Source organism: Passer montanus, unplaced genomic scaffold, assembly GCF_014805655.1.
Source record: "Passer montanus isolate IOZ18808 unplaced genomic scaffold, ASM1480565v1 scaffold81, whole genome shotgun sequence".
Taxonomy (NCBI): domain Eukaryota; kingdom Metazoa; phylum Chordata; class Aves; order Passeriformes; family Passeridae; genus Passer; species Passer montanus.
In genome coordinates, this window is record NW_024373368.1 from 2,987,323 (window position 1) to 3,128,732 (window position 141,410).

A 141,410-nucleotide genomic window follows, 5' to 3' on the forward strand; every position below is an offset into this window, starting at 1 on the left:
GAACATGGCAGTGCTGGGCTAATGGTTGGACTCAATCTTACAGATCTTTCCCAAATTAAACAATTCCACGATTCTCTTGTGGGACTTCCTCCCCCAAATGGCCTCTCATAAAATCATAGAATGATAATCATAAAACCATAAATTGTGAAGGACTTCAGTGGCTGAAAATTTTTCCTGGTTCAAATGCCAGTTATTGCACACAATCTAACCTTTCTGTGCCTTTCCAAGTCTGGGATGGCAGGAGACTCAGCACGGGAGGGCCTGGGGGGATCTCACCTCTCCGGGGGCCTGAAACCTCTTTCCCCTTTAATCCAAATGCACTTGGGCTTCAGAGCCAACAGAACTCATGGGTGAAGGTGACTGATGCTTGGGAGGGCTGGCTCCCTCCTGTCACCACTGCAGTTTGGTACCACTCTGTACATAAATCTTTACACCTTTGAGCTAAATTAAATGAAGCATTAAAACATTTCAGACCCCTTGGCTTCAGGCACTGATGGCCTTAAGGATTTACTGAGCTGCCAAAGCCCAACAAGGCCTGTCCAAGGGGTGCCCTTCTGCCCTTTTTCTTGCCTATTAATGTTATTTATCAATACGATATGCAATAAAATAAGTACTTTTAAGAGCAAGGCAACACTTTTTATTTTTATTTAAAAAGGCCTTGATGGCAGGAATATAGTGTAAAAATCATTGGAAAAACTAAAAGGCATCGATACATATTGGAATATACACTTTTTACATAAATTACATTTATTTATTTTTTCTTTCATTTGAGGTTCTTATTTGATATTGAGGTCTAATAGTTAATAGGTCCTGGGATCTGGACGTTTAGACCACCATAGTCTAACATGTACATGTTCATGGGCCATTGCTGAAAGAGAGGGAGAGAAAAAGAAGGCAAAAGTCTCCGTTAGGACACAACACAAAACCATGCAAACATCAAATCTCTGACATGTTCCAACAACTGGCTGTTGCTCCCACTTTCCAAGTAAGAGAAAAGAACCAACCCCAAACCAAAACACCATTAGCAAACTTGACAAAAACCCTTGAAAGTATTTATTTCTCTTGTGCATTTTTGGGGAGTTTTATTTGGTATCATCCACAACTGAAGCCAAGCCCTGAAGGAGTGCAGTTGTATGCATCTCCCTGACTTTATCTCCTATTTTTCCTGTTTTGTGGCATTCTAGAACTCTGCATTGCTCCCAGAACTGAGCTGGAGGTACACCCAGCACAGCCTGGACCATGAGGAATCACCAGGTTCTGCTGAGGGGCACCACAGAGCTGAGGTGATGTCACCAGCAGTCCTGTTTTAACCCAGGGGGTGGAGGGATTTGCTTGAGCCTGTCTCATATGCAGCACCCACTAAAGCTGAGCACCCCGAGGCACACTGCAGGAATGCAGGAGAGCCCCTGGGGGTGTCGGGCACTTTGCTCTGCTGACCTCCCCCAGACAAACCCTGCAGAAAAAACCAGCCCCACAGGTGTGTCTCCTCCTGTGCCAAACCTGCTTGTGCCATTTTACATCATACTTTATAGTGTTTGTCAGGTGGAGGGAGGTGGTGACAGCTCGAGGAGAACAGAGCAGCATCCTGAAGCAGAAAGATAGGTAGGCAGTAACCCCCCTAATATCTGGAAGGCTTTACCACAAGCGAGATCTGATTTGTTGATGATGTAGACTCCATATTGGAAGAAGAGGAAGAGGAAGAAGAGGAAGAGGAAGATACCGAGTTCCCTTCGGAGATCCTCTTCCGCTTCCGTTTGGGAACACTGATGTCTTTGTCTGCAAGGAGAGAGGGAAGGCATGAGGTGTCCAAGCCCTGAGAGTGGTCCCTAAACGTGGGGACTCATCTTGCCACTCTGACCTCGCCTTCCACAGAGCATCCCCTGCAGTGGTCTACTGGGGTGACACAGGCTTGGCCTCCGTGAGTGGCACACAGCTGTCAGCTTTGCTCACACTGCAGCCATGCTCTGGCTTGCCAGATCTCCCTTCTCTATTCATCCACCTCTTTTCATAAAACAGGATTGTAGTTATCTGTAGGACTGCTAATTCTGACACATTTGATTGAAACTGTCTGAGATTTATCGGGATGATGGGACAGAGAGAGAAACACATTGCTAGTGATGACAGAAAACCTTGTTGCCTTAGAAATTCAACTGTTAAGTGATGGCTCAAATTAAGGGCTTTAACCAGGGAATAAATTGCTCATGGTGAGTAAATTGCTAATGGGAGAGGGATAATTACATCCTCCAGAATATGCTGAAAGTTTGAGCCAAACAACCCAGTCTTCCCACAGCTCCCAGAAGTGGAATCCTCCAAGAGGATAGTTTACTCTGGAACAGATGCTGAGCCTAACTTTTTGTAGTAGGATCTTCTCCCCATCCTGCCCTGGGGATATGGGAGGTTCAAATGCCAGCTCACAACTCCCATCCATTTTCTCTGCCACAGTGTCAGGAAAGCCACAGTTATGTGCTAGCCCTTCCCTTACCTGTTTGTTTGGCCTCGGTGCAGATTTCAGCAAATGGCCTGTGGAAGAGACAAGGCATGAGTCAGTGGTTTCACCCTGTGCTGGGACACAGCCCAGACCCTGACCCTGAGCTGACTCCTCCCACACCCCTTTGTGTGGAGAGGGCACTTGGAGCATCCCCAGTGCATCCTGGAGAGAAGCAACCTGAAAGAGCTCAGCTGGGTCTCTGAGTTGCCAGCCCCCATGTCACATCCCTTCCCAGCGTCACCATCCCAAACTGCACAAGAAAGAGGGGACAAATCATCCCTGTAACCCTTCACTGTGCCCACCCATGGGCAAGTACCTCCCTGCAGCACAGGACAGTGGATGCCAGGGACAGAGCAGGTCCTCCACAGGAATGTGGTGGCTCTGGTGGCCTCAGGGTGAGTTGCTCTGCTTATGGCTGAAGAAGCAGGGATAACACTTAACAAATAGAAACATCCCGCATCACAGAGCTGGGAAAACTTACTGGAGCTGGTTTATAATCACTATTCGGATGCTCTCCCGAGCCTTCAGGATCTTCTCCAGCCGATGAATGTCATAGGTGTTGGGATTTCTGAAAGGGATGTCGTCCGGCAGCCCCGTAACCTCCACAGAGTCAGGACTGTCCCTGATGAGTTTGTAGGGCACCATGACAGGCCTGTTCAAGCCCAGAGCCTCTCCTGTAATGGCAGAACAGAGGACAGCACAACAGCTTTACCCTGCAGGGCTCCAGAACCAACCAACTGAAGGAGCAAGAGCCCTAGGGGACTTTAGGATGCCATGGCTGCTAGGGTGCCCAACCTTTGCTGCAGTCACATCCTACCCAGCCATGTTACAGGTACCTGCCCAGTTTATTGTCTGCTCTGTTAGTCTCCATTTAGAATTCTGCCAGAAGGCTCAGGTGAGTTCAGAACACACACACACACAGACTGCCACACTTGCCCAAGCCCATGGCTGGACCAGCAGCAGCAGCATGCAAGACAGCCCGGGAAATGGAAGAGATTTGCCCATTTCCTCTTGCCTCTGCACATCAGCAGGTCTGGAGGTCACTGGGGTGGAGACCAAAGCCATCCTTGTCATCACATCACATCACATCACATCACATCACATCACATCACTCCTGCCCATTTTTTGAATCAATTTATCTCTCTGGCCTCCACAACATCCTATGGCAGTGATACACCTCAATTTAATTCCTTGCTGCATTAAAAGCCCTTCCTTCTGTACAAGTAAACCTGCTGCTCACCTCTCTTGGTACCCTTTCATTTCCTGTTCTCTGGGGAGCAGAGGACATCCCTCACTCCTGTGCTGCCTCTGACTGTAAGAGCCTGGTCCCCCTTACACTTCTGCAGCTCCAAAACCTGAAGCTGTTAGTGTCTGCACAGCCACATTTCTGGCTTTCCTCCCAGAGAGTTTGTCCCATCAAAGGCTGACATCAGACTGAACAAATCCTGCTACTGTGCTGCATTTTGCCATACCCCTTCCCCTCTCCAAGGATGAGCTGTCAACAAGAAGGTAACGGTCCCATGTGCCAGGAGTGAGGCACGGGGATGCCCCTGGGGGCAGGCTGTAACACGGAGCAGCAGGACAATATCTGTGCTGCAGCAGCTGCCATGGGCTTGGGCTATAAATAGAGGCCTTTGTGGCAATAATTTTAACTGTGGCTGCTCTCAGCAGAACCAGCCTCACCCTGTGACGTGTGCAAGCAGAGACTCACCGTATTTTTCATTGAAAAGCTCTTTCACTTGCTCCCGCAGAATCACCTTCTCTCCAAGCCTGTTGGCATCATCCTCATCTGCAAAAGCAAGAAAGAACAGGGGTGAACTTAACTCGTTTCCTTCTGAGCCCCTGGAAAACCAATCTCACTGCCATAATGCAGGACAGTGTCCTGTCCCTCTGCCCCAGCATGGCCTGGGGACACCTCAGAGGGGCTGCTCTGTGCTTGCACTGCGTGACACCTCTCAGAGCTGTGCAAAGCACTCTAAAATGCTGCCAGATCTCCATTTGCCATGTGCTGCCACAGCTAAAAGCATTTTATATCTACTTTGCAGGGCTGTAAATGACTAGAAAAAATGCAAAGCAATGAAGACTCAAGCCCTCAGTGCCATGAATGCTCCCACAGGTGACATCAAGGAATGAGAGAGCACTGTTTTGGCTAAGCTCCTAAGTGAAGTATTATTTTATAATATGCCATATAATCAGCTTGGCTTTCCTAGCTTTCTTAATTATCCTCATTGTGCTGAACAGTTTCTCTTCCATTCTCTCATGTCAAACAATGTGCCTAAGTCAGTAGATTTTTACACTCAGCTATTTAGCATCCTCAGGAGGCTCCACGACAAATGACTGGGGTCATGACCTTAACCTGTGACCTAGAGTCAAATGACCCTAACCCTAACTTGTCCCTTTCATGCCTTTTTTTCCCCAGAGGTATAAAGTACCAAGTGAACACACTTATCTGCCTCTTGCTGTGGTCACCCCTGCAGCTCCCAGCAAGGGAGGACCAGCAGGACCTCAGTGGGGTGGGCTCCCAACCTTCTCTCCTCCCAAAAAAAGGTTCCTCACTGCACCCAAGGCAGTGCAGGACTTCAGTGGGGTGGGCTCCCCACCTTCTTTCCTCCCAAAGAGGATCCTCACTGCACCCAAGGCAGGCACTGTCACCCAGGCTGGCAAGCCCCTGGGTAAAAATGGAACCACTGAATGGTTTGGGTTAAAAAGGGCCTTCCAAGACCATCCAGTCCCAAGTTCCTGCCATGGCCAGACACATAAGGTGTGCCTTGCAGACACAGTGCTGAGTGCCCTGTGCAAGTGCTGGGGGCTCATGCTGCTGCTGCTGGCTCAGGTGATGGTGGAGGGTGGCTCAAAAGGGTAGAAAGAGGTGCTGGGAGGTGCTGCCCAAATCCCATCTTCAGTATTGGCATCCTCAGGTGTCTCAAAGAACATTTAATCACAGCATTTCTGTTAATGCTTTAAGCCAAGAGGTTTGAAGCCAGCCCTCAGCACCAGGCAGCTCAGGGGGCAGAGGCTGCCAGAAGACATTGTTCAGGCCTTTGTTCAAAGCCCCTTTCCAGCTCTCCTGGAGCCTCTTTAGGCCCTGGAAGGGGCTCCAAGGTCTGCCTAGAGCCTTTTCTTCTTCAGGTGAACACTTCCAGCTGCCCCAGCCTGGCTCCAGAGCAGGAGTGCTGCAGCTCTTGGGTGAGTTTGCAGCCTCCTCTGGACTCATTCCAACAGGTTCAGGTCTTTCTTGTGCTGGAGGCCTCAGCAGTGCTTCAGGTGGCTCTCACAAGAGCTATTCATAGTGGGCTTTTAGAGCATCATTTGATCCCTGCAAACTTTGGCATGAGGGATCAAGGCATCCTCTGCAGCTATTCAGTTTCATTTTGTGCAATAACATGATTATGATTTTTTATTATTTTGAGCAATCATATGGTTTTTGTTTTGGTTTCAAGCAAACGCATGGCTGGAAGTTTAGTTTTAAATGCAAGGTGAAAATCCACTGCAAGTCCCTGCCCTCTGCATGGGACTGATTTCAGTGCTCAGCAATCCAGGCAGAAAGATCCCAACCCACATCTCAGCCATTCTGCTGCTGTGGGTGCTGGCATCCTCAAACTTCTGCACTCTGCTACTGCAGGGTACAGCCTCAAAAAAGCCTCTTCTCCACCTGGAAAACAATTGCTTTGCCTGGATATCACATACACACACAAAAAAAAATCCCCCAAAAACCAAAACCAAAAAAGACCAAAAAAACCACAATAACAAAACAAAAGCAACCCAAGAACTTTCTGCAAAGAGAGCTCAGGGGCCAGTTGTGCTTCAAATCTGGAAATGGCAGCAAAGCAGCTTGAATGGCATGGATTAAAACATAAATACAGTAAATGAAGTTTTCTAAGTGATGCCTTGCAGTGCCACTCTGGAGGCCATGGAGGACCAGAGGGGACAGCCCTGTGGGCTCCCTCTGTGACTTCCTTGTCATCACTGCTCAGTTTCTGGGCTGTGTATGGACTGTATGTACACACCCGTATGGATGTGTAGATGGTAGCAGACAAAGACACACCAAAATTCAGTGTTCTCACTCATTTAATTCTCTGGGACTGAAAAATGCAGCAGGTCTTTCCTTTCTGCTCATGCCCCAAGTGACCCAAGTGCAAGAAAAAAGATCCCAAGGGATCTTGTTTTTTTCACCTTGAGGTGGGCACTACTCCCAAATTCCCATTCAAGGACAAAAACAAATGGAATCCTGGAACTGAGCATGCATAACAGTGAAGCCAAAGAGGAGCCTCTGGCCAGTGGCACTGCTTCCCAGGGACTTACCCCTCTGTGCCCAGGCAAGAGGGACCTCCATCTGCCTCTGACTTTACCCATTTGGGTTTGGGAATTAATCAACTCAGGGAGTAAACTGAAGGAAGAAGTAAATCAAGGAAGTCAGCAGTGTTTCTGAAATGTTCTGAGTCCTTCCCATAATGCAGGTTTATCCATGCTGCTGGCTTCAGGTCTGTGTTATCTTTTTTTTTTTTTTATTTTTTAATTTAACTAGTAGCTAGTTGATTTTTTCCCCCAATTCTGCTTGCCTGAAGTCAGCACCACTGCACTCCACAGGCATTTACATACAAGTGGTCACATTTTTAAAGTACCACTTACTTTTTTTCTATAGGTCTTGTTACAGAGCTTAACATTTCTTTGAGAGACACCAAGCTACTTTTAGTAATTATAAAAACTGAGGTTTAGATGTCTGCTGTTGGGCAATAGAATCCAAACCACTGCTTATTCTTCTAATGACTCAAAAAAACCCCACAAAACCAAATCCAAGGTATCTCATGGATAAATAATGGTTCTGTGTTCATGATGTCATGTGCAGAACCTTGATCTCAGTGGTGAAGCCACAGCATAGCTGGGCAGGGTACCCAATGGAGCCTTCTTCCTTCCCATGCCCCCACCTGTACCCTCCAAGGCTGCTCAGGGGGATGCCTGTCCTCTGCTCAGCCTCTGCTCATGGAGTAACAACCTCCTCTTACCCAAAGACTTGTCCTGAAGCCTGTTTCATCAGGAAAACTGTCACTGCCCAACACATCTCACTGAAAATACAGCTCAGATCCCTTCTGCAGGCAATCCCAGACTCATCAGAGAGGTACTCAGCTGGCTGAGGCTGGGCAGGCTCCCTACAGCAGCCTGGGATCTGGCCCTGAATCCCAAGAGGAATCTTTCCCCTTCCAGCTTCCATGGCTGCAATTCAGTTACACCCCTGTATAAATCCAGAATAAATGTGCTGACTTCACTGAGGCTATTCTGCAGTAACTCAGGTTTAAATGCAGTCTGAATTAGCTTAGCATATGCATGTTTTCAAAGCAGAGCTATAAACTTGTGGCAGCAGCAATTAACACCCAGACCCAGCCAACATTCCAGCTGGTGGCACTGAGGCTGGATCTGCTGTAGCTGTGCCTTGCCCTGCCACAGGCACGGGCAGGCCAGCTCTTCCTTACTCCTGTACATCACTCTTACATCCCTGGAGCCTTCATGGCTACTCACCAACCCTGACCCAGAGGATGTGTTAAAGCAAAGCAAAGCAAACCCCAGCCCAAACCCATGGAAGCTCTCCTTATGAATGGCAAGTGGATTTGTAACAAATTAATTGCTGGGACACATGGATGAAGATGAGAAGGACGTGGCAGGCTCATTTGGCTGCAGTGATGACATCGATGCTCAGGGACTACAGCAACAGTGCTTAGAAATGCAGAAAGGATTAAAAACAACAATAAAACACTGTATCATTCAGTTCTGGATACCACAGGGAAACAGCAGCAAGGGAAAAACAATACCTGAAATTTGGGGGGGTTTAGCCATTTTCATTCCCATATTAAAACACAAGTGCACTTCTTGTCTGCTACCATCTACGATGCACCAACTGAGCTACGTACCATTCAGAGCAGCATAGGCTTTTTCCAAAGATGTTATCCGTCTAGGGGCTACAGCAACAGTTAATGGAAGACAAAAAAAACAAAAGAGAAAGAAAAAGAGATCCATGAGTGCTGCAGCTCGGTTTCTTGGTCACAAACAAAAGCAAAACCCGGGATTAAAATTCCTCTGGCCCCTTGGCACAGAGACATTTTGGTAGCTAATAACTGCCTGGCAAGTTATTGACTGGTGAGCTGGGCTCTCCACCTCGTACCAGGACCTGCTTTGCTGGAATGTGCTTAAGCCTGCAAGCATCCCTTTGGCTCTCCTGAGCAGCTCGAGGTCCACATGTGCATAAGGATGCATGGCCAAATGACAGCATTTATGGCATGTGCCAGAGCAGCAGCAGCTGTGTGGCACAGCTGTTCCAGTGCCAGAGGAGAAAAAAAAAATCTCAGGTTAAAGCAGATGAAAAGCAAACAGGGAGAACATGACAGTTCTGCATCAATAGGAGAAATGGGAGAAAAAGGAATCCCTAAGGAGAGGCTGGTGCTTGCCACTGACTCCAAAGTGATCAGTGACATAAAAGAAATTAACTTCCTCTGGAAAAACAGCCAGGCATGGGACTGTGGCCTGGATTTGCATGATGGGCAAAAGGAAGAATGAAGTGGCTCATCCTGCTGAAGTCACAGCCACAGGGAGAGCTGGTGGGGAGGTCAGGGCTGCAGCAGGGCAAGGAAGGGGCTCAGAGGGGAGGCTCTTGATGCCAAACTGCAGTGAGCTGACACCAGCAAACACAAGGGGAAGGACTTGTGAGACAGCAGGAGCGTCCAACTCTCCTGAGCAGAGGTATAAGCAATCTGAAGTAGCTCCAAATACCCAGCTCAGAATACGTGTTCCCAATTTCAAGCAGGCTCAGGAAAGCAGCCACTGCAGCACAGAGCTCTGCTGGAGCCCTGCAGGGGGGAGGAGAGCCCTTCAGTTCAGCAGCTCACAGGAACAGAAAAAAATATGTGCTTGTGCCCAGGGCAGCTGCAGGCACTGAGATTTGGGTGCAGAGCCACATGAGCTGGGGCTCTTCACCCCTGAGCTGCAGGAAGAGAAATGCTGCCATAAGTAGCTGCAGCAGTGCCTCTCACTGCCATGCTGCAGGATCCTGCCCCAAAGTCAGAGATGATCTCTGCAGCCTGGTCCCCTAAATCTCTGGTGACACCCTGTGGGCAGCACCCACTGCACTAAATGCTTTCGCAGAGGGGAGGAGATGCAGATGGGCCATGCTGGGGCTGGGAAAGTCAAGCTGGAGTCCAAGCCAAGAGGGAGCAAGGTCCTGACATGGCTTCTGTCAAGGAGGAGTGCAGGCAGGAGCACAGGCAGACTGCAGGCAGCAAGGGAGAGCAACATATGGCAGGATCTTTTCAGTATGGCTCAGAACTGGTTGAGAAAAGGCAGCATGGCATTTCCTTTGGTTGGCAGAAACTCAAAGGCTTTTGCAGCATTTCAAGGTGCTGTTATGAAATTACCTTAAGAGGTAATTCAAATTTCTTGTCCTGCTAACTGAAATGTGGCATTCAGCCCTGAACCACAGGAAGCATCCCACCACGTTCAGGCAAACTGTCCTGCCTGGTAAGGAGTGCATCCCAACGTGCCAGGATGGAATGGCACCCATCTCACTGTTTGATAAGAACCCTGAGAAATGAGGGGGCTGGGGGCTCTGAAGGACACAAGATATGAGGGTGGTGGAGAGCAGGAGGAAGGAAAGAGCAGAGTGGACACAAGGGCTTGGATGAGCTGGGTGATGGTGCTGCCCTCTTGAGAGCGAGGATGCCACACACAGAGGAAAATGGGAAAAGGAGACCAAAGCTAGGGAAAGAAAAAGGTGATTGGAATCATAAACATGCTTATAAACAGGCTTTGAAGCTCCACAGCTATTCACACCTGCTTCACTTTTAATTTATTTTAATCCTCATAATTATCCGTATATAAAAAAAATATATATTTATACACACACACCCACACCCACACACACACACACACACATATATACTCAACCTGCCTGAATTTTCACCTTAGACTAGAAACAGTGACCAGTTGAACACTGAAAAATAACCTGGCTGGTGGGTTAAAAAAGGGTTGAGGGTGAAGGGAGATGGATATGGATATGGACTTTGAAAAGCAACCTGGTGATGGAGCAAGATGTGCTCAGCCCTCATCACAGCTTTCCTCTTTTCTATTTTTCTTGCTAGGAGTTTCCAATGCGAGGCACATCTCATCAAAGTCTTGAGGAGGATTGTGCTCTTGTGATTAAAAAAAGAAATAAATATATATATATATATATAAAGGATGCCTGACTGTGTGGGGTTTTTAATTAAATAACACTGCCTGCCCTACTTTATTAATTGGAGTATGGAAAATAATCTATCATGATGGTAGGGAGCTTGGGGAATAGGACAGATGGAGCTGGTCTACATTTTCAATCAAAGCACATAAAAATTAACATACAGAAAGATTTTTTTGGTGTGTGTATGTGTGTGTGTGTGTGCTAGATCGCTTATGCTTGATAGTATTTTTCAAAGGCTCATATTAAGCCAGTTTTGTATCTGTTCCTCAGGAAAGAAAAAAACAAAAGGATGAGTGTTTAAAGCACTAGAGCTTCACCCCTGCTCACTCACTCCTGTTTAATGCTGAAAGATCATGCTGCTTTCAAAAAGGGGTTTTGAAAGTCTCTTTTGCAGAGCAGCGACCAGCAGTGTGGAGAAGAGGCACTGGAAATCAAAAGGAAAACTTCTGGATGCCAGGAGGGTTGTGCTGCTGGGCTGAAGCCATGCAGGTGAAGGGCTGGCACTGGTGGCCTGAGGGCCCTTGTCCCATCTTTGAGAGGCTGCAAACCTGCACTGCTGAAGGGTTTTTTTTCCAAAAGCCTCATTCCCTGCAAAATCCACCTCCTCCTGCAAACAGCATCCCTGCAGGCACACAGCCCCCAGCTGTTCTGCACTAGCAACTCCCCCATCTCCCATTCAAGGAAAAACACCATCTCAACATACAAATGACAGATTATCTTGAGAAAAAGGCACATGAGGTGCTTAGATTATATTGAAATCCTTTTACCTGTTTCTGTTACATTTAAAAAATGGGTGTTCCCAAAAGAAAGAGATCTGTGGCCCTGCAGTTACCAGGAAGGCTCTGCAATTGTCCTGGTTTTGCAGCACAGCAATGCAGGAGGTGCACAGCTTTAAAACATATTAAACCCCATAAAGGTTCAACCTAAAAGGTTACAGGTTTAACCTAAAGGCAACTAAAATCACTCCAAAGTGATTTTATTATAAAATACGTTATATTTCCCTTTTTCCTAAACACATGTACACTTCATGTAATTTTTTAGCCAAAATGATCCACAAAACCCATTAGCTTCCATCACATTTATAATGCTACCTCCTGAGCCTTCCTGCTTTTTGAGACCTCTGCAATGCCATACTTGGGAGTAACTATTGCTTTCATTTTAACCCTCCTCTGTGAATTAAAAGTGATTTTCACTGACTTTATTTTAATGCCAAGCATGCTGCTGCTCTTCATTTTAAATGACAGGGCTTCACTACATAATATTGAAGTCTCTTTAATTTAAATTTTTAGTGACCTATGGCTCGTTGGAAGTCATTAATTTTGTTAAGGCAGATGAAAAGCAATCAAAGCCAAGGCAGTGACTGCATCACTGTACTGCCACCAACCACTTGGGTGTAGTGGGGTGGAAAAGAAAACAATGGGTTAATTGCTGCCACAGGGGATTAGGGAGGGGCAAAATACAATCAGCTCTTTTCTGGAAGAGACATTCCAGTGGCAATCTGACTACTAGAAAATGCTTATGAGTCCTGAAACTGCCTCTGAAGACTTGGCAAATACGGGAAATTGTCTGTAACAAATTGAGATGTCAAGTAAGCAAAAACCCTCACCTGTATCTGCTCTTATTTAAAACCTCAGTGGGAGGAGAGGGAGTGAAGCACCCAGCCTGGCAGGGATGCTGCTGAGCCCACTGGGGTACTGAAATACACATAAAATGTGTCTTTGGGTTTGTGCTGGAAGGCTGGGGAGCCTTCAGCTGGAGAAGGAGGGAAAAATGGTGTGCATTGAAAAGAAAATCAATTTCCTCTACATCTCTTTTTCTCAGGCTGTGTGTCCCAGCCAGCTAGCAGCCTGAAGTATTTGCCTTCTGATGTGCTCCATGTTAATGGTGTGATTTGTGTCAGATCAACATCTCTTAACAGAATTATACTGTTTAGACTGGGGGAATTGAAAGGCAAGAGGGGGCTGGAGGAGTGTATACACAGCCCTGGAATTCTGTGGAAAACTAGAGCTGTGCAAAACTTGTGCTTCAGTGAGGGCTCATTTTAGGTCCAGCTGATGTGAACTGGCACATTGCTGCAGAAGATACAAATTTAAGGCCAAGTTCTACAGAGGTCTTGGGGGACCTCCCTGTCACTGGCTAGGCCCTACACAGGGACACAGAAGGGAACACATGGACCATGCCTGAATTCTCCTAGAAGGGAACACAGGGACCATGCCTGAATTTTCCTAGAAGGGAACACATGGACCATGCCTGAATCTTCCTAGAAGGGAGCACATGGACCATGCCTGAATCTTCCTAGAAATGAACACATGGACCATGCCTGAATTTTACTGACAGCTCACCTTTTGCTAGAGTTCTAACACCTTCCTGCTATTCCCATTAAGGGCATATAAATGTTTTCCTGTCTGTCATATTTGTCTTTCCTAAATTGTGCCATTGCCATGGAGGCTGGCCAAGGAAATGGGAAGCCATGAATAAAGATGACAAGGTTCTTTGCACCCATCTGTGCTCTTCCAACAGTTGTAATTACAGACATTTAAAATCAAGACAGGTTTTTACCCACATTTCTGACAGCAACTCTCTTTTCTGAGCAGCCAAGAAATGAGAGACAGCTACTGCAGGGACTGACAGTGAAGGACATGGCTCTGGGATGAAGATTTGAGCAGCTGTGTATGGAGTGCACCCTGGACACCCTGTCCTCTCCTCTGCCATGTCTTCCCTGGTATTTCTGCCTGTGCAATGTTCACAAGCTGGAGTGGACCTTCCTCCTTCCTTGCCATGCTGCTGCAGCCCAGCATGGACCCTTGTGGTTAACCACCCCTTACCACAACCTTCCCTCTCCACCCAACCCACCTGCTCATTACAACACAGATTTATTTTAAGAAAACACTTAAGAAAGTGGGTGCTTTCTCAAATACAGAAAACAGATCCCTGCCCTAGATTACCTCTTGAAAAATGCCATCATTTCAAGGCAACAGCAGCAGTACTGATGGGTGACGCTGAGGCCAAATATCTCAGGCAGTAAATGCACCAAACAGCAACAGAACCAGAGTGGGAAGCCCAGGAAAGTGAAGTAGAACAGTCTTCCTCCAGCTGATAAAATTATTGCTTGCCATCCACAGTTTACAACTCCCTGACCACCACTAAACCAATGCATTGCTTAGGCAAAAAGGCAAAAAGGTATCATCTCTTACCGGGTTTGGGGATGAGTCCTTGGAAAGGCCTGTGAAAAATAAGGAAAAAAGGAGATTTCAAATGAAATGGTACCAGGAAGCAAAGCATGCCTGGACTGAACACCCTCCCATAACCCATGGAAAGCTGGGGATCAGCCTGTCCTGCACACAACTCATGTGGGACCAACAGGAGCTCTGTGGGGATCAGGTCCCTGCTTGGGGCAGCAGAGGACCCTGTCATGAGCAGAGGGTGCTAAAGCACAGCAGGGCTCTGAGCACTGGCCTGCATCAGCAATAATCTGTCTCACCCTGCATCAGCAATAATCTGTCTCAAGCCTCTAAAAAAGGGGCTGGGATTTCTCTGCCTGGAGATCACTCACAGCAAGCACCTTTTTCTCCTGCCACTGCCCTCCCCATCATTTCCTCAGGCAGTGGATGGGAAGAAAGCAGGAGTGTCTGTGTTATGGTCCCCTCCTTTCTGATGAACCATTAGCTGCCACCTTAATTGCTGTCTTGGGGGAGTGGAGGCACTTCCAGACCTGCCCCAATGGGGCTGCAGAGCAGGGAGTGCCTTTAGCTGGGCTCCCCCCTCTCTGGCTCCACAGGATGGCTGACACCTCTCACCACATACCTTGTCACAGTGAACTTGATTTTATCAGCAACAGCCAGTATCCTCTCCAGGTTCTGGGAGCCAAAGGTGCAGGGCTTCCTGAAGGGGATCCCAGGAGGCAGTCCCTCTATGATCACCGACCCTGGGTTGCTCTTAATGCGCTTGTATGGCACTTGCACAGGGTATTTGATCCCCAAGGCCTCACCTAGGAGAGAAGTGAGTGCTAATTAAGCAGTGAGAATGCCAGGGATGCCATTTCTGCTGCAGCTCTGGCTTTATCCCCAGCCCTACCAAGGCACAGCACAGTGTGAGCAGGCTGCTCGAGGCACCAGGTCAGCATTAAATCAAGGACCAACATCTTCAGGCTGCCTCCCTGATGGCAGTGGAGGGGTCCAAATACAGGGACATGAGTGCTGAGGGCTGAGGAGATGCACTGTCCTGCATCATGATGCCCATGCACTGCAGTGGGAGGGATGGAAAGCTGCTGCTCTTTGTTTTGGGATGTTATTTGGAGATAACTCCACAGCTCTGTTCCCTCTCTGAGGCCTGGCTGCAGGACTGAGGTTACATATTTCCTATCAAGTACCTGGACAAGGATTACCCCTGCTGGAACTTCAGCACGAGCAGTACATTGGTGACATCAATGTGTGGGGCACCATAGCAGGAGAAGGTTTTGAGAAAGGGGAGAAGGTAATCCAAGTCCTCCTGAAGGCCAGCTTTGCCATAAAGCAAACTAAGGTCAAGTGACCTGCCTGGGAAATTCAGTTTTTAGGAGTAAAATGGAAAAATGGATGTTGTCAGATTCCAATGGATATGGTGAACAAAACATCTCTGTCCTCAGCAAACAGCAAAAAGGAAACAGGCTTTCCTCAGGTGCTGTTGGGTTTGGAGGATACATATTACACATTACAGGCAGATTCTAAACCTTCTCTATCACATGAGATGGAAGATGAACAATTTAGGTGAGGTCCTGAGCAACAACAAATTTTTGAACAAATTAAACAGGAGATTGTTGAGGCAGTAGCCCTTGGGCCAGTCAGGACAGGACAGGATGCAAAGAATGTTCTCTACACCACAGCTGGGGAGAATGGTCCTTCCTGGAGCCTCTGGCAGAAGGTGCCTGGAGAGACTCGAGAGCAACTCCTGGGGATTGGGAATTCTGAGGCCACCTACAGCCCAGCTGAAAAAGAGATACTGCCTGCTCATGAAGGGGTTTGAGCTGCTTCAGAAGTGATTGGCACCAAAGCAGAGCTTCTTTTGGCACCCAGCTACCAGTGCTGGGCTGGATGTTCAAAGGGAAAGGCTCAGCAGCACACACTGATGCTCCATGGACTATGTGGATAGCACTGATCATACAGAGAGCTTGAACAGGAAATCCCAATTGCTCTGGGATCCTGGGAGTCATCATGAACTGGCCTGACAGTGAAAATTTTGGACTATTGTCATCATCATCATTGAATAGAAGGTGACATGTGCTGAGGAAGCCCCACCATACAACCAGATACCAGAAAATGAAAAGCAATCCACTCTCTTCACTGACACTTCTTGTCATATTGTAGGGATTCAGTGAAAATGGAAAGCTGCCATATGGAGTCCTACGTGGTGAGTCACAGGAGCTGTCAAGGGACAGGGTGGATCAAGTCAGGTTGCAGAGCTGAAAGCTGTCCAGCTGCCTCTAGATACTGCTGAGCAAGAGAAATGGCCAGTGCTCTACCTCTGCACTGACACATGGATGGCAGCAAATGCTCTGGGGGTGCCTGGACCAATGGCAAATGACCAGTTGGCAGTACAGAGGGAAACCCATCTGGGCTGCTGAAGTGTGACAAGACATTACTGCCCAGGTAGAGGAGACAGCTGTAAAAACCTGTCATTTTAGATACAGACATACATGAAGGTCAGGCTGCTGAAGAGTAGCACAACAATGGGCAGGTGGATTGGGCTGCCAAGGGTAAAGTGTTTCTGGCAGATCTGGCCTGGCAACGTAAGGGTGAATTATTTCTAGCTTGGTGACACCTGACACCTCAGGTCATCAAGGAAGAGATGGAACAAACAGATGATTTCGTGATGGAGGTGTGGACTTGACCATGGTCACCATCTGCCAGGTTATCCATGGCTGTGAAACATGAGCTGAGATAAAAGCAGGCCAAGTGGGTAAAGCCCCTGTGGGGGGCAGTGGTCTAAATATAAGTAGGGGAACCTGCCAGATTGATTGCATCACACTGCCTGAAACCTGCCAAGGCAAGCACTACGTGCCCACAGTGGTATTGAAGGCACCACTGGATGCTTGAAGACCTACCCTGTGCCTCACACTACATCCTGTGCCTTGAAAAGCAGCTCTTGTGACAACAGGGCACACTGAAAGAATTGGGTTGGGAAATGGGACTCATTTTAAAAACAGCCTCATTGACACCTGGGCCAGAAAGCATGGATTGAGTGGGTGTATCACACTCCCTATTGTGGCAGCAGCTCTCTGGCCACAGAGAGAAACGGATAATTTCCCAGGCACCATGCTGGGAAAGTCTGGGAGAAGGTCAGAGAAAAGAATGAGAAACAATTTTTAACTTGCTGCACCTGCTATTATGAACATGTGGAATGTGTTATGGAGATTTGTTTACCAAAGGGTGGTTTCTTAATCAGCCAATGGTGAAGGTGTTTGGATTGGAGGACCAATGAGGTACATCCGTATTGTAACTGTCTATAAAAGAGCAGTGGGTTTCCAAATGAAGATTATTATTCAGCCTTCTGAAATACATGGAGTCTATGCTGATTATTACCTGGCTGGGGGCCCGCTTGCAAGGATACCTTATCACAGAATCAGAGAATTAACTAGATCAGAAAAGGTATTTGAGATCATCAAGTCCAACCTATGACCTAACACCACCTACACCATGGCACTAAGGGCCAAATCCAGTCTTTTTTTAAACACATCCAGGGATGGTGGCTCTGCCACCTTCCTGGGTAGCTCATTCCAATGTCCAATCACTGTTTCTGTGAAGAATTTTTTCCCAATGTCCAGCCTAAACTTCCCCTGGTGAAGCTTAAGACTGTGTCCTTTGTCAGTGGTATCCTGGAAGGAGAGACCAACCCCACCTGGCTGCACCCTCCTGTCAGGGAGTTGTAGGGAGTGATGAGATCTCCCCTGAGCCTCCTCCTCTCCAGGTTAGACAACACCAGTTCACTCAGCCTCTCCTCGCAGGGCTGGTTTTTTTACCCTTCAGCAGCCCTGTTGCCCTTCTCTGGATTTGCCCTTCTCTGGATGCATCCGAGCATCTCAACGTCCTGCCTGTACTGGGGGACCCAGAATTGGACACAACACTCAAGGTGTGGCCTAACCAGTGCTGAGTACATGCAACAGCCTCTGGAAAACTGGATGGTACAATGCCCCCTTAAAATTCACAGACAGCAATGCCTGGGGAAACCTTCAAACATTGGGATCTGCATTTAGCAAAGGCCACCTGGTTAGTTAACACCCGAGGCTCTACCAGTCAAGCTGGCCCTGCCCAATCAAAACTTCCATGTGCTGTAGAAGAGGATGAAGTGCCCATGGTGCATATAGAAAATGTGTTAGCAAAGACAGTTTGGGTTAGTCCTGCCTCAAGCAAAGGCAAAGCTATCCATGGGGTTGTTTTTGCCCAAGGATCTGTGTGCACTTGGTGGGTGATGCAGAGGGACAGGGAAACATGATGTGTCCCTCCAGGGAACTTGATTTTTGGGTGAGAACAGTTTGTGATGTTGAACTGTATAATACTGGTTGCTGAGTGACACTGCCACAACTGCCAGGGCCAATGAGGATGGGCTGCTCCTGATGCACCAGCCACGAGCTCGTGATGCAGCAACCAGCCAAAAGCACAGCAGCCCTGTGGAAGATGGATGGAACCCACAATCATGGTCTAAATGAACTCAACAAACATCCTGGAGGGACAACAGTGTCTACAGAAATGTGGATATATCTGTGCTTGTGGATACACACACACACGTGTATGTATATAGTTGGTAAGTGTAGAATTTTGGCATGATGTAAGTGTTACAGAATAAGGGTTCTGTCCAGGACAGGGTTAATTTTTGCAGTAGCCAGGAGAGGGCAAGGCTAGGAGCTAGAGCTTATTCTGTATCACCTCACATAATTTTCCAGGAATGAGGGAAGGGGTCCCTTCTGGTCAAGTAAGTGAGGCAGAGGGAGTGGTCAGGTAGTGCTGGTTCCCTTTGTTGTTGTTATTCTTTGTTTTCTTATTCCATGGCTGTTTCCAGTAAACTCCTATCTCAATAGGTGATTTTTACCCTCTGTGCCTCCAAGTCTCCAACCCACTGCAAGGGGAGGGAGAGGGGGAAGGGCAAGTAGAGGAGCAGTGCATGGTTTGTAATGCTACAGTGTGAACACTAAGCTGGGGTATAACATTCCTAAACCTGAACACAGGGATAATAGCATTTCCCTGCTCTAGGAACAGGAGGAGCAGCATCTTCCTGTCCCCCAGTGCCTGCTATGGCCTGTTCCTATTCCCTTCCCAGCCTCCCAGCACTCCCTGTGCTCCCACAGCTAACAGGGGCAAATCCCAGAGCTGCCATTCCCTCCTGGTCCTCCTAAGTACCAGCAGCTCAAGGGGGAGATGAGAGAAAGTACCTGGCAAGAAGGAATCAGGAGCACAGGGAAGAGATAAAGAGTTAAAAAAATTAGGAGGGAGTAAGGGGGGGAATAAAACAAGCCTGGATTCTCACCATATTTCTTATTGAACAGGTCCTGGACTTGTTCCCGCAGCGTATTAGCAATGTCTATTCTGGAAAGCCTGGCATCATAATTTTCTGTAAAATAAAGAAACAATTATAGATTTCTGCTGGTATATTAAAAGGCACTCTGTGACTTTTAAGTAATGCCATTTTCTAATTATAGGAAAGCCCTTATCTTGCAATTAGCTAATCTGTGGAGTGGGTCATTCAAAGTCCTTAAAAATAATCTAAACAGAAATATGTTGAGTTATTTTTCCCTCGCCTGTTTGCTAAGAATAAAAGCCACGTGAAATCGAAGATTCAGTTGTGGTAATTACTGGCATTAAAATATAACACACTCCAAAGCCTCTCAGAGAAACTAAAGGCTTTGAAAAAGCTCTCCATCCTTGTGCAAACCCTCACAGGCCCCCAGGGCCCAAGAAGAGATGCCTGAGCAGGGTAGCACTTGCCTGTCCAGCCCACAGGCTTCTCCCCACCACTCTGTCCCCCAAGGGAGCCACCATGAAGCTGCCAGCTAAACTCGAGTGGCATTTATACAAACATCACACAGGTGGAAAAAGCCCCAGAAAAGGCAAACCCCTAGGCTTGGAAACTTAATTATGCATCTTGCAAGGTCAGACAGGGAGATAAGCCAAGCTGGTTAATTAGGGCACCATGCAGAGCACTTCAAACCTCTCCTTAGACCTGTGGGACTGCCTGTCCTGGCTGTGCATCTTGTCTTCTAGTTTCCTGTGCTTTCCATCCTCTCATTCCACCTCCTTCTCTCCTCCTTGCCAGCCTTGTCTTGCTCCTCTGCCAACCCCCCGAGCCCCACACCTGCAGCACTCCCTTGCCACGTCTGTCCCATGCAGCCCCCAGAGCAGGCCAGGGAGCTGTGCCTCAGCCCCCCAAGTCTCCAGCCCCACACCTTGAAAGCCCTGTCTCTTCACAGCGTCCTCCAGCAGCGCCTCGCTCGAGTCCCTCTCGTCGGCGGCTGAGACAGGGGACACAAGAGGAATTAGGAATCAGCACTGCCAAGGGGGATGCATGGGAGGGGGTTTCCAGCCAAAAACAAGGTGGGGAGGGAAGGCTGTAGGAAACCACTCTCACTGCTCTCCTACCTAGCCCTTAACAGCCCAGCTGCTGGGTGTCTCTCAGCCTACCTTTGGCTGCTGGGCTGTCTGACACCGACTCCTTCACGCCCTCCGCCAGCAGCTCCGGTCTGGAAAACAGGGAGAAGCAGAGGGATGTGAGTGACCTCCCTGCCAGGGACAAAGTGCTGCTCCAGCATCCTCAGGACACCACTCCTACAGCCAGAAACCATTCACTCTGTCTGGCTAATGCTATTTAAAAGCTCCTGCAGCACAGCGGGAGAACTGTGGACATAGTTTTCATGCTGACAGGCTCTTTAATGAGCTGATGTGTCACTCCTTGGGATGAGATTAAGTAGGTGATGACTGAGCAGCTTAAGTCAGCAGCTACAGACTTTTAGTGGATATGGTCCTGAACATTTCTTAGGCATGGGAGAAGCTGTGCTTCTTTCAACACAAAATTGACCCCAAAAATTGCCATTTGGGTACCCAATACTAAAGCTGCATAGTGAAGTGAGAGTAGGGCTTGTTAACAAGGGGAACTGAAGCTGTGTCACAAAGGAATGAATCCAAAATCAGGACAGGAGGAAACCCCAAAATAGGATTGGGGTGACCTGAGATCTGCTGTTCTGACACCACAAAATCTCCATGACCCCAATATTTATTTTCTGTTTCAGTCACCTGCAGTATTGGTTGTGCCAGCATTTGGGTGAGAAACCGCCCCCAAAATACCTAAGACATCTTAAAATCCATCTCTGCTGGATCTGTTCCCTCTTTCAGGGCAATGCTCTTGCATTACATTGGTTGTGGCTTTTCCCAGCCCTCTCACAGTTCTTATGACACCCTTGCTCCCCAGCACAGGGTCAGCATCTTTCCTCACATCTGCAGCATCCCACGTGCCCACATGCACATCTGGACCTCAGCTGGAGCCACTTTCTGTAGGAAAACCCTCCAGGGCTCCCAGCCCCTGTCCTTGCTCCACATCTGGGCACCCTGAAGTTTAAAGGCCTCTTCACCCATCCTGCTGAGGTGGCCAAACCTTTGCAAAAGCAGGTTAAAAAACCAAAAGACATAAAGGGACAGATGACAACACCATTGCTGCCTCCCACGGATGGCTCCAAGAAGGCAACCACCCTTGCTTGTCTGCTTCTAATCAAGTAAATTTATTTAAGTGACCAAGTGCTGGGTGCTCCCCAGGACACTGGATGTTTGTGCTCAGCAGGAGCTCTGAGCACAAACATCCTCCCCAAGGCACAGCCACCCCACCTGCCTTACCTTTTAATGACAAACTGGATGTTGTTGCTGGCTTGCAGGATCTTCTTCAGCTTTGCAATCCCGAAGCAGTTGGGGCGGCGCAGCAGGATGCCTTCTGGCAAGCCCACAACAAACAGGTCCTCAGGGTACATCAGGAACTTGGAGTAGGGGACTTTGACTGGCTCTGAGATTCCTATGGCTTTTGCTGCGTGAGAACCCAATCTCATTAGTTTGCTGGACCTCCATGTCAGGTCCAAGCAACAGCAGCATGGTGTGTTGCTGGAGGGATTCAAGAGGTTTTTGGGGAGTTTGTGGCTGGTCTGTACCTCATGGGGATTTCCCTGACACTGGCAGACATGAGATGAGGGACAGAGCCATGCAGCCACCTGGAGCTGGCTTTTGCATTTGCTACATTATCACAGCCTGCCTTCCTATAAAGGCTGCAAGCATCTCTCCACAACGCAAGGGAACTCCACATCCATGGAAACCCCTCTGCTAAGGGAGGAGACAGGGAATGTGCCTGGGGGTGCCCCATCAGCCTGTGCATGGTCCCCTTGCTCTGCTAAATACTGCCAAAGGCAACCAAACAGCCAATGCTAGGCAGTGCTATTTGGATAGATTAAAAAACAGGTTTGTGTTGATTTGGCACAGCCTGGTTTTTGATAGCAGGGGAAGGCCACAGAAGTGGCTTCTTTGAGAAGCTGCTAGAAGCTTCCACCATATCTGACAGAGCCAATCTCAGATGGCTCTGAAGATGGACATGCTACAGGGTCAGTTAGAGAGGCTGGTAACACCTCTGGGATGACACATTTAAGAAGAAAATCAAACCAGCGCACGCGCAGTTTTCTTCCCAGGAGTGGGGAGGCACCGTGGCCGCTGTGGCTGCTGCCACCTTGGAGAGGCCAGTGGTGAGCCTTGCCTGCCTGGCCAGCCGTGCCACGGGTGACAAGGGCAGGGGCAGCAGTGGCAGCTTCCCTTCCCAGTGCCCCACATGAAGAGAGGTGTTAGACAGTGCCAGTGCTGCGGCGGGCACTGCCCGTGCCATGGCAGTGGGGACACATGGCTGGCAGTGAAAACGTGGTGGGCCACTCCCCAGTGCAGAAGTGGGACAAAATCAGCTTCTTGGCACTGTGGGATCTTGCAGCAATCTTTGAATTAGTGGAACTTGTAGGCAATAGTACCTACAAGCAACAGTTTTTCTTCTAGTCAGAGAAAAGGAGGACGTGAGGACATGTGAGGGAAAACAACATGGCAGCAGCAAGGGCAGTGGAAAAGAAAGAGGGGGAGGAGGTCCTCTAAGTGTCAGAGCTGAGACTCCTCTGCAAGCTGTGGTGAGGACTGTGGTAAAACAAACTGAACCCTGTAAGGCATGAAGTCCACAGGGGACACAGAGATCCACTCACAGCCCGTGGGAAAAGTTCTCACGCTGGAATGGGTGGATGCCAGGAAAGCTGTGATCCAGTGGGAAACCCAAACTGAGAAAAGGAGGCAGTGCTATTTGGATAGATTAAAAAACAGGTTTGTGTTGATTTGGCACAGCCTGGTTTTTGATAGCAGGGGAAGGCCACAGAAGTGGCTTCTTTGAGAAGCTGCTAGAAGCTTCCACTATATCTGACAGAGCCAATCTCAGATGGCTCTGAAGATGGACATGCTACAGGGTCAGTTAGAGAGGCTGGTAACACCTCTGTGATGACATATTTAAGAAGAAAATCAAACCAGCGCACACGCAGTTTTCTCCCCAGGGGTGGGGAGGCACCGTGGCCGCTGTGGCTGCTGCCACCTTGGAGAGGCCAGTGGTGAGCCTTGCCTGCCTGGCCAGCCGTGCCACGGGTGACAAGGGCAGGGGCAGCAGTGGCAGCTTCCCTTCCCAGTGCCCCACATGAAGAGAGGTGTTAGACAGTGCCAGTGCTGCGGCGGGCACTGCCTGTGCCATGGCAGCGGGGACACGTGGCTGGCAGTGAAGACGTGGTGGGCCACTCCCCAGTGCAGAACTGGGACAAAATCAGCTTCTTGGCACTGTGGGATCTTGCAGCAATCTTTGAATTAGTGGAACTTGTAGGCAATAGTACCTACAAGCAACAGTTTTTCCTCTAGTCAGAGAAAAGGAGGACGTGAGGACATGTGAGGGAAAACAACATGGCAGCAGCAAGGGCAGTGGAAAAGAAAGAGGGGGAGGAGGTCCTCTAAGTGTCAGAGCTGAGACTCCTCTGCAAGCTGTGGTGAGGACTGTGGTAAAACAAACTGAACCCTGTAAGGCATGAAGTCCACAGGGGACACAGAGATCCACTCACAGCCCGTGGGAAAAGTTCTCACGCTGGAATGGGTGGATGCCAGGAAAGCTGTGATCCAGTGGGAAACCCAAATTGAGAAAATGCCCTTGCTTCCAACCTAGAGCAGCCTAGCCTTAAAAGACTGCAGCCTGTGGATGAGTGACCCACACCACAGCAGTTTTGGGAAGACTGTTTGCCCATGGGAGGGACCCCACAGCACAGCAGATAAAAGACTCCTCTCCCTGAGCAAACAGAATAAGATCTCAAATGGCAAACTGACCAAGACCCCCATGCCCTGTCTCTCTGCACTGTTGGTGGGAAAGAGGGAGGGGCTGGGGGACAAAAAAGATGTTCTAAAGGCTTGTGTTGCTTCTCATTACCCTCCTCTGACTCTGTTAATAATAAATTTACTTTATACCTTTAAATTTGAACCTGTTTTGCCCTTAGAGTGTTTTCTCCCAGTCCTTATCTCAACTCATGAGCCCTTCATTTTTTTTTTCCCCTCTCCTCTGCCCAACTGTAACAGAAAAAAGGAAGGAAGCAACTTTTGTGGGTACTGGTGTTTGGCCAGTGTCAAACCATGACAAGGTTAAAACCCCACCTCATCAGTGTGGACTCCCAGCCTGTTACTGCAGTAACAGGGGGAGCACTGAGAGCCATTGCTCCAATGGCTGCTCCAGCTGCACCCCCAGTGCCCAGCCCTGCCTGAGAGCATCCTGGCTCATCTCCTTGTCCTGCTCACAATGGGCTCTACAGCTCAGCTATGCCCCCAGCTTTTGAGGATTGTCAGGCACAGCCACATCTCCTGGTCCTAGAAGTGGCAAAAACTGTGTGCCAGCTCTCAAAATGCATGTGTGACCTCGCTTGTATTTCTTCCCAGTTAAATAACCTCTCTAAGCAGAGATGAGCAGAGCATGCTGAGTGCCAGCCCCCACCACCAAGGTGCCACCAGCTTTTCTGAGCCATGCAATGATCTTTGTGGGTGGAAAACACTCTCTGAGATTCAAACAAATGATGGGGAAACCACTTTGGACCCTCCCTCTGCAGGATGAAGGCAGCAATTCCCAGGCTGCAGCCAGTGAAAGAACTTTAAGAAAACCAAGGGGAAGAGCTGCAATAACAAGGCTGAAGGAGGTTTCAAATGCATTTGTGAGCCCAGCAGACAACAGATGAACAAATCAGATTGCACCTTCACTCAGCTGCTGGTTTGGAAAGGGCTGGTGACAAAGCCAGCAGCTGGCATGATGAACATTGTTAATGACCATCTTACCGTATCGTGAGCTGAACAAAATTTCAACTTGTTTCCTCAAATGACTTAAAATGTCCCCTATACCATCTGCAAAAAAAAACCAAAAAACAAACAACAATACAGAGAAATGCTCTGAGCAACCAGCTGCTTCCAGGGCAAGCACTGTGCAGGTGAGCAGCCCCTGCCTGACCTCTGGCAGAGACAGCCATTCACTCCCCATGCCCTCAGATCAGTGCTAGTCCTCTGACAGCAGCCTCCAAACTGATCTCCTAACAAGGAAGGGCAGGGATGCATCTGCTACAGACCCATGCTAGCAGTCAGGAGCAAAAAAAGAAAAAAAAAAAGAAAAAAAAATAGAAGAAAAAGTAAGTTCAAGCACAAGAGGAGAGGACAGGGCCCAGGAACACAATGGTGCGCTTCTGTGGCAGAGGCTTTGGAAGCTAAAGGCTTTGCTGATAACATAGGAAGCTCACAAAATCTAACCTAAAATATATCTGTGTGCATCCATCCTTCCAAAAACCTGCAGTGATGGGCAATGCTCAGAGTTCACCACACACTCACCTGACCCCTCCATCTGCTTTTCTTCATGTCGAGACTCCTCACTGGACCCCTTTTCTGTCTCTGCTGAGGAAGAAGAGAGTTAGCAACAGCAAAACCAGACAAGACATGAGCAGCTCTCCAGGTGCCCTGCAGCCACTCAACTGCTCCCTCCCCTCACTGAGCTCTGAGCAAGTGTCCCAGCAGAGGCTGGGCTGGTACCAGCATGCCAAGAGCTGCACTGGCAGAATAAACCCAGTGCTTCCACACAAGAGGGCTGCCCACCCTTGGGCTCCCTGGGAGAGGAGAGACCCAGCAGGAGCAAGGGCAGCCACAGGGCAGCATACATCCCACAAGTCAGTTCCAGGTGTGCCCTGGGCAAAGGGGCTTGGGTTTGCAGCATGCTGGAGTTGAACAGAGGATGGGAAGGAGCAGCAGCGCCAGGAAACCCACCAGTTTATGCAGAAAATCTACCAGTTTATGCAGAAAACCCACCAGTTAATCTATCAGAGCTCCCAGCTGGCCTCACTGAGGCCAAGACTCTGGAACTGCTCTCGAACTCCACCACTCTGGATCATAAATGGTATTTCCTAATTTTTGACACATGCATGAACACCCCTGCTACCCTGCAGTCTCCCAGATGCTTCACTTCTGGTACCTGCTACTGTTTCCAGGATGTATCTGGATTCCTCGGAGGCCGTGTGTGTGGGCACTGGGTCCTGCATTTCCACCGAAGCCGGGGATCGGTCTGCGGACAAAAACCCACAGACACCTTTTGTTCTGACACCAGCAGGACATTGTCCCCAAAACAGCGTTCAGAGGGTCCTGGCTGTCAGCAAGGACTGAGCAAAGGGCCCCCCACTCCCAGGAGCCCCACATACAGAAGATGCTCCGGGGATGCATCTGCCTTCTTCCTCCCAGAACCACCCAGAGCTCACCCCTGACACGACCTGACCTCTTGGTCTGAGGGAAAGAAGCAGAAATCTCTTCCTAACCTCCACAGAAGGTGAAGAGCAAAACTAGTTCAAATTATTTTCTTGGCTTAATTCCATCTGGACACTCAATTTTGACTTAAAAAGCTAATGCTGCATGATTTAGCTACTACATGAGGTAGGAAATGGTTCCACTAATGCTGCCTTTCTCAACAAAATCAACCCTCTTTTGGTTTCCCTGACATTAAACCTTTCTTCCCAAGTGCTAGGCTGTCCAATACCCTCAAAGACCCACCCAAATTCAGCTTTAAATGAAGTTTCAACTAGTTTATATACTTCAATCAGGTCACTTCTGCTCTCACAGAATAAATAATCCAAATTTCACCAACTTCTTCCTGTAGGTAAGCACCTCTTTTCTATTAATCCTCCTCCTTGCCTTCAGCTGTATCCCCTCTGATTCAACTCAATCCTCAAATAAGGCAAGAAAAGGTGGACTCTGGACTTGAGGTATGATCTCCCTGGCACTGGACAAGTGGTAATTCTTCCCACTCCTCCCATGGACCTCCAGCTTACCACGTATCAACTTTCTTCTCTTCCATTAGCTGCCAAGTTGAAAAAGAAAGTGTTTGATCTACCACTATGCCTTGTTCTTTCTCCTTCCCCTCTAGTAACCATAAAGAAGTCTGTTCTACACCAATCCTGGAGTGACTCCTCAACTCTCACCTTACTAAGGGGACTGCTACAATTTAGGTACAACAGCTGGTGGGGCCTGGTGTCACTCACCAGAATCACTCACCCTTAGGCATGTTAGAGTCCTGTTGCTGCCCTCATTCTGTGGAGCTTACTAATTAATGGTTGTAAAGCACACTGAAAATGCAAACTGCTAACAAACCATTCACTAAACCCTGAGGATCATCCTACCATGTGCTGCACTGTCCAGGACAGGTAAGTGGAAAACTGACTCTCCCAGCTGCCCCTCAAGCATGTCATCTCCATCACAACCCATTGCCACTGACCTCCCTGGGCAGAAATGTGGGGAACTTCCCCCATCAGTGTCAACAATTCCATCACATTTTTAGCATGTGCTGAATATTAAACCTGCCTACTATTAGACCTATTAGACCTGCCTCCTATTAGTTTTTATGAACTCTTCAAAACCAGGCTGGTTTTCTAAATGAAGGACCTCTTCAAAAGCATCCTGCACTCAATACCTGGGATCCTCCACATGAAGCAAAGCAGCAAACCAGGCTCGCTTTCTCCAGGGGAAAGGCAAGATAGGACAGCAATGAAGGAGAGAGAAAAACAACAAAGAGCCCTAAACCACCTTCCAGTGCTCCCAGGAAACCTCGATATGTTCCTACGTCAGCTAAGGAAGACCACTGCAGGTAAATGAGGGAACCTTACATGCTGGGAAATACCCTGCAAATGCCTGTTCTCAAAGCAAAGTGCTGAAACATGATGCTGAAATATGAGCCCTGCCTGGGCAGCACCACTGCACACAGATGGTACCCCAGCAGCTACCTGGTACGGTGATCTGGATGATGTTCAGCTCGTCTGGTTCGATTTTGATCTGCCTGATCCCACCTAGCTCTCCTGAGGTACCTATGGGGAAAGGCAACGGAAGGCAGTCGCCAACAGGATCCAGCAATCTGCCCAACACAGCACCAACAGCATCCAGCAATCTGCCCAACACAGCACCAGTGCAGTGAAGCTGTCACTTCAGTGCCACCTGAGCTTGCCACAACAACAAGGCTTCAGTCAAGTGGCCCAGCAGCATCAAGCCCAAGGCATGCAGGTACCCAAAGGGACACCTGTGGGCATGGCTTCTGCAAACAGCCTGGCTGGAGGAGCTGTTGGTGCCCACAAACTGGCAGCTGCACCTTGCAAAATGCTCCTTTCCTGGCTTTCTTCACTTAAAATGAACTGGGCCACCAGTGGGCCTTGGCGGAGACACCAGAGGAGCTGTCTCCAGCGGGTAGCTCCTAGCAATTTTAATGCTCCCAAACTCATGCCTGGAACTTTCCCCTATTCTGACTGAAGCTTCATCACACCAAGATGAGACCAGCTGAACCCTGGTGAAATTCAGTGTGGTTTCAACCCCAGTCTGTGCTGAGCAGCTGCCCCAGGAGGAGGCTGTCCCAGGAAGAGGCTGCCCACAGTCCTCAGCCCAGCTTCCTCTTCTCTCAAGATAAATTTCCTCACTTTGGGTAGGATAGATCAACTGCAAGGCACTGAGTCCCAGCTTGCAGCTTGGAAAGGCAAGACAGCATGGCTTGGTGTGGTTTCAATGGGTCCAAGCCCCTAAATCTGTGGAAAAGCACATCCTTTTCATTCATGGTGCTCAGAATACCACCACTGCTGACTTCTCAGTGGTGGCTTTCAAAGGAGCTCAGAGAGTGAAGACTTCTCTTAGCTTTGCATTTAAGCACATGCTTAAGTCTCATTATTTCAATTTGTGCATTTTTAGGCCCCAGCTGTAGGGTCACAGGGTAAGAACCTTCCTCTCTGCATCAATCAAATGGGGAAAAAGTCCTCAGACAACTGCACTGTGGTGCAATCAGGCAACTAAACATTCAAGTTACTTTGCAGGCATCTTTCTCTAGAGTGCCTCCCATAACAATGTCTTGCAAGAGAAAATGAGTTATTCCTCACCTGGTTCACAGCCTTCAGAAACACTACACTTCTCAGACCTGAAAGGGAAAGGCAGACAAGAAAGGTGGTCATGGTGTAAGAAAAGAGAGAGCTTAAAACCCAGTGGTATGTGAACTGATCCTGGCAGGAGGGAGAAATGCTGCCTGGTGTCACAGAGGGCTGCAGGAGCTAGAGGGGTCCCCAGGGCCACCACACCCACAGCCCCAGCAGTGGCAGAGCATCCATGGCTGCAAGGTCTGCGAGCTTCTCTGGAAATAAGCTTTGCTCTCAAACCCACCCTGGTCCTGCACCCTTGCTGATGGCAGCCCTGCCTCTACACACCCATGGATGGGAGTGCAGCAGAGAGCTCCTGAAAACAAGAGAGGTTGTTTTTCAGCCCAAAACTTGGTTGGCTCTATCCCTTTGTGACAGAGAGCAGTGCGTAAGTGTTATTACAGTGTGGTTACTCATGGAGGTAAAAAATAGGGAGAAAGGAAAAATCAATTGATTTGGTAAATATTTATTCTGTTCAAAGCTCTTCTTCACTGAAAACTGGGCACTATCCCAAATTCCCATCTACAGTTAACTTCACATGCTCAGGAGTTTACACAAGTTGTTCTGCATCCCAATGAGATTATTTTGCATTCCCAGGATGCATGTGCTTCCCTGTGTCTCTCTTGAACAAGGACAACCACAGCTTTTTGGCAGTAAGGGACCTAAAGAACCACTCTGGAAAAAGCACTCCTTCATAATGGTGGTCCTTCAGGAGGAAGGAAAATCCTTCTGAGCCAGGGCCTGTTGGCTCAGGAGGGATGTTCAAAAGCACTTCTCACTTGCCTAAATGCACTCAGGAGCATCACCAGAACAAACCACAAAACAAGCCGTGAGTGCTCTTCAATTGCTGTTCCTAAATGTGGAAAGGCAAAAAGGATCATTGGTCTAGAAGGGATATATACTACCTGGGAGCCTTGGGAAGGGTTTTAAACTCTCCCACTTCAGGTCAAACCAAACCTTTCACCAAGGAAGTCTGGGGGGAGGGCTTCTCTGGGGTGTGCATTGCACCTCACAGTGTCTGGCCCTTCTCCTGGAGTACTGGACACTGCACTTTCCCTGGAGCAGGACTCTGACCTGGGGGGACCATTCCTATGGAAACACTCCTACCAAGGCACAGAGGTTCCTCATTTGCAGAAAGGAACAAAAACCAATCTCCCACAAACCCTCATTTGAAGCTGAAGATACCTAGAAAGATGGAGACAAATGCCAGCCCTGCAGACTGGGCAGCTCAAGAGGTCTCTGCCCTCCAAAGTTTTGATATTTCATATTGCCAGGCTCACTCATTGAGGTTCTGCTGTCCCAGACATGCTTTAGGGGCATGCAGCAGCCACATCCAAGGGAACAAACCTGAAACAGCACTGGGGATAACCAGAAGAGACCCAAACTGTCACAGGTTCATGTCATCAAAGAGCCAAGCAAGGAAAGGAGCCCAGGAGATGTCATGGATGGACAAAGACAATTTACCTTATTTCCCCATCTTGACCTGCACAGCTTAGCAACCACACAGCTCTGTCTGGAGCTCCAGCTGGTGGAGCTGTCAGTGCTGGGCAGTGAGCTTTTGTGCCAGAGAAGCTGAGGAGCATTCTTTACTCCGTTTGTGTGAAGCAAGGCTGGGAGAAGGCTCCTTGTCTTACAGCAGTTCATAATGCTATAAACTGCTGCCCTGCCTCTGTTCCTTAAAATTACTTCAGAGGCTAAATTACACCTTGCTTCCACTGAATTAAGAATGAAGGAAACTGGGCTATAAAGAGACAAACACCTCCTGGATCTCCCAGGCTGGGTTGGAAAGCTGTATGCTATGTGGTATATGCTCCACAGGTGCTGCCAGCGTGTTTTGGACCTGTCTAGTTCATGGCACAGTTGTAATAGAAACAGGTACTCTCATAAAAACTCTGCTGACCTGCTGGACTGTATAACCCCACCTTTATTAAATGTAAGGCTCCTTATGAGGTTTCTAAACAAGCAACGCTTAATTAGCAGGATGTTGTTACAGTGTGGGCTGAGGGTAAATCCTTTAGGCCATGCATTAACACCAGAGACAGTTCCAGCAGATAATCCCAGGCATGGCTCTCACTTCATCAGTTTTGCTCCAAGTTAATGATTCCAAACTTCTGGCTTGCAAAAAGATGGGGCTGCTTGGCCTCCTCCTGCGCTGACTAGCTGTACCATTGCTGTGGGATTTTAGGGAGGTAGGAAAGCAGCACCAGTTCAGCCACTCACCTTCCCAATGTGGACTTACAACATTTCCCTGATGCTCTAGCTTACTGACTCAAACCCATGGCACCCTCCTGCACCCACTGGACATTGCTGATGAACACTTCAGTAACCTGCTGTGCACATTAACAGCCGCAAAATGACTCTCTGAGGGGATGTCACTTTGCAGGGAACAGGGACAGAAATCCCACTTACCTGCTGTTGGCTTGAGAGGTGCCCCCCAGTTCCAGCGTGGCCCCACGGTGAGGCTCAGGGGAGATCTCACGGGGAGGGCTGGAGGGCTCCAGCTTGGTTGGATCTTTGGTAAATTTGCTTCCTGTTGCCAGGTGTGCATGGTGGGTTTTGGGAGAAAAGCAAAACCAGGATTAGCAGCTGGAGGTGCCAATGTTGCAGCTTGTTCCCCTCCTAGTCCCAGAGCTGAGGTCAGGGTAGGGGAGTGGGTTTTCATGTTTCACCTGCTTGCAAAGACAAGGGTGTGATTCCACTGGGTTCACATGCCAAAATATTAGCAGGACATTTGCTTAACCCTCTCCATAACTATGTGTGTGCTGGGATGCCCTGCCAGGAAAGAGCATCTCCAGAAAGGGCTGGCTGACAGGACAAGAGTTCCAAGAGTAGGGACGAAGGTCAGAAAAACCAGGGCCATGGATCATTGCTGTAGGAGCAAGCCCCAAAGTGGGGAGAGCCCTGTCCCAAGGGAAGGGATGTGCTGCACTGGATGCCAGCTTGGCAAAACACAGAGTAGCAGAGATACAGGCAGTCCTGTCTCACAGCTCCAAGCCCATCAAGCAGCTGGAGAAATCTGTCACAGTGACACAGAGAGGGACAGAAGCATCCTGCCACCATGAAAAACTTCCTCTCTCTCTTCCCTGTTCCTCAGCAGCCTGAAAGGAGCTGAAATGAAGGCTCATCAATGACCTTGGAGATGGAAAGAGTAATCTGAAGGCAGAGTAGGAAATAAAATCAAGCAGGGAAGTGAGCAAAGAGCTGAAGAATGAGGGCTGGGGCAAGGAGGGAGTGAGACTACATTGTGAGGCTGCAGAAACCACAAGGTGTCTTGTTAAACAGCTGTTGTCAAAGGCCCTTTGCTGGTCTCAAAGCACCATTACAATATCCTCACCCTTCTAAAACATATTCCCTCTATGGGAACCTGATGCCACTTTCCTTTTGGTTCCAGCCTGTGAGAAAGGGCAGGGCTCTGGCAATAGGATCAGCAGAAACACAGAACCTTAAAAACACTATTTATGTACTGACAGTCCAAAAGGCTCCTTTTAATTTGTGCTTTCTATGAACCAAATCTTGTTCTTGCACCAGCACAGCCTGCCTGAAGCTGCTACCCAGGGGAGTAACAAAAATAGGTTTCCGAGCAGTGGTGGGTATTTTAATTAAAGGGTGAGCAAAACTTTATGGGGAAGCTTTGGGATACTTCACAAATGGCAACTTAAAATACAGCTCCACTCAGAAAATAATGTCTTTGCAGAAATGGCACCTCCTGACTCAGCAGATGCGGATTTTTTTGCACAAGCTGATGTGCTGACACAAACCACAGAGAGCCAGGTTTAATGGGTTTTGCTTCTGGTAGCCCTGCAGGGAACTGTCAGGAGAGTGGGGCCTGTCACCCACCTCAGCTCTGCTGGGTTTGCTTCCTCATCTCCAAATATCCACTTGCACCTGCCTGCCATGTAACCCACAAGCCCATAGCACAGGTCTGGAGCTGATGTGCAAATGTACATGATGCCTCCCCCAGACACCATGCAGGCATTATGAAAAGAAAATCCAAGCATCCCAAAACACAGCTCAGTGCTCCATCCCTTGGGGATGGGCTAGAGCTTAAAGAAATCCTTTTCTTGAGAAAAAAAAAGCCATTAACAGCTTTAGACAAAGAAATCCCTCATTTGGGTGGGACCCCCTCCAGGTTCTGCTGGTGGCTCCAGCCTGTTTTGGGTGGCTCCAACCTCACCAGGTTGCACTCTCAGGGCTGAGGCTGTCATGGGGCAAGAGTGATAATCTGGCTGGCAGAGATATGTGGGAAGAAGGTGTCTGGAGAGCTACCAGCATGTGCAGTTGGCAGCTCAGGGGGGGGAAAAAAAACCAAAACACCACCCCAAAACATGCCTTTACTTGAGAGCCAAGCCCAGGCAATCCAGGACCCGGGTGTGATAAATCTGGATGCAATGCCATATTCCAGGTGTGTATGAGGGCATTGCAGGAGAGTGGGCTGAGCCTGACAGCATGGCTACCTGTCTCCTTCTATCTGCCAAAAAGCACTTACCATGGAATCACAGATTGGTTTGGGCTGAAAGAGACCCTAAATACCATCTTGTTCCACCCTGCCATGGACAGGGACACCTGCCACAACCCCAGATTGCTCCAAGCTCTGTCCAACCTGGCCTTGAACACTTCCAGGGATGGGGCAGCTGCAGCTTTTCTGGGCAACCTGTGCCAGGGCCTTGCCACCCTCACAGTAAAGAATTTGTCTGGCTTCTCCACTCAGAGAAAAAAAGAAGTAAAAACACAGAGCAAAGAAAGCCAAAGAAAGAATAAGTTACCAGTGAGGAAACACAGCAGTAATTTTCTTCCTCTTGAAATTACAGATACTGCCTCTACTGTGGCTCAGCTGATTCAAGAGCCAGCCCAGCCTCACACACCAGGAATTCTCACTCAAACCTTCAAAACTCAATTTTTAAGGGGAGTACAGAGCTTGCACTGATACCAGGCAAAGGCAATCTCAGCATGTCCTGGTGTAGGGCACAGACAAGGCTTGTCCTTCTAACTGCATGTGTCCTGCACTTCCTCTGCTTACAGTGACATTATTTCAACTCTGCTTCTCTGGATAACCTTTCAATTTTGTGGGCACTAAATCAAAGGATTTGGAGAACATACCTGTAAAAATTCTTTCGTCAAACATCCTAGGAGAGAAGGAAAAAAAAAAGAAAAAAGAATTAGAAATAGATGCTGCTAATGACTGAGTTGGAGGTTTAATTAATGAATAGCATTAAACCAAGTCAAACTAGTAATTTTTTTCATTCTCTAAAAATACTGAATGAATTTTTCAGCTAAAAAAAGGCCTTTTAGCTTGTTGTGCAGCCAAGCACCCTTATGGCATATGCTTTTTAACTAAAGCACCTCTAAATCTGCTTATAAGTCATTGTCTTAATAACTTATTAAAGGAGGCTGCAATAGGCTGGCTTTACAAAAAGAAGTAGGACCAAAGTAGCTGTTACTGGATCTTCAATTTCCAATGCAACCCTATAAGTCATTGTCTTAATTTAACTTATAAAAGGAGGCTGCAATAGGCTGGCTTTACAAAAAGAAACAGTAGGACCAAAGTAGCTGTTACTGGATCTTCAATTTCCAATGCAACCATTGACCAGGATGTCACCTGTCTCCTGAATATTGTATTTTGGTGCACCTACAACTTTGCTCATAGGAGCAAACTATGTCCAGACCACATCCCACAGCCTGATCCAGCCTGGGGCAGCCTGCACAAAGCAGGACAAAGTGACTTCTCTACCAACTGACATCAGGAGAGCTAATCCTTTTCAGGATGCCTGAATTTTATCAGTGTTGGTGATTTTAGCCCCTTTGGGAGCCTTGTCCAGGATTTTTCTGTGCTGTAGTTTCACACCTCTAGGAATGGAACAACACAAGTGCTGCACAGGCAGGGACTGGATACATCAATGTATTATAGAGCAGATTTTCCTGACAGAGAAGCAAAGAGAGACTGCACAGCACAGTGATAACTAGGAATACATCCACTCCTCCTGCCCAGTGGAAAGGCAGACACCTGGACACAGTGCCTGTCCTGTAGGTGATAGATTCTCATCACCAGATACAGAGGATGGGCACGAGTGATCAGTGAAACACAAGGTGGATGGGAATCCCTGTGAGAATATGGATGTTCCTCCCTCCTCCCATCCACCAAATGTCACTCAAAGTCCTGCAACCACCTTCAAATGTTTGGGTGGCATCAGCAAAGTTTGGTGCCTGTGATCACTTAAAACAGGGTGGCAGAGCTTGGGGGTCAGCATGGTACAGCCAGCTCTGCCACATCCTTGCAGAAAGGGAGAGAGATGAAAACCAGAGGTTTGCAGGGAGAAAGAGCTTTCAACTGTCTTATGAAAGAGGGTGAAATGAGTTTTTGGTGTCAAAACAAACCCTGCAAGCATGGAGAGAGCACAGCTCAAATCCCTGACATCCTTGAGCCATACACTTCCTTTTGCTGTCCTTGCCACCCACCTTTTGATGACAAAATGGATGTTGTGCCTCTCCTCCAGTATCCTTTTGAGCTTGGGGACCCCATAGGTGCAAGGTCTTTTGAAAGGGATTTTGTCTGGGATGCCAATGATCTCCACTGCCTCGGGATCACAGGCAATCTTCCTGTAGGGGACAGGGACCATGTGGTCCAACCCCAAGGCTTCAGCTGCAAGATGAACACATGGCTTTCATTTACACAAGTGCTTTGTTTTTTTACAGATGCTAAAACAAAAGTGTGAGGGCTCGAACTCAAGGACAGCAAATGCCTTCTGCCCTCTTCTCTGCTTGTCCCAGAAAGTGAGCCCCGGGAGCAGCTCTCCCACAGGAAATGGGACAAAAGGAAAGCAGCAGTAAACACAGCTAAGTGTCTTCCAAAACTCCCAGACATGCCCAGTGATGACAAACCAGGAGTGAGCTGGTCCAAATATCAATCCCAAACTCCTTGTGACCCACCCCAGCAGGTTTGTGAGCTCTATGATTCACAAGCTGCATAGCATGTGGAATAATAAAATTGTTAATGTTGGAAAAACTCTCTAAGATCGATTCCAGCTGTTAACCCAGCAGCATCATGTTCACCAAACCATGTCCCCAGGTGCCACATCCATATGCTTTTTTTGAACATTTCAAGGGATGGTGACTCCATCACTACCCTGGGCAGCCTGTGCCAGTGCATGACCATCCTTTCAGTGAAGAAATTTTCCCCAGTGTCCAATCTAAATCTTCCCTGGAGCAGCCTGAAGCAATTTCCTCTAATTCTATCACTTGTCACCTGGGAGAAGAAACTGAGTCCCACAACTTCTTTCAGCTAATTGTAGGGAGTGGGAAGATCCCCCCTGAGCCTCCTTTTCTCCAGGCTGAGCCCCCACAGCTCCCTCAGCTGCTCCTCATCAGACTCATGCTCCAGATTCTTCCTAAGCTCTGTTACCTTTTGGACACACTCCAGCACCACATCTATAAATCACAAGTTAAAGGGCTTGTCTCAAGCCCATATACAACTCACAGGTGACAGAGCACACATCTCCAGCCCATCTGTAAGTCAAAAATTACACAGCCTGAAAGGGATGGCACAGCTGAAGCACCCACCAGCCCCAAGTGATCTCCCAAGCTTCCACCTGCCTAAATGCCCAGGAGCTACACCAAAAGCACTGTCCACAGCAAAGGAAGGAGCAACAACATATGCAAGCCATGCAGATGGAGAAAAAAGCAGCTGCAACAACAACCACCTTATTTTTACCTGCCACATGTATGTAAAGGGCCACATGCCCCCACTCCTGGTGCCCAAGTGCTATGATCCATCTTGCCACATTCCCAGACAGGGCTGCTTTACAGCCCAGTTATAAATTCCTTGACTATGGTGTGGGGCTCCGAACAGAAATATTGACATAACCTTCAGGAGACTGGGAGCTGCTGAGCTAAATGTGTTAGGAAGAGCAGGGAGCTCTAGCATATGGCTTCTGCTGCTGTGTTAGGGAACAAAAATGATTGCTATATAATGATATGCAATCCACAAGCACTGCAGATGCATAATGGGATATTAACTCCTACTCACCATATCTGCTGTTAAAAAGAATTTGCACGCACTCCCTAAGGGTGTTGATGTCTTCAGTTTCTTTTATAAAACTGTCCCACTTATCTATCAAAACAAAATACAAGAAATAAGAAACTTCCATATGGTTCGTACACAGCAGATGCACTTTTCTCCTGCAAAGTGCTGCGAAGCAGGAACAAGACTTTAAAAATTATTTCCCTGCTCCTGAGAGAATTTTGCCAGGCTGGCAATAATAACCCAGATAAGGTCTGGGTTTCTCCAACCCCTGACCTAAGCACTCTCCTTGGCACGTGCAAAGCAGATTCCTAAGAAATGACCCCATAAAATTTCTCAGCCCTGGATTGAAAGATCCTCTTGGACAGAGCCAACTCCATCTGGAATGAACCTTTGAAAAGTACAGCCCTTTCACAAGTGGATCTTTTCCATCTTCTCCTCTTTCCCAACCTTCCCACCCATATTTTTTTATCCTCTTCAAGGCAAGCATGGGTATTTAAGCTGCATTTCCTTTGGGTGCAGTGGAGGTGAGGAAATGGCAGTCTCCTCCCCACTGTTTATCCACCCAGGCACTGCTGCAGAATCCCACTGGGACTAGTGGCTTTCAGTAATTTGGAAAAAATGCCAAGTTTTCAGCAGGTATGTGCTGTTTGCAGCTGGGGCAAACAGCCTCTCCCAAAGCCATGCCTTGGCTCCCTGTGCAGGAAACAGAGATGGGAATTCCCAGCCAGGCAGCAGTGCTCAAGGACCACCAGCAGCATCTTGGAATGGCAGGGATGGACTGGAGCAGAGAGGAGGGTCTTGGCTCCAATGTGAAATGCATCCTCTCCAGCACTGCCAGGTCCCTGCAGAGTATGGAGAGGGCTGGGAGACTGCTGGGGAGAGATGTGGTGAGGGGAAACCTTTCAGTAGGGTTGCCTTAATGCTGGAGCAGGACACAGACCTGTCTTGTCATGGACAATGGAGAAGAGGATGCGCTTGGACGAGTGCACATTCTGGATCAGGGGACCTCCGGAGACTGATGATTTCTGTCCTGGACAAGAGGGGAGACAAGGATAAAGGGCTGATGAGAGCCTGACCCGTGCTCCAGACACCACAAGACCCTGAGTGCTGTCCCCTGCCAACCCTTCTGTCTCTCCTCCATGCACCCTGGCCTGTGACAGAGCTGGCCAGACCAACCCCTGCCATCCCCACTGCCGCTGCCTTCCTGGCCTGGTGCTGCAGCACCTGCCATTTTGGGGCAAAACCAGAGATGTGCCCTGCCAGCACCTCCCAGGCACCCAGGGAAGGTGCAGCACGGCAGGGGCTCTGCTCACTTCCACACAGGCCAAGCCCCACACTGGTTGTCAGCCCAGGAACACCAACACCCCCAGGTGTACCAGGGCCAGGGCGGGCAGGGCAGCGGGCCCTCACGGGAGAGCAAACTCCAGGCTATTACCACAGCAGTCGCTGTACTCCTGTGAGGAAGGCACCTTCAGCTCTCCCGCCGGCCGGGCCAGCAGGGCCTCGCCCGCCGCCGTGGGCCCCGGCAGGCCCGAGGACGCCTCCTGCTTGAGGTCGACGGCGACAGGGCCGGGCAGCGAGACGCCGTAGAGGAAGTTGGTGATAGCAATGGCGGAGGGCGCGTCCTGCGTGCTGGCCTTGGCCACAGGGCCGCTGGCACCAGAGTCTCGGCTGCCCTTGGAGGCGAGGGAGGAACAAGTTAACTCGATGTTGGGGTTGGGCTCTCGGCTGGGCTCATCTGCTGGCCTGAGGGGAAGGAAGGGAGAAGAGGAGGGAAAAACAGGTTCCTTTGAGCCCATGGCAGTGCTAAGGTGCAGCAAGCGAGGATGTGGATGGGGAAGGAGAGCCATGCCTGGGAGGGTGGGACATGCTGCACCAGCAGCTGCCAGGCTTCTTGTTGAGGAGCACCATGAAGACCATTACAGGTTAGAGCACTTCTCCTATTTGGAAAGGCTGAGAGAGTTGAGATTGTCCAGCCTGGAGGAGAGAAGGCTCTGGAGAGAACATCCTCTGGCCTTCCGTTACCCAAAGGTACTGGAGAGCTGGAAAGGGACTTTTGACAAAGGCAGGGAGCTACAGGACAATAGGGAACATTGTCAAACTGAAAGAGGGTTGGTTTGGATTGCATATTAGGAAGAAATTCTTCCCTAGTGTGGGTGGTGAGGCCCTGGCACAGGTTGCCCAGAAAAGCTGCAGCTGTCCCATCCCTGGAAGCGTTCAAGACCAGGCTGGACAGGGCTTGGAACAACCTGGGACAGTGGAAGGTGTCCCTGCCCACAGCAGGGGCTTGGAACAAGATGGTCTTTAAGGTCCCTTCCAACACAAACCATTCTATAATTCTGTTCTATGATTCAGAAGTTACATCCATCCGTCAAACACCTGAGCACCTTCAGGCACCTAAATGGTTCTTGTCTTCTTTAAGTGGAGCTGGTTAGTCAAAGCTGGTTAGTTGAAAGCATTTTTTTAGCTAGGACCCAGCTGCACAGCTCCATGCCTGGTGCATTTAAGGGGTAAAACCTTTAGTGACCACAATCACTTGGCTCCATTGCCTATGCCACCCCCCAGCACCCATGGCACATTCAAGGGGGAGCTCAGTCAGCCTACAAATGAGTTTCAGACTGAAGAAACCAACGTGCTCCACATGAGACAGGGAGCCACAAGCTCACAGACAGCACAAATTCTGCGTGTCCTACTTTTAGCTGTCTCAGCCTGATTTTCCAGAAGCATCAAGCCTTTAGAGGAGGTATTTGGTCATGCTCAGCATTTTTCTGAATGGATCTGAGGTGCTGCCAGCAAGGCAAATGCAGGGGAAATGCACCTAAAACTACTGAACCCCCTGCATAAATGTGGCCAAAAGGGGGAGTTTGCTCTGCTGCAGTCCCCCACTTCCCTCCTTGCCTGGCATTAAAAAAACCATTTCAGCCTGGGAAGACACTTGCAGCATTTACCCTGGAAATCCCTCTGGAGACAGAAAAGCACTTAGCTTACCGCAGTGGAAATTTTGGCAGAGACACATAAAAAGATGCAGTTAATGTGCATGTTTACACACACTTTTTATAGAAATGAGCCTGAAATGGACTCAAGCCCCCCAACACGAACAAATCTCTGCGCAAGGCTGGATTTGGCAGGGCTGGGCCCAGGTCTGTGGGTCTTGAGGAGAAGCTGGGACATGGGAGGGACCCTCCTGCCTGTGCCACCATCCCCAGGGCTCGCTGCTGTCTTGCTCCTTGGAGGTCCCCAAAACTAAAATTACCTTTTTAGCCTGAAGCGGATGCTGTGGCTGTGCTCTAGGATGGCCATCAGGGATTTCACATCATACTCCAGGGGTTTCTTAAAGCTGATTCCCTCAGGCAAGCCAGTCACTGCCAGCGAGCCTGGCTCTTTCAGGAACCTCTCGTACGGCAAAGGGACCACGCTGCTCTTCCCCATGGCTTCACCTGGGGAGGGGACAGAGTTACACACTGACAAGCACCCTGTGCCCCTCGCCATGGCTGAGCTGGAGACTAAATGCAAGAGCAAGAAATACCAGCAGGATCACTCAGAGAAAAAAACCCATTCCTACCTTCACACTTAGCATGCAAGGCACTCCAATTCCTTTCTAAAAGCATTAATTAATAAAAAGCTCATAAAAGCCAATAAACAGATGTCTCATCATTCAGGTTTCACAGTAGAATCCTCAGTTGGGGTCACTTGGCACAAGCCCACCCCTGGGAGTGCCCAGCCATATGCCAGTGAGGTACATGGCCATCAGCAAGGTGGGAGGGAGCCAAGGGCTGACAAAGGCAGAGGAGCTCACAATGATTTCTATCTCATGCTTACTGAGATATTCTGGGAACCTCATTTCTAGTCAGTTTTCTTATTTTACCTCCTGGAAGAACGGAAAACAGTTTGATTGCTGTTGCTGTCAAGCAGCTTTGATTCACTTTGACAGACAAGGAAAAAAACCAAAACCAACTATCTCCCTCCATCCCACAATTCACAGACAGCTTGAACATTGATACATTTGACTGCACAGTCACCTCCAGCTGCCCAGAACTCTCACCTGCTCCCCTCAACACTGGCAACACAGTCCCACCATGTCCTCACCATGTGCCTCTGGCTCCATTTTACCTCTGCCACCAAAATCTCCCTAAGGAGTCAGGTACTAATTGCTTTCCCTTCCCTGGCAGCAGCATTGCCATTATATAGGGATTTTCTAAACCAGAAAAAGAGCCTGTGTGCCCAGACCAGGGCTGCCCTGCTATACTTTACAGGAAAAACACCATCAAGAAAACAGCCTGCTCTGAAGGATTTCAAGGGATGGCCAAAACTCTCAAGCCACTCTCTGGGGAAAAATTACTTTGGAAACCAACCCAAGCCACAGTGATCAATAAACATGGTGCTGAAAGCATGAAGCACAAGAAATAGCCATGAAGGAATGTAACCTGTCTCGCAAAGCAGTGTCCAGATGCAAAACATCTGGTGGCATGATACAGTGCCCACACCTTCATCTCCAAGCTGAGGGGCAGAGAGAGGTTATAGGACCTTTAAGTTGTTGAGGGATTTTATACTGTAGATTTTCTTTCCAATCTTTTCTTTTTTCCCTCTTCTTAAAAAAACCCCAAACCCAAAAGATCTTACAGAAATACTGCAAATCTTGTGACACTGCCAGGAAGTCCTTACTAAAAGTGATTTCTTCAACATGTCCTTTGAAGGAATGCATTATAACTAACAATGTGCAACTTGCACAAGTCATTAAGGCTTCTTATAGGGAGGATTGATAATATTTTAATTAAGAAAATAAACCAAAGTTTTAAAATAAGCCTCTGAACCATGACACCATGAGTTTACTTTCTGCAAGCTGAGAATTTCCCTGCCCCAACGTGCTGGCTCTAGCAGCTCTCCACCTCCCTTCATCACCACTCTTCATGACTGGGAAAAGCTCCCAATGTCCACAGTGGCTCCTTATCAACCCAATGCTCAAGAAATCCCCAAACATATTTTTATGGGGACTGTGTTATTGTCAAGGTGACCTTCAGAAGCCTTGCACTGCTGCACAGAGACTCGTGGTTTGGCTAAAGAGACAATAATCATCATTAATGCCTGTTTAATAGAAGCCACTGGTAATCAATCATCCTGTTGGTGCAGAGATTACCAGGCTCTGGAGGGAATCTTTTTGACTGAGCATTTTAAAAGATTTTTGTTTCCAATCCTTATTGATGAAGGATAAAAAAAACCAAAACAAAAAACCCTCAGAATCATAACTGTTAAAACTCTCACAGTCCTCTCAGTGTTACAAACAGAATCACCCTGGGGTGAATCTACTGTCTCCTGTGCATTTCTCCCCACTCAGCCAGGAGAGGCCTTTCCCAGTGGGAATGAAGGGAGGAGGGCAGCAGCTTTGTCAGGTTTCACCAGAGAAGCTCAAGGATGGAAACAGCTGACATTACTGAAGCAGCAGCAAAGGCAGAATTACACCCAGTGCCAAAGGCAAAACTGCTGTCCCAGGGATGCCCAACCTTCTTCTGCCATGGCAGTGCTGGCCATGCTGGGCTGAGGACATGGCCTCGTGCACCTCCATACACCTTGAAACGTAAAAAGCCTTACTGATCATCCAATGGATGGGCTGCCTTGTTCATAAAGCCCATGCAGCTGCACCCTGATCAAGCTTTTCTAATGCAATTATGTATTTATTGTATGTCAGATTTTAATATTTCACATATTCCCAAGATGACAGCCAAGTGTGGCACTGTATCTGCAGCAGGACAATGAGACCTGCAGCTTGGAGCAGCAAAAAACACCCTCTCCATTCTGTTCCCTTGGCTCTTCTGCATCATCCCTTCCTTCATCCTTGGGCCCAGCCTTTGGAAGGCAGCAATAGGATCTGGTTGCTCCCATTAATGGGAATATTGCCTCTAAGTCCTTTAAGTGGCTTCAGAAAATTTCACTGACTGTCTGTCCCCGGGGAGAAGGGATGCCAGTTCCCTTTCCTGTCTGTGATGCTTGTGGAAGATGCAACAGCCAGCAGCAGCAAGTCCTGCATGTGAGCCCAGCGTGGTTGGTGGTAACTCCCACTGTCCCCCTTCTGTGTGTGGGAATGCCCATTCCCAGATCACAGACACAAACAGGGGCACTTTGTACTCAGGGATCCCAGCACAGCCCCAGCAGGGCTCCACCAGGCCCTGAATCTCAGACAGTGATGGGGAGCTGCAGCCAGAAAAGCCAAGCACCCAGTTCTGCAGCTGGTCCAGCCACAGGGCCTGAACTCCCCCAAAGCATCATGCAGAACTAACACAACCCTCTCAGCAGCATGGGGGAATAACTGGGACTCTGTTTTCCCAAGCCAGTATTGCTCTTCCTACCCTGACTAGGGTGGAGGTGCTGCCAGGGGATGAGCCAGCAGCATGGCCACTACTGCCAGCCACCCCACAGGGGTTCCAGTGGATCCTTGTCAGCAAGAAGAAGGTGCTGCTGCTGCTCAAGCCACTGCAGATTGGGCCTGGAAGGAGCTCTGCAACCCACTGGGTTCCATACCAACAGCCATATGGTCATCTATATTTAATTGCAGCTTTGTTGCTGGGGATGATGCATGTGCTGGAACGGCACCACCTCATCTCTCAAAGTTGGGGCTGCAGGGCCACATGCTAGAAAATCATCTGTTTTCTTTTTAAATAGACTTAAATGCCAGGGGAAAGAGGGAGTCAATGTGCAGAGCTCCAACACAGTGCTAAGAAAGGGGTGCTGTGGACACAGTGGCAGGGATAAAGGTGTGCTTGGAAATCACATTAAGGCATCACAGAGACTTCCCCTGGTCAGGGGACACAAAGGATGCTTTGTTCAGCACAGGAATTTTTTTGGCTCAGTTTGGGGCACTGGAAAACTAAGAAGCAGTGGCCAAACCCCATCTCAATGCAATGCTAATTCTGTACAGGAGCACATTTCTCCATGTCCTGCCAGGCACCTGCTCCCACGCCGAGGAGCTGGGCTGGCATGAAAGCCACAGCTGGTGGCAGTGCTGGGCAGCTCAGTGAGCCCCAGGGACAGTCCATATCCCCAAAGGGAAGCATGAAGGTTCTTACTATAAAGCACATCAAACACTTCCTCTACCATCTTCCTGAGGAGGTACACATCTGATCCCTGGTCCGGGGAGACCCTGAGCACCCTTTGCCCGCACTCCTTTGCCTTCTTCTGCACCTCTGCGTCCTGCTCCTTCCTCTGCTGGATTCCTGCAGGAGAGAGGAGAAAACAGGGGTCACTGTGGTGAGAAGGCAAGTGTCCCAGCTCCCCAACCACCTCAGGCCCCAGCCTGGATGATCCCAGCAGCCCCCAACGTGCAGGGAGAGGTACTGGCAATAGGCAGTGATGCCTGCACTCATCCAGTGCCTGCCCCCTTTTCCCTGGCTTTTCCCACTCAGCCAGACTGAAACAGTTATGACTAATTGGGCAGTCCATTTCTAGTCTCTGGTTTCAATCTGCTTAGCCTTCAATCTCTCAGGAAAAGAAAATCCGCCTTTCTTGGAGGCTTTTTTACCCTTCAGCATCACGTAGCTCAGTAATACCAGCTATTTCCTGCTAATTTCCCCCATTAAACCTCAAATAAAGCATATCTTCAGCATTGACTTCTTTGCATCTCTAAATGCACAGAAAATTAAACACTACAAATGCATTATTGCTGTTCTATCCACAGTAATTTGCAAGGGATTTTCGGTGACAAAGGACTAATTCCTTCATCATCCTTGACAGACTCCTACTGGCAATCAGGCCTGGATGCTGCCTGGGTGCTCAAGGAGCTCATAGATCCTTCTGTGGAAAAAATCCATGGCTGGGACATCACGGGGAGTGGTCAAGAGCAACACAGGACACACACAGAACTGGACACAGGAAAGTAAACAGCCACCATGCCACCCCTGGAAAGCTCCACATGCCTCCCACAGCATGGCAAAACAGGCCTTGGAAAACTTTTTTGGGGTGTTTTATCAAGGTTGTGAAATGCATCTGCATCCTCCAAGTACTGCCTCTCCCTCCTCCACTGACATTAATGCTGATCAATTCCCGCCTGCATCATGAGGGGCAGGACCAGAGGCTCAGATAAAGGAGGGTGCTCAGCAAGGTCTGTGTCCCAGAGAGATAAGAGGCTTCTTCCATCTCCAGTGATGTCTGCTTCAGATTAATTCAGATCTTTCTAAGAGGGCAGCAAGAAATCAGAGGCACTTCCAGGGATACTTTCCACTGTGTGCCAGTTGTAAGGGCTTTATGGAGTGGAGTTGAGCCTGGGCCTGTATAATTCAAGACAGAGTTATCACATTTCACCCTGTCTGCAGCATCATCCACTTTACTCAAACCCCATGCTCAAGATTTCTGTTTTCAACCAGACATGACTATTTCTTTTTGACAAAAGTATAAATGAAACCAAAGAGAGGGGAATCAGGATCTAGTGCCAGGTGCTTTGTCCCCACAAAGTGATAGGGCATCAACCAGGATATATCACAGAATCAGAGAACAGTCTGGGTCTAAAGAGACCTTAAAGACCGTCTGATTCCACCCCCCTGCCATGGGCAGGGACATCTTCCACTAAACCAGATTGCTCCAAGCCCTGTTCAGCTTGGCCTTGAACACTTCCAGGGATGGAGCAGCTGCAGCTTTTCTGGACAACCTATCCCAGTAGCTCATAACATTCAAAAGAAGAATTCCCTACTAACACCTAATCCAAATCTCTCCCCTTTCAATTTAAAACCATTCTCCCTTTTCTATCATTATCTGACTGGGTAAAAAGTCTCTCTCCCTCTTTTTAATAAGTCCCCTTGAGGTACTGGAAGGGGCTCTCAGAATTCTCTGGACCCTTCTCCAGACTGAACAACCTCTGTCAGCCTGAGGAAACACAAGGGATTTCCCTCCTTTTGGCTACCCCACTGCCATCTACAATTTGAGGGTGGTGGGAAGGGAAGGCAGAACTGCCCTTGAATGTAGGAAACATCTCCCAAATGCCTCCTGTCCTGCAGAATACAGTGGAGGATAACTAACCAGGATGTGAGAGGATGGAATAGTGGAGTTGGTCAGCAGCTGCCCAGGGCAGCAGGATGAGGGGCTGGGCAGAGCCATGGCAGAGAGCTGCTCCTGTAGAGCCATGCAGTGAACAGCCCAGGGACCTGGGCAGCTTCACAGCACTGGTGTCACCAGAGCAAAGCCCTCCTGAACAACCTCTCCAATGGATTAAGCACCTATGTGGTTTCTGTCAACACCATGTATTTCTCTCCACTGACATCCCACCACAGAACAGATCTGGGTCTGGTGTCCTCAGCACCACAAAACCAGATCCCATTCCAGCTTCTACACTGAGTGAGGAAAGCATAGCTAGCATGCTGGGGATGATGCTGTCCAAGAAACAAGGTACCCATTGACAGAATGGCTCCCACCCTCCCTTCAGCTCCCAGCCTGTTTTTTGGAAACTGGCAGAGGTACAGAGCTGGGACAGAAGGCCTGCAACACACAGGTATCCCTCAGATACTTGGTCAATCTGGTCTGACACTGGGGGAACACAGCTCCTGCTCAAGGTGTCCTGTCACTGCTGTTCATCCCTCAAAAATACAAGCAGCTCCACAACAACCAATCCATGCCTGTTTTTCCAAAACCAGGAAAAAAGCCTTGGACCAAGAAAGCCCTTTGCTCCTGGGAGGACAAACTATTTCTGCTAAGTCCTCAAAAAACACTGCAGAGCTCTGGCAGCACTGCCGGAGGCTAACAGCAGCAGGGCAGCAGAGCAGCATCCAGCCCTGAGCCACCTCAGGGATGCTTCAGGAGAGAAAACCCAGGGCATGCAGTGCCCTCCCTGGCAGGAAAGAGGCTCTGTCTGCAGCTCCCTCCCAACTCCTCCATCACTTCAAACACCCCTCATCCCCACGGACTGACGGACAGCACCGCGGTGCCCCCAGAGCACATCCCATCCATGCACAGTCACAGCTGGCACAGCTGGAGCACCAGCCTTGCCCTGGGAGATGGTGCAGGTGCAGATACTCACTGCAGAACTTCTGGAAGTCAGCCTGCAGCTCCTTGCGGGCGCTGAGGAAGACCCTTCCCTTCTCCGTGCCCAGCACGAAGGCGCTCTCCTCGTGCACGGCGATGCAGGCCACCTCCGCGTTCAGCTTGGACAGCGCCGAGCACTGTTGGAGGCACCAGGTCAGCACAGCACGGGGGGGGGAGCAGCCCTGCTTCCCACCCCCTGCCATTTCCCAGTGGGGTTTCTTCCTTCCCACCAAAAGCAGTGTTCTGGTTTATGTCAGAATTTCATGGGTTTATGGCAGACCCTAAAAATTTTGGTGACTTTACAGCTCTACAAAAATATCCAGCTGGAAAACAAGAACTGTTTACCCATCATTTTATTTCATTTTTTCCTATGCTAAAAATAAACATTTTATTGCATTTCTTTAAAAGAAAACATTCCTGTAAAAAAAGAAATCTAACAAAAAACCCACACCACAACTGATAACAATTTGCATTTTTCCACCAGCTCTAATGGAATAAGGAACACGGGAATCTTATTTCAGCTGCAGAACACTAATATGGTCAAAGTCCAGATTAGTGGAACGATTCTTCTTGTACAGTTATGCAAAACAATAAAGAGATGGAAAAAACTTCTTCCATTAATCCATTTTATGTAACATGCCCTTCCTGCTCTACATAATACACATGTATATGCATTTTTATTAGTATTTTTTATATTATAATAGTTACTCAGTGCCAGCAGCCTGAGTCATATTCCTATAGCTACATCACTGGTGCTAGGAAGATGCTATCTCCAGGTCATCATTTAAATGGAGAAAAAAGGGGGGATTTTCCCAGCATCAGCCCTGGGACACATCAACAACCGCACAGAGGAGTTGGAAGATGCTGGCAGCCAGGGAGGGAGCAGGAGAGCAGGGGAGTTACATGGACCTACTCCCCTAAGCTGCCTTCAGCTCCCTGCACACACCTACAAGGAGCTTCACTTGTGTGGGCTTAAACCAGCTTCTCTACTAGGTCATTTTACCTCCTGCTCACCTTCTTCAAGGATGCATTGAATCCAATCCCACAAAACAGATATTTTTAAGAAACCTCCTTTCAAAACCCAGTCACAAAGACAAGTATTTTGCTCAAGAAGTCCAACACTCAAAAAGTAAACACAAAAATGAAGGTTTGTGAGATTTGGGTGCAGAACAAATCCAAACCCTAAGCCTGCTTGGTGACATGCATATAGCCCTGTGGTTTATTTACCAGGCACACAGGCAGCCAGGTTTCAGTGAGCACCGAGCCTGCCACTCTGAAGTGATGGGATAAAAGCTGAATTTCACGAGCAGCTTGGCTCCCTGGCCCCTGTGTAAGCACCTAACAAGGACTGCATAATAATGAATATTCGTTAAGAAGCCAAACTATGGTAACATAATTTGTCGTACAGGATGGCAAGTATATAAATCATCAAAGCTGCTTGGGGTGTGTAGGCTCCAGGGAAGCTGCTCCTTAGTGGGGTGGTGATGTCAAAGAGAAGGAAATTGGTATTAATGAAAAAACCTCTACCCGCATAGAGAGGAAAACATATCCCAGATAAATGCATTACATATGACTTGACTTTAAAAAGAGAGAGCTATTTAGCACATCTCATTGCATTAGACATTTGTTACTACACATCCGCTTTCCCTTATTGATCACATTCACAGTTAAAAATAAGATTAGCTCTGGTCCACGAGACTTAATCCAGACAGTTATCTTGTTTATGTAAGCACGGCTGACTTAGGCAAGGTTTCCACCGGGAATTCTACGTCAAAAGATATGAAAGTTATTTTCTTTGTTCTCAGAGATAAAAAGCCATTGTTCTGCTGTTGTGTAAATGCTCACGGTAACATTGGTAAAACAGCAAGAAAAAAAAAGCCAACCACCCTTCAGCCAGCTGATACCAACATAAATATTAATGGGAAAACAATACACATCTGAGATTAACTTGTGCTGACTTTATGATCCTTATGGCTGTCAGGGCAGGAAAGGGTTTGTATTTCTCAGCACTTCCCTGGGCTTTCCAGCAGCACAGGAGAGCAGAATGAGCTCACCAGGCATCGTGTGCCAGCCCTGCACCCTGACAGCCTTGCTAAATGGAGGCCAAGGGAGGGAGGGGGATGGGGACAGGGGTGCCACTGGCCTCTTACCATGGAGTCTAAGGCAGACACTAAGCTGGTGATGATTTCGTCTCTCTGGGGAAAAACCATATTCCATTGGTCAGCTCTGGAGGTGGGGAGTGTCACATCTAAAGGCTTCCCTGCCAAGGCCATATTCACCTGAAAATAGAAAAAAAAACATGAAAGAGCTGTGCATCACTGTTACTAACAGAGAGCTGGAGCTGAGCACCACCACAGAATCCCCACTACCACCGTGTGCTACAGGAGCAATGAAGCACAGGAACACAGGGGAAACTGAGGCACAGAGAGAGGCCACAGCAGCCTGAGCCCCACAATCCCCATGAGTCCTCTGCTAAAGGCAGATAACTGCAGGAGCTGCTGAGCTGTAATCAAACCCTGGAGCCGATGCTGTGTGCACCAGCAGTGGCCAGATCACCTCTGCATTTGGAGCTCACCCTCGAGGAGATGCCACCACCACAGGGGACACTGGACCAGCTGCATGGTGGGACTCCCCAGATTCCAGCCTGTGGCCATGCAAGCCAGAGGATGTGGTGCTCAAGTGGACACAGAGCACTCCTGTGCCCGAGCTCTGATGGCAGCTGTGAGCAGGGGTGATGGCTCTGTCTCCATGAAGACACCGTGCTGACCATCCTTGTGCCTCCTGCTCTAAATCCTGGGCAAGAGGAGAGCCCGACACCTAAAGTGTCCCTGAAACAGGTCACAGGCACAGGGTGCTCTGCTTTCATCCCACAGGAGAAATGCAGCTCATGGCAAGGGATTCCCTAATGAAATCACCCCACTCTGCAGCTCTTGGTGCCAGGGGGAACAGGACGAGGTGGCGTGCAGGCACCACATATCTGACAAGAGGCTCGGCCCAGAATCTCCATCCCTCACAGCCAAATGGGGGAAATGCTGGGACCCAGCCACAAGTGCAGCAGCAGCATCACGTTTCTGCACCTCAGTGCTCATGTCTCATCTCAACTCATGGTAATGCCAGTGCTGCAGGAACACTAAGGCAAGGTCTCACCCTCAAAGCACCCATGCTGGAACACCCACACTGGAGACAGCACCACCCTCAGCACCCAACACAGCCCCCCCAGCTACCACCCCTCCATCTGCAGGGCAGTGTTGCACCACCAACCCTTAATCCTGTGAATAAAGGGCAGCAAGGTAGCTCATAAACTACTTGAACCAGATCATAAATCATGTGCTCACAAATGGATGAAAGAGGCTAGAGAATCCCTAACAAGGCTGGATGGGCAGAAGGTGGGGAATACAGATGAAGCTGCCTGCACATAACTCAATTTACCACTCAGTCGATAACCACAGCTGCCCAGCCTCACTGAAAACATGGCTTAAAGGCAACAGCAAATCCCCAAATTCACCTTCCTGCCCTAGTTTGCCCTGTGTCCAAGCAGAAGGAATCTGAATGCAAAGCAGAGCTGTGCTGCCCCATGAAACTGGGGAAATGGGGCGGTTTGGCCCAAAATAACAAGCTCCTCCACACTGTTATCTTTGCAGGTGCCAGAGCACACACATGTTATGAAAGAATCACAGAATCATTTAGGTTGAAAGGGACCTTAAAGCCCATCTCATTCCTACCCCCTGCCATGGGCAGGGACACCTTCCACTATCCCAGGCTGCTCCAAGTCCCATCCATCCACCCTGGCCTTGAACACTTCCTGGACAGCCACAGCTCCTCTGGGCAAACTTTTATAAGGGTCTGCTCCAAGCTAATGAAGAGGGGAGAGAAAACCCATTAAACAATAATGACTGAATTTCAGGAATTGCTCTGGATGAGCCCTCCAGGTTTTTCCCCATGTTGCCAGCTCTTGAAAGCAGCCAAGCAGTGCTGGGGCTCCACTGGCACCTGCAGATGGCAGAGCTGGAACCTCAGCCACACTAACAGTCGCTCAGGAAAATCCTTCTCCACCCATCTGACACTTTCTAACAAAGCTGATGGGCAACTCCCCCATGACAATTTTGGAGGGAAGGAACCTGGCCTAAATAGGCATCAGCTTGGAAAATAAAGCAGGAAACTGAACATATGGTCCTGCAGCTGGGCACAGACCCCAGGTGTCCCCATGCTGGGGACAGGTCTCTGTCAGGCACCTCCAGCTTTACCATCACAAAAAGCTGCAGCAACACCAGGAAGCAATCTGCCCTGCTCCAGCCCTGCAGCTTGTGCATGCAAGGATGGACAGACAGACAGACAGACAAGAGCCCATTTCATCTGCAAGCTCCCAAGCAGCTTCCTGAGCACAGCTCTGCAGGAGCAGGGAATTGAGATTCCCTATTTTCATGGATGCTGTGTTATAGGAGGTGCCTTGTTGCAGTTGGCAGGAAACAGGGAGGTGCTACAATTTTGGGGGGAAGGAACCTGGCCTAAATAGGCATCAGCTTGGAAAATAAAGCAGGAAACTGAACATATGGTCCTGCAGCTGGGCACAGACCCCAGGTGTCCCCATGCTGGGGACAGGTCTCTGTCAGGCACCTCCAGCTTTACCATCACAAAAAGCTGCAGCAACACCAGGAAGCAATCTGCCCTGCTCCAGCCCTACAGCTTGTGCATGCAAGGATGGACAGACAGACAGACAGACAAGAGCCCATTTCATCTGCAAGCTCCCAAGCAGCTTCCTGAGCACAGCTCTGCAGGAGCAGGGAATTGAGATTCCCTATTTTCATGGATGCTGTGTTATAGGAGGTGCCTTGTTGCAGTTGGCAGGAAACAGGGAGGTGCTGGTGCTGCCAATGCTGGGCACCAAGCTGAGCTGGGGACAGCCACTGCCTTGCTCCAGGGAGCATCACTCCCTTCTTCACTCCCCCAAGAACCTGCTTAGTAAACAGCTTTACTTTGATGCCTGTACATGTTTCTGAGTGTCCTATTTATTACTAAACATGGCTGCTCTGACATGGACATTCTGCTGCCTTCTAGAAGCATTTTGGAGAAGCAGTCCCTGCCTTGGTGGGGCTGGTTGCATCCACTCAGAGAGCTGCACCAACTTGCTCAGCCATGGCCTCCCACAGGAATCAGCACTTCCAGGGAAGAGATGCTCCTCTCTTGGCTGCAAAATGCAAAAAGCAAAGCCACAAGCTGGATCTGGCTGCAGGGAGGGATAACATCAATGGGAAATGGGGCAGGGTACCTGCATCCCCTTCCTATCCTGCAGGAGATTGGGACAAAAATAATCCCTTTCCCCTAGCTGATTGCTTAATAAGTAAAAGCAAGAATCACTCAACAAGGAAAAAAAGAAAAAAAAAACCAAACCCAAAACATAACAAAAAGATGACCTAAGTAACACAATAGGATTTTAAGGGATGGGGGGACAATATTACAGTAAAGCTTTTAATCATTTGTGGTCACAAAGAGCATGACAGTGGATTTAAGAATGGATGGAATAAAAGAGAGGAAAGAAAACTTCACTAGCAAGTACTAGGCTTATTTAAATCAAATTAAGACACAGGGCTTGAAGTTGTTTGTCTAATTAAAGGGAAAGTCCTCTTTAGGAAAACTAGGGTAAACCATTCTTACAGCAGTTCAGGCTGGCAACAGGGAGCAAGGTGGGCAGGATGGGTGCAGAGCAGCCTGCCCCATTCCTGGGCTCCACGCTCCTGTCCCACTGAAATCCCTCCCTGGGATGCCACCCAAGGCTTGATGTCACCTTCCACAGGGGTCTTGCTCCTGGGGCAGCCCCACCACACCTCTGCAAACTGAGTCTCAACCCCAGGAGCAAAGGTTGGCTCAAGGACCATCACACCACTGTCATGGGGCCAAAGGAAACATTTGTACATTGTTTTAACATTTTTATGGTTTTTATTTTTAAAAAGCTATCAAATGTTATTATTATTTAATTATTTCTCATCCAGAAGGTAATCTCAGGGGAACAGGGTGCTGTGCAACAGCTGGCACAGGATGTCATCTCCTGCTTGGCTCTTACAACATCTCCCTTGATAATCCTGGGAAAGATTAGAAACTTGGCCCCGGGGCAGTTTCACTCATGAATCACCTGTGCTGCAGCCGGGGCCAAAGGAAATACTTGTACATGGTTTTAACATTTTTTATGGTTTTTATTTTTAAAAAGCTATCAAATGTTATTATTATTTAATTATTTCTCATCCAGAAGGTAATCTCAGGGGAACAGGGTGCTGTGCAACAGCTGGCACAGGATGTCATCTCCTGCTTGGCTCTTACAACATCTCCCTTGATAATCCTGGGAAAGATTAGAAACTTGGCCCCGGGGCAGTTTCACTCATGAATCACCTGTGCTGCAGCAAAGGAAAAGCCAGGCATGTTGGGAGGCTCAAGAACTCCTGTGGAATGGGCCAGGGGCCCCCAGCCCTGCACCCACAGCAGGCACATCCCCTCACCAGTCCCTCTAACATTTCCATGGAGCAGCTGGAGGTTAAAATAAAAGAAGAAAAAAAAAAAAAGAGGAGAGAAAAAAACTGATCATTGCACCGGTCCTGCCCACAACTCCACACAATAGTGGCAGGAAATTATCCATTTATTCATTTTTCCAGGAAAATTCTAACTGTTGCCTCAGAGGTTCTGATGAGATGGTGGGAGGCCCAAATGAACCAAACCCAGTCCCAGCAAAATAAAAAAACCCCAAAAAACTAAAAAACATTATTATTATATTATCTTAGGTGCCTGGTGAACTGGAGCCATTTGAGCAAAAATCCCTGGAAACCACATCAGCCACAGCAAGGGCAAAAGCTAGGATAGGGACCAGGCTTGAATTTCCATTTCTGTTTTTTTTCTCATTGCTTAAGCAAAAACTGGTATCAGAGGAGCAGATGTGACCAAAGCCATCTTGGACACAGGAGCACTGTGACAGGGTCCCATGCTTGCCAAATCGCTGTCCTTGGGATTTTTGCTGCAGCAGTGGACATACCTGCTCCACATGGGCAATTTGCTTTAACCCACCTGCCCTGCCCAGCTAAACCCTCTAATCCCTTACACCTAACTCAGTGCCAGCCTTCAGCCTCTGTGGCCATCATCTCCACTCAAGCCATGCAAAGCATGCCCATGCCAGGATGGTTTGCTGTGCCCTAAGAGGTGGTTGGTGATCTGCTCCATTAGCACCAATGTCAGTGGTACAGCAGATGAAACTATGGTCCAGGGCACTCACAAAATACCCAGAAATACCCTCAGCTGTCTGAACACCTTGAAAAGCCCTAATCCATGCCCTGTGTGTGGGTGCCCCTGCAGCACAGCCCTCCTGGGACAAGCAAGGAGCTCTGGGTTTTGAGGCCCCCAGGTGCTGCGCTGCCACACACCCCTGGTGTGAGAAGCATCTGCTGAGGACACATCTGATCCCCTAAATGTGGCTGTCCATGCACCCCAGTCCCAAACCTGGTCCAACTGCTGCCCCATAACTGCTGCCACATCTCTCCACACATCCAAAAATTCCCTTTTATTTTGCTACTTTTCACAGGATGAACCAGGTTGGAAAAGACCTTTAATATCATTGAGTCCAACCTATGACTTAACATCTCTTCATCAACTAAACCACGGCACTGAGTGCCACGTCCAGTCTTTTTTTAGACACATCCAGGGTCAGTGACTCCAGCACCCCTGGGCAGACAATTCCAGCACCCAATCACTTTTTCTGTAAAGAATTTTTTTCCAGATGTCCAACCTAAACTTCCTCTGGCACAGCTTAACACTGTGTCCTCTCCTGTCAGTGGTTGCCTGGGAGAAGAGCTCAAGCCCACCTGAGCACAGCCACCTTCCTGGGAGCTGTAGAGTGATAAGGTCACCCCTGAGTCTCCTTTTCTCCAGGCTGAGCACCCCCAGCTCCCTCAGTGGCTCCTCTCAGGGTTTGTGTTCCCAGCCCCTCTCCAGCCTCGCTGCCTGCTCTGGCCGCGCTCGAGCGTCCCAACGTCCTTCCCAAAGTGAGGGGCCAGAGCTGGGCACAGCACTCGAGGTGTGCCCTCAGCAGTGCCCAGTGCAGGGGAAGGGTGACCTCCCTGCTCCTGCTGGCCACACCACTCCTGCTCCAGGCCAGGAGCCATTGGCCTTCTTGGCCAGCAGGGCACACTGCTGGCTCACGTTCAGTCGCTGTTGACCAGCACCCCCAGGTCCCTTTGTGCCTGGGCACTGTGCAGCCACACTGTGCCCAGCCCAGAGCACTGCAGGGGGTTATTGTGGCCAAAATGCAGGACTGGGCACTTGGACTTGTTAAACTTCTTATTGTTGGACTAAGCCCATCCATCCAATCATTCCAGGTCTCTCTGCAGAGCCCTCCTACCTTCCAACAGACGAACACTGCTCCCAGCTCAGTGTCATCTGCAGATTTACAAATGAAAGACTCAATCCTCTCATCCATGTCCTCAATGCAAACAGTGAGCAGAGCTGGCCCCAGCACAGAGCCCTGAGGGACACCCCTGGTGCCTGGCCCCAGCTGGATGCAGCACCCTCACCAGCACTCTCTGGGCCGGCCATGCAGCCAGTTCTGAACCCAGCACAGAGTGCTCCTGTCCCAGCCCTGGGCTGCAGCCTTCCCAGGACTGAAAGGTGTCAAGCTGGTACCAGCTTTCCAAGGTCATACCTTCCTCCCAAGACTGAAAGCAGCAGAGCTGGGGGGAAAACACTCTCTGGTGCAGTCTGGGCCACAGTGCTACCTGTACAGTGAGGATGTAAGCACTGCTCTGTGCCTGCATCCCCACTGGGCCAGTAGCTCTTACCTTGCTGCCTCTGTTGGCTCTCCCAAACCCTCTATCTCCCCTGCCTGTTTCCTTCCAAGTGGGTAGCACAGGGCAGAGCAAGCTCTCATGACCAAACACCTCCTCCTCTGTTTTATTTTACCCACAAATCCCAAGGCACCTGCTGGAAAACCTCCTCACATACACACGGGCACTACAACTTTCACCAGCATCGCTGCCTCGGCTCTGCTTCCCTGAATAATCTGGCACCTGCTGTGGTTTAGTCCCCTTTATAAAAGCAGCAAAGAGCAAACTGGGGGCTCCCACAGGGAAAAGTGTCTACCACAGGAATTTCACTTTCCATCTCCAACCAGGGCACTGCGCTCTGCAGCCACCTTGATTTCCTTAAGCCTAGCCTAGGTGCATATCTTAATATAATGTAATAAAATTACAGTAGGCTTCTGTCTAGTGCAAAGAGAGATAGAAGAGGATCAAGTGCCCTTCAGAAGCTGTATCTCATCTCCCCCAGGATAAACACTTCCATGGCATGGCAGCTGCAGGGGGATCACTCTGCCTGTGGAGCTCCAGCAGCACTGCTTTCAGCTCCAGACAAGTTTCCATGCTGCAATCTCACAGCAGGCAGGCACAGAAGCTCTTGCTTCCAGCAACTGCTTCTTCATTTATTAAAGAAATTTTAAAGAAAAACAAGGCGGAAAAAAGTGTTAATTGGAGCATTCCCACCATAGCAGGGAGGGATGCTGAAAGCACCAGGCATGGAAAGCTGGATCCTGCCCCAGCAGCCTTGTGAGAATGGTTGGGGTCAGTGAGGCCAAGGTGAGCTTCATGGTGGCTGGGGGGTGAGCAGAACCACCCAGCCACAGGGACCTGGGTGCCTGCACAGCTCCCAGAGCTGAGCTGGCCTCCCCAGGGGGATGCCCAGCCCCAACACTCTGCCTGCATCAGGGAGTTCAGCACCCCTTCCCATACAAAAGCAGTTCCTAGAAGGAGAGATGCAGATCGGCGCCTCAAACGCCAGGGCTCAGGTTGCACTTCCCAGAAGCAAGTGGCATGGGGAAGCCAAAATTAGCAGGCTGATAATTCTAGCCCTTGGTACATCCCACTGGTCTAGGGGAAGGTGTCCCTGCCCATGCCGGGGGTGGGGTGGAACAGATGACCTTTAAGGTCCCTTTCAAACCAATGATTCCATGGATCCATGAGGATCCCTAGCTCCTGCACCACCATGACTGCTGGTTACTGCAAGAAGATGCTGGCAAACCCTTGCTCAGTGAAAAAAATGGGGGGAAACAAACTCAGAAGCCACAGGACGACCTGCAAGGCAGGTTTTGGGATTGCACCAACCTGGGTTCCCAGCCCTGTACCCCCCTGCACCCCTCCCTCAGCACTTGGGTCCCACCTTGCACGCCTGAGTGGGTGCTGGAGCAGGGGAAGGCAAGCAGACTGTTCCCTGCCTCTGGCTCAGCAGTGCACACACTAACACTGGGGTTATTTAAAGCCCAGTTTTAACAGCATTCAGCTACTGGTTGCGTGATCAGGATAAAAAATCGCAATCCTAATTCCTGGCCCCCGGTGCCTATGGCAACTGGTATCCGTCTCCTTGGAAACTAATCTCGTGGTATTTGAACAATGTACCAAGGGCCTTTAATCTCCCAAAGACTGTAAATCTTTATTCTAGCCTGCTCTCTTCCTACCCCAAGAGCCAATATAAAAAGCCTGTTGTTTTCCATGAAATCACTAAGAGCCTAACTTGAATTTTATATTACACAGACGCGTGCCTTTTTGCTTTTTAAAAATATTTTTCTCCCCACTAAATTATGGACAAATCCCATATATTTGATGCCCCTGGTGCTGCATCCCTGGCCCCACACCTTGGCAGGGGGTTTGCTTTCTCTGAACCGTGCTCAATGCCCTATCCTGCCTCTTGCATCAACTGGCATGTCCACCTTGTCCATCTAACCAGACATTGCTCCGGATTATTATTTATTATTGTTGTTGTTGTTATTTTATTATTATTAATTATTATCCAGCAAAAGGCTACTCAAACTGCAAATATACAAAAACCTAGCAGCAGCAACTCTTTTCTGGGGACAATAAGTCCACAAAGGCTGAGCAGAGGATGCTCCATCTCAGTCCCCCAAAAGCTGTTGGGCTCCTCATCTTGCTCCTCAGCACTCAACCCCAATGCATTTTTCTTTTGCAAAGCTGCAGTTGATGGCACCAGCCCCTCCCCAGCTCCCAGACAGTGCTCATCACCCACTTTCTGCTCTGCACAGGCAATTAGTTTGCTCTGCATAAGGTGGTCCCTGACAGAGAGATGCCACATAATCTCATTATGTTTAATTTTATCTCGAGTATTTTTCTCTGGTTACTGGTGTCTCAGCACTGAGTATTCCTTGTGTTACAGGAGGGGCTGTTTGTGAATCCAGGCTGGCTACATAAATAAACTCATTAAAAAAAAAAAAGGCTTTTTAAAGGGATGAAAGGAGGCTCAGAGATGGGAGCATCCCATTCCCCGAGTTTCCCACTCTTGTCTCTTCTCTCTTATTTTATTTTATTTTATTTCATTTTATGGGATGAGTCACAAAGGTGAGAGCAGGTCCTGGGTCATCCCAACCCCACAGCTGGGAGCATGTGTGCAGAGAGCCATTGCCAGCGGCTCCTCAGCAGCCACAGCCTCGGTGCCTGCCCAGAACGGGGCACCCTGCACAGGGCAGGTGACTCACACTGGCACTGCAGCAGTCCTGGCTGAAGCCAAGCCTGCCCCCGCCCCGGTGTGACCCGTCAAGTGAGGCAGGTACTGACAGTGCTGCGGGGAGGTGCAGCCAGACAGGATCCCATTTCCTCCCCAGGCAGCCTCTGGCCATGACACCAGCCCCAAAACCTGCCTTTTCCCATGCACACCCTGCCCAGGCTCTGTGTCACTGCTGCTGCCACAGCCAACCTGCTGTGGGTGCCACGGCTCCCACCAAGCCCGGGCAGGGACATCACCTTCCATGGGGAGGCAGGACAGGGAAGCCACTGGGGATGGCAGGGGGGCTGCCCAGCATCCCAGCTGGGGCAGCAACACTAGATCCTGCTTTGCAGCTCGCAAGGTGTCCCCAGCAGTGTGACCATCCCCACAGCTCCTCTGGGGAGACTCTCCAATCTCTAATACATCTCGGGTGTACACCACAAGATCACCCCCACGTTCACAAAGGCCTGGCTTTTTTTAACACTGAGCCCTGAGTGCCATAAAAGCCTCATTGTGCTGATGGCAGCCAGCCAGGGACAGGGACAGATGGATGGGACAGACCCACATCCAGAGACAGCTGCTGGTTGCACCCCCAGCACCACCTCTGGCCCTGGGGGCTCTGAGGAACCGTGTGTAGACACTGGCACCTTCAGCTGGGCAGGACAGCACAGCCTCTGAGGGGTTTGCTGTGCTGCCAGAGGGATCTGGGCTGCAGCGGGGTGGGGAGTGGAGCCCAGGGCAGATGCAGAGGGAGTGACTCCAGTGACAGCCCTGTCCCACAGACCCCAGGGAGCCCTGAGGGGATGGCTCCGGGCTGGCCAGGGCCTGGCCCCAAAACCAGCCAGGTCCTCCCCACGTGTTTCTGCTCGGAGTCACGTCGGGACAAGGTGACCTAGCTGTTGGTACCTCCTCCTTCCCAGGACTTGTCATCACTCAGGCTCGAACATGGCAGCTTGGGACAGCATTTCCCTTCCCTGACACCTTGACCCACCCTAGAGCACACGAGGCCCTTCTTTCCCAGGGAGAACCTGGCCCAGATCAGCCCAGCTCCCTATAGCCCCTGTCTGCCAGTGGGTCCCTGAACCTGCAGCCCCCCAGCCCTGCCCCTGTCCTCTCACACTGTTTTGGAAAGGATTAGCCAGAGAAACCATTGGCAGAGGTGTCCCTCAACACCATGGGGCCAGCAGAGCCCAAGGTCTTGCAGAAACACATGTTCCCTCCTGCTAAATTCCAGCTTAATTCTCATTTCCATTGTGTTATGAAATACATTATCTATTGAAACTAAGTCAACAGTTGTTTGCATTTACGTGTAAACACAGTGAATATTAGGAGCAGGGCCAGCATTATATTTGCATCCAAAATGCTGCCTGCACTGCTCTCTCTCCCTGGCTCTTCTCCATTTTTGCAGCTAAAGATACAAGGATGCAGAAGATTGTGAAACCCAAGACCAGAGCAGCCCAAGAAGCAAGAAACCCCTTGTTTTTCTCTCTCTATTTTTATTCTTCTGCAGCAGGAGAAGAAACATCCATTTAAGCCCCCATACCACATCGACATACACACCCCTTCATCTCAGGGCCAAGTTGAAACTGCTTCAAATTCCCAATGACACACATATCTTATCAGAGCTGCTTTGCATAATGCATAAATATTTATTTGCTTTTAATCCTGCAAAGCAAACCTGCCTTGTGGCACGTTTCCCTTAATCGGCAGCTCTGGCGCCCGACAAAGCGCCAAGAGAAGCATGTCCCAAATTCAGAGCCTACTTTAGATGCAGGGGCAGGGAAATAAGCACCCAAGGTCCAGTACCCACCACCTCCTGGGGTGCCCAGGGCAGGACTGGGGTGCCAAAGCAGCCATGAAGCACGCTGGTTCCTTGCCTCTAGGCAAACGAGGAGCTTGGCTCAGGCACTTCATAAATAACAGAAAATAAATATATCTGCATCATGAGTGTGTGTGAGAGGTGCTGACTTAGCTCCTGGATGGTAATGCTTCCAGAGTATGTACCAGGGAGGGTGGGTCTGGGCCCCCAAAAAAGAGATTTTGGGGGCTAAGTAATGGAAGAGCACCTTGTGACAGGGAAGGCAGAGAGCATATGGCTTATTTTTGGGGTTCACAGCTTACTTTTGGGGTTCACAGCTTAGTTTTTGTACACAGGCTTGTTCAGTTGGAAAATGGGAACCCTTCAATGTGATGATGCATGGGGTGGGCAATGTGGGGATGTACCACCAGAGACAACTCAGCCTCTCCATCACCCCTGTTCAGGACATTGCTGAGCACAGACCAAAACCCTGTCAGGACCCACACAGCCCCATGTGCTACAAAACTTGTAGGAACCAATAAAAAATGAGAATTTCCAAGCATCAAATCACCCCAACACCAAAAACCCCTAATTACCTCCTGCTTCAGCCAGAAGCACAGGAAGCAGCACCTCACCCTCATCCATCCCCACTCCACAGCAATCACAGCATCTACATTTAGACCCTTGGGATTGTGACTTCATTCCTCAATCAGTTCCTCTCAAATGGGTGGGAAGTCAAAGGCAAGGGGTGCAGCAAGGGTGTGAATGCTGTGCTCAGCTCTTCACTGCAGCCAGAGCAGGTAAACACAGAACTACTTCATAGTGGGCAGGTAAATATATAAATAGGATTTATTTCAGCCAATCTGCCCCATCCTCTGATAACCTGGTGACCCAGACAGAGCCCCAAAAATGGATTCAAAGCAAAATGCTGTTTTCCCTCATGGTGGGAGGAAGCACCTTGACTTCTACCCAGGGTCAGTGCTTTGGGACTGGGAGGAGAAACCAGCCCAGCCACCCTGAAGAGGCTTTGCCCAAGAGCTGAGTGTCATCTTGCATCTCTCCAGCATCTTCAAGGAGCACTTCTTACAGCCCCAAACCACCACCCCCCAGATATCAGCACCTCCAAAAAGGGATACTGCCCCATCCCCCTGAACATTTCCCCCAGCCCCCACATCCACTGCCTTGCTAGTGAGGACACAAAACACCCCAAAGTGGCAGCAAAATCAATACTGGGAAGGAAGTTCCTGGGTCTATATGCCTATCAAAGCATCACTGGAGAAGTGGGTTAGTAAAGGGGGAGGACAGGAACCCCACTGGCACACCCACAGCACTGAGGGTTGAAAGGAATGGTGTTTGCTGGAAGGGTTTCCACAGGTATCACAGAGCTTTCAGGCAGGGAGCACACACTGGTGGTACAGACTCAGCTTGGCACTCCCTGAACAGATCCAGGCACAAACAGTGTTATGGGGAGGAGGAAGAAGAGGGAGATCCCAGCCCCTTTCCCAGCCCTGCTGGCTCGCAGACCAGCAATGCTGTATGCACCAGTGGCTGCAATTTTGGTTTTGGGGAGGGTGGAGCCATGGGGACATGGGGCAGCACAAGCAGACAAGGAAGCCATCAGCCAGCACTAGAAGAGAGTGACCCTCCTGCTGCTCTGCTCACCTGCAGCCCTGACAGGAGACATTGTCCCTTCTGCTCTCAAGGTCTGGCACCTCCCAAATGCCAGCTCAAGCTGCCACCAGGCACCAGGTTCCACGCCCCATGGGGACAATGCCACAGCAAAGTCCATCCAGTCTGGACATGGATGAGACCCCCACAACATGCAAAAGCCTTCTTGGATTCTGTAGCATCCACAGCAGCAGCTCCCCAGAGCACAGACAATTCCACATTATTTTGAATGATCATGTTTAAAATAATAAAGGACGCCTACGTGCTCAAAAGCATTGACAGCAACCCAGCACCAGCCCAGGAGTTAAAAATAGCCCTTTCCAGGAGTGCACTGCCAGCCCTGACCACAGGCACCCCTGGCCCTGGGGGACACACTCTCTGCTCTCTCCATTGGCATCACCACGTCAGGTCCATGGCACACTCAGAGGTCAGCAGGTGCTGAAATATGCATCTTGCTTGCAGGAAAAAAGAAAAAAAATTAATCAAAAGGAGAAAAAAAATATATTCAAGGACTCTCTGCTGCTAGGGCAGAGAGAAGTAAATGAAGAAGGGCAGAAAATGTATTGGGGTTCAAGCCCCACCCGAGCAGGTGATGTTCAGAGAGTGCTGAGATGCAGAGGGGAGCCAAGCATCACCTTTGACAGATGTGAAAATAAAGGAAACATTTGCATTCCAGCAGTGGTACTGGAGCTGTCTTTTACCATGGAGAGCCTCGTGCAGGCAGCAATAGGGCTGGATTTCTGCAGGTGTAATTCCCACAGTGGTAAAGACCTTGGTTTCCAACAAGCAGGGGTATTGTACATAAATTACAACAGAAAATGTGGAAAACAAAGTTTTCAAGAGAGCACATAACCTTCAGATGGGTGGCACAGGGAAAGCTGGTGGGCAGCTGTGGGAACACAGCACCAGTGAGAAGTAGGGCTGATCTCACTCTCCCCCCTCCAAAGGAATAAACCTTTAAACAGTGGGGGGGAAAATGAGCCCACCTAACCAATAAGTACTTGAGGGGCACAGATGAAGGTGGGGGCAATGGATGCAGCAGGATCCAGCAAGGAGCCTTGGGAAGGACACAGGTAGGTGCTGGGTCCATCAAAGTTTTCACTTTGAGAGCTCATGTGGGAAGGGCTGCATCAGGCTGATCAGCTCATGACACCAGTCATTCTCATCTCTCTTAAACGTCTTTTTTATCCCCTCTCATTTTAAACAAACAAACAAAAACCCCCAAAACAGCCTGATACTAACTCTGACAGGTTTAATAAATGTTTAATGCCCTGTTAAAGGTCACCACCCACTCGCTTCTGCCTGTGGCTCTGCAGTAACAGCACTGGGCACTCTGCTTGGGCCGTGCTGGTTCATAAGGGCCCTGATGCCCAGCATGCTCCTTTCCCTGCCTGGCATCTCCCAAGGAGCTGTGGGGCAGGGCTGGCACGGGCCTGGCACATGCAGAGAACCCCAGCTAACCCCTCACCTTTGATGGGACAGGCTGCCCAGAGCAGCTGGGGCTGCCCCTGGATCCCCGGCAGTGCCCAAGGCCAGGATGAACAGGGCTTGGAGCAGCCTGGGACAGTGGAAGGTGTCCCTGCCCCTGGCAGGGGACTGGAACAAGATGATCTTTAATGTTCCTTCCAACCCAAGCCATTCTATGGTTCCATGATTCAAGATCCTGGATGAACTTCATCTGGGGGCATGGAGGTATAAACACATTTTGGGGGGTAAAAATATCAAATTCTAGCTCAGGGTAAAATGCTGTAAATTTCACATAAAAGGGTTTCTGGGCATTTTTCCCCAGGAAGACAAGATGAAATTACAGCCCAGCAATTCCCCTAAAGGGTGCAATTTATTTCCAGTGATCCTCTTCTAATGAAGCCAATTTTTAACCTTGTCAGAAGGTGCATGCAGGCTCGGGGCACTGGTGCAGCTCCCTGCCCCCCACGCCTGCCTTTCCCAGGATGAAAACCTCCAACCTAAACCCCAACCAGGATGTTTATTTAAGACCCAAACCCCAAAGGCATTTCAAACAAGCAAAGTTCCTCACATATTTTGCTGACCAAGTGCAACCCTTCACGGCAGTGACTGCAAGTTTGCACCCAGGGGGGCGTGGGGGTCCCTGCTGCCACCAGGATGGTGTCCCACTGCTCAGGTGGGAGCAAGGATGATTCTGTGGGACCCAGGGACCTGGTGGCATCTTGTGGTGTCCTCACAAGCCAGAACTTTCCAACACATCTGGGTCTCCACAGCTCAGCAGTGTGGTGGCCCAGTTTCTGGGAAGCTGGCCAATGACCCTGCCATCACCCAAGAGCCTCACCGCGCTCCAGTGGGAGCTGGTCCTCACCACTTGGAAAAGCTCAACAGCTCATGTCCCAGCTGATTAAGAGGGAGGAAGCCATAAGCAAAAGCCCTTTCTCCACCCATAGCAGGCACTCGTGCTTCTCCTAGGACACATCTGACACCAGCCAGCAGGAAGTAGCAGGGGAGCAGCAGTACAGCAGGCAGCTCCCACTGCTCCCTGCAGCAGCTCTTCAGCAGATGGTGGCTCATAACATCATTATGTTTACCTAACAAGATTGCTTTATTGTAGCCCTCCAACAATAAAGCCAGAGCATCTAAAAGCAGTGGCCAACGCCTGGGCTTTGACAATCCTGGTGCCAAAAAAACATATATGTAATTTTAAATCTTTATATAAATCATTATTTTAGAGGTCACGGTAATACACCATTTTTTTTCCCCCCATACTAAAACAGCTGTGACTCACATGCAAGCAAAAAGACATACAATTCAATGCTTTAAATTCTTTTAAGTGCTGGAGTGGGGAGTTGCTGTAGCAATTTGGGTAATGCCACGGGCACACAGAGCTCAACCCCCAACCTACCCAGACCAGGACGCCAGAGACAGCGTTCCTCCTCCTGGCAAGGACTGTCATTCCCTGTCTGCACAGCAAACAGGGTCCCAGCCTTCTAAATAATAATGCAATACAAATAATAAAAGATAATTCCCACATATTTAATCATTACCAGAGCTCTGGGAAGAAATGATAATCAGGCCCCTACTAATTAGGGAGACATAATCCTGCCTTTCCTACAGGTTTTTCCATCCCTGTCTCCTACCCTGCAGTGAAACAAGAAGAAATCCAGCCCAGTGGGAAGGAGTGCAGCTTTGGTGGAAGCCTCAAAAAGATCCCAAACCACAGCCACAGTGGGCACAGCCCCATCCTACCAATGCCAAAATACCCATCCCACTGCACTCAGGATCCACCCTACCACCAATGCAACCCATCCTTTATGGTACCTCTTGTCAACATCCAAGCAGCACCAACGCCCCTCTGGGATCTCAGCCCTGCAGCAGGACCAGCAGCTTGCCTCAAGCCTCATCCAAAAGCCCTCAGCATCCTGCAGCATTCAGGGAGGGCAGCCCCTGCCGTGGTGGCACTGCTCCTGGTGCCATCGTGCCACCGCCGCGCCATGCCTGGCACCGAGCCCGTATGGAGTGGACAGGGTTAATATCTGGCATGAGAATTGCTGCTAATTAGCAGCAGGGCTGGGTTTGTCCCTTTCATCTGTGCATCCTGTTGGCGTGGGAGTTCTGCCCACCTCCAGGGAGCCACCTCCAGCTTGGGGCAATGGCCAGAGCTGCCTGCACTGCCCAGGGCCAGCCCTCTGGTGCTACCAGGCTGGAGCCCAGCACCAAATGAGCAGCCAGGGCCTCAAGGCAAGGTCACCTCTCACAGGCACTGAGTAGTAGGTGGCTTCCCAGGCAGGAGACATCCACACAGACACAGCTGGAGCTAAAGACAGAATGTGATCTCTGCCAAAAGCTGGGCACAGAGATGCACTCATCCCATTAAAGGTGGATGAAGCATCTTCCAGCACAGCAACCAGATAAAACCATGGAGATCTTTCTCACCCACGGCGGTGTTTTCATTTTCCAGTGTCATCCTGCTCTGGAAGACTCCCACTCTGTAAGTTTTCCCTAAGCCAGATCAACTGCCTCTATGTTCTTCCAAACAACAATCACCTGTTGAAAAACTTTGAAGGTTTTCAGCACAGGAGAAGGAAGCCAAGGGCTCCTATATGGCCACACCATGGGCACAACCCATGGCAGGGATCCCATGTATCCATCCTGCAATCCAGGGATTTGCAGCAGGACTGAAAAGTGCTGCTGGCCATCAAGGCCCAGGGTCCATGTTCTTCTCTCAGAAGCAAATAAGTCTGTGCATCCATTGCAGGGAGAGGTTTCTCCTCCAAGAGAAACCAAGCCAAGCAGGACACCCAACCATGGCAGCGACCAGATTCAAACATATCACAAAAAAGTTCAAGAAATTACCCAAAAATTAAAAATGGTTAAAAACATCCTGCCCAGCACTTTTCTTCCCTGCCATCTCCAGTGGGATCTACACCTCAAAGCACCCTCTGGGCTCCCAGGTTTTAATCTGCCTGTGGGAACAGGTCAACAACAGGTCTGTGGTGCCCACCACAAGCCTTTGCACCCACTTGGATGGCTCAGGGACACTGCCAGACCCCAGCACACCCCACAGGGGATGTCACCCATGGGCAGGAGGCATCTGGGCTTCTCCCCTCCATCTCCTGGGGCAGAAGTCTCAGGCACACAGGTGGGCTCTGGATGGCACATTTCCAGGACCAATCCTGGGTCCACACCAACCTACCCACTGGCACTTGCTCTGTTTAATGTTAGAGATGTAAAGAAAATTAAGATGGACATCTCAGCCCTCATATGAAAGGTGGAGACTGGCTTTGAGGAGGGACATGCTGCCAAAGGGTGATGACATCCACATGGCTGTGCAGCAGCAGACCAGCTCCTCGCTGGTCCCCCACTCATCCCACCCAGATTAATTATCTTTTTAAAACATAGACCAGCACAGAGCAGGTACAAGACAATGTGAAGCCAGAAAACTCCCACAGAAGCTGTTTGCATGGACAAATGTAAATACTGCTCTGAGGAGAGGGTCCATGTACCCAGTGCTTTTCTCCACAGCATCCCACCTCAAGGGATGCTTTCCTTTGCTCCCACAGCAAGGAGAGCCTTGCTGTGTTCTAGGTAAGCTCCTAAGGTGGTGTTTGGCAGCAGCTCCTGGACCAGGATGGGACATGAGATGGCCCCACATGCCCCAGCTGATCTGGGGGGTCTCTGTGGCAGAAACAACCCAGCCCACTGCTCTACCACTCCTGGGATTGAAGCAAATTTAACCAAGGGAGCAGCACCAAGAAACGAAGCATCAAAACAGAAATCCCCACGGCCACAATTCCTAAAGCCCACCTGGGGCCACTGCAGCTTCCTGCAGCTCTTGACTGCTTTTTAAAGACAACATTTCAAGAAATGTAAAGTGAACATGCCCTGTGAAGGGACAGGGCTGCCACAGGGCAGAGCAAAGCCCTGGGAAGCTTCACTCCAGTCTGCAATGAGCTGCCACCTCCTCTGCAAACTGCCAGCTGAGGCTGCTCTCTACCCACAGCCCCACTGCTCTGGCCACAATCCAGATGGACACCAGGATGCCCTTCCCCATAGCTTCCAGCTGGGCTCTTCCCAACAAATGAGCCAATAAATGCATACTTATCTCATGGATAGCTATCTCCATCTTGGGAGGGGCTCCCAGTAGGTCCTTTCCTCACCTCCTCCCTGTCCTCGAGAAGGTCTCTGGTGGTGACAAACCCCTGCTTCCCCCTCAAACCCCTGAGGAAATTTTGTCATTACCAGCAAGGTGTTAACACAGCCCCATCGTGGCTGGAGGAGCAGAGCCAGAACAATAACACAGCCCCTCATCTGCTCATCATGCCCCTTCCCAAATCATCACATGCCACTTGCACCTCAGCCCTGTCATCCTGGAGCAGCAGGATTCATTCACACATTTTCTTCCATGACAAACCACCACTACCTCCACTCACCACAAGCATCTGTAAATGGGTGCTGGCACACACAGAGCAGCCATGCCCTGACAGCACTGCTCACCATGGGACAGCCAGCAGCAAGCCCTGCACCCAGCCCAGGGGTCAGCCCTGCAGCCAACATCCAGCTGGAGTCCCCGTGCATTCCTCCAGCCTGGCTGCTGGGGTGCTGCTGACAAAATTCCTGAAGGAAGCGCAGGGCATTGATAATTGCCAAAAAAAATCTGAGCTATTTCCTGTGGGAGAAGCAGACGGGAATCCCCCATTAACTCCAGTAGCCAGAGGTTGTGTTTTGGCCTGGGACTTTGGGGGCTTGGTATTCTTCTCCTTCCCTGAAGCAGACCATCACTTCTATATGTGATGCACACCAGACCTGTACCCTTTGTGCTGGCCCCAAAGCCCACCTTTCTTGTCACCTCCTGCCCCATGCAAGGACATGCAAGGCTCTTGTGAAAGGAAGGGCACTGTGTCTCTCCCAGCCAGATAGAGCCAGGTTGCTAAACGTGTCCTTGAGCAGCTTCCTGCTCATCTGCCCCAGCTTCTCATCAGCAAACCTGAATGAGCAGTGGCAGTACCAGCAGCTCCTCCAGAGATGGGAAAGCCCTCTCAGGAGGGACAGCAGGAGCAGGCAGCAGTGGCCACCAGAGCACATCCCTGGCATCATTCCTCAGCTTCTGCAAGCACCACGCGAGGGCAGCTGCCCGATCCCTTCTCCTGTCCAGAGTGGCAATACATCCCTGGCAGGTGTCACCCCAAAAATGTGGCTTTGAGAGGCCATGCCAGCCTGGAGAGCCAGGGTGTGTGGGAAACCAGTGACACAGCCCCAAAGCAGGGCACCCTGTCCCTCAGTGGCCACCGGTGGTCACAGGGACTCTGGCTCTGCAAGGCTAAAGGGAAAAGAGCAGGGGACCCAGGGGTGTTCACAAAACCACACTGCCCTGACACACAGTCCTGCTGCTGACACTGCTCCAATGGCAGCACGTGCTGCTGTGCCAGGGCTGCAGCAGAGGCACTGGGACACAGGCTTCAGCACCCCAGCCCCTCGGCTGCCAGCAGGGTCAGCTCATCCTGGTGGTCCCCATATTGCAGCAGTTCCCACAGAAGGGGATTCTGTGGGCTCAGATTGGCAATGCTTAACGGGTCTGGGTGCATTGCTGGGGACTCTGTGGAATTAAAGAGAGTCCCCAACACGATTATTCCCCAGACACAGCACTTCCAACAGCTCCTTCAGTGGGAGCAGCACGAAGAGCAGACACCCTGAAGCCGAGGGCTCCCGTTATGCAAGGCCACACGCTGATGTCCCCAGGTAGTTCCAATGTCCACAGCTTCACACTGACAGGTGACAGATGTGGCAGCAGGCTGGCTCACCAACCTCAAAGTGCCCATAGCAGCTAGTCCCATGGCTCTGCCACAGTGGCACCACCACCTCCCAAGGTGCCCTCGCCTGGCTGTGCCCAGAGCCCCCCACAAACACCCAGGATTACCTGCACAGCCCTGCCGGGTCCAAGGCTCACTCCTGCACAAGGCACATTAATAGGATCACTCCAGTTTACAGCTTATCCCAGATAAAGCCACTGCCAGCCCCACACACTGCAAGGACAAGGGCACCTGCTCCTCAGGGAGCAACTTTCTCCCCATCACAGTCATCCCCTGGCACCAAACAGCCTCCACTCACCCCTGTAGAGGATGCCTGTTCCTTCAGGCCAGTGACCAGTCCAGCCGAAACCCCAAGCGCTTCACCAGCTCAGCACCGAGTTTCTATTTCCAGCAGCACTGCTGCCAGTCCCCACACCAGTGAAGACGAGGCAAGCTCCAGCAAAGCCCTGCTTCCAGCTCCCCTTCCTGCCTGGCACCGTCCAACGCAGCCAGGGCAGGTGATGGTCACAGAAATGCCTTCAGGATGTGGGCCACCACTGAGGGCCAGCCTGACATCCCCTATCCAAACCCCCAGCTCTACTGCTCCCTGCACACCCCCCTCTGCAGCACAATCACCCCCCAACTCCTAATGCCCTCCCAGCCTTACTGCTTCCAGACATCCCTTCACAGCCCCATGGATCCCACCATCACCCCCAGCATTCCCCCCAGCAGCCACAATGAGCTCCACATCCCATCAGCTCTAATATCCCCAGCATCTCCAAGCCCTACAGATCTTCAATATCCTTCCCAACCCTAATAACACCCAGAACCCCTGCCAAGCTCTGCTGCCCTGCAGCACCCCCAATCCTAATGCCCTTTCCCAGCCCTACTGCCCTGCAGCATCACCAAACACTATCAGCTCCCAGTGTTCCTATCAGCCCCCTGACCTCTCGCACACTGATGAGCCTGGCATTCCTCCCCCAGCATCCCCGCAGCCCCAATAATCTCAGCATCCCCTGCAGCAACCCTACTGCTCCCCAACATCCCCCATGCCTCGATGCCACACTGCACCCCCACAGCCCTACCAAGCCCCAGCAGCCCTCCTGAATCCCCCAGCCCTACCATCCCCCCAGCATCCCTCAGCCCTAAGGAGCCCAGCATGCCCCCCCACCCTACTGCCCCCCCAACCCCGCAGCCCTATCATCTCCCCAGCAACCCCACTGACATCCCCTGTGCCTTGCTGCCGTTTAGCACCCCTGCAGCCGCAGCACCCCTCCAGCAGTCCTGCTGCCCCTCTGCATCTCCCAGCTCTCTCCCCTACCTAATGTCCTGTGCTGCATCCTCAGCACCACCCTCCCCCGAGATCCCTAACGCTGCCCGGCACACCTCCAGCCCAACACTCCCAATCATCCCCCGAATCCTGCAGCCCCCTGCATCCCTCAGCCCTGTCCCCCCACCCCCATCCCCCGCATCCCCCTGCCCCATCGCACCCAGCACCCCCCCATGCCCCCCTGGGCGGGGGCCGGGATGGAGCCGCCTCCCGCCGCCTCCCGCCGCTTCCCGGGCGGAGCCGGTACAACCCGACAGGGGCCTAAAGGAATGAAAAGAAGCCGAGGGGGGTGTGTTGTTTTTTTTTTTTTTCCTCTCCCCCCCCCACACCCCAAATCGGGCAAGGGAGAGCAGTTCTTTGTTCTGTAATCCCAGTAAAAGTGCCAGCCATTCGCCCCGCCGCTAATCCCAACCCCGCGCAACGGCCGCATCCATTGGCTGCCCTTTACACACGGGATTAGCCAGCCCGAAAACGGGGAGGGGGGGCTTCTGAAGGCGGGGGCAGCTCTGCCAAGTCCTTGCACGCCGCGCCGGGGACGCGCCGAGACCAACCGGGCCACGCGGGCGCGTCCCCGGCGCGTTCCCGGCGCGTCCCCGGCGCGTTCCCGGCGCGGCGGTTCTGGGGTGCCGCGGGTGCGTGTCGCCACCTGTTGGTGCTGGCACGGCTGGCTTTGGCGTGGTGCCGTGTGGATTGGCACCTCTTGGCACGGCTTGGTCCGTCGGGACGTGGCATGGCATAGGATCATAGCGTCGCATCGGGGTTTGGGTTGGAAGGGAGCTCAAAGACCATCTTGTTCCAAGCCCCCTGCCCCGGGCAGGGACACTTTTCGCTGTCCCAGGTTGTTCCAGTCCCATCCAACCTGGCCTTGAACACTTTGAGGAATGGAGCAGCCACAGCTCCTCTGGGCAACCTGAGCCGGGTTGCCCTCAGAAGGAAGAAATTCTTCCCTGCCCTCTTGGCAGTGTGAAGCCATTCCCCGATGTCCTTTCTTCCAAGCCCTAGTTCAAAATCCCTCTCCAGCTCTCATGGAGCCCCTTTAGGCACTGGAAATGTCTCCAAGTTCTCTAGCATCTCCCCAGAGCCTTCTCTTCTCCAGGCTGAACAACCCCAGCTCTCTCAGGCTGTCTTCATTAGCAGAGGTGCTTCAGAGGCACGGCTCAGCTCAGCACAGCCTGGCGTTGGATGGGAGCTCAAAGACCATCTTGTTCCAAGCCCCCTGCCCCGGGCAGGGACACTTTTCGCTGTCCCAGGTTGTTCCAGTCCCATCCAACCTGGCCTTGAACACTTTGAGGAATGGAGCAGCCACAGCTCCTCTGGGCAACCTGAGCCGGGTTGCCCTCACAAGGAAGAAATTCTTCCCTGCCCTCTTGGTAGTGTGAAGCCATTCCCCGTTGTCCTTTCTTCCAAGCCCTAGTTCAAAATCCCTCTCCAGCTCTCATGGAGCCCCTTTAGGCACTGGAAATGTCTCCAAGTTCTCTAGCATCTCCCCAGAGCCTTCTCTTCTCCAGGCTGAACAACCCCAGCTCTCTCAGGCTGTCTTCATTAGCAGAGGTGCTTCAGAGGCACGGCTCAGCTCAGCACAGCCTGGCCTGCACGGCTCAGCCCAGCACAGCATGGCCCTGCACGGCTCAGCTCAGCACAGCCTGGCTTAGCACAGCTCAGCCCAGCACAGCATGGCCCTGCACGGCTCAGCTCAGCACAGCCTGGCCCTGCATGGCTCAGCTCAGCACAACCTGGCTTAGCACAGCTCAGCTCAGCACAGCCTGGCCCTGCACGGCTCAGCTCAGCACAGCCTGGCCCTGCATGGCTCAGCTCAGCACAACCTGGCTTAGCACAGCTCAGCTCAGCACAGCCTGGCCCTGCACGGCTCAGCTCAGCACAACCTGGCTTAGCACAGCTCAGCTCAGCACAGCCTGGCCCTGCACGGCTCAGCTCAGCACAGCCTGGCTTAGCTCAGCATAACCTGGCATAGGGAAAGCAGCCCACCGGGAGTGAGAGATGCTTCTCTGAGTTCCTTGCTGCATGTTGACGAATGGCAAATTAAAATGAATGAAAAACTACTAAAAATACCTCGACACTATTTTAACCTCTGAAGTTTTAGAAGCACTGACACTTTTCCCTGGAAGTATGTGTTAGGCAGCTGCTCCATTATCTGCCCTCTCCAGGGCCATGGGGAGAAGAAAACATTTTAAGAGGAAACACTCTTTTTCCAGTTTCTGAAGGAGCATAGAAGGGGATTTTTCTCTGCTGCTGAGCAACATGCAAGCACCCAGCACCTCATGTCACTCCCCATGTCTTCAAGTCTCAAACTCGTAGCCATAGCCACAGAGACCCAGCAAATCCCAGTAAGTTTCCAGTAGGAATACTCAGGGCAAGACAGGTCCCAGTGGGGTTGTCAGCTGGTTCCTAATTTGTACCTGTAGTACCTGGGACTGTGAATGGTGCATAAGAACACACTAGCTGACAAATTAAACGACAGATCTTACTGTGAAGAAAGAAATCAGGGCATCTTTTGGCTAATTAACTTTAAGCCAGCACCTCACCAGAAAAACAACCACCCAGCAAAATTAATTTAACTGGGTCACCAAGAACAGTATGGGGGAGCTGCCTGCACAGAACAGGCACATTTCCATGTCCTGCTTTTGCTGGTGCCCTCCAACACTTCCCCAGTACACTGCCCGCCCAAGCCTGTGGCCCTGAGCAGGGAAATCTTCATGATTAATAAAAAGAGGGTGGAAAAAAGTGTATTTTGATGCAGCATCCCTGTGCTGTGGCTGTGCACATCCCCTGCTCTGTGCCCTCAGAGCACTGTGGCCCCACAGTGCCCATGGCAGCAGACAGAGGCTGGGGTAGCTTGGAGCTCCTGCCTGCAGCCATACCTGGGTCAGGGTAATGCCAGCATTTATAGGGAGCGTTTACAGATCAGTCAAAGGAGCATGATTGTGTCTGTATTGGGAGAATTAAGCATCCCCCAGCAAGTGTTCAACTGATCCCCACCACAAATAGGCTGCAGGCAACACTTTTCAGATCCTTTGAAAGGATGCTGCCCCTCAGACCTTGGCAAAAAGAGAGTCCAAGGTTCTTTGACAAGCAGCTGGCTTGCTCTAATAGCCCAGGGAACTTTTTTTCCCTTTGCTTTCTTGCAGCAGAGCTGGTCCCAAGTCTGGGACCCGAATGCTGAGATTGGGGGATGGCTCTGTAACAGCTGGCTTTGGGGTCTCATTTTTCTCCTCACCATTGGAGACCATGAACTGAAAAGAGGTTGGGGACCCATGGGTACAACCTTTGGTCACCAGTGCATGAAGAGGGAGCTCAGTCCCAATAGCTCCCAGCAGAGCCTACTCCTACCTGAGCAGAGGTATGAGAGCTAGGGACAGGAGAGGCCAAAATAATCCTGAAATTTAGAGAAGAAGCCTGGGAAGATGGTGAGAGGGGGAGCAGGGCCACTTGAGATCTCCTGGGGCTGTTGCCAGTTGGGGCTGGCAGGGAGGACTTCAGGGAGGAGGTGGACTACCTGGTGGGAGCACAGATGTTCCACAGATGTTCCACTGAAACTGAATCCACTCAGGTAGCTCAGCCCCCCACGCTCTGGGGATGCTCATGCTGATGAAAAGGAGACCTGGTCCAGCTGCTATGGCTCAAATGTACCCTTGCATCTCTTTCCCATCAAGGAATAAACCTGTCACAACAGGGTAAAAGTGGGGGCAGGATGTTTTATTGGGGGACCAAAAGAGCCACACAAAGCCATCCAGTGTGAGAGGGACGGTTTAATCTGCTCTATCTCAGCAATAAAGGACTTCCTTGTCACAGTGCCAACAAAAGAAAAGGCAACATCACCAGGAAACAATCCTATCTGCAGAACTCCTTTTTTATATAATTTGTTAATTAATGACTGCTGGGCATCACAAGGATTGTTGTTTTCTCTGATATGCTGATTTCTTCTGTCTCGGTGGAATTGGAGATCACAAAAATAAAATTAAAAAAGGAGAAAAGCTGTTTCTTCAGAAGCGGGAACAGGGGAAAAGTTTTAGTAAAGTCAGGAGAAATTTAATTGAAAGAATGAGTATATTTCTTCTTCCTGAAGGGGTATTGTGTTCTTTTGCTATAGCAAATTGCTGGTTAAAGCGACCAAGACAAAACAAAATGGTTTTTAAATTATAGATCAAAGAGCAGGAAGTTTCTGGAAGCCTACCCCCACCTCCTATTCCCAGGCAGGTCTCTGGTGAGCAGTGTGGCTGCAGGGGGCTGCCACCACCCAGAGTAGTGCTGGGAGATGCAAAAACCACATGAGGAAAAGCCTAGAGGAGAAAATACTGGGATCTGCATAACTGGGTGGGAGGCTTTGAGGTTTGCAGATGGGGAAAGAGCTTCTCCAGCCATCATTTTCACTTGGAAGAGCAAGATTTTGCACTCAGAAATTGACCACCAGGTTTGGGGCTGTATTTGTAGCAAGTCTATCCTGTCTCAAACCAGCTCCTACAAGGACAGCCATGCTTCAAGGCAGCCCAGTGTAGTGTTAATTCTTTTGCAAGGTATTTGCTACTGAGTAAAAATCTGCAAGGATTCCCTGCAAAACCCAAGCTGATATTTGTAGGTCCCAAGTATATTTGTAGAAAGACCAGGAAAATGCCCACCCTCTCTCCATCCCCTGCCCACTGGGGCTCAGTGATGCCTTACACTATTTGCTTTGTGTACCTGCACCTCCCACACCTCATTGCCCACCAAGTGCCCACAGCCCTGCTGCTTTTCAAAGCTGTACTGCTCAGAGGGTTTGCTCCAGTGCAACAACAACAACAACAAAAAAGGGCTTTTCTAGCTGTCTTGTGGTCTGTTTAATTATTTCCAAACTATGGAGAGGCAGTGAAGTGCTACTGAGCCAGAGCCTGTGAACAGTGTCTTGGAGAGCAGAGCAGGGAGATTTCCACGTTCTCACTTCCCCCATCCTTCTGACCCTCATGTCACCTTGCAGGAGTAAAGGACGCTTTCCTAAGCTGATCTGATGCCACTGGGGTTGGTTTTGGCTCAGGAGCTCAGGGGATGGAGAATCCTGAACACACACACCCGAGTACCAGCAAAATCCCAAGGGGACCCAACAACCCAGCCCTTGGTTCTGGGTTCCCCTCTGCAGACTTCAGGCATTGTAAAGGGACAAGGGAGGCCCAACCCATGGAAATCCCACTCTGTGAGGTGGAAAGGCAGGCATCAGGGTTATCCACACACCATATTTTGGCTGAGAGCATCACCTCCTCCTGACAGCAAGGGTCTAGGAGGTGTGCCTGCCTGTGCCCTGCCCAAGGTCAGGCTGTTATTCATCCATTTTTAATCAAATCTGCAGCTGAGGTTACAGCCTCAGCCTTTGAAATCACTGCAGAATTTCGCAGTGTGGCTCCAGCTTTGCCTCTTGCCACCTTTCCCGTGGGACTGCAGCCCCAGCAAAGCTCCTTGCTCTCCCCTTCAAGGCTGCTTTCAGCCCTGGATTGCAACCCCCTGGCACTTCACCTAGTTAAGCCATCACCATCAAAGGCCCACACCCCATTCCATGCTGGGAATGAGCTAAGGGTGTCAGTTCTCTGTCAGTTCTCTGGGGTCTGGGTGCTGGTGCCCCACTGGTGCTGCTGCCCCCCCAGTGCAGGTGGGGCTCCCACCCACTCGTGCCCTTGGAGTGCTGGTGCCAAGGGCAGGAGGCATTGACATTCCCCCAGGGTTTGCACAGTGCAAAAGTAAACTTAACGATGTTATCCACTGATCTGGTAATTAATACCCTGGATTATTTTTATTGGAATAAGCAAGGGCCAGAACATGCTGGGGGTTTTAATTAAGAGATGGGCTGGAGAGGCACTTGCTCCCAGTTTTCCCTGGAAAACTGGGTTGAGGTCTGGTCTGCATGGGGTGTTCAGTGCATGTTGGGTGCCTCTGGAGTGGTCTCAGCTCTGCACCCACCATACCAACCCATACATCTGCTCTCCCTACCCATGCTCTACATCTTAGTGCCATGCCAGACCCCACTGGGTATTTTTTTAAGTGAAATGCTCTCAAGATCTTTAAATATTAGGCACAAAATGTTTTCCCTGTGCTGTGCTCTGCTCTGCAGCACCCATCCAGGGCAGGGAGCAGGCAGGAATGCTCTACTCGGCAGAACCAAGGATGCCAGGGTCGTTTTGCTCCAAAACTGCTGTATCTGTAGTTGATCCCGCTGCTATTTTTAATACAGATGCCTTATTGAGATTCAAATGAATGTTTCAAATCCTTGCTCCTTTGCATAATTCTTTTTAATTAACACTTCAAAGGTTTGAACACAAGATCCGTACTATTTCCCTAACGAAGTTGACTGAGCTCCTTTCCCCCTAAGCTTCCTCGACACATTTCTGAGGGAGAAAGTCGGGGTTGGGGCTGTCTCCTGTGTCCCCTCTGCAGGGGCAGGATGGCATTTGGGATCAGCCTCTGCAGAAAGAGGAGCTAAAGGAGCAGAGGGGATCGATGGCTGCAGTGGCTGCCATCACTCAGCCCTGACACCAGCTTGACATACACTGAGCAGCCTGAGCTTGGCACAGAAATCATGATGCTTGAATTGAAAATGGTCAAGCTCGCTGCTCCACCATCCCCCGCCCCAGCCCCAACTGGTGCTCTGACACGTTTTCACCCCACATCAAATAAAACCTCCCCAAAAGGAGCATCCATCTCCAGGGTCACTTTTTGGTCACATTTTCAACCTTTCTGTCACTCAAAAGACCCAGAGGCACCTTTCTTCCTTCTTAAATTGTACTTTGGAAATAAAACCTGGGATTGTCATACAATTGCATTCACTAGGAAGAGCTGTAGCTTTTCCTCAGCTATCCCAAGAGCTGGGAATGATAAAAGGTCCCAAGTGTGTAACAGACACATAGGCACAAAAGAAACAGCCCAGGTTCCCATCCCACCTTTCCCCCCACTGCTGTACCCACAGGGTCTCCCTTTCTTGAGTGGAAGCATCCTCACTTTACAGGACTGGGACTCCAAGGAACAGCATGGTTTAACACATAGGAAAATAAGCTTCAGCTTTAATTTCTGCAAGTGCAGAAATGATTAGACACAACAAATGGTATAATTAGCAGGATTTAATAAGATACTGTCCCTGACATGCAAAGGAAGTGGGCCTTTGTTCATCTACAAAAGACATTAATTTGCAAATACTCTCAATAATAATTTTTTGTTATTCAGACTGATATTTTGAAAGTCTCAAATAAAATGAGAAATCTGGACTAAGCATTCCAGTTGCCTTTCCAAGTGCAGGAATCCAGCTTTGATGTTCTTCTTGATAACATCTTTTTAGAGCCTTGACTGCATCAAATTAAATTCTGATTATCCTGATAGTGCAGTACAACTTCCAAATGTATTCAGGTAACTTTCTTCTGGAATGAAATAAGCTATTTTGACAAGGATGCTTGCTAGGCAGCAAAGAGATGGAGAGGAAAGAGCCGTGCCAGGGATGCAGCATATCCCCAGCCTCAATTTCAGCCCTGGGGCTGCTAGGCTGTGGTCCCCAGCAAGCCAGGTCATTGGCACTGGGGGTTGTAGCAGGGAGGGGGGGCACAGGCAGACTCTGCAAAAGCCAAATTACACCTTAGGTGGTTCACAAATCTCCCACCACCAGAGCCTAGGGCCGTTTGGCCCTTCTAGAGGGGACATCCCAAAGGGACATGCCCTGGGGTGGTGGGTCCTCAGAGCATGGACCATGGCTGGCCACAGGATATGTGTTAATCCAGGACAGACACATCCATGCAAAGATATCACCTCTACATGCAGAAATGTCACTTCATGTCTCTTCCCTACCTCAGTTCTGGTAAACTCAGCCTTAAATTACTGCTCCAGCTGTGGGCACAGGCACAGCATCCCAAGGATGTCCAGGTGATGCCCAAGGCACAGGCTGGATCCCTGTGCAATCCTCACCCAGTCCATTAGCAGTAGTGCTGCTCCCTGGCCCAAGCTTCACTGCATGGCTGGATGTTAGGATGAAAATAAAGTGCAAATATTATTGTTGGCAGAGATTATTAGCTCCCCCACTGTGATTTAGGCATCTTTAAACTTCATGTTTTATTAATCCTCACTATACAATTAACGGCATCAAAATGTGATGTCTGCAAACAAAGGGATGCACTGCAGCATTATCTCTGTAAAATACAGGACTTGGCCACTTGATTGTAAATATGCACATTAAGGCATTATACAGTGGGGTTACACAAAAGATGGAGCTGGAGTCACCTGCCCTGAGCAGGGATGTGGTTCAGGTGGCCTTTTCTTCCTGCCCGTGCATATTTCCCCCAGGGGAGGGCTGGTTCAATGGAAAACTTGCTGTTTTCTTCCAGCTGTACTGGATAACGCCTCCTGTCCCCAAAACCTGTCTTTTCAGACTGAGTGTTCCTGTAGGAGTTTTGGCTGTAAAAGGGGACTTTCTTGTTGACCTGGAAGCTGGTGTGGGGACAGCTCAACAGCTATCCTCTCTCTCAGCAGCCAAGACGGGAGGAGGGAGCAGAGGGTCACAAACCTCCTTGAAGCCACTGTTCAGGGATGGGCTTTGTTAAGATCTGATAAGTGCCAGATGCCTCTGCCCAAATTAAGCTGCAAACAAGACCATATGTGAAAGTCATTAATATGGATTTTATGTAACAATAATTGTAGGTAAAAAACAGAAAAGAGAGCTGGGAAAGAAAGTGGGGAGAGAAGTAGAAGAGAGTCTACATCAAGTAGAAGACAGTCACCACACATGGACCTTGCATCTTCTTCATGGTCCATGCATGGACCTGTTCTTCTTCACCCTAGGCTTCACTGCCCATCTGCAGCACCTTAGGACCTCATGTGACTGGGCAGCATCTACCTCTGAAAAACAAGATGAATGTAACACCTTCATCAACCCCCTTCCCCACACCAGCATTGCCTGAGCCCCATGGACTTTCTGCAGCTGCAGATTTCTTCCAAGCAAACTTCAAATGAATTATTCTCCTTCCAGCTGCTAGAGGACAGTGAAACCCATGGGAGCAGCCAGTGCCTTCAGCACCCAGTGTAGAAATAAGCCACACAGTGCACCAGGGACCAGCTGTTCTTGCACAGGTATTTTAGATGCTGAGACCTTGCACTGCACGGGGCTCAGGAGCTGCTGGAGAAATGGAAAGTCTCAAGTTTTTTATTTTTTATTTCTTTGAGAAATTTCTGCCCATCTTGAAAAAAGAAAATGGGAGGATATCACAGATCACACTGTACAGACCCTGTTACAGCTTTGGAATAGTCTGCAATGGCCAGTTTTCAGGGTGTTATTGTTAGTCACCTGTAATTTTCTTGGGGTCTCACTCTGGAATCAATCCATGACCTGCAAACCTCACCAACTATTTGAAAAGAGTTTAAAACTTCCAGGTAATTCTGATAGTGAAGAATTGTATTTGAAGTCCAGAGAAGGAGGAGCCAGGAAACAAGGAATAAAGCATCCAGTTTTTTCCCTATATCCTAAGACAGCTGGCAGTGCATTTCTGTAAAGGATTTACAACCCATGGACCCAAAAACACAGTAGGAGGAGATGGGTGTTTTGTTCCACTTCCTTTTATAATTCTCCTGCATGCCTGCCTCTTACACAAACTAGACATTTCACCTGTTTCTTTCAGCCATTCTCCACTTAGGGGTGGGGAATGAGCATGACTCTCAAGGCAGAGCAGGAAGTTGGCTCAGAGCAGCACTGCCCCACCTCTGCAGGGTCCTCATTCCCATCAGAACTTTCCTGTTTTAACAGTCAGAATATTTGAGATAAAACATGTTCAGGCCTGGTTGTCTGCAGTCCTGGAGCACATTGCTTAGGATTGCATCTAGACGGTTCTGGAATATTTCCAGTGAGGGAGACTCCACATCCTCTTCTGAGCAACCTGCTCAGTGCTTGGTGGCTCACACAGTAAAGAAGTTCTGCCTCATGTGCAGGTGCAACTTCATGTGCGTTGATTTCTGCCCATTGCCTGTTTTCTTATTGCTCAGCTCCACCGAGCAGAAGCAGACTTGATTCATCCTCTTTCCTTATCTAGAAAAACTTGCTCAAGATTAATTTCCTCCTCATCTTTGGTTTTGTTTTTGTTTTTTAAATAATGGCTGTTTTCCAATGCCATTTGCAGACAGAATTATGATAAATTCCTGTTGCGAATACACAGATTTCAATGGAAATCTATTCACAGTCTATTTCACAGTAAAGTAACTGAATCCAAACAGAAGGGAAGGAAAAACATCCCAAAAGCTACCACTACTGCAGCCAAAAGTAAGAGAGGTGCCCTCATGCATTTTGTTTCTAATGACAAATAACTTTGAAATAAACTAATCACAAAAGTGTTTAAAGTTTTTATAGAGGGTGAAAGGGCTTGCTTCTGACACCATTTCTTTATGTTTGTAAGTCAGACTAATTAAAGGCTACTCACAGAAGGGAGGATTTCTTAAGGGACAAAAGGATGCAAACAGCAAGGAAAACATGAATGGCACTGCACTCCAATGGGACAAGAATATTTGAGATTGGGAAATGCAAACATATACATTCCTGACCCATGAAGCTTCAACACAAAGCCAAAAAGATGTATAGATTTTATTACTAATGTCTTTTTGACAGATATTAAACTGTCTGCTATTAAATAGTATTAATTTTATGTTGAGTTAGTTTAAATCTAAATTGTAATAAATGTCACTGAACTTTAAATTTTAAATAACACACAACTCAAAAGAAGTCTCTAGTTTCTACTCTAAAAATATTCTGCTTCCAAACTCTACCAAGTCTTGCTGACTTGACTAGGGCCCAAGCTCTGAATACAGGTATTCCTCCACCCTTAGCTGGCAAGAACTGAGCCTTCTGCACAGGCCACGTGTCATTGCAGACACCGGGACCATCCAGAGGGACAAGTGCATCTGGCACATCATGGTCACAGCAGCTGCAAGAAACACAACTATAGAAAAACATGAAAAAAAGAAAAAGGAAGCAGCTGTTGCCCTGTGGTTAAGGATATGAAGTCCTTGATTCTCCTTTGTGCCTCAAGAATGATTTTTGTTCCCAGTCAATGGTGTACAACCACTCCAGAGAAGAGAAGAGCTGTATCTGCCTTCTCCAGAGCCCCTCCCTGGGTCAGGGCTCAGTCCCACATCTTGCCCTCCCACGGCAGCGTCTGTCCTGGGGGTACAACTTACATTATTTGGGGCTGGTGACTTACAGGTTCACAGAGCTGTCAGTGTTATGAATGGATGTGGGGGTCTAGATAAGCCCTTGCCTTTTGTCCAGGCCTCTGGCAGCAGGCAGTAACTTTTGTGAGGTGGTCAGGTCCCCAAAATCCACTCTTGTTCACAAGTTCTTTAATAATGACTGATTCAGTCTATTATAGAATGATTTATTTCTTTATTTAATTGGCATAAAACCAACAGGCATAAGACATAAACTAATACTATACAGGAATAAGGACACAAAGAGAAACTACTAGTAGATATATACAGTGTGAGGTTAAAAGTACCTATTAATGTTACAGCTAGTGAGGAAATAACTTGGGATTCAATGTATCTTACCATCCAGTTGTTGGTGCAGCAGACCTCAAGGTCTTTTCCCTCACTCCCCAGGGAAGTAACCACGGATTTGCATCCAAAGTCCAGGGGGAGGTCTCCCACACTGTCAGGGTGCGTGTGTAGAAGACTTCTGCCTCTGTGATAATCTGTGTGTCTCTTATAGTTTGTAAAAGAGTGTCTTTTAGTGAAGAATATTTCTTTTATCTCTTCCCACTTCTGCTTTCCAGTCTCAGGTCTCAGATGTTGATTCTTAGCTGAGGCCTGAGCCCTTTTGGCTCCAGAGATGACCCTTGCTGGCCCTTTCAGCCCCTGGGTTATCTCTTCTATATGCACCAGCAATCTGTGGTAGAGAGGAGGGAGTGTAGATGTCCTGCCACAGTCAGCAAGGAGCAAAGAACATGCCTGCTTTTCTCCAGAGAACACTTAAACAGGTGATGCTCTGCCAGCAGTCCCAGCTCATGTGCATAGGGCCCTGCTAAGGCTGTGCTGCCTTTGCAGCACTGTGCTTACTTTGCAAGGAAAGAACCTCGCCCTGAAAGAATCTGCATTCAGTTCATGACATTTTCTGATTCAAGAGGGATTTTAAAACAAAATTATATAAAGAAGGGAAAAATCCAGCCCCAGCCCTAAGATTTAGTGAAAAAATCAAGGACCTCAAATATATGGAGACACTTAATGCATTTGGGTTGTGTCATCTTTTGTGTGCGAAAAATCCCTGAGTGTATTCTATTTTGGCATTGGGGACCACATTTCTCTTCCTCTTTTTGACAAGGAAAGCAGTTTTGGATGCACACATTGAGTGGTTCAGGGTTAGTTAATTAAACTGGTTTAGTTTAATTGCTTTTGCCAGTACACAATGCAATGGGATGGCAGTGTTGAACTGCTACAGAGGGGATGTATAAGCTAAGCTGTTGAGCTTTTTGTCCTGGTTCCTTTAACCTCTGAGCAGTCAGTGGTGGGGTTCAGTTTAGGATCCTGATTCTGTGAGACTGAGTATGATGTTGTATTGAGCTGAGAAGGAAAGTACAGAGCACAAGGGTGTGTGGTGCAGTTCAAGGGGTGCAGTTAAGGATGAAGCCAACAATAGGTTTCTCAGCTGGCACATTTGTGAGTTAAATTTTTGCCAGATGTTTTCAATTTTATAGTTCAGCTTGGCTAGAGTGAAAGAATTTAATAGTACATATAGCTGGAAAGGTGTTTGTGTTTCTGCTTGAGTGTGATGCAAATAAAAGTTTGCAAACGGAAGGGGAAGGTCAGTGAAAACCTGGCCTGACACTGTTTGAAAGTAGTGACAAGATGTTTTCAACTTTGAACCTGCACTTTAGGTGGTTTAGAGATAGTTATGGTACATTTACTTTTATTGTAAGAGTTAATTGTGCCATTGTGAGGTGTTCATGAATGGTGACAGTGTGAAGGTAAAACCCAATAAAAGATTTTTGTCCTGGCACCATTAGTATGTGAGCAGCTACTGCAGGGATTCAGTTATGGATCCTGGATCTGTAAGACTGAAAGAATGTGATCCTGCTTATACCTGGGTAGGAAAGTGAATTATCTCATTGCTGGTGATCCAGTTTATAGGCTGCAAAAGAAAGGTTAAGTCCAGCACTGGCTTTTTCTTCTAGACTCTTCTCATTGGACCAGTTGCTGAATGCTCTTAGTTTGTACCTTAGATGCATTATTCTTCTCAGCTTGTCCTGATTCCAGCCAGGACAGGGTTAATTTTTGCAGTAGCTGGAGGGAGCATGGCCAGGACCCAGAGGCTGTTCTGTACCACCTCATGTCACTGCCAGGAGTTGGGGAAAGGGGCTCTCTTTGAGGAAAAATACGGCAGAGTCAGCCATCTGGTATTGTCTATTATTGATTTTTTTTTTCTCATGTGAATAAATTCTTTTCTTATACTCTCTGTCACTAGTATTGCTGCTGTTACTGTTCATTTTCTTATCTCATTGCAGGTTCCAGTAAATTGTTCTTATCTCCTGTGATCTTTGCATTTTGTGCCTCCAATTCTCCATCTCATGATAGAACTTAAACAATGGCGGAATGAAGAGAGAAAAACAGGAAAGATAGGACTTCATAACACAAAGCTATAATTGGACAAATAACTCCAATATGCAAATGGACCAGAACTTATAAAAGTGAAAGACCCTGTGACTGGTTGTCCCTTTTGTGACCATTTGGGTTCACCTGGGGTGCAGCCCTGGCTGGGCTCTTGTGCTGCCCAAGGTGGATCCATTGAAGCCTTTTAATAAATGCCTGCTTTATTCTTTCACTCTGCCTAGCCTCTGTTCTAGGTCAGCCTTCACAAGGCATCACCGTGCCAGACCCAGAACTGGACCTGAACTCTGGTTGGAGCAGCAAGATATGACATGGAAGATGGGCAGCTGGATATGCAGTGGTAACCCTGACCCAGGTAAAAGAAATCCAGACTTTAGTTCTTAACAGCACAAAAAGCAGAATTAGTTACTTTAAATCAAGTGCTAAAAGTCACTAAAGGAAAAAGAATAAACATGTGGACTGATTTAAAATATGGCTTTGAAATAATACATACCCATAGAGCCATATGGAAGGAAAAGGAATTGTTATTGGCACAAAGGTCTCCTGTTAAGCACAGAGAAGAAATGTCACCTACAACAGAATGTACAAAAGCCAAAAGAAGTGGCTGTGATGTGCTGTAAAACCCATCAGTTTGAAAAATTTTCAGTTAATACAGAGAATCAATTAGCTGACAAAACAGCTAAAGAGATTGCTGAAAAAGATATCTTTGCATGAACATCTAGCAAGGAGTTGAATTTGGAATAAAAACCAAATTATAATAATCAGGACAGGCAGTTAGCCCCACCATTAGAAACTGCAGAAAGAAATAGTAGATGATTGGTGACCTCATGTGGGCAGATAATTGTACCTCCAAACATAATGTAAAATTATGAAAATGGAACTAAAACATCAGGAAACACATTAGAAAATAGAGAATATGGCAATCAGTTTACAAAGGTATTTAGTAAGCACAAAAGCGATAGAAATTATTAAGTCCTTTCTTGAAAAATATGTAGTTTGTTTGTAAAATAATCACAAGAAAGGGAGAAGGCCACCTCCAGAACTAGTAAAATGGGAATTCACCAGGTGATTGTTGGCAAATTGATTTTGCAGAACTGCCCAGGCAGAATTGGGACTGATACATTTTGGTACTGGTGATACTTTTTTTGGATGGCCAGAAGCTTTCCCATGTGGCACCTACAAGACAAGGCAAATCTCAAAAGTTTTGCTGAAATTAATATTTAATAGCCTTGGAACAAGCTCTTTTAAATCTTAAAAGGTACATCATTATCAAGATATCATTGGGACTAGACTGACATGTACATGATTTTTCAACCAGGAGATCCAGTGTGCACCAGAAACCTGAATTTTGGACCAATTCAGGAGAAGTGGAAGAGCGTGTATGAGGTTCTTCTGATAAAGTACATTACACTCAAAGTAGAAGGAATCAAGCACTGGGTTCATCACACACAGGTTAAACCAGAGAGCACATATCATTGTGAATGGCGGAAAATCCTTTACAAACGAAAATATGTAGGAAACAAGACTAACTAACTAACACTGGGTATTTTAAAAATTTATTTATTGTGGGGGGGATTTGTGTTAATTTTTTTTAGGGTTCTGTAACAACTTGCTTACCAATATCAACCTCACCAGAAAACTGAGTTCCATGGGGAGTCTTAGTCAGCAATTTGAAAAAAAAATATGGGAAGACATGTGGAAAGGAAATAGTACCCATGCCAACTGGACAGGGATAGAAAGGGAATATTCTTTATGATGGATACACAAGAACTATACTGTTGAGAATTATAGCATTTAAAAAACAGATATGGAAATAACCTCCAGAAATATTTATCAGCTGACAGATTGCACTGATACCCCTTGGGGTATGAGGGGTATTGGGGATTTCAAATACCAGAAGTCAGGAATAGCCCTCAAACAGGACAGTGGGGATATAGCCAGCAATAAACAGAAACTTTCCTGTACCCCGTATGACTGGCTTTTGGGAGTAGCTATACCCCTGCATCCGGCAGAATAAAGAATGCCTGCGTCTTAATGCTACATTGGTGTCAATGAGTTGTTTCTTATTTTACCTCATTTTTGGTAACAATATGACCAGCTGTTATCTACTACCTTCATGTCTCCAGGGGTTCTTGCTTGGAGGGTTGGTCCTGCAAAACAACACCAAATTGCCCATCTCAGCTGGAGCATGCTGTGTCTTTTTCCGCACAAAAACATTTCTTCCAAGAGATTTTCTGTGCACAGGCATTGCTTCACAGCCCCCACCATCTCTGGATCTCACCCAGAAGGAGACTCAGGCTCACCTTCCTGCCAGACCCAGAACTGGACCTGAACTCTGGTTGGAGCAGCAAGATATGACATGGAAGATGGGCAGCTGGATATGCAGTGGTAACCCTGACCCAGGTAAAAGAAATCCAGACTTTAGTTCTTAACAGCACAAAAAGCAGAATTAGTTACTTTAAATCAAGTGCTAAAAGTCACTAAAGGAAAAAGAATAAACATGTGGACTGATTTAAAATATGGTTTTGAAATAATACATACCCATAGAGCCATATGGAAGGAAAAGGAATTGTTATTGGCACAAAGGTCTCCTGTTAAGCACAGAGAAGAAATGTCACCTACAACAGAATGTACAAAAGCCAAAAGAAGTGGCTGTGATGTGCTGTAAAACCCATCAGTTTGAAAAATTTTCAGTTAATACAGAGAATCAATTAGCTGACAAAACAGCTAAAGAGATTGCTGAAAAAGATATCTTTGCATGAACATCTAGCAAGGAGTTGAATTTGGAATAAAAACCAAATTATAATAATCAGGACAGGCAGTTAGCCCCACCATTAGAAACTGCAGAAAGAAATAGTAGATGATTGGTGACCTCATGTGGGCAGATAATTGTACCTCCAAACATAATGTAAAATTATGAAAATGGAACTAAAATATCAGGAAACACATTAGGAAATAGAGAATATGGCAATCAGTTTACAAAGGTATTTAGTAAGCACAAAAGCGATAGAAATTATTAAGTCCTTTCTTGAAAAATATGTAGTTTGTTTGTAAAATAATCACAAGAAAGGGAGAAGGCCACCTCCAGAACTAGTAAAATGGGAATTCACCAGGTGATTGTTGGCAAATTGATTTTGCAGAACTGCCCAGGCAGAATTGGGACTGATACATTTTGGTACTGGTGATACTTTTTTTGGATGGCCAGAAGCTTTCCTGTGTGGCACCTACAAGGCAAGGCAAATCTCAAAAGTTTTGCTGAAATTAATATTTAATAGCCTTGGAACAAGCTCTTTTAAATCTTAAAAGGTACATCATTATCAAGATATCATTGGGACTAGACTGACATGTACATGCTTTTTCAACCAGGAGGTCTAGTGTGCATCAGAAACCTGAATTTTGGACCAATCCAGAAGTGGAAGAGACTGTATGAGGTTCTTCTGATAAACTACACTACACTCAAAGTAGAAGGAATCAAGCACTGGGTTCATCACACACAGGTAAAACCAGAGATCATTGTGAACTGGTGGAAAATCCTTTACAAATGAAAACATGTAGGAAATGAGACTAACTAACTAACACTGGGTATTTTAAAAATTTATTTATTGTGGGGGGGATTTGTGTTAATTTTTTTTAGGGTTCTGTAACAACTTGCTTACCAATATCAACCTCACCAGAAAACTGAGTTCCATGGGGAGTCTTAGCAATTTGAAAAAAAACATGTGGAAAGCAAATAGTACCCATGCCAACTGGACAGGGATAGAAGGGGAATATTCTTTATGATGGATACACAAGAACTATACTGTTGAGAATTATAGTATTTCAAAAACAGATATGGAAATAACTTCCAGAATAAACCAGAGAGCACATATCATTGTGAATGGCGGAAAATCCTTTACAAACGAAAATATGTAGGAAACAAGACTAACTAACTAACACTGGGTATTTTAAAAATTTATTTATTGTGGGGGGGATTTGTGTTAATTTTTTTTAGGGTTCTGTAACAACTTGCTTACCAATATCAACCTCACCAGAAAACTGAGTTCCATGGGGAGTCTTAGCAATTTGAAAAAAAACATGTGGAAAGCAAATAGTACCCATGCCAACTGGACAGGGATAGAAGGGGAATATTCTTTATGATGGATACACAAGAACTATACTGTTGAGAATTATAGTATTTCAAAAACAGATATGGAAATAACTTCCAGAAATATTTATCAGCTGAGAGATTGCACTGATATCCTTTGGGGTATGAGGGGTATTGGGGATTTCAAATACCAGAAGTCAGGAATAGCCCTCAAACAGGACAGTGGGGATATAGCCAGCAATAAACAGAAACTTTCCTGTACCCCGTATGACTGGCTTTTGGGAGTAGCTATACCCCTGCATCCGGCAGAATAAAGAATGCCTGCGTCTTAATGCTACATTGGTGTCAATGAGTTGTTTCTTATTTTACCTCATTTTTGGTAACAATATGACCAGCTGTTATCTACTACCTTCATGTCTCCAGGGGTTCTTGCTTGGAGGGTTGGTCCTGCAAAACAACACCAAACTGCCCATCTCAGCTGGAGCATGCTGTGTCTTTTTCCGCACAAAAACATTTCTTCCAAGAGATTTTCTGTGCACAGGCATTGCTTCACAGCCCCCACCATCTCTGGATCTCACCCAGAAGGAGACTCAGGCTCACCTTCCTACACAGCCCCCATGTCAAGGCTCCATGGGGTGTGCCTCTGCCCTGCTCTCCCCTAGTGCCCTGGGCTTCCCTGTGGGAAGGACAGGTTCCCTTTTCTGCCAGGGTGAGCCACAGCTTCTGCTGCCTGCTGGGCACAGGACAGCACTGCCATTCCCTGATGCCACATGCCTTGTCTGCTGTTATAAATGAAAAATGAAAAGTAGCCAATTTTAATAAAAAATAGAAAAATAAAATTTATTTCGCGACCGTAATGCAGTCTTGACAGCCACCAACCAAATCGGACAGTGTACCGCCCCCGGGGAGGTGAGCCAGGGGGACGTGAGATTGGCCTCTCTAGCACCAATTCTTCCCCGTCCACACTGGCTGCTCCGAGGCAGCAGTTCTTATACAGTTTATTTCGCCCGTGGCAGAATGTCTTTGTTTCTTTCTGGGTTCTTCATATTCAAGTTGGTTTCTTTCTTTGGCTCGGGCTGCACAAAGCCTTCGTCCGTCTGGGAATAGAATAATACACTTCCCTGATTCCCGGAATCTGATGGAAGGTGTTGATGCCTCTGGTCATCTCAGATAGGTATCTTGTCTGGGCCATCATCGCTTGGCTGTCACTGGGTGCATGTTTCTGTGAATGCCCATCTCCTGTGCAGCCGAAGTTTCCTTTGCATGTAAATATTGTGGTGCCTCTCTGTCCATCTGCCACGGTTTCACCATCCTGGGGAAGAATCTCTCCCCCCCACCCCCCCTGCCCTCTGTACCAGCAGTTTATTTTATACATATATATTTGATACATTTTTTATTTCCACGAATTACTAACCATATTTATAACATCTGCCATGGTGGCCTGCTGACCTCCACATGCTGCCACAAGTGGAAACGCAGCAAGGACAGGGCTCTGCCTCAAATGCTCTCCCAGAAGAATCCTCAGCTCTCCATGTTTACACAGCCCAGGTAAAAGGGAGTTCATGGTACAGCTGCAGGGAGCCTGCAGTGAGCCCAGCACAGAATGTGCTGAGGCAGCAGCAGAGAACAGCAGATGGGCGCTTTTGGGGTCGGTACCAGCTGTAAGAGACCACTACACTGAGGACATTGGCTTTGGAAGGTCTGACAGTCCTGCAATCCCCAAATGGGGGATGTTCCCTGCAGTCACTGAGTGCTGGATCTGGGCCAGAGCTCAGCTCAATCCCATTTTGAATAGAAACACCTTCCTTGAGATGAAGGTTGTGTGTTTGTGTCAGGCAAAGTTAAAACTTAGGCAAAGACAGGGAAAATCAGAAGGGCTTGTGCTGTAGGTGTAGAGGGTGCAATGACAGAAGAAATAGGAACATGACTGCTTACCCCAAAAAACCCCTCAAGAGTTGTTTTTCACAAATGGAAAGTATTTCCTCCTTTGCAGAACAGCAAAAAGTGTTTTTTATTATCTCAATAATCTTGAAAGCCACAATTGTTTTCCCAGTTCCAGGAAGACCAAGGACAAATTGCTTCCTTACTTTGTTCAGCTTGCTAGCATTTAGCTCATGTTGTTTGAGAGTGAGAAGGTTGAAAATCTCACACCTAAGACTGTCACTCAAGTAGGATTTAAATCGCAGCACAACAATTGCAAGTGCTTCCAGGAGGGTCGGGGTGTCCCTGGAGGTGAGGATGTAATTCTTTGGGTACAAGCTGGTGGAATCAGATTGGGCTTCTTGCCAGGGAACACAATTCTCACAACACTTATCTGGTCCTTTGTGCCATTTAGCTGCAGGATTTGAGGAATCACTGTGGCAGGACGACCCAATCCATCCTCTCCTGGCCCCAGACAGCTGGTGCATATGCATGAGATAACTTTTTACCCCTCGTTGTGCTTGATTTGTGGAAACCACTCTGCACCCTACAGAGAAGAAACAATGTCTTCTTTCTTAAAACAGACTGTGTCTGTGTTTAGAGAGCTCCAAAAATTGGCAACAGCATGAGGGTACTGGTGGTGACCATGAAGATCCAGGGACCGACTAGGAAGGGGGTAAGAAATACCCCAGAGAGGTGCAGGTTTAGGTGGCTCCTTACACACAGGTGTGGGTCTGGAGCTTGGGTTGCTGGAGGTCCCTCAGCATTTCTCTGGGCTGTTGGTATGGGGGGCTTTGTCCTGGGGCCTCCTGTGGAGAGATGTGGCGGACCCTCCCTCACAGACAGGCTGTGTAGACCCTCACACGGAGGGATGTGGGATTCCCTTCCCTGGAGGCCCTGGAACCTCCTGAGGGGAACCGCACACAGTCGGACATGGAGACTCCCTAGGGAGGTCGTGAGGACCCCGACACAGAGGCTGTGGGGGATCCCCCCGGGGGCCACGGGAGCCCTCACACAGAGGGGTGTGTGGCACCCTCCCTGACATAGAAGGATGTGTGGGACCCTCCTTCACACGGAGGGGTGTGTGGGACCCTCCCTCACACGGAGGGGTGTGTGGGACCCTCCCTGACATGGAAGGGTGTGTGGGACCCTCCCTGACATAGAAGGGTGTGTGACACCCTCCCTCACACAGAGGGGTGTGTGGGACCTCACAAAAAATTAGGTTGACCTTAACAAAACAACTTTATTCTCCTTAGAAAACTGAAATTGAAAACCTGACCCGAACACGAGCACTGAGAGTTTTTAACTTGGGCATATTTTTTGCAAATATCATCCATTTGGATCAGTGCATGGAGGGGTGTGTGGGACAGTCCCTCACAGAATGGTTTGTAGGACTGTCCCTCACATGGAGGGGTTTATGACACCCTCCCTCACACGGGAGGGTGTGTGGGACCCTCCCTCACACGGAGGGGTTTATGGCACCCTCCCTCACACAGGAGGGTGTGTGGGACTGTCCCTGACATGGAGGGGTGTATGGCACCCTCCCTCACACGGAGGGGTGTGTGGGACCCTCCCTCACACGGAGGGCTGTGTGGGACCCTCCCTGACACAGAAGGGTGTGTGGGACTCCCCCTCACGCGGAGCTTTGCGGGCTCCGTGCGCGGAGCGGGCCCGGCCGTGGGGAGGCTCCGGCCGCGCGGGGGCGCTGCCCGGCCGTGCCCGCCGGTTTCCCCGGAGCGCGGCCGCGCCGCCGATGCGGGAGCGGTGCCGCTGCGCGTTACCGCGGCCTCTCGCGCAGGCGCCCAGAGACCCCCGGAGGGCGAGGAGGAGGAGGTCGAGGTGGGGTGGCAGGAGAAGCTCTTCAGCCAGGTGGGTGCACGGAGAGGGGGGCGGGAGGGACTTCGTGGAATGGGTCAGATCGGAGAGGATCACTGGGGTCATCTAGTCCGGTTCCCCTGCTCAGGCTTGTGTCCAGCTGCCTTTGGAATACCTCTAGTGAGGGAGACTCCACGCTCTCTCTGGGCAACCTGGTCAGAGCTTGGTAACCGCACAGGGCAGAAGTTCTTCCTCGTGTTCAAGTGGAACTTTCTGGGCATCAGTTCCTGCCCGTTCCACTTGTCCCATTGTTGGTCCCCAAGGAGCAGAGCCTCGTCCGTGCTCTGACCCCTCCTTTCAGACACAGACAGGGATGAGGTACCCTCTCAATGTCTCTTCTCGAGGCTGAACAGCCCCAGCTCCCTCAGCTTTTCGTTGTAAGAAAGGTGTTTCTTGATGAACTTTGTCACCCTCTGCTCCAGGAGCTCCATGTCTCCTGTCCTGTCCAGAACTGGACGGGCCTGGGGGAGCTTCCTGACACCCCCTTTTGTGCAACTCACTGTGGGGTTCCTTGTTTCAGGGTGAGCTGCTGTGCCCAAGGCTTTTCAGGTGGGCATCAGTGGTGCTGCTGGCTGCCTGAGCAGTGTTGGAGCTGCTCTGGAGCTTGGTTATTTGCTGGGATTCCCAAAGGGTCTTGTCTCTGGGGTGGCTTTGGAAAGAAGCTGAAAAGTATTTGTGGCTTTGCCAAAGCTGGTGAGAGGCAGCTATTGTGCTTTACCTGTGGTGCTGTCAGTTTGAGGTGGATCTGTACCTGAATGAGTCAGCCTGCCAGACTCCCCTGGACTGGCAGTACCATGAGGAAATCCAGAAACTGGAGAAGGCTGGAGGTCGGAAGAACTGTCGCATCTTCACCTACACTGACCACGACCGATTCACCAACCTAGAGGAGGTACCAGCTCTCATATCTTGGTTCTCAGCCAGGCAGATACTCTGAGTGCAGGAGAACACACTGCTGCAAAGCAGTTTCCCTTGGTGCCCCAGACCTGGGGAGGGATGTCTCTGGTTCAGAGCAATGGTCAGGACAGCCAGAGGGACTTGGCTCTGTAGGAGCACTGCTCTGTAGTAAGCTTGCTGGGTTTTGCCACCAGAAAAGTGAAGGAATTCTGCAGTCATATAGCAATTTGTCCTTGCATGTGGTTGTGTGTATATCTGTTCCCTCCTGTAAGAGTAGAGCTGTGTTTGGGAAAGATGTCCAGTTAAGCTGGTTCCTGTCTGTTCTTGCAGCTCTGCCAGAAGGTAACTGACTCGGATCATGAGGTGCCATCGTATCTGGTCGAGAGGATGGCCAATGTGAGGAGGAGAAGACAGGACCGTAGGCCTGTGTGAGTTCAAACTTGGGCTTGGAACTTGTTCATGCAGGTTTCAGTGTGCCTGGTCCGTGGGATCTGGTGGCTTGTGCTGTGTCACACATGTAATCCAGCACTGTGACTCCTCATCATGGTGGGTTTGGTGCTGCTGAGGTGAGCTGTGACTGTTGCTGTTCTCTTGTTGACAGAGAAGCAAGTTCTCTGAAGTCAAAAATCATCACCTGGGAACCTTCAGAAGAATTTATAAAGAACAATCATGTAGTTAACACACCTGTCCAGACCATGTACATCATGGGGGACTTGGGACCTTATGGGAAGTAAGTAAAATCCTGAAGTGATCATGATTTTCCAAAAGAAAATCCATCTCTCCTCCTTACTCAAAACTCCTGTTTCTTTCATTAGTTAAGGGGGGAGAATTCCAAGAGCTCAGTAATGTGGGCTGCAATTTCTTTCTGTCTCTTTCTTCAGTTGGGAGGTAGCTGAGTGTATACATCCAAAAGGCTTCTAAACCAATGTAGGAAAGTGTGTATGTGTTCCCTTTTGTACCCACAAGTTCCTTTACCAGCTCTGGTGTTCCAGAGCAAGAGAGTGTCTGTGTTCTCTGTTTAGACTGTATTTTCCTTCAGGCTTGGTCACAGGGAGTATGAAAATGTGCTGTGCACAATCAAGGTGGATGGCAATGGGGTGATCACAGTGAAGCCTGACTTCACGGGCACCAAAGGAGCTTACCGGTGAGTGGGGCAGGGCTGGCACCTCTCCTGGGACTGGAGGCTAGGGGCTGAAATGGCTGTTTCCTGGCCACCCTTCGGGCAGGGGATCAGCATTTAAATTGAGAAATATTTCATTTATTTCAGAGATTTTTAGAAAAATATTATTGTGTGCTTACGCTCAGTGTCACTGTGTGTGTGCTGTGTGGGGCTTTGGGGCAAGTGTCTAGGGATGCAGGTTATCATGGAATCATGGAATGGTTTGGGTTGGAAGCAACCTTAAAGCCCATCTCATCCCACCCCCTGCCATGGGCAGGGACACCTTCCACTATCCCAGGCTGCTCCAAGCTCTGTCCAACGTGGCCTTGGGCGCTGCCAGGGATCCAGGGGCAGCCACAGCTGCTCTGGACAACCTGTGCCAGGGCCTCACCACCCTCAGAGATAATAATTTCTTCCTAATATCTATTCTAACCCTACCTCTGTCAGTTTGAAGGCATTCCCCCTTGTTCTATCACTACATCCCTTGTAAAATTGATTAATGCATGTGGTGGATGCAAGCAAGTCTTCCATTTTGAGGGAATGCTGCTGGCAGGTACTTGGGAGTGAGGAGAGGGCTGTGAGTGCCCTTGTCCCCCTGCACAGGCTGGGTAGAGGGGACACTGCTGGGTCAGGATGGCCCCATTGATACCTGTGCCTATTCTCTGCATAGTGGGGGAGTTTTTCCCATGTGTTTTGGGGCTCTGCAGGATCGAGCTGGATGGAGAGAAGCGAGAGGTGTGGGAATACACTATTGAGAATGCATCTGCCCAGGTGCACCCAGAGGAGGAGGAGCGTGAGCAGCGTGTGTTCAGAGAGGTGAGTGCTGGCCATGGAGCATATTCACTAGCTCTGAGTAACAGAGGCAGCTCAGATCATCATGGAGATGTAGCTGCTCGTGCTCGGCACGCCTGAAGTGATAAAATGTCACTGCCCTGAGCCTCATCGTGCTCAGGGATCTGAGAACTACAGCAAATACTCTCTGCTTCATACCTTATTCCTTAAAGAGACCTTGTCTGTAGTTGTCCTGCCTCTGGCTGCAGTGCTTTAGGGAGTGAGAACTGATGCAAGAACCCAAGTCCATGCCTTCCTAGGTCACCTGCAAGTGTTTTTCCTTCCCTTTAGAGCAATGGGCAAGCCCTTTCTTTAATCTTCCTCTAGCTGCCTGTATATTTACTAAATGATGTATTTTTACCTGTAATGTCCCAGGATATTGGGATCCCGTTTCACATCTTGATTTTTCTGAATTGCCTTTTTGTCTCTTGACAGTTTATGAAAGTACTTTTTGGTTTAGATTTTTACTTGTGCATTTCCTTACTGGTTTTGTGGTCACCAAGGAAATCATGATTTCACCACACTGATCTCTGCCTGCCCATTTCCTTGGAATAGTTTGTACCTGTGTTTTTCAGATATCATTTAAGATCTGATTCTTCAGAGCTTCTTTTCCCTTAAAACTGGCCTTGGAGAACCAAAGCTGAACTTCTGTGCAGTGTTAGCAGTTATGCATCTGTGTTCTATTAGATAATTATATTCTCCATATTTGTTGTAACAACCCCACATATGCTACGCCTGGTAATGATTTGAGTTTAAATTATATACATTTTAAGTTTTGCAGTACATAACAGCAGATATAATTAAAATGCCACTCTTTTTTGTTGTTGTTGTGTGTGTTCCCAGCTGTACGGGCGGCACAGGGATTACCTCAATGGGCTCGTGGGCTCAGACTTTGAAATGGTGAGTTCCAGAGGCACTGGCAGGGACTGGAGCTCTGTTGTTTGGGGTCTGGTGACCTGGCTCACACAGTTTGCACTTGCAGCACGGTCTCCAAAGACTGTTTTGCTCTGAATGGGGATTGGCAGCTTTTACCTTGTGGCTTCAAGCAGAAAATTGGGTCAGAAGGGACAAGTGGCAGTGAATTTGGGGTCTGCAGGAATCCATCCTGCCTGCTGAACACTGCAGTCTCTGTGAGGCTGTGTGCAGTGCCTCAAGGCCTCTGATTGTAGTACTCTGAGAAGGAAAGAGGGTTTGTGTCTTCAGGGACACTGATTGCTGTTAACTTCTTCAGTGTCAAACAGCTCTGTGTGTCACTTTGTGCAAATCAACAGCTCCTCAGACTCATGCAGTTTTCATTCTCACTGAATTATCTAAACAGCAATCTTTTTTTTGCTCAAATATTGTTTGACAATACAGTGAATACACATCAGTGAAATACAATACAAAACAGTGAAAGTTGTGCTTTCCAGTACTTTGATAGAGTGCTGCCAGTGCTTCCCCCTGCTCCCTCATCTTGGTCAAATGCAGGAACATGACAGAAGCAGGACTGTGATTTCTGCAAGTGGCTTCTCACTGTGTGTTATATTGATCTTGACATCTGTAAGAGACCTATTTACTGAACAGTAAATTCCTGCAGGCTGGGCTTTGGGGGATTTGGTCTCTTTAGAGTCTCTTTCCAGAGAGACTGTTCACTGCTGGAAGTGATAGGACAAATCATGCCTACTCCCTGGCCAGAGCAGTAAATCATTCATGTCCTAAAACCCATGAAATATCTGTGTGAGATACTGTTGGGAAGGAATTTTTGAGGTTGCACCAGTGGTTGTTGAGCTCTTTACCTTGTTTGTCTGCTAATTTTTCCAGCCTCTTCCTGGTACTCTGAGACTTTTCGTGAATGGAGAAATAGGTGAGTTCTTATTCTAAACAGAGCCAGTGTGGGTGTGCTAGGATAGCTGAGGGTGTGATCCAAGGATTTTTGAATCCCTAGAATCAAGAGGCCCTAGAATCCTTTACTTCCTCCTTCTCCTCCCTGTTTCCTGCAGACTAATCCCTTGAGAGGAATTTACAGGTTGGAGGTTACAAATGCTGTAGCTGTTCTAAGAAGGCATAGATCTGAAAAAAGGAGAGCAGATTGCTATAATATCTATTAATTTCCCAAAGAAACCAATTAAATGTGTGAACTCCCTCATCTGGTTAGTGAAACAGAGACAGGGCTAGTCTGGAGGAGGAATCTTCTCTGTGGGTTGTCTCCTGTTACTTTGAAGGCTTTTCCCAGCTTCCAGCAGTAACTGATTTTCCTTGAGGTTATTGGTGGTGGCTCTCCCAAAAATCTACAGTGAATGCTGGAAGAATTCATGTGGAATCAAACAGCTGAAGTTCATTCTCTCTCCTCAGTTTCAGCTCAAGGCTATGAGTATGACAACCTTTATGTGCATTTCTTCCTGGAGCTGCCTGACCGTGAGTATTCACATTCCCAGCCACATCACAGCAGCTGAAGAGGTGAAACAGGCTTTGGCTGGTCCATCAGACCAGCTCTGCTGGGAGTCAGCAAAAATTAGTGTTGAACTGGGATCTAGTCAGAGGCCTTCAGAGCTAAATGGCAGAACTCAGCTCAGTGGTGGTGACCAGTCTGCCCAGACTTCATTCCTTATCTTGCAGGGAACAGCTTTCCTGTGCTCCCCACCACAGTGACCTTGTCTGATTTCAGCTTGCCATCATGCTTTGTGCTGATATTAACATATTAAATTTTGATGGATAAATAAGGCTCCCAGCACTTACATGCATATCCTGCTGCATGTTTAATTCTCCTAAAGCTATGGCTCTGCCTCCCCTCTCTGGATGTATCTGTCAGGATACCACTTCTGCTACTCAGTACATTTAGATAAGGCTCTGCTTTTCTCTTGACATGAGTTGGTGCTTTTCATGGACAGTTCAGGGTGTTCTAAAGAGCAGTGCCTGGAGCAGGACAGGGAAAAGTCATTTGAGGAACAGCTGAGAGAGCTGGGGGGGCTCAGCCTGGAGAAGAGGAGGCTCAGGAGGGACCTTCTCACTCTCTAAAACTCCCTGACAGGAGGGTGCAGCCAGGTGGGGTCAGGCTCTGCTCCCAGACAAGTAACAGGACAAGAGGAAACAGCCTCAAGTTACACCAGGGGAGGTTCAGGTTGGACATGAGGAAGAATTTCTCTGTGGAAAGGGTGGTCAGGCATTGGAAGGAGCTGCCCAGGGCAGTGGTGGAGTTCCATCCCTGGAGATGTCCAGGGAATGCCTGGGTGTGGCACTCAATGCTGTGGCCTGGTTGACCAATCTCCAAGGTAGGGATTGGTCACAGGTTAGATTTGATGATATTGGAGGGCTTTTCCAACCTGAATCATTCTGTGAATGTCAGGGTGGGTAACCTTTTTACCCCAGTCATCAGTCATCACATTCTCCTGTTTGGAGCTGCTCTGGTTTGTGAGTTTGGCCTCACCCCACGCCTTCATCTTCTCCTGTCCCCTGCAGAGTGGTCAAGCTCCCCATTCCAGCAGCTCTCAGGAGTGACGCAGACCTGTGCCACCAAGGCAGTGGGCTTGGTAAGGACACTTTAACACCTGCAGAGCAATTTGAACAGGCAGTCTCTGGAGTGGAACATGTGTAACAAGCTATAGATAGATTCAGCAAATGGCCTGAGTTGGGGGCTCCTTTCACAACCAGAGCATGGTTGGGATTCTCCTTATTCTAATCATACTTGTCGTTTTTTCAAGGGTACAAATAATTTTTTTCACTGTCTCCAAATAAAACTGAACCAAATAAAACTAATCCCAAGCATTTTCTGGAATCTCACTTTTTTATTCATTTTTGCTGACTGATTGCTTTTGGAGCTTTGATTTTTGTGTTCTCCAATGCTCTGAGTTAACCAAGCATTGTTCCATCTTGCCTGGGGCAGGAATGTGCAGAGACTCTATGTTAATTTTGAATTTTATCAGCTTTTTAATGTTTTTTATATGTTTTCATATTACAAAAATAATTATCATACAACATTTTAGTAATACCATTGTTTGACGTACTGTGCTTGGCTTGGCTCCTGTAAAGTATGAGGCTGCTCTGTAGTTATGCAATTGACTGAGTTTTCATTTGAGGTGTGTCACTCCCCTTTTCCATTATTTTCAACATCCTATTCCATCAACATGGCACTAGGGAGTGTATGCAGGTCCATCCTGCAGTCACGTGTTTGTTAGTGGGATGCAATTGATCTTTGTGGGCAGCATCACCTGCTTTCTACCATTAGTTCCTTTCTACCAGCTCTCTATGCCCTCTGCAATGCTGGTGATGAATTCTCTTGTCCAGGAGTCTGATCTCTTCCCTGTTTTTTTTCTAGGACAATGTGGCATACTTCTGCTACCCCTTCACTGTGGACATATTTTACACCCAAGAAGATGAAGGTGTGTTTCCTTGTTACTCTGAAATCCTTTGGTCCCACTGTAGCTGTCATGCTGTCTGTCCCATTGGAGATGAAATGACAGAGGGAAATGTTTCTGGTTCAACAAAAGTTCACCCTGTCACCACACAGCCCCTGGACACATCCTGTGTTTGCCCTGTCCAGGAATCCATTAACATTTTTATGGATTCATTGATGTTGCCTTGTTTCTAGGCTGTAGGCAGCATTATCCAGTTGGAAAACTACTTGGATCTTGGCTTGTCTCTTTAAACCTGGAGTGCAGGGCTATGTTGCTGTGCCTGCACAGAGCCCTGGGATGCTGCAGCTGGAGAACCAGGCAGCTTTTTTATACACAGCTAAAACTCTGTGCTGAGTCTTACATTTGTAGACGTGCTCAGTGACCTGTATAATCCCTAGATAGTTCATGTCACTTTGAAACTTCAGCTCTATTTTAAGCTGAGCTTCTCTGCTGCCTGTTCCTGCTGCTTCTTCACCAATCCTATTGCTCTGTGGATACAATTGCTAGGGACAGCACTGTGGCATGCCTTGCCACTTGAATCCAATGTACACTTTGGATCTGGGTATTCAACCAACACTAATGAATTTTCAGACTAGAAAAAACAAAATGAGTTTGTTTGACTGTGGAAAAAAGAAATGCTTGGAGAGATGTAGGAGAATCCAGGTTAATATTCCTCCAGTAGCAGTGGGAAAGGTCAAAGATAAACAAGTTCTGCTGTTTGGCTTCAGATCATTCATGAAAGGTTGTCTTGTCTGCTCAAAGGTAATTGACAGCCCAGTCTGGACTTGCTCTTAAAGGATTTTGCCTAATTTTTATCCTCGATAATTCTGTTTTCATCCTCAAATCTGAGGGTTCAACTTTTATAGGGGAAACTAATCAACTATAAATCTTCGTTAGTCATTGTAGAAGAAACACGGAAAGGACTGTGGTGGAAGTGTGCTGGAATGTGTCCCGAGAGGGAGCAGAACTGGGGGAAGGGTCTGGAGCACAAGGAATAGCTGAAGGAGCTGGGCAGACTCAGCCTGGAGAAAAGGAGGCTCAGGGAGGATCTTCTCACTCTACAGTTCCCTGTGAGGAGGGTACAGCCAGCTGGGGGTTGGGCTCTACTCCCAGGGAACAAGGGACAGGACAAGAGGAAATCTCAGGTTGCTCCAGGGGAGGTTCAGGCTGGACGCTAGGAGGGATTTCTTCCCATAATGGGTGTCAGGCACTAAAAGGGGCTGCCCAGGGAGATGATGGAGTCCCCATCTCTGGAGGTGTCCAAGGAACAACTGGAGGTGGCACTCAGTGCTCTAGTCTGAGTGATAAGGTGGGGATTTGTCACAGGTTGGACTTGATGATCTTGGAGGTCTTTTCCAAGCTAAATGATTCTCTGATTCTTTGGCTTCCTGCTAGTGGAGTTGGGTATTTAGCATGCTTTTTCTCACTGATAGTCTCCTTCCCAAAGCTGTGACCTGCTCCCCATCTTGCAGACAGTCTCCCTCAGTGGCCTGTTCTCTACTTTGAGGTCCTATCCCTGGATTTCTGGCAGAGGTATCGTGTGGAAGGATATGGGTCCTTGGTGCTGCCAACATGTCCAGGTAAAGCATCCTTGGGACATTGTGTTAATTGTCTGGGAGAATGAGTTGAGTTGCTCCTCTTGGGAAGTGATTCAGCCAGTCCCAGGGAGTTGGTGTACTGAAAGGAGCAGTCAGCTGTCTGGGGTGCAGCAAAGAAGAATGTGAGGCACATCTGGAGCTGCTGCCCTTGATCCTTTGATACTGCCATCACAACTGGTGTGATAAAGCTCTGGGGTGATGCTGTGCATCCACCTGTACAATGGCAGTAACTCTGTGTGTCCCACATGGGATCTGGGGGTAACCCCTGTGTGCTATGGGGAGATGCTGCTGTTGGGCAGAGGGCTATTTCAGCGTTGGCTGTGTGACTAGAATGGGCTGACTCAAAGGGAACGTGCTTTTAGAACATTTCTGATGCTCTGCAGTGTTTCCATTTCTAGACAGCTCTGGGTTGGGTCAGCAGGTATCCACCTGCCTTTGCTGTCCTCTGTGGCTGAATACATCAGAGGTCACAGCTGCTAAGCTGTCCTCTTGTCCTGGGCCAGGTGTCCACATGCTCACCATCCCTACCTGGCGTCCTGTGGGTCTGGGACCTGTTGCTGAAATGAGGAGGTTTTTCATTGGGGGATCTCCTGAGCTGGAGGATTTAACCTACGTCCGGATACCATCGACCTTCAAGGTGGGCACAGCTGCAGAGGAGCCTCTTGAGTTTTCCTCTTGGGTTCAGGTGTCCCATTGAACAAGGATGAGCTGCTGGTCGTGTCCCTCTCACTAAAGAAATGTCTCCTCTGTGAGTCTTGTAATCCTGAACAGAGGAATGAGCAAGCACTGAGGCAGAGCTGTGCCTTCTGAGGAGTGAGCAGCTTAGAGAAGTGGGGGAGCATGGGCCAAAGCCTTCGCTTCCCCTGCTTATACAGTGTTGGTCAGGTCAGCATTTTGTTCCAGCTGTAGACTTCTCCTCGGTTTTTGTGAGGAATTTAGGCTGTTTATTATGCCTGAAACAGCTTCCAGAACAGAATAGAATCTTCAAGCAAGAAGGTAATGGATGTGAGGCAGGTAGAAACTTTATGTTCTTCAGTAAGTTGCAGAGGTGGCTGCTGGTGTAGTGAGCAGGGAGATGTTAGTGGCACCTTTGTGTGGGAACAAGCCCTGAAGCCGTTGTTGGAACCCTGCCCAAGTACTGCACTGTCAGCTTGCACGTTTAGATCCTGTCCTCACACAGCCTGGAACTATGTGCCCTTCTTTCCAGCCTTGCAGTGAAGGGGGGATTGTGCCCACAGGAGTTTGTGCTCTGGTGGAACACGCTTGTTTTCCCTGTGGGGTTGCTCTAACCTGTGCCATCGCTGCAGGGAAAGCGCTTGAGCCGCTTTGGCTTCCGGACAGAGACCACAGGGAGCGTCACCTTCCGGCTCTATTGCCTGCAGCAGTCCAGGTGAGTGCAGCAAAGGGAGTATGAGCTCCATCAAATCCCTCTCCTGTGCTGGTTTTGGCAGCCCTGACCTGCTGCTGTGCTCCTGTGCAGAGCCTTTGTGGAGAACAGTGCCCTGAGACAGCGCATGCAGAGTGTACTGGACCGACTGGGAGGCTTCAGCCAGCAGAGCTCTGTCTACAATGTTTTGGGTAGGGCCTTCAGTGTCATTCTGTCTTGGTGAGATTTGGCTCCCTTTTTATAGGGTGGGCAGGGTATTTCAGGATAATCCATTACTGTGGAAGTAATTCCCCTCCCTGTGAGCTCTCAAAGTCCATGGCAGAGGTTAAATGTTCTGCTCTGAGCTGGCAACTTCAGGAGGCATCAGCTCTGAGCAGGCAGGAGGGATAACCACTGTGTGAGGGCACAGCCTGGACTGGGCTGCCCAGCCTTGCCTGGCACTGGGCAGAGCTGGTAGCACTAAGGCACAGGCTCTCTCCCTGATTCCATTGTGTACAGAAATCAGAGAGCAGCAGGTGGAGCAGCACCAGGTGCTTTGGTGCTGTAACCTGTTCATAGGAAGTGGGATCCTGCACCAGGAGAGATGATGTTCCCTGAAAAGACACATCCCTCCCCTTCCCTGAGGCTGTCTTACCCATTCTGGCCTGCTGTCACCTCTGTGTTGTAGAGGCTTTCCAGCGGGCTCGGCGCCGGATGCAGGAAGCGCGGGAGAGCCTTCCCCAGGACCTCATCAGCACTTCTGCCTCTGCTGTGCCCCATCCCCTGGAGCCCTGAGCGTCACCTCTGCTTCTGCTTGGAGCACTTGGCATCCCCCCTCCAGCACAAGCTCCCACCCGTCAGCAGGAGTCCCAGTGCTGGTGCCTGGAAGCTTCAGAAGCCCTTCCTTTGTGCTTTTCCTTGGATGGGAGAGAGAGCTTGTACCACCTCCAGACCCAGAATTTGCATTTCCACGAGTATCTGTGGAAGGAGCCCAGTTTTTCAAGGCCCTTTGTTACCAGGCTCTAACAATACAGCCAGTTTTTCACATTTCTTCTGAAAGATTGGCATGGAATCTGTGAACCCTGTAACACCTTTTCAGGGATTGAAAAGGAAATAATGAGAAAAATTGTAAATTTAGTTTTCTTCTTAGAGAAGAGGGTGATGTTGAAGGCCAAGGCATGGATGCTTTTTGAGATTAATGGAATCAATAGATAACTTCTTGAGAAATGCTGATAATTGTTATTAGCTGTTGTGTACAGGACAATCAATAGTAAAATTAATCCATCCACCTCTACCTTAAGACTAATTCATTCCTAGAGAGAGAGCTCTCTGCCACATGTAATATAAGAAATTAAAGCAAAGAAAGACAGATGGAGAACAAGACAAAAGGATTACATTCTGCATTTTCTTGTGTGCCCATAAGGCCTGGCTCTGCAGTGGTGAGCAGGAAGTTTCTTTGTTCAGGAGCACAATTGAAAACACACCTTCCCCTCAGTTCACCCCAGAGCTTTGGGGGTTGGAAGGTTTGCAGACAGTGAGAGCAGTTGATAACATTTGCACAGCAGCTGAACTTTGAACTGCTCAAGCTGTTCATTTGAGGTTGATATTTGTTGGTGGTTCATTGTTGCATCTCTGATTGCAGAACACTGGGTGCTTCCTGGGAAAGCTTGTGTTTACCCACTCTTTACCCAGTTTCTTCTGTTATTTTCTCATTTTTCCCCCTATTTTTATTTCTGTCTCAAGTTCAGAGGAACATAGCTCCCTGCAGACTGACAGTGCTGTGCTGGTTTGTGCACTAGTCACATTTCCATGTATTTTCTGTTCCAAACAAAGCATGGGAAGAGAAATCTCAAGCTCAGACCATGCAGGTTTGAATATGTCTGTGAATTTAGGATTCAGAGGCAGGATATGAAATAAGAATTGGCCATCCTTCTTTTGCTCTGCACATCCTCCTTCACAGGGAGCAAGAGATTCATGGTTGCAGCCATGTGTGTGGTTATTGGAACATCCCCTTATTGCCTAGTGCTCTATTGTTTTCCTCACTCCCTTCTTGCCATGTTGAGGTTGTCCCAGTCTTCAATGAGAAAACAAACTCCAAAAAGGAGTCAGCAACTCTCAGAGTTTGTTCTTCCTTGACCTTTGCTGTAATTCCTAGATCTATCTGGCAGCCTGAATCTATCTGGCAATTGCAATTATAAGTGGACTTTTGTTCACCTTCCTTGCCTGTTGCCCCTCATTTTGATGGAGGGGGCTGCCAGGATGTGTTGGGTGATGCTGGCCTGTGCAGCAGAGCTGTGTCATTGGCCTGGAGCTAGGTGATGTGCCTGGTGCTGATGTGACCACTCTGGAGGTACCACGTGTGGTGCTGGAGCAGCAGAACTGATCTCTGTGTTCAGTCATGGTCTGTAATGACTGACCAAGGAGGAAAAGCATTCAGTGAGTATGTAGCACTTGTTATCTCTTTATTTTAATCATTATTCACGTTGCGGCCTTGTGTGTTTATCACACTCTTCTGGGTGTTTTTGTGGTGCTTATCACCAATAGCTGAACTGCATTTCTCTGAAATGCTTCTCAGGATGGAGTTAAAAGGTTATGAGAATAATTTTTTATCAATAAAGTAACAAAACACCTTTCTAATCAAGATGATGCCAATGGCAGATCCTGTTAGAGTGGAATTTTCTGATGAGGTCAGGTTCCTGACTCATTGACCAGTTATTATGGCAGGATTTATTGTCCTGAGTGTGAGATGCACTAACACATAATTATATTATTTTGCTACTTACTACTCTGGATAGAGAAACTTGAGAGGAAAATTTTAAAATTAAAATTTACTAGAACCAAGCAAGCAATTCTTCCAAAGAGACTCTTTGCAGTTCTTCACTGTTGTGCTTGCAGCCTCCTTGGCCTGGCAGAATAAAGTGGTGCTGGTAAAAACTGGTTTGAAGAGACCCCTCAGCAAATGCTCTTTGAATTTGCACTTTTATAAATTAAACTGGCAAATTTTCATACACATGTACACATGTGAAAATGATCTTTTAGTCACAACTGGCATTTGAGCTCTGAGCCTGCCAAGGGATCTGGCTTGGAGAGGAAGTGTGCACAGCTGGAACTGAAGCCATGAGGAGGCCACTGGTGGAAGTGTCCCTACAGTTCTCACTGGAAGGGTGCCCACAGAGGGAAACTCAACAGGGGAAGGGAGAGGAAGGACTGTTGTGGGTGCACAAGGGCTTGCTGCAGATTCTTGGGGGTCCCAGAGTTGGTCTTGCAGTGAGACTTGGGGTCTGTGTGTGGCTGGCAGCCCCCCAGCTCTGGCTGCACCAGCTGCAGCAGCATAGCTGGTTTCTCTGGGGCTTTGTCTGCTTCCTTTGAGCAGACTGGAGCTATGATGGGTTCTTGAGAGCCAACTGAACTTCCAGCTGAATGGGCATCTGGATCCAGCAGCCTCACCTGAGCTTTGGGCTGCCTGGGGGCAGGACTCAGCCCAAAGGCCCTCAGGGCCTTCCAGGGTGGAATTGAAAGAGCTGTGCAAACAAAAGGGAATGGCAGGAATGATAGCTTGGTGGAGGAAAAGGATGTGGGCAGTTGACAGAGCCTGGATGATGCAAATCAACATCCATTAGAAATTCCAGTGTAAATGTAACAGAAAAAGAATTCCTAGAGATGAGTCATTCACATGATTGGAACAGCTTCCACCAAAGTCAGACTGCAGGAATGGGTTCTGGTCTCAGTGGAGGAAGCTTTGGGCTGTGATAAGTCCAAACTGGGAACTTGCCAGGAAATCTCGAATGGTGCATTAGCTTGGCCCCATCCCAGGACTGGGGATGTGCACCAGGAGTTGCATCCTTCCTTTGAGAAGGATGCTGGCATGTAGGGATGTGCACCAGGAGGGTGTTTGAGAAGGACACTGGGATGTGCACAAGGAGGAATGTTGGAGAAGGCTGTTGGGATGTGTACCAGGAGGGGATTTTGGGGAGGTCACTGGAATGTGCACCAGGAGAGTTCTTGGGAAGGACCCAGGGGTGTGCATCTAGAGAGATGTTTGGAAAGGATTGTGGGAATGTGCACCAGGACAGGTATTTGGGAAGGATGTTGGGATGTGCACCAAGACAGGGGGTTTGGGATGAGTGGAGCTGCCAGCTCAGGGCAGGAGGAGCTGCAGCAGGACCATGTGCTGCAGAGATCTGTCCTGCCCCTGGCTGGTGTGTGGGGAGGGGAGGAATACTTTATTTGCACCACAGGGTTTAAGTGGTCATTATTAAATCCCTACTGGAGGTTGATTGTTGGATCAATATGTTTTAATTTTAGCCACGGGGTTGGAGTAGCAGAGGAAGGCTTCCAGCAGCAAAGGGAAGTTCTGGGCTGGTTTGCCTCTCACCCCCTGCTGCTGTTTTATTAATGCTCACTGTTCTCCCAAGGTGCAGCCCACGTTCTCTGCAGTTAATGCCAATATTTCAATGCACGGCACAGTAAAGCTGACCTGAGCAAAATCCCACTTCATTGGATCAGTCAAGAAATAAATGTCCATGTGCCCTGTTCCTGCACTGAAATGATTGCTTTGGTTTGATTGAATATCCCTCACTGCTTTGGCTTGAGCAGGTTTTTAAGTGAACCTTAGTGCCGTGCAGGCTGGAGATGCTTCCCTTTCTCTCTATTCTGTCAGAATCATTTTCTAGAGTAACACAGAATATCAGAAAGGACTGACAGAATCAGTCTTCTCTATAATTTATTCACAAGTTCTTGTACTAAAAATCATCTGACTTTCACAACAGTTGGCAGGATTTCTACAATGCGTGAAAGTGAAACTTGTCTTGGAGGTGTGTGATTCCAGGTTGCTTCAAGCTTTCCAGATCTGAGAATGAGAGAATCAGCTTTTGGGAAGATGGGGAAGGTGAGTTTCCCGTGACCTTAGAAATCCAGAAGGGTCAGGCTGACTGTCAAGGTATAATGCACGAATTTCTTCAGGCAGCGTAACAGATGCTCATCTGTGAAAAACCTGAGAAATGTTTTTCAGCTTGTTTCTTACATAAAGACAGAGAATACAGATCATCCCTATCACATGTTTTCTTTTTTCTGTAGGAAATTTTCCTGAGCAGGGCACTGGCAGTGGCAGCTTGCACCTGAGCATGTTGTCAGGCTGCTGCTGGAGGCATGAGGAGGTGGAGGGAGCCTGTGATTCCTTTTAGGTGGTTCTTGTTTCTTTGGGGGGTTCCTGTCCCACTCTGCCACTCCCTGGGAAATCTTGTTCCCTCTGGTCATGTTCCTGTGAGCACCATGATGCTGTTTCAACTCTGGAAATGGGTTCAGGAATGAAAGATGAGACAAGCTGTAGACAAGGGAATGTCCACTTTTCCTACTGCTGCTGGAAATACTGAGCCCTTTTAATGTCTGATTTTTTCTACCACAGATGTGTTCAAAAGGCTGAATTGCCTCTCCTCCTTGGTCACCTCTGTTTTCCTTTGTTTACCTTCTCCTGTGCCATTTTGACTTTTTCAGCCACTGCACGTGGCTCTTCCCAATTTTCCACCCCCCATCCAATGTCTTTCTGAGTGTCCTGCCTCAGCTTCTCCAAGTCATGGCACAGTTCCCCTTCTTCCCAATGTCATCTGTTTGCTGAGAGGGGACAGGAGTCCTGTCCCTGGAAAGACCATGGGGCAGCATTTTCCCATCCTTGGACACATGGGATTGCAGCCTGTGCTAGCTGTCCAAAAGCAGCTTTTAATGTCTGTTGGCATGGAGACAAGCATTTGGAGGAATTGCCATTGATATACCTGCATCCCTTGAGCAGGAGAGGGAACCTCCAGCTGGATCCACTTGCAACTATGGTCATACAGACCTTCCCCTGTGCTGCTCCTGCCCTCCCTGGCATCTCCCTATGGGCACTGAGTGGCATGAGGGGTGAGTCTCCCTTGCAGGGAGGTGGTGTGAAGTGGCCCATGCACCTCATCCCTTCCTTGCCTCTCAGATCCTGTCTCTCCTGTGCCACAGGACTTGGCCTGTGTTCTTGGCACGGAGAATGCCTCCCTGGCTCCCTCAGCACTCTGCTCTGTGACTCTGGTCTGTTCCTCCATGAACAGCTTTCTGGCCCATTCCTTGACAAATAACTTCCAGCAGCTCTTCCAGGATCTTTGTCTCATCGCTCCAAAGTGAATAGTGTCCCTGAAGTGACAGCAGTGACTGAAAATGAATGAATGAGCAGCTTCAGGTGGTTACTGATCCGCAGCCAAGCTGCAGCTCAGGGCTGCACTCTGGATTTCCATCACGTTTGCACTGTCAGCCTCACTCCGTGCCCAGCACTTGCTTTTCTCTGTGGTTCTGTTGAGGATTTATTCTGCACCCCCCTGTGTGTGTCTGAACTCTTCCATTGGCAGTTGTGGTTCTGTCTCTCCTGATAGAGGCAAGTCTGAAAATAACAGGATTGATCTTGGATCTGCTGCAGCTGCAGCAGCCATCCTCTGCAGCCTCTGCTCAAAACACCTCTGTAATTCCTCATGTGTCTTTGGGTTTCTGTGCTGCATTTTGGGCTGCCTAAACACCTGAAAGTCCATCCATACGCTGAGTGCTGCAGGCACAGGCACTGTTCCAGCGAGCTGTGCCTCTGGCTCCCTGGATTTGCAAGCCTCTGTTGCTTGTAGCACAAGTGAGGAGCTGTGACCCTCTCCATGAGCCCCTGCATGACCAGGACTCTTGGCACACTGATCACCCCACAGCTGTGTCTCAAGTCTTTGGGTAGGATCCTGCCACACAGAGGAGTCCCAAAATGGGTGGTGGCCTTCCTGGAGGTTGGAAGCTGTGGGGTCTGGAAATGGAAAATGCTGTTGTGTAGCAGGTCAAGAAGTTTTCAAAGTGGGCATGTTGGCTTCCATAGCACTCTGCAGAGCTCAGAAGAGGAAGAAAATGTTTATTCATGAGCCTCTTGATGAGATCAAATCTGGCTAAAAAGGTCTTTCACATAAAGGTGGTCCTGCCCAAGGTCTGGGGTGGAGGAGGCTGTGGACCTGCCCTGCTCTGGTAGCCCGGTGTTAGTGCCACAAACCTGCCCAGCATGCTGAGCTGTGGCAGTTTGGAGAGAGCCAAGTGTGGGGCCACAGCAGTGGCACAAGGGGACAGGCAGGATGAGCTGCCAGCCTTAGCTCCAGTATGGGAAGGTGCTCCAGTTCACAGTAGCCAAAAGCATGGTTGGACTCATCCCCAGTCTCAGCTGAGGCAGCCAGAGCATGGTGTCCTGGCTCTGCGGAGTGACAAGGACAGAACTGTGCCTAGAACATTCATCCTTCTCACCTGCCTTGCAGAAGGCTGAGCCTGGAAAGCGTGTGACACAAGGAGCCAGAGCACGGAGAGTGTGGGACACATGTAACCATCTTGGGAACAGCCTCTTCCCTCCACAGGGTGCTGAGAGGTATTAGGGGAGATGAAACCTCAAAACCTCATGGTGGGTGCTGGAGGGCTGCTCTGACACCAGACAAGGTCTGTCCCTTGCAGTATGATGGTGGCTTTGTACATCCTTCCATGAGTGAGACCATCCCTGGCACTGGAGTGATTCACAGCAACAAGGTCTGTGTCCCCCTCACTGGGGGGGGGAGTGAGCCCCTGCCCTCATAAGCTGAAGTAGATAAGTGCAGCACCTGAGCTGTGCCTGGCACCTAACTGTGCCCAGTGCTTAAGTTCCACCAATGAAACATCTCAGCACAATGGGATCCTGCTCCTGCACTCCCACCTGAGATGCCCACAGGTGTCCCTTGACATCAGGGTTCTTTAAAGGCACCTGCATGGTGGTGGCCAAAAATCCTGTTCCTGTTCCACTTCTTGGAGTGGAACAGGATGCAAGGACCTGATTTTCAAGCTAATACATGTAGGGCTGAGAGCAGGAGTTTCAAATCTCTGGGAGGGAGATGGGCCCTTCCCCTGCAGGAAGCCTTGACCCTGATGGTCCCAGCTCTCCGGGAAAGCCCAAGGGCACAGAGTTTATGATGGAATGTTTTAGAGAGGAAGCAGAGATAGTAGAGGGATGGATATGGATAACAGGGGAAGAGCACACATGGGGTGTGCTCTTCCCCTATTATCCATATCCATATCCATATCCATATCCATCCACCCCAATGGGAATACTGGGGTGGTCTTGGTGTAATCCGGCAGTGCTGTCCCAGGGGGATGAGCTCTTCCAGAGGAGCGGGAAGGGAGCCCGAACCCCCGCTCTCGTCCCGCCCCGGGGTTCCCGGAGATCCCGGGGGTCCCGGGGGTGCCGGGGACCGACTCCGCAGGTTCCGGCTGGAGCCGCCAGGGGGCGCCGCGCCCCAGAGGCGCTCGGAGCCCGGGCCGGGATCACCTGTGGGGGAATGAGGGGCAGCGCTGGGAGCGGGGAAACCGGGCTGTGCGGGGAAACCGGGCTGTGCGGGGAAACGGGGCACTGCGGGGAAACGGGGCACTGCGGGGAAACCGGGCTGTGCGGCGAAACCGGGGCTGTGCGGGGGGTGCAGGGTAAACGGGGCAGTGCGGGATAAACGGGGCAAACGGGGCTGTGCAGGAGGAGCGGGGTAACCGGGCCTGTGCGGGACAGTGCGGGGTGAGTGGGGTAGAGTGGAGTAGAGTGGAGCTGTGCGGGGCGAGGGGGCCGTGCATGGCATGTGGGACAGTGCGCGGTGAACGGGGCTGGGAGAGGTGAGCGGGGTGAGTGGAGCCACGCGCGGTGAGTGGGGTGGTGTGTGGGGTGTTGTGTGGGGTGGTGAGTGGGGTGGTCTGTCGGGTGGTGAGTGGGATGGTATGTGGGGTGGTGAGTGGGGTGGTCTGTTGGGTGGTGAGTGGGATGGTGTGTGGGGTGGTGTGTGGGGTATGCGGACCAGTGAGGCGTGAGTGGGGCTGGACGCAGGGTGAGCTGCGTTGGGTTTGGCTGCAACACCCACGGGGGAGACCCCCCAGCCCTGGGCACCCCAGGGATGCTGGACGCTGTCGGACTGCGGGAACTGCGGCCCGTGGCCCCGCGGCTGGATGCAATGGCCCCAGGACCTGCAGGAACCTGCAGGCCTCGGCTGTGGGAGATCCTGCTCCTTCTTAGCCCTGCAGCGGGGAGGGAGAGGGTTTGCCAAAAGTGGCAAACTGGCAGCATCTGTCTGAGCCCTGCTGGCACTTCTCTGCTCCCTGTGGGCTTGGTTTTGGGGTCCTAAGGGTGGATCCCCATTGTCCCCAGGCTGGGGGTCCGAGCCAGCCCGTCCTGCTGGTGCCACCAAACCTCGCTGTCTGCAGGACCCCCCAGCACCACTGCCACCGCCCCAGGGACACCCAGGGTGGCTCTTGGGGCTGCCGTGCTGTGCATCCCTCCGCACCCTTCAGAGCACTGTAATGTGGTGTCCCACAGCTATGACCTCCCCAGGTGTGATCCCTCCCGATGTTATTCCCAGATGTGACTTCCTCCTGTGGCCTCCCTCAGTATGACACCCCACGTGTGACGTCCCTTGGGTGTGACCCGCAGCTGCGACCTTCTCGCGTGGACCCCTCCCAGTGAGACCCCTTCTCGTAGATGGGACACCCCCACGTGTGGGTCCCCCGGGTGTGACCCGCAGCTGTGACACCTCATTTTTCCCGGGGGCGCCCCCCCGCCCGGTGACATCCCCTTGCAGCTGTGCCCTTCCCAGCTGTGCCCTCCCCTCCTCCGGTGCGAGACCCCGCGTGCCGCCTCCCCGCAGTGTGACTGCGAGCTGTGAGCGTCCCCGTGCCGGTGTCCCCCCCGCCACGGCAGGGTCCCCGCGGTGTCGCCCGCCCCTCTCCGCAGCGCTGCACGCATGCTCCGCGCCCGCCCCTCCCCGCTCTGGCCGTTCCCAGCGGCAGCGGGGCAAGGATGAAGGACCGGACCGGGGAGCTGCGCGCTGTGAGTGCGGGGCGCCGCCGGGGCTGCGGGGATGCGGGCAGCCCCCTGCCCCATCGGGGACCGCCCCAAGCCGTCTGGGCCCCCCTCCCTGGGCAGGGGCCGCCCTGCCCTGAACGGCGGCGGCGAGGGGGTTGGGCGGGGGCTGGGAGCAGGGGATGAGCCCCCTGGATTAGAGGGAGGGGTGGGGGGTCCCCCGGGCTGCGCCGCCCGCACGCCGCGGAACGCTGCGGCTGTGCCCGGCTGCGGGCGGCGATGTGCGCGGCAGCGGGGCCGCGGCGGCGGAGCGGCATCGCCGCGGGGAGGAGCGGACACGGACGTGTGTTTGTACGGCGCGGGCGGGGGCTGCCCGCGGGCGGCGGGGTCGTGCCGTGCCGTGCCGTGCCGTGCCCGCCCCGCTCCCCTCCCGTTTTGCGTGCTCATCCTCCGGCGCAGCCGCTGCGGCGGGGCCGGGGCCGCCTGCGGCCGCTGCGCCGCCGTGACCCCAGCGCCGTGACCCGGCTTGTCGGGGAGGCCTCGGGCTGGGTGCGCGGCCGCAGCCGGTCCCGGGTGCCGCGGACAGGAGCCCCGAGCCCCCCGCGGTCGCGGAGCGCGGGCGGGGGCAGGCGGCGGCGGCTGCGCGCATGGAGCATCGGGGGAAGGAGGCTCCGGTGCCCCGCTGCCCTTGCCCGGGCACCCTCGGGGCCGCCGAGCTGCTGCTGCCCACGCGTGGGGCCGAGCCCTGGGGACAGCGCCAGTGGCCGGAGGGGCAGAGCCCGAAATCCCGGGGTGCTGCTCCAGCCCCCGCCCCGTACCACCCCCGGTCCTCCCTCCAGTGCTTTTTCTCGTTTAGTTTTTTTTTTTTTTCCCTTTTTTTTGGTGCATTTTTTAAAATTACTTCACGGTTGGCGCTGCAGAACCTGGGATTGCAGGAGGGTCTGTCCCGTGGGGAGGGCTCTGCCATAGAGCTCGGGGCAGTGGGGACCTCTGTGGTGTCCAGTCTGGCCGGGCATCAGAGCTGCCACCAGCATCACTTGGCTGGGAGTTTGGTTTGGTCTGAAAAACACCGGGAGGATGGGCCTGGGGTGATGCCAGCGAGGGGCTGAGGGGTGGCTGTCAGGGATGGTGGGCAGCTGCTGGGGTGATTGGGCAGCTCTGAATGCCCAGGGCTCACTGTATGTGCCCAGGGGTGGCTGTGGATTCTGGGGGAGGAAGAGGCTCCTCAAAGAGCTGCCTCCCCACTCTGCCTGGAAAACACCCAAACATGGGGCTCTGTCTCCACCACCAGCACAGGCTGTGAAATGGGATTGGAAAGCAGGCTTTTTAATAATAATAGTAAAAAGAAGCCTCATGAATGTCCTTTTGGCAGCCGTTGCTGGCTGAGAAGTGATGCCATGGAGTATTTTAAAATTTCTCTGTTCCTTTAAATACGCCTTAAGAAAAATAAAATGTGTTTTCGCCTCACTCCCGCTGCTGCTCCTTATTCATCAGCCTCATGCTGAGGATGCAGCATTCTTCCCGGGGACTCCTGGGGATGGAGGAATGCTTTTGAGCATCCAATTGCCCCGAATATGAGTGGGTGCCCCCTGGCAGGACTGCAGTGAGTGAGGCAGCATGGATTTACACCCTTGGTGCTGGCAGACACCAGGGAGGAGCGAGATGCTGCAGTGGACACAGTCAGGAGCGTTTGAACTTGTATCCTCTCTGCTGCCTCATTAGTAGCCTGGGTTGGTTCTTCCCATGTTAATACAGCGTTTAAATTCTGCCAGGGATGATAAAAAGGAAGGATTAATAAAAAAAGAGCTGGCATTGTTGGAGCAGAAGAGGGGATGCGGGGCGGTCACTGCTCTACAGAACAGGAGCTTCATGTCTTAACGGGATTTTTTAAATGGTACTTGAAATTCAAAATGCTAATCCCAGCTCTTTTCTGAACCTCGGCTCTGGTTTGGATCAGACTTGATGGAGCTTATTTAGTGCCCTTGTGGGAGTAGTGCCCCCAGGTTTGCTCTGGACCAGGGACCTGAAATTTAACTTAGAGATAAAACATGTCCTCTTGTTGTGGAGGAGAGCTGCTGAGGATGGGCTGTGCAGGATGCCTTGGATGAGGCCGAGCAGAGCTTTGTTTACAGCTGCTTTTGCAGGTGTTGCAGCTGTGGCTGTCAGTGGTGTTTCCTGCCCATCTGGAGTGGGTCTGGAGCTGGTCCCGTTCCCCAGCACCCCCAAAAGCTGCCCTGGTGAGATGGTGTGTACATGCAGGATGGTGAGAGTCCTGTGGTGCTCCATAGTGCCATAGAGCTGACAGCTCAGTTTGAGTGAGGCATTGGGATTTCCAGGATGTGACACAGGTCCAAATGGTAAAATAATTATGAATGGTGTTTGGAGAGTGGGAGGAAGTGAAGGAGATGTGCCAGTGTTATGGGATCACAGAGTGGTTTAGGTTGGAAGGAACCATCCACTTCCAGCCCCCAGCCATGGGCAGGACCCATTTTTTGGGGTGTGCTTTCCCCCTGCGCCCGTTGTTCATCTCCACAGCTGTTTTTGTGTGCATTTCTCCAGTGATGTTTGTATTTGTGCCGTGCCACTGCCCTCCCCAGCTGGCTGAATCCCCACTCCTGACAGCCAAGTCCCTGCTCCCAGTGCTGCCTCCTGCCAGTGGGAGTAGTGGGAGATGGGAGTTAAAAATAAAAGGAGAGAGGAGCGAGGAGGGCTCCAGGTCCAGCTCTGTGGATGCGCCCTCTCCCCTCCGGTGGCAGTGAAATCTGCAGCAGTGCCCCAGGACTCACAGCCCGACCTCACTCCATCCCTTCCTCTTAGTTCCATACTGTTCCTGCTCAGGCTTTCTCTCCTGGGGGCACAAATGTGAAGTCGAGCACAGTTGCTGTTTGCAGAGGTCAGGTCTTGTGTGTATCCATCTTTTCCAGAAGCCCCCGGCTGCAGAAGTCCCTACAGACCTTGCAGATGAATATATTCACTTGTTTAGAGGCCATCTTCCTTTCCCTTTTTAACCCTCTTCGTTGCCATCGGTGCCTTCGAGCTCTTGTGCTCGTGCAGAAGGGTCACAGTGAATAATTCAGCTGTCCTGTGTCCCTCCCATCGGGAGTGGGGCTGTCACATGGCTGTGCCCGCAGCTCCGCCTGCTCTGCCTCAGCTTGCCGGGCTTTAGCATTGCTGAAATGCTGGGTTTTTGGGGGTGGGGAGGAGCAGAGCTGCCCTGGCAGGTCAGACATCATGGCTGCCCTTAGAGCATTCCTGATCCCACAGGCACTGCGGCAGGGAAGCTGCTCTGCCTGCTCCCTCGGGGTCCTGGGGCAGGAGGGGCTGGTGAATCTTCACTGCTGGGCTGGGCAAGGAGCAAGGTGACAGGACCGATGTAGATGAGCTTTACACGCTCCTCTGTGAGATGTTCTTGTGTTCCCACATGCTCCTGTCTGTGTGAGATGTTCTTGTGTTCCTACATACTCCTGCATGTGTGAGATGTTCTTTTTCTCCTACATGCTCTTGTCTGTGTGAGATGTCCTTGTGTTCCTACATGCTCCTGTGTGGGATATTCTTGTGTTCCTGCATGCTCCTATGTGAGATGTTCTTGTGTTCCCACATGTTCCTGTTTGAGATGTTCTTGTGTTCCTACATACTCCTGTGTGTGTGAGATGTTCTTGTGTTCCCACATGTTCCTGTTTGAGATGTTCTTGTGTTCCTACATGCTCCTATGTGGGACATTCTGTGTTCCCGCATGCTTCTGTGTGAGATGTTCTTTTGTTCCTACATGCTCCTGTGTGAGATGTCCTTGTGTTCCCCAGCAGCTGAGGGGTCCTGGGTGTCCCTGTGCCACAGGGACACTGTTCACAGCAGTGGGTGCACATCATGGCAGGGCAAGCCAAAAGCTGGGCAAAGCCTTTTCTGTGCTTTAAACATGGCTGCAGGCAAAGCCCAGACTCTAGGCCAGTTCGGGGTGGTGTGTCATGTCCCCAGCCTGGGAGGGGCCTGGTGGGGTGATGGACAGGGTTGGAGGGACAGACAGAGCTCAGAGGGGACACTGAGCCCCAGGGTCCCTTGGTTTGTGTTGGGGAGCTTCAGGTCTGGCACGTGGGGGTTTGGTGGTCCCACTGAAGTCGACTGAAATACAAGAATACTCTTGACCCACTGAGCCCTGGTGCCAGTCTGGGCACCAGAGAGTGATAAGAGTGACAATAAGTGCAGCCAGGTATGTCAGCTGTGTGCGCTGGGTGTCTGACAGGATGGAGCCAAAAGGGTTCAGCCTCATCCCCGTGGATTTAATCGAAGTGTCTTTGTGTGTGAGCTGCTCGGAAGCTGTACAAATGTTTGTTTTGCCATGTATCTCCCCATTAATGAGATTTCTCAGGAAATATGCAAAATTATCACTACAGGCAGAACATGTACAGTAAGGCTCATTAAGCTAAGTACTGTGATAAATTGCTTCTTCCAGAAAATTATGTATATTAGCAAAAAAGAAGGAGAGTGAGCCCAGGTGGAAGGCCAGGAAGACAGAGTGTGTGGCATTGTTGTGGCTCCAGGTGACCTGAGCACACCTGCCTCAGGGGAGTGTCCTTGCACCATGGGATGATCCTGGAGGAGCTGTGGGGAGGGGAGGGCAAGCAGAGGACAGCATGGGAAATGGAGATGGAGCAGTGCTGTGTCAGGACCAGACCAGGCACAAAGCCAAAGAGGCTCTTTGCTTGGGAAAAACCTGAAACGAGGCAACTGTGGAAGCACAAGGAGCAGAAAGTTTTGCTGAACTGAAAGAAGGGATGAGGGCAGGGGTGTCACAGGCTGCTTGCACCTCTGCACTTCTGCCTGTGCCCCTGCCTGCAGTGGCCAGAACCAGGGCTGGTGTTGGGAATGTGGGCACTGCTTCTGCCCCCCAAATCAGGGAGCAGACTTCTGGCTGTGAACAGGGAGCAGGCTGGGGCATGTGGTGTGTCATGGGCTCACAGAGTGGTTTGGCTTAAAAGGACCTTCAAAGACCATGAGATTCCAACACCCCTGCCATGAGCAGGAACACCTGTGACTAGACCAGATTGCTGTGAGCCTTCTTCCAGTCTGACCTTGAACACTTCCAGGGATGGGGCTGACACTGCAGACAGACTTAGGATGCTCAGGTCCCGCATGAGAGATGTTCTGAAACATCTCTCACCCTTTTTCAGTGATACTCTGAGTCTTTTCTGTAGTGATGCAGCAGCTCTCCCCTTGCAGGAGGGTCTCATCCTCCCATCAACTTTGCAGGAGTGATGGAAGTAGTGAGTGGAGCCCAGGACATCTGCTGGCCAAAAGCCTGGGGACATCCAGAGGAGAACAGGAAGTCCTTCTTCCTGTTCCAGCAGACTGGAGAGCTCAGGCTCAAGAAAAGATTCCCCTCCGTTGCCAAGGAACCTTCAAAGAACCAAAGCATCCAGCCCTATTGCCATGGGTTGGGACATCTTCCACTAGACCAGCTCCTGACTGGTTGTAGAATTCCAAATCTCCTGCCCAAATTTGGCTCATTTGCTCCTAGACCAGCATGTTCTTTCTACAGGAGAAGGTTCCTCCTCCCTGGTGCCTCTTCCTCCTCAGGCATCCACAGGCACCTCAGGATACACCCCAGCACAGGGGACAGACCTGCCTGTGCAGCATCAAAATTTGCTGCAGGGTGGGACTGAACTTTCTGTTAAAAGTGCAGTTTTCCATATTCTAGTGAATACTTGCAGACCCAGCTTTCTTTTCATGGGAAATAACTAAAAATGGAGTTTTCTGCTCACTGTTCTGTGAGATTTCTGGAGATTGCTGCCACTGTGGCCACTTCTGTGCTGCTGTACTTCTGCAGATGTGTGCTGCAGGTTTTCCAGCATGAGCTCTGCCTTTCTCCCTGCCATTGCTGGTCTTCCATCAGGTTCTGTCAGACTTTGGGTTTGTGTATGAAATGACTGTTTGGTTTTCCAGAGGACCTTTGCCTTTTGGGAGGATCAGTGTCTCACTTGGATGGTGCTGAGGTTCTTTTACAGGGGCTAGGGAAGAGCACAAAAGAAATGTCATTGAGGTTTCATAACCATGTGAGCAACCTGATCTGGTGGGAGGTGTCCCTGCCCAGGCAGGGGGCTAGACTGGAGCATCCTTGAAGGTCCATTCCATATCAGTGTTCCATGAGTGCCTGTTTGTAGGGGAGGAGCTTTGCAGGATTACCATTGTGTGGACTGTGTTCATCCCACAGCCCTGGGACTTGTCGTGCTGCCTGTGCCACCTTCTCTGCTTGAGGTTTTCCTTCTTTTCTCTCTGACAGTTTCCTAGGACAGGCTGCAGTGTCACTAGTGGGCATCACCAGGGCTTGGTGACGTTGGCGGACACCAAGGCAGGGTGATGATCCCAGCAGAGACCTCTCTGAGGGCTGCCCCTGGTGAATGGAGAGGACAGAAGAGATGAATGCTGTGGCTGCAGGTCCTTCTGCTGCCCATGGGAAGCTCTGGTCTGCACAGGAGTTGTAGCCATGATGATGCCGCTTAGAGGAGGATGTTAAAAAAATTATTTCAGATTATTTAAGTCTGTTTTTAACCAAATCATTCTTCAGCCATGACTGTAAATTTATAAAGTACTGGCTGTAAAGTACAGATGCTTTTCCAGCAGGTGAAAGTGCTGCCCATGTTTCAGAGCTACAGGAGGAGGTCAGTGAGTTCAGCTCATTGCCCTCTCCAGGACTGGTGTCACCTCTGGCACTTGCTCTTCAGAGTTAAGGAGAATTTTACCTGTTTGCTTTTAAAACTGAGCTTTAGAGTGATCATGGTTCTGATGAAAGGCTTGAACTTTGTGCTAAAGGCTGGGAATTATTTTGCAGGAATGGAAACAAACACCTAAGGACAAAACTCTTGGAAATCAAATTCTTCCTTGCACTGCTAGTGTTGGAAATTGGAAACACCACCTGACTCAGGCAGATATTGCTGAATGCTGAAATCATCTGTGCCTTGGACTTTTATTCATAAAAAAATTGTTAATGGGAAGGTATGGGCTGGTTTTGGTGAATATTAGAATTACAGAATTGCTTAGGTTAGAAAACCCCTCTGTGATCCAGCTGTTTCCCCAGCACTGCCAAGGCCAGCACTAACCCCAAGTGCCACAACTACACATATGTTAAAGCCCTTCAGGGATGGTGACTCCACCACTGCCTTGCACAGCCTGTGCCTTGGCCCATTTGGTGAATATTAGAATTACTTAGGTTAGAATTGCTTAGGTTAGAAAACCCCTCTATGATCCAGCTCTTTCCCCAGCACTAACCCCAAGTGCCACAACTACACATATGTTAAAGCCCTTCAGGGATGGTGACTCCACCACTGCCTTGCACAGCCTGTGCCTTGGCCCCTGGGCTGGACAGCCCTTTCCATGGATAAATTTTCCCCAGTATCCAGCTAAACTTGCCCTGGCACAACTTGAGGGCATTTCCTCTTGTCCTGTCCCTTGTTCTCTGGGAGCAGAGCCTGACCCCTACCTGGTTCCACCCTCCTATCAGGGCGTTGTAGACAATGAGGTTCCCCCTGAGCCTCCTTTTCTCCAGGCTGAGCCCCCCAGCGCCCTCAGCTGCTCCTGGTGCTCCAGACCCTTCCCCAGCTCCATTCCTTTCCCTGGACACACTCCAGCATCTCCATGACCTTCTTGTTGTGAGGGGCCCAGAACTGACCCCAAGGCTGTGGTGCCTGAGCAGTGTCCAGCACAGGGGCACAGTCCCTGCCCTGGTCCTGCTGGACACTATTTCTGATACAAGCCAGGTGCCACTGGCCTCTTGCCCACCTGGGCTTGTGTTCAGCTACTGCTGGCCAGCACCCTAGGGCCTTTCCCAGCTTTCCAGTGACTCTGCTCCCAGCTTGGAGCATTCCATGGGGTTGTTGTTACCCTAGTGCAGGATTTGGCACTTGGCCTCATTGAGTGTCACAGAATTGGCCTTGATTCAGCCTGTCCAGATCCCCCTGCAGATCCCCCCAGCAGGTCAGCATCTCACCCACCTTGGTGTCTTCTGCTGAGGGTGCCCTCAATCCCCTTGTCCATGTCATTGGTAAAGCTGTGAGACAGGAGTGGCCCCAGCACTGATCCCTGGAGAGCAGCACTGGTGGCAGTGCTGGATTTAATGCTGGAACAGGACACAGCTGAGTTTGGGGCCTGTGGGCTGGAATGGCCAATTTATCATGGTGCACTGTATGGTCTGCAGAAAGGGCTGGGACCACAGGTAGTTTAAGGCATGGTTTTGGGTGGTTCAGCTCTGCAGGGCTGTCTCCTGGGAGCACACCCTCTGGCTGGCTTTATCCTCAGCCTTGGCACCACCTCCCTGGAAACCTTCAGGAACAGGACTTCAGCCATGCCTGAAGGGCTTTTTTGGCTGCTGCAGATGCCTAAAGCAAACCCTGAAGTGTGGGGAGGTCAGGGTGACGCCTCAGGTTTAGATTTTATATTTTTCAGATTCTGTGCTGCTTTAGTGTGTGGGTCTGGGCTTCATATGAGGGGATGGTGAGCTCTGTGCAGGGAGACAAAACAGTTCCTGCTCTAGCTGGGGACCAAGGACAAATGATCCAAATCTCAGGCCCAGGAGCACAAACAATATAGACTGAAGAGAGAAAAACGAGAAGGATGGGACTGCATGGGCTGGAGCTGTAATTGGACAATGAACTCCAATATGCAAATGGAGCAGAATTTATAAAGGTGACAGACCCCGTGAGCAGTCATGCATTTTGTGACCATTTTGGGTTCACCTGGGATGTAGCCCTGCGGCTGGGCTCTTGTGCTGCCCAAGGTGGATCCATTGAGACCTCTTAATAAACCCCTACTTTATTCTTTAGTTCCATCTAGCCTCTGTTCTAGGTCAGCCCTCACAAGGCATGAAGGGCAGCCCCGGGGTTTGGTGGGTGGGAGATCCCTGGGTGCCCTGCACCTTGTCCAGGTGAGGGTGTGCTGAGCTGCCCTTGGCTGCCAAGCATTGCAGAGCCAGGCTGGGGTGTTATGGGCATCGGTGCGTTCTCCTGTGTGTCCTTTGGGCTCTGTGAGATGGCTGAGATGGCTGTGCTGCTCAGTTGTTGTGACCTTGTCCTTCCTTGCACAGCTGCATGCTGGAATGAGCTGCCCTGGGAGCTCTGGTGTCAGCAGCAGTGCCCTGGCCGTGGGGGTTTGGATACAGGGGACAAGGTGACTGCTGTTGGGCGTTGGACCCCCGTGTGCCACTCTGTGTGGGGACACGATCCCAGACGTGACCCACAGCTGCTCAGAGGCAGCCCCAGGAGCAGGCCGTGCATCCCGCCGTGTTCCGGTCGTGGTACAAAAAGAACATGATTTTACCAAGCAAGTCAAGCCCAGATGGCTGGGATCTCTTCAGCTGGGCAGAGCAGCACGGAGGTGTTCATAAACACAAACAAACAGATGCAGCCTGGGAGCGAAGCCGTGGAGCAGCCCCCTCATCTCAGGGATATGAGGCCTTTCTTTGCTGACTGAGTGGTCCCTAAAAGGGGATGGCAGCTGGTGTGGCTTTTCCTTTCCCTTGTGCTTTTGTGAGGCTTGCCTTGTCTCGGGAGGGTGGGAGGCAGCGTGGCCTGTGCCCACAGCCCGGGGGTGCTGAGGCAGGCGAGGGCTCGCTGCCTGTTTGGACACAGACGTTTCCCAGGAAAATGTGCCAGCAGGGCTTGGTAGAGGGTCTGGGTTCAGGTGTGCCCAGCAGGGGCTCAGCCTGTTGTTCCTGTGCCTGCACCAGCTTCCTGGATGCATCTGGACATGGTCAGATCCATCTGCAGCCCAGGACAGGAGCTGGGGGCTGCCTGTGGCCACAGCTGAGGTGACAGGGCTGGTTGTGCCCCGCAGCCCACCCTGCCAGCTGTGCTGTTTGGGGGAGAGCAGGCATCAAGTCTTTTCAGGTTCTGTGCTCCTTTGCCTCTAGAAAGTGCTTGGAGAGGGAATGGGGTGGGTTGGAATGAATTTATTAGCATGTGCTGGTTACAAAACCTCAAAACAGAGCCGGGATGCTCCGGGGCTCTGGATGTCTTCCCATCTGCTGCTCCTTTTTGTCAGGGATGGTATCACAGTTTGTCTCTGCCTCCATTTGGGACTTTGCCCCTTGTGGAGGGCACTTTGAAGCCTGTGAGGCTCCAAAAGCTGCTGGAGGAGCTCTGACTGCCTTGCCCTTCCCATCCAGCTCCTGCTGCTCAGTGGCACTGAAGAGGCAGCAGCTCCCAGAGCCATCCCACTGCCAGGACAGTGCCCACATGGTGCCACTGCTTGGCCTCTGGTGGACTGGAGAAATAAAAACCTTGCAAAAGAAGGGTTATCCTCACCTACCCTGTGTGGGGGAAAAGCCTGGAAGCCCTGGGTCCTTGGTGCTGCCTGGCAGGGCCTGAGGCAGAAGTAGAGGGGGCACTGGGAGGATGCTGTGCCTGGCACTGTGAGTTCCCAGGCTGGGGAATTGTTTGCTGCTTGTGCTCAGCAGCACCTGCAGGTAGTTTTGACTGAGACGGGAGCTTTCCATGTGGCTTTGGAAACCTGGGATGCTCACAGTTGGGATGCATGAAGCCAAAACACTATGTTTCCTTTTGAAAAATGTTTCTTTTTTTTTTTCTTTTTTTTTTTTTTATTTATGTTTGTTGTTTTAAAGTTTTGGCCTTATTCCTATTTTTTTACTAGAATTAATCATAGGGGGACACCTGAAGCTTGGGGTGGAGCAGTGAGAGCCAGAGTGGAGGGAGATGCAGGGAGCAGCTGATCCATGAGCTGTTCTCCCTGGCATCCCCTCTGGCTCCAGTCCAAGTCACCCATTAGTGGATGTGGCTGCTCTCACTGGCCCAGGGCTGGGGGTGCTGGGGTGGGATGATCTCCCTGCCACGGGGCTGAGAGGCAGGGTGGCACTGAGGGTGTTTCCAGTGACGTGGGTGGACAGATGGTGCCCTTCTCCAGCCCAGAGTGACAAGTGACATGTGCCCTCCTGACCAGCAGGCTCCATCTGTGTAATTTCCTCTTCATGGGGCTTCTGGCTGGGCTCTGTGCCACTCCCCCTGTCCAGTGCCTGCCCTAAATAACATCTCTCTGCTTGTCCATCAGCCTCTGTGCTCCCAGGAGTGGTGTACCCTCAAGCATGAGTGCCTCTGGCCAGGCTGTGTGTGGCTGTGGCAGAAACCCCCTCCGTGGGTGGTGGGTGCCCTTCCTGCAGGATTTCTGGCTATGGCAGGCTCCAGTGGGCAGCGCAGGTAGGACCAGGCAGGGATGTGGCATCTTTGTGCAATGAGGCAGGCCTGTTTTGGATGTGGAAGGGGCAAGCAAAAGGTGACAATAACATCCTGGCAGGTATCCTGCTCTCCTGCTGCTCTTCCTCTGCTGCCAGTCCCTGGCCTTCCTGGTTTCTGTACAAGTCTTCATCTAAAATTAGCAGTGGGAATACTCTGCTCACAAGCTTCAGAAAGGGGCTCAGAATTCTGGCAAATTGAGATCCTGCTAGAATGATGGCAAAAAATGCTGGATAGGCTTGTGGGGAGGTTGTGTTGAAGATGTGCTTTCCTGTACAGGGCTGCAGGGGCTGACTGGTGCTTCCCATCCAGTTCCACCCCCATGGGTTGGGACACCTCTCATTAGTCCAGGTTGCTCCAAGCCCTGTCCAGCCTGGCCTTGGACACTTCTAGGGATCCAGGGGCAGCCACAGCTGCTGTGGCCATCCCACCCTCAGGGACCAACATTTCTTCCCCATGTCCAGCCTGACTCCACCCTCCTCAGTTCAACACCACTGGCCTGTGCTGGGACCCCAGAGCTGCAGGCAGCTCCAGGGTGTCTCAGGAGAGCAGAGCAGAGGGGGAACATCCCCTGCTGCCCTGCTGCCCTCACTGCTGAGGGTGAGCCCAGGAGACACTTGGCTTTCTGTGCTGCCAGTGCCCATGGCTAGGTCAAGTCGTGTTTGTCACCCAGCAGGGTCCCCTGGTCCATCTCACAGGGGCTCTCAGCCCCCTTTCCTTTGACTCTTTCCTGGAGATGACCATGTGGCAGGAGCTGCAGGCAGGACAGGTGTCCTTTGACTCTTTCCTGGAGATGACTGTCCTGTCTGGTGCACGGTGAGGTGGCAGGAGCTGCAGGCAGGACAGGTGTCCCTCCATCTGTGGATGTCCTTGTCCCTGACATGGGGAGGCTGAGCAAAGTGGGGGAGGAAAGATCCCCTGACCTGGGAACGCATCCAGGGTGGGGTTTGCATTGGCAGGTGCATCTTCCCTCACTCACAGCATTGTCCCCAGGATCTGTTGGCATTGTCCAGGATCCTGGGGGTGTAGGTGGGGGTCTGTGTTGTTATTGCTCTATCCAATGGGCTCTTGGTGCCGCCCACCAAAGTGTGTGATGCTTCAAAGCTGTTGATGCTTAAAATCAAGCACAGCACCAACCTAGCAGGCACGTGTGATGTGTGCAGTGGAATGTGAACATGGATAATACTTGTGTCTCTGTAGCAAAGAGCTGTCCACACATTCCTAGCTTTAGGACATGGTTTTTGTGACCTCCTCGATGGTGAGCCCTTCTGCCATGTGCTGGGGGAGTGCTTGGGATGCTCTGGGAGCAATGGAGCATGTGTGGGCATTGCTCTGCAAGCAGTTGCTGACCCCAGGTGGACCTGAGCTTACAGCCAGGCTGAAGGAGTGGCATTGGGGTTGGGACAGTGACAGCTGTCACCATGCTCAGATGGTTTGGAGCAAGGCTGGAGCAGTGATGGCACAGGACAGGGGGAGGGACTGGGCTGCCTGGTGGTGCTGGCATGCAGGGAGGATTTAAAAGAGCCTGTGGCCAAATCCTGCCCTTGGCTCCAGGGAGGTGTGGGAGGTGTTGGATGTGGTCAGCATCCAGCTCTGCCCCAAGCCTGAGCTGTGCTCTGGCTCTCAGTGCTGGTCTGTGCCTGCTGGGGGGAATGGAAGAGGTGGTGTGCACCTGCTGTGAGCAAACTGCAGAATTTTGGAAGCAAAAAGCTTCAGGGAAGAAGCTGGCCCTGCCTGATGCAGAAGGCAGTGCCTGCTGCGGGGGCTGTGCAGCCCCAGCTTGTCCCAGCACAGAGGCAGCCAGTGGCACCAGCACAGTGACTGTCCCCTGGGCTGGGCACTGCTGAGGCAGCTCAGATCATGGGGTCAGTTTTGGGCCCCTTGAAGAGGAAGACATTGAGGGGCTGGAGCCTCCAGAGAAGGGAACAGAGCTGGGGAAGGGTCAGGAGGACCAGGAGGGGCTGAGGGAACTGGGGTGGCTCAGCCTGGAGAAAAGGAGGCTCAGGGGGAACCTTCTTAACTCTCTACAGCTCCCTGACAGGAGGGTGCAGCCAAGTGAGGGTCACTCTCTTTTCCCAGGTTATCAAGTGACAGGACAAGTGGAAATGGCCTCGAGTTGTTTCAGGGAAGGTTTGGTTTGGATATTGGGCAAAATATCTTCATGGAAGGGGTTGTCAGCCCCAGGAACAGGCTGTGCAGGGCAGTGGTGGAGTCACCATCACTGGAGGGATTTAAATGTACCAACTCATCCCCAGGATGGCAGCTTTGGCCATGCCCCAGCCTCACTGTGCTGGCAGCTCCTGGCCTGAGTGGCTGTGCCACAGATGGGCACAATTTCAGACTTTAGGGCACAGTTTTCTGTGTCCGTGGAGTGGTGGGTAAGAGCAGCACCATGCCTGCTCTTCCTTGTCAGGGTGAGATTTTCACCAGAATTGTGGGAGCTCTCTGATCACAAAGGCTCTGGATAACCATGAATGGGATAACTGTGTGGGAGTGAGTTACCTGTTGTAGTAAGGTTGAAAAATTATAAAGAAAGGCTTCATAAAATCAAGCCTTCTCTCCTAAAATCAGTGTCTGGCCTTGTCAGGCTAGCCCTTTGCAAGTTCCCATGTGAGGGCAGTCCTGGGGTGAGCAGTTTATTAACATAACAATCTACTCCTGGGTGAAAGACAACTTGCGCATGTATAAATTGTTTTTACACCTTAGATAGAAAAATTAAAAACTATCTCTCACAAACAACTGTCCCTGCAGTACACACTGAGAATTTGAGTGACCAGTCAATACAGAATAACAACTTGTTATTCAACACCAATAAAGTAATTAACAAGAAAGCTACTAACCAATTGGAGTCACCCACGAGGTCTGTACAGCTGTATAAGAAGGAGTTATGTGAATAAAGAATGGCCTTTTTCCACCATGAAGAAAATGGAATCCCACATGATTTATTCAATTAGTTACCCAGGCAAAAAGTGCCACAAGTGGTGGCAAAGCTGAAAGCTGAGGTCTCCAGATGATACCACCCAAGTCAGTCACTGTAGGGTGGAAAGACAATTTTGGGAGGTAGGATAGATATTTCATCTGACTTATTTCAATGTAAGAGGGCTCTCTCTGGAGACTGTGTGGCTACCTCTCTGCAGACTGCAGAGGGGCCATGGGGTGATGTGTAACTGTCTGAAAAAACAGCAATCATCACGAGATGAGCAGAGGCAGTCCTGTCTTAAATCTCCATTCCATTGGCTTCTTCTCTCTTGTAAGGATGGAGTAAGAGGAAACTTTTCCAAACTGTTAATTTTCCATTTCCCTCCATCGTGTAACTGCTTTGGATAATAATCTTTTAAATGTCTCCTTATGTGCAGGACTGTAATTTTTCCTTCCCTTGAGAGCTTGCAGCCCCCGCCTTGCTGGGACAGGAGGTGTTTTCATCTCTGGTGACAATGACACACATGCTTCTGCAGACAAGGACAACCCCTCATTTGCCTGCTGTGACTTTACTAGTTCAGCTGTATTATCTGTTTGCTCCCACCTTTCCTGCACTCTGCAGCACTCCTTTTATTTTCCCATCACATCATCCCTTGTGTTTCCCATCACAGCTTCCTTTGTGCTTTCCCATGGCAGCATCCCTTCTATTTACCATCATGGCATTCCTCATGTTTTCCCATTGCAGCATCTCACATTTCCTAGTGCAGCTTTCCTCGTGTTTCCCACTGCAGCTTCCCTCATCCTTTCCCGTGGCAGCATTCCTTGTGTTTCCTGTGACAGCATCCCTCATGTTTCCCATTACAGCATCCCTCGTGTTTTCCTGTCGCCCATGCTTTCTCCTGTGGCAGCATTCCTTGACTTTCCCATGGCAGCATCCCTCTTGGTTTCCCATCACAGCATTCCTTGCGTTTCCCATGGCAGCATCCCTCGTGTTTCCCATCACAGGATTCCTTGTGCTTTCCCATGGCAGCATCCCTCATGTTTTCCCATCACAGCATTCCTTGTGTTTCCCATGGCAGCATTCCTCTTGTTTTCCCATGGCAGCATCCCTCTTGCTTTCCCATCACAGGATTCCTTGTGCTTCCCCATCACAGCATCCCTCATGTTTTCCCATTACACCATCCCTCGTGCTGTCATATCACAGCATTCCTTGTGTTTTCCCATCACAGCATCCCTCTTGCTTTACCATCACAGAATTCCTTGTATTTCCCATGGCAGCATCCCTCATGCTTTCCCAGTCCAACATCCCTTGTGTTTCACATCACAGCATTCCCTGTGTTTTCCCATCACAGCATCCCTCATGCTTTCCCGGTCCAGCATCCCTCACGTTTCCCATTGTGACATGCCTCATGCTTTCCCATTGCAGCACCCTGGTGTTTCCCATGGTGGAATGTCTGGTGTTTCCCATCCCTGCTCCTTGCAGAGCTGCTGTGCTCATACAGGGCTGAGGGTGCCCTGGAAGCTCCCACTCCCTGGATGTGGGGTGTCCTGAGCTGTGTCCCATGCTCACTGTGGAGGTTGTGCCATGGGGCACTGGCTGCCCTGGTGTTTTGGCCATCCCTCCCTGCTGGATGTGTGTGTTCTCTGCTCTCCCTGAGTCCTGGGGGCTTGGAGTGGCAGTGCCTGGGGTGCTCCACACTCTGGCTAGTGTTTGCCCCAGCTCCTTGGAGCAGGTTAGCACAGGAGAAGGGGAAGATTCCTCATGGGAGCTCTGAAACAGAGCCATGAACTCTGCAGGAAGCCCTGGTTGATGCCTCTCTCTCTCTCTGTGTTGCTGCAGGCCAAGGACAGTGATGATGATGATGAAGTCACCGTCAGCGTGGACCGGGATCGTTTCATGGATGAGTTCTTTGAGCAGGTGAGAGCTTTGTTCCTCCAATGTGTTTGAAGCTGGTTCAGACCTTTCTGCTGGCACCAGGGCAGAGTGTGGGTGGTCCAGGCTCCCTGTGGCCACTGGGGATGGGATGAAGGTCCTGCCCTGGCTGGTGCTGCTCAGCTGATGCTCAGGGTTGTGCTGAGTGCTGAACATCAGGAACCTGCAGACCTGAGGCTGTGCTGCCCTGTGGATGTTTCCCTGCTCCCCTGCTCCTCCAGAACCCAGTGAGGCTGTTGCCCAGGGAAGCCTCAGACACAGCTCTCAGGCCTTTCCCCAGAGCACCTCTGCAGAGCAGCAGTCTCTGCATGGGATTGATTTAATTTTGTGCCTCCCGTTCCCAAACAAGAGGTTGTCTTCTGGCATGTGGGTGGCTGTAAGATCTGCTTGCGGATTTTTAGCACACCCTTAGCATGGCATGTGTGTGGGGGGTGTTAAAAAGGATCTGTGCAGGCAATGGAGTGGGAACTGGGATAAATCTGATGTGCAGGTGGAGGAAGATGAGCAAAGGAGTGGTGTGAGCCGAAGGAGAAGACTGAGTTAGAGGGTGAGCAGCCTGGCAGGCGGAGAGCACAGGAGAGGTTTCCCCTCTTGGGAGATGCTGGTGTCTTCCTGCAGCACACAAGTGCAGGGAAAATGCCAGAATGGACCTTTTGGAAAATGTGGCCTCCCTGGAAAGGGGGGTGAGGATCAAATTGGGCATTTCTGGAGCTTTTTAAGGAGCCATGGGGTCTGAGCCACTACCAGCCTGGCTTGTGCAGTCTCAGCAGTGCTCTGCCAGTGGCACAGAGTCTGGGAATCAATCTGCTGCTGATTTATATAAATCCCAGAAGTTTCTCAGTGTATCACAAAGAACACAGGACATGCAGTCTGTATTACACTGCTGTGACTCAGAGCTGGCTGGTGGGATGGAGAAGTCTGATTCCACAGTGGTGCTGTAGTTTCAAGCTGGAAAATATTTATCCAGGAGGATGTTTGCTGTGGCTCAGACATGCCATGGTTGCTTTGGGTATAACAATCCCTTCACTTTCCAAGAGTCCAGATCTGTCACAGACCACCTGTCTTCTTGTCTCACTTCACAGGTGGAAGAAATTCGAGGCTTCATTGATAAAATTTCGGAGAATGTGGAAGAAGTGAAAAGGAAGCACAGCGCCATTCTGGCTTCTCCCAACCCTGATGAGAGTAAGTGAGCCCCGTGGGTTCTGTGGGCACGTGGCTCCCCTGGTGGGCTGGCACAGGCCCCTGGGTGTGCAGGGGGCCACGGCTGGGTGGTGAGGGAGGGCTGGGACTGCCTGCTGACTGGTGGCTTTAAGACCTGGAGAGGTGCTGAGAGTCCAGTGAGGGGGATTTCTGCAAGGATGGGCTGTGTGGAGGCTGGGAACAGCAAGTCGCTGTTTTTGGGGTGGTTGGCTGTTGTCTTGCCTTGGGCTGCCAGGAAAATCCCAAAGAGTGGATAAGGCAGAACAGACCAAGTGTCACCTGCTTGGGCCCAGAAATGTTACAGCTCTTCTTTGAGCCAGAGGTGGCAGCTGGGACCTGCATCTCTGTCCTGGGGACAGTTTGTTGCTGGCTGGTCAAAGAGTCTATCCCTTCCAGACCTCTTTCTTCACCAGCTTTTTCTTCCAGAGAAAAGGTTTGCTGCCAGGAGCTGGAGTTAGGGATTTGAGCACCCAAAGGATGGCAACATTTGGGTGTCTGGGGGATCTGGCAGAGTTAGAGCTGTGCATGCTGTGGTCCCCTGTTCCCAGGGGAGCCAGAGGAGCTGCCTGTGGGGTGCTGAGGTCAGCAGAGGCTTTTCCCAAAGCCCTTACTGTGGAATGGGTGGATCCGAGGGCTGAGCTCTGCAGGGTGGGGCTGGAGTCTGCCTGGGCTCACCTGCTGAGGGGCAGCCCTGGAGCAGCTCTGCTGCCCCAAGCTCCACCTTCAGGGAGCATTGAGCCCGTGGCTCCCCTTTGCCCACCTCCATCGTGGTGCTGCTGTCACAGGGTGTTGGATGCTGCAGGTCTGACCCTGCAGGGTGGCTCCAGCCCACTGGCAGCCCTCATTTTGGCCAAGGTGTTGCTTCCCTGCTTCCATAAAACACTTTTCTCTCTTGCAAATATGAAAGATCAGCAATTTATTTATTCCTACAGAGAGGCAAGAAATAACCTGACAATTAACTCAATAAGCAGCAGCCAAAGAAACTGTAGTGCTGTAAAGGAAAGCCAAATGTCTTTAAAATCCCACCCTACACTACTCTGTATGTCACACATCATGAAAAAGATTACTTGAGCCAGTTCATGGCGAGCCCATCTGTCTCACCATACCTGGACAGGGACCTGTGCTGAGGGGTGAGTGAGTCCACCAGGAGCAGCCTGCTGCCACTGGAGCCCTTGGAGCTCAGGAGGATCTGCATGAGCAGAGCAGGCAACAGCCTCTGCAGCACCCCCCTTTGCCCACCTCCATCGTGGTGCTGCTGTCACAGGGTGTTGGATGCTGCAGGTCTGACCCTGCAGGGTGGCTCCAGCCCACTGGCAGCCCTCATTTTGGCCAAGGTGTTGCTTCCATGGGCTGAGCACTGCTCGTGCTCCCAGTGCTTAGAGGCTGGAAAGCTGGGACCAGGTCTCTCTCTGCTCATCTACCCTCTTCCCATCCATTTCTCATTTGCCCTGTGCAATTCCATGTCTGCTTGTGGAATTGTGCCTGGAGGTCCCAGGAGGGTGCCCACACACACATTGCCCTGCATCCAGCCCTGTGTCAAATCAGTAGATTTTGTAATTACTTTAAAGGACTGGCCCTTCCTAAATTGTCTCAGGCTCCCCTCTCCTGGCAGCTGCTCCTCAGCTGAAATTTCCTTGGCCAAGCCTGGAATCAGGGATTTTCTCAAGGGAGTTCACATGTCTCAGGCTGTTGCTCAATCATCCTCCAGGCCCTTGTGCTTTCACTGTAAGATGTTGCAGTGCTCCTGTCTGGGGGTGTTCAGGGAAAGGCTGCTGTGCTCCTGGCTGCTGCAGTGGCATGGGGTGCACTTGGGGCTGCAAAGGGCACTCATGGCCTAAAAGCTTAATAATCTATTTAAAAGCCTGAGATCTGCAGTGAACAAGATGTGGTGACATTCCCATGACTTGCAGAAGCACCCAGGACATTGGAAGTGCTTCTGGTTTTGTTTTACAGCGTTACTTTTCCTTGGTGTTGTAGGGAATTCAGTTTGTCACATCAAGAATTGTTTGGACAGGAAGAGAGGAGCCACACGTTAATCTGAAATCAGGGATTTGTGGTGTTGTGGTGTGCTCAGGAGGTGTGGTAGGGCTCAGGAGTGGACAGACTCAGAGTCACAGAGTACTTTGAGTTGGAGGGGGCCTTCAAAGACCATCCAGTTCCACATCCCTGCCATGCACAGGGACACCTTAAATCTGCACCAGTGGACCCCTTGTTCTAAGCCCTGTCCAGTGTGCCCTTGAACACTTCCAGGGATGGGGCAGCCACAACTTCTCTGGGCAGCCTTTGTCAGCCCTTCACCACCCTCACAGTCTGACATTTCTTCTCCATGTCCAGTCTGACCCCACTGCCCCTTGTTCCAGCCCTTGGACCATTTTGGTGGCCACCTCTGAACCTGCTCTGCCAGGTCCTTGTCTGTGCTGGCAGCCTCACCCCCACCCTCCTGTGTTCCTGAACCCAGAGAACCTGCTCAGTAATGCAAATTTGTAACCCAGGGCTGTGAATTTATTAACATTAATTTGGAAATTCAGAAACAAGTTCCCATGAGGCATGGCAGGGGGATGGAGCCAAAGGACACTAAAATGTAGGTTGTGAGAGGCTAATTTTGGGATGTGCTCACTGGGTTTGCTGTTTAGCAGGGCAAGGAGTGACACCTGGGATGACCATCAGGGCAAGATGTAGCTCCCTGCAGGGATTTGGGATGCTGCTCATCCCCTCTGGAAAGGCACCTTGCTTATTCCTTAGTGATCTCCAAGTTCTTTAGCATCATGTGGAAGATGCAAGATGAGGGGAAATGTTCCTCCAGGAAATAAGAGAATGTCACGGACTTCTCATCCTTTCTGGAGGCTCATGTGCTGTGCAGCTTGGTTTGGTGTGGGTGTAGCTTCTCCATCTGAGATACAAACTCCTTAAACACCACCAGCAAGTCCCTCCTGGAGCTGGAGGACTTTGCAGTGGGGCTTTAGTCTAGAGCAGAGCTGGGCTGGTAGTCTGGGAAGTGCATGGGCAGTGGTTGGCATTGCTGTTGGAGGGATGGATGGAGAGCTGTGTAGTGGCTGTTGGTGAATAGCTGCTTTCTCTGGGTCAGTAATAGAAGAGAGGGACTCCATGGGCACAGTCCCACTGGAATCTGCTTTTTGAGTGTCTGTGCTTAGGCAGATGCAGCCCCTTGGTGTTCTTTGTTTGCAGGAGCAAGTGAGGTCCAGTGTCTGTGTGAGACCTGGATTTGCCGCCTGCCTGGCGTGCGGAGAGCAGCATCCATGTCTCATGGAGGGCTCATCCCTCCCCTCCTGCTGATCCCTCTTCTGGCTGCACAGACTGCCTTTGGATCTGCCTTGCCACTGCTGCCTGGGCTTATTTTGGAGCCCAGTGGGTGGGGAGCTGGCTGGCTTTGCCACTGAGACAGTGAGGTGACAGCCCGCGGCTCCGGCACTTCGGGTCTGGCTGCAGGGGCACAGGAAGGTCTCCCCACCCTGCTGGGCAGTGTTCTGGTGGGACTGGGTGGCCTTGGAAAAGCTGAGGGGCTGGGTTCCTCCTTGGGCTGGGGCCATCACTGTGCTACTCCAGATTTGAGTCACAGCTCCTGGTAAACCCATTCCTAAAATCCTTCCCGGTGAGTGCTGTGGCTGTTGCTGCTCCTGGCTCTGGAATCAGCTGCTCCTTCTTGGTCCACGGTCCAGGCCACATCCCAGAGGAGGTGGCTTTGGGTGACATTCCAGCCAGAAAGCAATGAAATCACATTTGTTGTTTTCCTGGAGTGGTCAGGAGGGGTTGTGTGCCGTTCCTCTTCTCTGAGCTCTGTGTCCCTCCAGTGGCTCCAGTGCTCTCCAGCACTGCCTTATGTAACACGGCTGTTTGCTCAGTGAATTGCCTCTGGGAACAGAAATCTTCAGATCCCAAGTTGTGTCTCTCAGCCTGTCAGCTCAGCCCATCTCTGCAGGCTTTGGGAGGCCCAGTAAATATTTCAGACCTGGAAGCAGGTCCATTGCAGCTGCAGCAGCACAGAAGGGGAGGTTCAATTCCATGGGAGCTTGACTTCCAGCTTCATTATTTTAGCTGTGCAGGCTCAGGGTGGTGGTGTCCAACACCAGGGCACAGGTGACTTTGTTCAGTCTTTCTGGCTGCTGGGAGTTCCTTGGAGAGTGGCCCCTGTTATTCCTAGCAGACCATTTTCTGGTGGAGGGATGTGTCAGGTAGGCAAGGAGACAAGCTGTAGCTGCTCACTTCTGTCTGATGCTGTTGAGGGAGCACTGGCCAGTGTAGAATAAAAAACAATTTGGAGCTGTCTGGATGCTGAGGTGCTGGCTGGACCCCTCTGAGCTGGCTCTGTGCTCTCCTGTAAGCACAACCTCACCTCTCAGCAGGTCCTTTGGGAGAGAGTCCAGCAGGAAGCCCAGTGTGCCCCAAGGAGCTGCTGCTCTGGTGCTGCTGGAGGAGCAAGGCTGGGGCTGGCTCCTGCTGGAGCTGCCCCCTCAGACATGGCTTTCTGTGCCCTCTCAGCTCCACCTACCACCGTGCAGTGGTTTTCTGGGGCTGCCTTCCCCTGGTGCCTGGTCCCACCAGGGCAGGGAGGAGGTGTCCTTGAAACCAGGAGCTGCAATAGTGCTGTGTTGGGGACTGCAGGCTCAGGGCTGTGATTCTCCTTCGGGAGGAGCAGTGGAGAGGAGAGGTGAAGGTGACTTTGTTCTCCTGTCTTCTCTTTGCTCCTTCATCCTCTCCCAGCTTCCCTTGGGTGGGAAATCAGAGACAGCCCAGACTTCATCAGACTTTGAAGATGAAGCAAGTGTAGCCCCGGCAGAGCAAGGGATCTGGGAAAAGCTGTCTGGGCATGTCCTGGACACAGGAGGAAAAAGCAGCATATCCCCCTATTCATCTTCTGCTCTCACCCTTCATCTGCAGCCCTAGTGCAGCTGGGAGCTGCCCCTGCCCAGGCATTCTGGCCTGAAGTGGGGATACATTCAGAGTGGCTTGGACTGAAGGGACCTTTAAGCTCTTCTCATTCCAACCCATGCTGTGGGCAGGGACACCTTCCACTGCACCAGGTGTCTGGCCTGAAGCAGGGATATATTCACAGAGTGGCTTGGACTGAAGGGACCTTAAAGCTCTTCTCATTCCAACCCATGCTGTGGGCAGGGACACCTTCCACTGGATCAAGTTGCTCCAAGTCTGGTCCAGTCTGGCCTTGAACACTTCTAGGTTGGATGGGGCAGCACAGCTGCTCTGGGCACCCTGTGCCAGCCCCTCTGGGTCTGACATTTCCCCCCATGTCCAACCTCATTCCACCCTCAGTTCAACATCTTTGTCCTGTGCTGGGAGCCCAGAGCTGCAGGCAGCTCCAGGGTGTCTCAGGAGAGCAGAGCAGAGGGGGAACATCCCCTGCTGCCCTGCTGCCCTCACTGCTGAGGGTGAGCCCAGGAGACACTTGGCTTTCTGTGCTGCCAGTGCCCATGGCTAGGTCAAGTCCCATTTGTCACTGCCCAGAATCCTCCAGTCCTTCTCTGCAGGGTGTTCTCCCTCCATCCCTTCATCTCTCCAGCCTTGCCCCAGTCTGTGCTGGCACTGGGGACTGCCCTGACCCAGACGCAGCACTTTGCCCTTGGCCCAGTTGGATGTCAGGATGTGAAGTGGCTTTGATGGACATTAAATGGTGAGTGGCCCAGGGAGGCTGGATGATTCTGGTTGCTTCCCTAGATTCTGGTTGCTTCCCACAGCTCCTGGAGTGGGACTGAGGCTGGAGGGCACAGCAGTGCAGCTGGTGGATGTCATGGTCCTCAGCAGCAGCCTCAGCAGGCTGGGAAGGGCATGGTATGGCAGCAGAGCCACAGCAGAGCAGGCACTCAGGGGGACAGCAAGGACAGGGGACACCTGCCCTGTGGCTCTCAGCATCCTGCTTCTGCTTCCTGCTTCCCTCTCCAGGCAGGTCCCTAGGGAATGTGTTCTCAGCCTCTTTTCACCCATGGTGCAGCTGTGGCTGGTGTGTGAGGTAGAGACTGGAGGGGTGTTTGGTGCAGGGAGGGGGTTCCTCTGCCCACTGGGGGTCCAGGATCTCCCAGAATGTCTCCAGTGCCTCACTTGGCCTGGCAGTGTGGTGCTAATGTTGCCCAAGGCCCTTCTGGCAGTGCCACACGGTGCTTGGGGTGCCTCAGGTGGCTTTGTCCTGTCCCTGTGTCACACAGATACTTTGTCAGCCTTGCAGACACCGCTCCAGCTCCATCTTGGAGGAGTTTTGTCTCTCCTGCCTGCAATCCTTGTTGAAGGGTGTCTCTAGGACATACCCTCCAGTGGTCTTCTCATTTCCAGCCTGAGTGTTTACAATCGATTTACATACCAATGTCAGCCCAGGAACAAATACATTTTGCTTAAAGAGCTGTTTGCCCTTCTGGCTTCATCCTGGCAGGTCACCACAGCAGCTCAGGTGCTTTGTGTAGGCTTTGCACAACCCCAGCCTTCCCAGGCCCCAGCACCTGCCCCAGCTGGTACCCCAGGGTTTGAGATCTCCAGGCCTTTTGACCCAACTGCTGGTCAGTGTTTCTTGAGCTTTTCAGGCTGGGTTGCCCCTCAGTTTCTCTGTGGAAGCTGGGATCTGTCTGGGTGGGGTGGGGTTCCTGTGTTTGGGGTGCTGTGCTGGGGTGGCCACGGGCAATGTGTGTCTGAGGGACACGGGCACAGCGAGGGCTGGCAGGCCATGGTGACTCAGCCCTGTGTCAGCTTGTGACACAGCTCTCCTGAGTGATCAGCCAGCCCTCCCCGTGGCCTCTGGGAACAAGCTGCCAAAATGCCACCTTCAGCCCTAAACCAGCCCCTTTCCTCCTGGCACTGGTCCAGTGGGTGCCAGGGGATGCAGGCAGAGCAGGGGTGAGCATGGCCATGGGAATGCTCAAACCATGGTGCCAGGGATGCCTTGGCTGTGAGTTCAGGGATGCTCAGGCCATGGTGCCAGGTGTCACCGTCATATTTTCTGGAAAAATCCCTTGCCCAGGATTTCTCTCCTGGGAAACTTGAGAAGCCTCAGAGAAAAAGGAAAACAATATTATATCATTTGCTTCTCCTGTGTTTTATTGCTTTGGAATGTGGTAGGTGATTGCTTCATTGGTTGCATGTGAATTGTTTTTACTTATTGGCCAGTTATGGCTGTGTTGGACTCTCTGAGGGGAGAGTCAGGAGTTTTTCATTATTATCTTTTAGCCTTCTCTCTGTATCCTTTCTCTATTCTTTAGTATAGTTTTAGTATAGCATTCTATAATAAATATAATATAATATAATATAATATAATATAATATAATATAATATAATATAATAGCTTTCTAAGAACATGGAGTCAGATTCATAATTTTCCTTCTTTCATCAGGGGACCCCAGAAAATACCACAGCCAGGGATGCCTTGGCCGTGAGTTTAGGGATGCTCAAGCCATGGGTGTAGGGATGCTCTGGTCATGGAAGGAGGAGTTCTCATGCTGTTCCTCACCTTCCCTTTGCCACCACCTGCCTGAGGCTCCCACAGCCACGTTGTGCCCAGCATGGTGGCACCCACTGGCAGCCCTTGGGTGCTGCCCACAGGAATTGGACACATGGACTGTTGGAAAAATCCCAGCTTTACAGAGATGGGGCAACTGGGAGGTGTTTTAAAATATTTTATTCCATTATCAGTCCATTGAAGGGTGAGACATAAGAGATGTAAAACTCAATGTATTTGTATCAGAAGCCAACTTATTTCCTGCTTACAATATCTTATAAATGTATTTCAGCCTATTGGCTTTTCCCACCCAATGCTGCTGATAGTTCTAACACCAATCACCTGTGTTTTTTACCCCATGTGGTCTTGCCACAATGCATCCTTCACAGTTCTAATTCTCTGAAGTATCTGGTCTTCTTGCAAGCCCATAGTTTGAAACTTGTTGAAACTTGTTTCTAGTTCAATCTCTCTCTCAAAAATGTCATCTCTGTTCCATGGCCTTCCTAAGTCAGCGCTCTCAGTTGCCCCATCTCTGTAAAGCTGGGATTTTTCCAACAGTGGACTTCCTATGCATCATCCCAGTGCTGCAGTGAGGCTGTTTGGGACATGTCTGTCCTCTCTTCCTGTGCCCCCGTGGCTTTTTCTTTTGTTCCCCCTGAATGTTTTATCCCAGGTGATATTCCCTTTTCCCATGCAGTTCTGCTCCACGATCACCAGCACCCACTGTCTGCTCCATCACCCTGAGCAGTGCTGGCTGATCCACACACTGAGTGCAGTTAACATCAATTAACTGGAGTCTGATTCACGGCAACATGTTAAAAAAGAATCAAAATCAGCTGTTCTGTAATTATTTTGGGCTTAATTTAGCCTGAAGATTTCGTGGCACTCCTGGAACCTGTGTTACTGCTGCTGCTGAAAACTTTATCTCCCTTGGGCAGCACTCCCTGCTGTGTGCTGGGCAGTGAGGAGGTGACAGTGGAGCAGGAGCCCATCCCTGCTGCCTGAGGTGCTGCTGCTCCCATCTCAGAGCAGGAGGGACTGTGGCTCCTTGGCTCTGTGTGAGCAGCAGTGTCACCCAGGGCAGTGCCTCCGTCCCTGTTCTGTGTGCTGGGATGCACTGGGAGGCACGGAGCCCTGGAGGTGAGGGGACACGAGGCCATCACTGCCCTGAGCCTGTGGCACCCTTGTGCCTCTCTGCTGGTTCATCTTGTGTGTGTGACTTTGGTCTCACTCCCGCTGTGGTTTCCAGCCCTGGCTGCTCCTGGAGCCCTGGCTGGGATCCAGTGGCTGGGGGGGTGAGCCAGGCTGGCTGCACAGGGAGTCTCTTGGCCCTCTCCTGAGTCTTTTCATCCAGGGAGCTTAGAAAGAGGGAGGAAGGAAACAAAGGAGCCAAAATGTGAGGGGATGTGGCAGCTGTGCCCCTTGCTGTCTGGGCTGGCAGAGCTCAGCTCCAGCCCAGGGCTCTCCCAGCCACCACGGGGTGCAGTGGGATGGGGGGCTGCCTGTGGCACGTGGTGTCCTCAGGCTCTCCTTGCCTCTTCCTGCTGGATTTGGGCTGGTTCCCAGCTGGGCCTTAGATGCCAAGGGGAGAAGAAGAGGCAGAGACCCCTCTGTAGCAGGCAGGAGCCCTGCTCTTGTGGGCAGTGAGCTGGGCTGTGATGTTGTCCCCAGCGGGTGGGATGCTGGGTGGCATAGGTGGCATCAGTGGCACAGCTCTTGGGTGTCACAGACACTGGTCTGTGGTTGAGTTCCTCTCCTTCCAGCATCCAGGATCCCCCAATCCCCTCCCCATCCCTTCAGTCCTCTCCTGGCATGGACATGACTGGGATTCCTCATGCTTTTGGCTCTCAGTTTGGCATTGTCGGGGCAGGGGGAGGTGTTAGGGGGGTGTGAAGACCACAGGGTGAAGAACAGAAATATGCGGCTGCTCTGGAAAGTGCTGGGAAAAAAACCAGCAGGATCAGCAGTGGCAGCCTGGCATCCACGAGGTGAGGAGGCCAGCCCTGCCCTGTCAGCTGTGTCACCACAGCTGGCACAGCACTGACACCCCTGGGTGGGCCTTGTCACCCAGCTGTGTGGCTCCCTGGGGGCTGCCTGTGTGGGCAGAGAGGGACAGGGACCCCAGGGTGGGGAGGGTGCTCTGCAGCAGACCCCTCCAGCCCAGCAGCTGGAGCTCTGCCTTCTCCTGCTGAATGCTGTTGTCTTGGTGCTGGCACTGGGATAATCCCTGATTGCAGAAATGGGTTTAGGAGGGCTGAGCTGAGCAAGCCCTAAATCCTTTTACTCTTTCCTGAGATTATTCTGACGTGTGGGAGATGGTGCTTTCTAGGCATGCTGAGAGCAGGAGCAGCAGCATCTGGTCAGTAGCTTTTGCCACACAATGCTGCTAATAATTCAGCAGCACAGGCAGAGGAGGAGGGTGGCCAGGAGTCCTGGGATCTCTGGGACCTCAGCATCACCCATGGAGATCCCACTGTGGATGCACCAGGAGCTCCTGCTATGGGCACACTCCAGGAAATGACTCTACAAAGCTACAACTAAATTATTGAGAGGGGAAAGAGTCAGGGATAGTGAGTGGGAAACTGCTGGGAGTAGCTTGAGGAGGAATTATTGATGAAAATCCATTTAGATTTGGAAAGGCAGTGTCTGTCTGTCCCCCTGGGTGACTGTACTCAGTGTGGCAGGGAGGTGTGTCTGGCTGTGCTTTAGGTGGGAGGAGAGAGAGAAAAGTCAATTAAAAATGGAGAGTTCAGGCAAGCAGTTAGAGAAAGTGGTAGCCAGAGCAGGAAATGTGGGTACTGAAGGAGCCTGGGAGCTCTCATATTATATTTCTTTTTCATGGCCCACGTCTCATAAGCCCTCAAAAGAAATATAATACACTTAAGGATAGCTCAGCTATTATTTTGGGCACATAAAATAAGCAGGATGACTTCTGCTGCAGTGTTAGAAACAAAAAGGTTTAATAAAAGCCAAAATAACAAACAGAAAAACTCAAGCCAGGTAGGTGTGTTCTTGGTAAAAACACCTCACAAAAGCCTTTTGCTCTTTTGGTCTCTTCTTTTTCTACCTGATGGGTCAGGTGGGACTTTTTGGCTTCTATCCAATTAGATGTCCTCAAGTTTTTGGTGAAGTCCCTGAGGTCCTATGAGGTGGCTTTTTACCTAATCGTTGAGAGAAACTTCTGGGCTTCTTTCCTTTTTTGGGGGACAAAGGCTAGCTTTGCCACTCTGTCATTAGGGGACACACTCCTACACTCTCACAGTGATGTACAGCACAGAGGAGCTCAGGTGGATTGGGTGTGCTGGAGGGGGGGGACATTGCTGGTGGGTGCAGGGACACCTCAGCCTGGCTGGTGAGGTGGGTGGCCTCGTGCCAAGGAGGGTAGGCCATGGCTGCAGCGTGGGAGAGCTCATGTTGGACCGGGCTGGAGCCAGCCAGAAGTGTTGGACAGAGCTGGAGCCAGCCAGAAATGTTGGACAGGGCTGGAGCCAGCCAGAAATGGCTCCTCTGACCCCTTGAGTTGTCATGTCTGGAAATGAAGGTTCTCTGGGTTGGTGGTGGTGGTGTGAAAGCTGCTGGTGCTGTGGTCAGTTTGGCTGCCCACGGTTTGCCAGCATCAACTGATAAGACATTGAGGAGAAACTAGAAGAGAATTGAGGGGTGGACAGCCAGGATACCCAGTGGGATATGGGATACTGGACAGACTGCTGGGTATGTTCTCTGCTGGGAGGACAGGTTGGATGGTGATGTGACCAGCTCCAAGACACTCCTGGAGCCCTGAGAGACAGTCCTGGGCAGCCACCAGGTGAGCCCAGCTGGAGAGTGGGTCTGACAGTGGGTGCCTGTCCCATCCCTGTCCCATCCCTGAGGAGCAGAGCTCCTCACAAAACCAGCTCAGGGAGCAGTGACCAGTATCTGAGAGGCTCAGGCTGGGAATTGGTAGAACTGGTGAAATGAGCTGTTCTGCCTCAGCCCAGGGCAAACTTGGCACTGTGCACACTGGCACTGTGCACATCTGCCCTGCCCTCCCCAGCACCCTGTGAGCTGGCTGGTTCCTTCAGGAGCTACAGGGCTACAGCTGCTTTGAGCTCAGGCCAAACCAGCAGTGCTTCTGGAGTGTTCCTGAGATACCTGGGACCTTTTTCCTGCTGGTAGTGACAAAACAAAGCTGCAATGGGATGTCCAGTGCAGTGGTGCTGGCCCATGGCATGGCTGTGGTGCTGTGCAGCATGTGATTCTGCTTCCAATGTTCTACCCCGTGCTAAAAACAGCACTCAGCCTGGAGAAAAAGAGGCTCAGGAAGGACCTTCTTGCTCTCTGAACTCCCTGAAAGGATGTAGCAAGATGGAAGAAAATTTATTC

General features: G+C 50.2%; 3 protein-coding genes across 10 annotated transcripts in view; 2 read left to right on the plus strand and 1 right to left on the minus strand.

Moving 5' to 3' along the window:
- Positions 1 to 614: 614 nt before the first annotated feature.
- Positions 615 to 69,916, minus strand: GTF2IRD1 (GTF2I repeat domain containing 1). 8 transcript variants are annotated; one of them, XM_039732950.1, is made up of 28 exons: positions 69,780 to 69,916; positions 49,375 to 49,503; positions 47,220 to 47,361; positions 44,284 to 44,430; positions 40,479 to 40,662; positions 38,661 to 38,971; positions 38,166 to 38,255; positions 37,229 to 37,312; positions 35,662 to 35,845; positions 34,306 to 34,331; positions 31,618 to 31,738; positions 29,176 to 29,213; positions 28,045 to 28,125; positions 26,250 to 26,339; positions 25,616 to 25,675; positions 25,076 to 25,141; positions 21,557 to 21,740; positions 20,354 to 20,412; positions 20,119 to 20,184; positions 19,203 to 19,286; positions 14,511 to 14,694; positions 13,901 to 13,929; positions 8,392 to 8,439; positions 4,200 to 4,277; positions 2,970 to 3,162; positions 2,483 to 2,520; positions 1,640 to 1,776; positions 615 to 868 (listed from the first exon to the last, which is right to left on the minus strand). In XM_039732950.1, exons 2-28 carry the CDS (start codon positions 49,495 to 49,497, stop codon positions 794 to 796), a joined length of 2,922 nt encoding a protein of 973 aa, XP_039588884.1. In that variant the 5' UTR covers positions 49,498 to 49,503; positions 69,780 to 69,916; the 3' UTR covers positions 615 to 793. The 8 variants fall into 8 exon arrangements, with proteins under 8 accessions (XP_039588884.1, XP_039588887.1, XP_039588882.1 ...); XM_039732953.1 differs by having other exon boundaries at positions 1,721 to 1,776; positions 25,616 to 25,678; XM_039732948.1 differs by having other exon boundaries at positions 25,616 to 25,678; positions 69,780 to 69,915.
- Positions 69,917 to 91,923: 22,007 nt separating this feature from the next.
- Positions 91,924 to 103,778, plus strand: MKS1 (MKS transition zone complex subunit 1). The gene is made up of 16 exons (XM_039732906.1): positions 91,924 to 92,259; positions 92,999 to 93,154; positions 93,490 to 93,587; positions 93,761 to 93,889; positions 94,199 to 94,303; positions 95,026 to 95,134; positions 95,993 to 96,049; positions 96,950 to 96,992; positions 97,481 to 97,543; positions 98,585 to 98,655; positions 99,441 to 99,504; positions 100,992 to 101,099; positions 101,621 to 101,754; positions 102,425 to 102,507; positions 102,598 to 102,695; positions 103,172 to 103,778. The coding sequence occupies exons 1-16, from the start codon at positions 91,924 to 91,926 to the stop codon at positions 103,276 to 103,278; spliced, it is 1,761 nt and encodes a 586-aa protein (XP_039588840.1). The 3' UTR covers positions 103,279 to 103,778.
- An 8,481-nt stretch (positions 103,779 to 112,259) lies between these two features.
- STX1A (syntaxin 1A) overlaps positions 112,260 to 141,410 on the plus strand; it is a 72,004-nt gene continuing 42,853 nt past the window's right edge. Inside the window, exons 1-3 of the mRNA XM_039732890.1 lie at positions 112,260 to 112,342; positions 128,306 to 128,383; positions 129,481 to 129,580. Coding sequence (XP_039588824.1) covers positions 112,313 to 112,342; positions 128,306 to 128,383; positions 129,481 to 129,580 — 208 coding nt within the window. The 5' untranslated portion in view covers positions 112,260 to 112,312. The remainder of the gene's footprint in view (positions 112,343 to 128,305; positions 128,384 to 129,480; positions 129,581 to 141,410) is intronic.

What these genes read in the sequence shown, in the direction of transcription:
- GTF2IRD1 (XM_039732948.1), bottom strand. Translation starts at nt 49,497, where the DNA reads ATGGCCTTGGCAGGGAAGCCTTTAGATGTGACACTCCCCACCTCCAGA. An exon ending in GTGATTATAAACCAGCTCCA is followed by an intron (nt 2,521 to 2,969) that starts GTAAGTTTTCCC and finishes TCTCTTCCACAG; the next exon opens with GCCATTTGCTGAAATCTGCA. An exon ending in CACCGAGGCCAAACAAACAG is followed by an intron (nt 1,777 to 2,482) that starts GTAAGGGAAGGG and finishes CTCTCCTTGCAG; the next exon opens with ACAAAGACATCAGTGTTCCC.
- MKS1 (XM_039732906.1), top strand. Translation starts at nt 91,924, where the DNA reads ATGGCACCCTCCCTCACACGGAGGGGTGTGTGGGACCCTCCCTCACAC. An exon ending in GACTTGGGACCTTATGGGAA is followed by an intron (nt 93,890 to 94,198) that starts GTAAGTAAAATC and finishes ATTTTCCTTCAG; the next exon opens with GCTTGGTCACAGGGAGTATG. An exon ending in CTTCCTGGAGCTGCCTGACC is followed by an intron (nt 97,544 to 98,584) that starts GTGAGTATTCAC and finishes TGTCCCCTGCAG; the next exon opens with AGTGGTCAAGCTCCCCATTC.